Source organism: Misgurnus anguillicaudatus, chromosome 22 (assembly GCF_027580225.2).
Source record: "Misgurnus anguillicaudatus chromosome 22, ASM2758022v2, whole genome shotgun sequence".
Classification (NCBI taxonomy): domain Eukaryota; kingdom Metazoa; phylum Chordata; class Actinopteri; order Cypriniformes; family Cobitidae; genus Misgurnus; species Misgurnus anguillicaudatus.
This window is the reverse complement of record NC_073358.2, coordinates 23,011,316-23,127,500: the sequence shown is the minus strand read 5'-3', so window position 1 is coordinate 23,127,500 and position 116,185 is coordinate 23,011,316. Positions and strand designations below refer to the sequence as shown.

Below are 116,185 nucleotides of genomic sequence, written 5' to 3'. Positions count from 1 at the left end.
CTAAGACCGTTGAGCAACTAGAAGTCTGTATTAGACAAGAATAGGACAACATTCCTATTCCTAAACATTGGTCCTCCTCGAGCTCTTCCTTATATGTACATTTAACTTTTCTGGCCTCTTATTGCTACCTGTCCCAACTTTTTTTGGAATGTGTAGCTCTCATGAAACCCAAAATGAGCCAATATTTGGCATGACATTTAGAAAGTGTATCACTTTCAACATTTGATATGTTATCTACTGTATATTCTACTGTGAATAAAATATAAGTTTATGAGATTTGTAAATTATTCCATTCCTTTTTTACTCACAATTTCTACTGTGTCCCAACTTTTTCTGTTTTGGGGTTGTAGATAGATAGATAGATAGATAGATAGATAGATAGATAGATAGATAGATAGATAGATAGATAGATAGATAGATAGATAGATAGATAGATAGATAGATAGATAGATAGATAGATAGATAGATAGATAGATAGATAGATGGATATAGATAGACAGACAGACAGATATATAGATAGATAGAGAGACGGAGAGACAGATGGATATAGATATACAGAGATAGATAGACAGAAAGACAGACAGACAGATAGATACTGTAGATAGACAGATAGATAGACGGATACAGAAAGACAGACAAATAGACAGACAGACAGACAGACTGATATAAATATACAGATGGATAGATAGACAGATGGATATAGATAGACAGACAGACAGATATATAGATAGATAGAGAGACGGAGAGACAGACAGATAGATAGATAGACAGATAGACAGATATATAGATAGATAGACAGACAGATAGAGGTAGACAGATTGATAGATGGACAGATAGACAGTTGAATATAGATAGATAGCAAGATAGAAAGATAGATAGATAGATAGATAGATAGATAGATAGATAGATAGATAGATAGATAGATAGATAGATAGATAGATAGATAGATAGATAGATAGATAGAGAGACGGAGAGACAGATGGATATAGATATACAGAGATAGATAGACAGAAAGGCAGACAGACAGATAGACAGATATATAGATAGATAGAGAGACGGAGAGACAGACAGATAGATAGATAGACAGATAGACAGATATATAGATAGATAGACAGACAGATATAGGTAGACAGATTGATAGATGGACAGATAGACAGATGGATATAGATAGACAGTTGAATATAGATAGATAGAAAGATAGAAAGATAGAAAGATAGATAGATAGATAGATAGATAGATAGATAGATAGATAGATAGATAGACAGACAGACAGACAGACAGACAGACAGACAGACAGACAGACAGACAGGCAGGCAGACAGACAGATAGACAGATAAATAGATAGATAGACAGACAGATATAGGTAGACAGATTGATAGATGGACAGATAGACAGATGAATATAGATAGACAGTCAGATGGATTTAGACAGACAGATCGATATAGACAGACATATATATAGACAGACAGACAGACAGACAGACAGACAGAGAAATATAGACATAGATGTATAGATATAGACAGACAGACAGACAGACAGACAGAAAGATAGATAGATAGACAGACAGATATATAGATAGATAGATAGATAGATAGACAGACTGACAGACAGACAGACAGACAGATGGATATAGACAGACAGACAGACAGATAGATGGATATAGACAGACAGATGGAAATATAAATACAGACAGACAGACAGAAAGACAGACAGATAGAAAGACAGACAGACAGACAGACAGACAGACAGACAGACAGACAGACAGACAGATAGACAGATAGATAGATAGATAGATAGATAGATAGATAGATAGATAGATAGATAGACAAATATATATATATTAGATAGATAGATAGATAGATAGATAGATAGATAGATAGATAGATAGATAGATAGATAGATAGATAGATAGATAGATAGATAGATAGATAGATAGATAGATAGATAGATAGATAGATAGATAGATAGATAGATAGATAGATAGATAGATAGACATATGGATATAGATAGACAGATGAATAGATAGACAGATGGACAGATGGACATAGAGAGACAGATAGATATAGATTAGACAGACAGATATATATATATAGATGGACAGATAGACAGATGGATAAAGATAGACATATGGATATAGATAGACAGATGAATAGATAGACAGATGGACATAGACAGACAGATAGATATAGATTAGACAGACAGATATATATAGATGGATAGATGGAAAGATGGATAAAGATAGACAGATGGATATAGATAGATAGATAAATAGATAGACAGACAGACAGACAGACAGATCGATATAGACAGACAGACAGACATATAGACAGATGGACAGATAGATAGATAGATAGATAGATAGATAGATAGACAGACAGACAGACAGACAGACAGACAGACAGACAGACAGACAGACAGACAGACAAATAGATAGATAGATAGATAGATATAGATAGATAGATAGACAGACAGACAGACAGACAGACAGACAGACAGACAGACAGACAGACAGACAGACAGACAGACAGACAGACAGACATAGACATAGACATAGACATAGACATAGACAGACAGACATAGACAGACAGACAGACAGACAGAGATAGACAGACAGACATAGACAGACAGACAGACAGACATAGACAGACAGACAGACATAGACAGACAGACAGACATAGACAGACAGACAGACATAGACAGACAGACAGACATAGACAGACAGACAGACATAGACAGACAGACAGACATAGACAGACAGACAGACATAGACAGACAGACAGACATAGACAGACAGACAGACATAGACAGACAGACAGGCATAGACAGACAGACAGACATAGACAGACAGACAGACATAGACAGACAGACAGACATAGACAGACAGACAGACATAGACAGACAGACAGACATAGACAGACAGACAGACAGACAGACAGACAGACAGACAGACATATGGATATAGATAGACAGATGAATAGATGGACAGATGGACAGATGGACAGATGGACAGATGGACAGATAGATAGATAGATAGATAGATAGATAGATAGATAGATAGATAGATAGATAGATAGATAGATAGATAGATAAGTGTGTGTGGTCATGTTTCATGTGTTTGTGGTCGTGTATAGGGTGGATAAAGATATTTTTTATAATGCCAGTATAGACGAGAATCATTTTCATCAAAATGCCTTTTTACAACGCAGATGCTCTAATGTAAACATGGCCTGTATAGCCCTTACTGTGATTTCAAATTTAGCCATCATTCTGTGCCACAGAACACAATTTACCTCTTGTCAATGGACGTTGCAGGCAGAAGTCATGTTAACCAGACATTTGCATTTGTGTTTTTATTTTGTTGAAATAATTTTGGATTTGTGTTTTTTTTGTGCACTTTTCGGCCACAGTAAAAACAAGATAAACAAGTTTTCAATCAGTAGATTATACAATTAGGTGAAACAAGAGATTATAAACAGGGTTGCCAGATCCGCGTAACAAAACCAGCCTATGATGGCCATTCAAAATTAGTCCAAAAGCATCCCAATGACTATTCACACACAATGTATTTTGATGAAAATTACATAAGCAACTGAAAGTGTAGCAAACATCAGATAATTGTACATAATCAACTGCATGATTGTACCAAAGCATTTACAATTTGTCCAAAACAATGAGAATTTGCTTTTATGTTGTGCACAACTGATTTGATGATGTGAAGGTTAAACGAAGTGTTATGAAATATTAATTTCTGATCTGAGAAATGCTCCAAAGAGACTGAGAAAAACTGTGATTCATTTGTACCTACCTTTTATCCCTACTGAATAAACCAGCATGAGCTGGTAGCTGGTTTTAGCTGGTTTAAGGTGGCAGACAGCTGGATTAAGCTGGTCCTCCCAGCCTGGCAAAGCTGGTTGGGTCAGCTGGTCTTCCAGCCGACCAGTTAAGTCCAGCTAGACCAGCTTAAAAAGTGACCAAAACACAGCTAGACCAGCTTGCTATACCAGCAAAACCAGCTAAAAACAAGCTGGGAGACTAGCTGGTACAGTACAAAGTAAACAATAAACCCTAAACATTAGTGTATTTTTCACAAGTGTTTTATTAAAGCTAGCTTCTGAGCTTTTATAAAATGGATGTTGTTTATTTTGCGGTCGTTTAATTGTGTCGGTGCTGCCATCTAGTGACTAACGAAAATTGTTTAACAATGATTTTGCTGAAATTAATTATTATTATAGCGAAAATCGAAAGTTTACATAATACTAATTTTAAATAGAATAATTAAAATAATTTACTATAGTGTTGGTGAAAACGCACGAACTGCAGTTAAAATCACTTAATTCTTATTTTGCTTGAGATACAGCTCAATTAAAAACTCGATTTATATGATTGCTTTGCACTATTTCGTTACTTCTGTAAGCAACAATGCATTTATAACGACTGCTATAAGCAAACACAGCAAATATTTTTTCTGTCATCTAAAGTAGTCTAGCAAAACATCCATTTATTTTTTTTCTTAATATTTTTGTGTTAATTTGATTAAATTACAACATAACGCATGTTCAAACACAGCTGGACACATTGCTGTAATGAGAATTTCAGCAGAAAATGAGATAAAATCTACAATTATAAATTCTTATGTTGAAATCACACATTGTGCAAGGTAGAACACAGTATTGTGTTAATTCTGATGCTTTTTAATGTTACTATATTACACATTTTAAAGCTAAAATCATTAGTGCCGTGGTGTTTCAATGGTTTCGTGAGAATCACCCAACCTGGGACAAAATCAACGGGCAAGTATAGCTTAAATTATGTGCTGTAATTATTCCAAAAAGACTGACATAATATCTGTAAAACATGCAGAGGTGGGTAGAGTACCCAAAATCTGTACTCAAGTAAAAGTACAAGTACTTATACAAAAATGTACTCAAGTAAAAGTAAAAGTATCAATCTAATTATTTACTTGAGTAAGAGTAAAAAAGTATTAGATGAAAAAACTACTCAAGTAGTTAGTTACTCGTTACTTCTGATCTGATAGAGAAGTAGCGCAAAAGCACTGAATTTCAGACTACTTGGAGGGTTTTCACAAATCTCTCCTTAAGAGTCTCATTGTTCTGCTTATATACAAGTAAAGCAGCCTATCTCAGTCCTGCAATGGGTACATTAACATCACATAACGTGTCATTTGAGAAAAAAATCTCAAACACACACACACAGATGTTTTCTGACGGTTAACTCTATATTTAATTTCATGTTCACAACACAAACTTATCAGCATCTGCCTTTAAACATGCAAACAGTAAACAAATAAGAACGTGTGTGTCTGTTTGTTATCATACGGAGCCCGTAAGGGGACACTTTGGTGAATATTTTTAGACCACACTATTGCGTTCCCACGCAATACTTTTGCGTTCCCACGCAATACTTTTGCGTTCCCTCGCAATACTTTTGCGTTCCCTCGCAATACTTTTTGCGTTCCCTCGCAATACTTTTGCGTTCCCTCGCAATACTTTTGCGTTCCCTCGCAATACTTTTTGCGTTCCCTCGCAAAACTTTTGCGTTCCCCCGAGAAACCTTTTGCGTTCGCTCGCAAAAAGAGAATACTGTTTTCGCGAGAAAGCACCGCGCTTCACAGCGTCACATGAGGCAGTTCATTAGGCATTGGCATCATTTATGCCCACTGTTTGAAGATATGATATATAACTACTGTTATTAAAGAATTATACAGTATTTCTTTGTATTTAAGTCCAAGTTCAAATGAACAGTGGCATGTAAGACTAGTCTTGCATATTTAATTCACTATAAAATGGTCTAGTATTGTCACTTAACTTATGCTGCTTGACTTCTCAGCATAAAGATCATTATTAAATTAATATAAAATATTATTTCAAATTTAGTAATAGGCTACCCCATGCCATCTAATAAAGAAGTGGGTACTCCGTGTGTGCCGACGTGTACCCAGCACTACACCATATGGCATCATTGATGTCCGCTGTTAGTAGATATATAACTACTGTTATTAAATAATTATATTGTATTTCTTTGTATTTAAGTCCAAGTTCAAAATAAAACTCTATAAACCTCTCCATTCTGAAATGGTTTATTCATTCATTGCCTCCTCAGATCTGGTTTGTGCATTTTTGTATTCATGGTTAAAATGTTCAACCTTTTGATTTAAATAATAATTTAACCCTATCCCCATATGGGATTTAAAATGTTCAGTGACATTACTGTCAGATTCAAACGTCTTTCGCGCTGAGCCAGACGGACGATATCATATAGCAACACTATGCACTGTTTTCAACCTCATAATGTTTATTTTAGATATCAGACATTTAAATACACATAAGCACTGGTAAAACAATAGCCTACATTTAGTTTGTAAAATACACACTAATGTTTGTGGAAGCAGCAATACAAATCTATTCAAATAAGATAGTAATTTGCAAATAATAAATAAATATTATTTTCAAATAATAATAATTTGCCGACGTATCAGACAAACACAGTGGAAGTATAAAGTTTACTTTATGGTTTTAAAACGGGGATGCGCACCTCCCTTGCGAAAAATAAGTGTGCTTAAATCTGTACTTTTATAAAGTGTACTTTTTACATAAATATAACAAACTTAAATACACTTAAATGTGAATTAAATACAATATTTTCGGCGCACTGAATGCACATTAAATGTAATTAATTTCAAATATATTAAGTTGAAATAAAATGTAATAAGGTACCTATAGGCCCGGCTGCAGGATGAAATGACTGAGGGGGCATTTGAAATTGTTGGGGGCTTAATTTATACCATCAATGAATAATACACATTGAGATCTCGCTTTGGAACGACATATTTTTTATATGAAGCGCTCCATAAAACAGCAAAATTTAAACAGCGTAATAATCCATATTGTAGACGAGAGTATTCACGGCAATGGCAATATCCTCACAACATTATTATTGATCAAAACTTTATTTTGTTTTTATTTATATTTAAAAAAATTCAAAGGAACTGTATTCTTACAGTTATTCAAAGATGCACACATTATTCCGCGATTTGAATAATAGACGAGAGTATTCATATAACGGCAATTACGTCTCATATGGCAATAAATATCTACATATAACTTAACACAACAGCATGATGAAATTAATAAACGGATAAGGAAGCTTGACATGTAAATTGTATTATTATTACCTTAAACACAGCAATATTACTGAAATAAACTCGTAAATGCGCAAAACACGTTAACAAGTCTAAGCAATAAAAGTGGAAAAGACATTATTATCTCTTAAAACTTTATATGACAAAAATTATATTTAAAGGAAATGTATTCTTACAATTATTTAAAGATGCACAAATAATTCCATATATTATTTCCTGTTTAAGAGCACGTTCGTCGGCCTCGCTCTGTTATGTAATAGCTGCTTGACAGCCCTTGTGAAAAATTAGCGTGCTTAAGTGTATTGAAAGCGTACTTTTGTGTGCTTAAAACAATAAGAGTATACTTTTTGAGAAGTGCACTTGCTGATAATATAATATAATTAAAATTAAAGACCACTTAATGTACTTAAATGGAATACACTTTAATGACACTATTTATTAACACACTTAAGTGCACTTTTCTTAAGTTTAACTTAAAGAAAGTACACTATCATGACAATATTTCTAAACACATTTAATAAATGATAATTAGACTGAAGTGACCTACCAAAGGATTTGTTAATTTAAAGTTCATGCAGTTCTTTTTTGTTGTCTGTTAAAATGTTAAAAAATAATAACTTTGAGTTTGTTTGTTTTTTCTAAGGGATGCAATTATTCAATATTGATACTTGTTTGATTCTAATTTTACAATATTAAACTAAGAGTTTTTTTTATTTTTTTTATTTTTTTGTATTTGTTTGGACATATACAACTCATTATTCATTTATTAAATGTACTTTTGCAAAACAAAAAATTCGATTCATAATTATTTGACTACCAAACTGGGCCGGGTTTCCCAAAAGCATCGTAAGGCTAGATCGTAAAAACGATCGTACGAATCATCTTAGAATTACGGGCTGTTTTCCAAAAGCTTCGTAACTTAAGTTGCACTTGAAAATCATCGTAGATCTACGAGTGCTCTGGAGTAATCGTTCATTAATAAGTGCATCGTAAGACAACAGAGTTACAATGTCACCTACAGGACAACCAGCAAATTGCACTCCTGCAATGACGATAATGTAATGTTTTAAATGTTTATTTATTTATTGGGTTCTTCTTTGTTTATTTAATATTAAATATATAATATAATATATTTAAAATTCAAATGAGAAATCAAATTTAAATGACTAAACATAAATTAATAAAGAAGGAAAACGTATTTTGTACAAGTTGGTAAAAGTTTTTTGTATTTTGGTAAAAGTTGGTATACCAAATTGATAAATGGTTCATACCGATTGCTGCTATAATTCATCTAAACATTGTTTTGAAGGGAAATTGCATCTAATTAAAGAAACCAAATAAATATTTACGGTACAATGCAATAATCCATAATAATAAATAAACATAGATAATAAACAGCAAATAATATTAATAATCTAAAACGCAGAAGGCATTTCGCAGTGGGACGAGTCCTAACTAAATACGGAAAAGAATATTTAATAAATTATTAAAACATTTAAAAGTCATTGAACAATAATGAAAATATATTATTAAAAATATTAGTGCACATCGGCTGAAGATCATTAGCCTAAACAAACTTCTGCTACGAATTCGAGTCATTCTATTGGTGACATTTCAGCACTTGACAAATAGATAGCGACTCGTAAGTACCACTTAAAACCTAGCTGCGAGCGATCGTTTTACGTGCATCTTTGGGAAACGCACATAAATGAACAACGAATGTTTGTTAAGTAGCTCGTAGAAAGCGCTCTTAAGTGCTAAGTTCAATCGTTATCGGGAAACCCAGCCCTGTTTTATTGTCAGTGTAAGCATTGTGGTTTTTGTTTGTTTGTAATGCATTAAACTGATATGAATACGTATTTAATTAACTAGATTTGTTTTTCAGTATTTTGAGAAGTACATACAAGTAGTTAAAGTACATACTGTAGAAAGATGCATTGAAATCGCTTTACTGCACTGAAATCACAGTTCAACTGATTTAATTTAATTTTATATTTTTGAATTTATTTGGCAAATTTGTATTTGAAACATTACATTTTATTAATAATTAAATGTACTGTTATATACTTTAACTTATTTTTAATTTCACATTAATTGCTTGACAGCAGATTGAATAGTGCACTTTAACTATATTTTAAAAACACTAGAAGCAATTATGAAAGTAAATATAACGTTGTATTAAAGACCCACATAAGTTGTTGCAAAAAAGCACTCTTAATGGGCAACTTATTGGTTTTATTTTCAACTTAATGTGTGATACATTTGAAATTAATTACACTTAATTTGTATTCATTTCGCTGAAAACATCGGATTTAATCCACACTTAAGTTTATTGTTAACCGACATTAAAGTGTATTTTAAGTCACATTAATTTCATGTCATTATATTGTGTAGTGCACTTTAAGTAGCATATATTGTAAAAACTATAGAAGCAATTATGAAAGTAGATATAAAGTTGTAATAAAGTAACAATTAAGTTAACTCTTAATGGCAACTTATTACAGTTTATTTCAACTTAATATATGATATATTTGAAATTAATTACATTTAATGTGCATTCAGTGCGCCGAAAAGATTGCATTTAATTCACACTTGACTGTATTGGGGTATGTTGTATTTGTGTAATAGGTACACTTTATGGAATTGCATTTGGGCACGCTTGTTTTTCGCAAGGGAGAAGCGCATCCCCGTCCTTTCATTATAGCCTTTATAACAACAAAGTAAACTCTATACTTCCACTGTGTCTGTCCGACACGCCGGCAAACCATTATCACTATTTGAAAACAATATTTATTTATTATTTGCAAATTACTATCTTATTTGAATAGATTTGTATTGCTGCTTCCACAGACATCAGTGTGTATTTTACAAACTAAATGTAGGCTATTGTTTTACCAGTTCTTATGTGTATTTAAATGTCTGAAATCTAAAACAAACACCACGAGCCTGAAAACACCGCATGCTGCCACATGACAGCGCTGAGCCCGTCCGTCCGGCCCAGCGCGAAAGACGTTTGAATCTGACAGTAATGTCACTGAACATTTTAAATCCCATATGGGCATAAGGTTAAATTATTATTTAAATCAAAAGGTTGAACATTTTAACCATGAATACAAAAATGAAACAGAGGGGGTACAAATCAGATCCGAGGGGCAACGCAACGCCGGGCCACACGGCATCATTGATGCACGCCGTCAGATATACAACTTTGCTATCAAACAACTATACTGCATCCCTTGTACCCATGTCCAAGTTCAAAACAAAACTCCACAAACCGCTCCATTGTAAATGTATATAAACCATTTCACAATGGAGAGGCTTATAGAGTTTTATTTTGAACTTGGACTTAAGTACAAAGAAATACAATATAATTATTTAATAACAGTAGTTATATATCTATTAACAGCGGACATCAATGATGCCATATGGTGTAGTGCTGGGTACACGGCACACACGGAGTACCCACTTCTTTATTAGATGGCATGGGGTAGCCTATTTCTAAATTTGAAATATTTAATAATGATCTTTATGCTGAGAAGTCAAGCAGCATAAGTTAAGTGACAATACTAGACCATTTTGGAGTGAACTAAATATGCAAGACTAGTCTTACATGCCACTGTTCATTTGAACTTGGACTTAAATACAAAGAAACACTGCACAATTCTTCAACAACAGCAGTTATATATCATATCTTCAAACAGTGGGCATAAACGATGCCAATGCCCAATGAACTGCCCCACGTGACGCCGCGAAGCGCGGTGCTTTCTCGCGAAAACAGTATTCTCTTTTTGCGAGCGAACGCAAAAGGCCCCCCGGGGGAACGCAAAAGCCCTGCGAGGGAACGCAAAAAGCACTGCGAGGGAACGCAAAAGCACCGCGAGGGAACGCAAAAAGTCCCGCGAGGGAACGCAAAAAGCACTGCGTGGGAACGCAAAAGCACCGCGTGGGAACGCAAAAGCACCGCGTGGGAACGCAATAGTGTGGTCCAAAAACATCCACCAAAGTGACCCCTTACGGGCTCCGTATTATCATCTTTTTATATGATATATAGGTTATTTTCATTGCCATTAAAGTGCAATTACTGAACATAAACAGGAGCTTAATAAAAATGATCATTTTAGATTTTCATATGGAACTTATCTGTTTTTGCAAATCATCTCTACATTTATTATAATATATAATACATGTTTCTTTCAAATCAATCTTTATTCTTTTATTTTTATTCATTCATTCTTTAGGAAGGATTTAAATAAAATACAATCCCGTTTTTATTTGAATGTATTTTATACACATTAGTGAGGTGTCCGGATTTGTGGATAAATGCAGTCATTACATTATGCTGTTAAGTTTGATTAGTTGTGGGGAAATTATATGGAAATATGCAGATGTGAACGTGCTGTTTGTATGGTTTAACTTACATTAGGATTTGTATTGTAATCGCTTGCACAAGAGTGCATATGGCAAAAAAACTCGGACAGTGTGTGAAATGACCATTAATAGTGTTCAAATAGACATACTGTGACACTTACTTCAGGTTGGATCTTGAATTCCTGTACGCTGAGATGTCAGCTCGTTTAGTGAACAAAGCATGCATCACATTATGAAACTATTCTTTTTGACCTCTTGGATTGAAAACATAGACCGAACTTGAAGCCACGCATGATCTGCATCCGATAACTCACACAATGCACACGCGCCCTCATCTGCTTCTCCTGTCATCTACGCCGCGCGGCCGCGCGCGCTAAAAGGGTGACCGCGCGGTCGCGCGCTAAAGGGTGACGCAGCCTGTTTCGCGCAACTTTCGAACACGCCCTATAAACTTTAAAAATATATATATATTCATTAATTATTACCATTTGACAGTAGCGCAGTAACGCCGCCGAATGTAGCGAAGTAAAAGTACAGTTTTTTCACTAGAAATGTACTTGAGTAAGAGTAAAAGTACCCATCCTTAAATTTACTCTAAAAGTACTAGTTACCCGAAAAATGTACTCAAGTAAATGTAACGAAGTAAATGTAATTCGTTACTACCCACCTCTGAAAACATGCTTTGTCAAAAGTACTAAATTATGGAAGTAAGTACTTAACAGAATTTTTTATTGATTAAAAATATGTATGTTAATGTTACTTTTGTGAGGTAATGCCACAAGTGATGTAGTCGAAGTGATACACAAGATAATTCGAGTGGCATTCAAATACACTATGAATATAGGCGACTGTTATATAATAGATAATATAATAATTAGCAATGTAACACATAAATCAAAACACATTTAGATGTATGTGTTTTAAAACTTCACTAAAGAATGCAGGCTTAATGGACAACATAAATGAAACGCAAAGTAACCTTAAAAACAAATAAATTTGTATTTGAATGAAACAAGAACTTGTAACATAAACTGCTGTCAAAAAATATATATATAAACAAGACTGTTTTAATAAGCAATGTTTATCATAAAATAAATAAGTAAGCAACAATGCATTTATAACGACTGCTATAAGCAAACACCATCAAATTTTAATAAAAGACAAATACCTTTTGGAGGAGAAATCCAGCAGCTGTCAAGAGGAGCGAAATTCAAATGCTACGCATGAACGACTCGTGCAGTTCCACACGCGATGACTTGAGAGTGGGCATTATAATGTCACAATATCGAAGCGTCGTGCCAGGGTGACCTTGACAACAGAAATGCCTTCAGAGGTTACAAATATTAACTCTTTCTTTACCCGCCACTCACTAGTTATCTGGTCAATTAGAAGGCATCTTCTCCGAGCCAGTAACATAGATGCAGTAGGTGCCGCTGTTACCCTCCTTATAAAACAGCAAATTAAATAAAGTCACAGGGTCATTACCGGGTGTCTACATTATTTAAAAAAAATCACTAAGGAAAATGTATTTTCTCTTACACTTATATGTAGCTTATGCTACAGAACTAATATGTTGAACTAAAATATAATGAAATTAATTGTAAAAGTTTAATTTGACACTAGATTTAGGGGCGGTTTCCCGGACAGGGATTAGACTAGTCCTAGACTAAAACATTTTTAAGAGCTGTCCAAACTAAAAACAACTTACACTGACATATCTTAAAATACACCGGTGCCCTTTGTTTTGCCTCAAAATGCACACAGGTAATGTTTTAAGTATAAGGCATATTTGTTAAAACTAGTTATATTTCCTTATTAAACTAAGGCCTAGTCCTGGATTAAGATAATCCCTGTCCGGGAAACCGCCTCTATCTGTTTGACTGGTCAGTTAAATGTTTTTAATTTGTTTTACCTACATAAATACAGTCTTTACATTGAAACAAATACTTATTTACTTAATATTTTTGTCTTGTTTTCAGTACAGATTAATTTTCTTGATGAGCAAAATTACCTAATCTAGTTTTAGACAAAAAAACATAAAATTGTGCTTAAAACAAGCTAAAATTGGGTAAAAAAAACATCTTTAACTTTTTTCTTAAATTTTTTGTTGTTGCTTGTTTTAAGCCCAAATTCACTTAAATTTAATAATTTTTGTCTAAAAACTAGACTTATTTTCTTAGTTCATTTTGCTCATCAAGAAAATACATCTTGATTTAAGAATTAGATATTTGTGCTGGAAACAAGACAAAAATCCTAAAGTCATTTTTTATAGAAGTGTGTAGTGTACGGAGGTTTTGTCTCTGTCCAAGTATAATGTATGCAATTTTATAGTGTATTTAAAGTTTTAGTTTAACATCTAACAAGATCGAACAGTTAAACACAATCTTATAATAATTTTTGTAATAAAATAATAATATTTGTTAGAGGTTTCAAGAAGTAATTACATCAATTGCACTGAATTGTATTATGACCAGTGTGTCATGCCTCATGATGATGATGATTATATAATGTTTTTATTTTACGAATAAAGGTAATTTTAAGGCAAGAGGTTTTAACTTAATCTATAAAACATTTTTAAACATTATTATATGTACATTTTTAAGGGACAGAGAGGAAACTACATTTTTGAAGGACTTAAGCTCCTCTCCATCCACAAGGTTTGTTTAATTCTAGGTCACATTCTAATCAGCTAAAATTGTAGGTTTACATATCTACATTTTTAAAAAGCGGTCCAATTATGACACCGATTCGTAGACAGCTATTGCACAATTAAAAACCATTTTATAATAAAGACTCATTTGTCCAAACAGCACTCTGGTAGTAAGATTAATGTGAAACTTTCCAGCTCAAAACCAATCCACCACCCAACTGAGATGTTTGTCAGTATGCAGGGACATGCAACTTATCAGATTCACATGATAATGAATACTACCAACTAGATTTGGATAAATCCTACTCACCTCTGCTTGTGCAGTAATTGTAAAATAGGAAGTTTTTATTTCAGACAATTATCAAAAGCATGAAGAAAACTGATGTTGAGTGGCCCAATAAGAGTGCTGACCTTACCTGAACATCTGCGGAGACCTTGCTGTCCTTTGCTATTTTTAAACTAACCGGGTGATTCTCACGAAAACTTGGTTTTAAAAATGTCAAGCATGAAAATGTAAAAATTGCTTAAATTTACTTTTTTTCCCACCAGACATTGAAAAACAAAGTCTGGAGTAAATGGGAACGTTAATTTAAAAACTTTTACTTATTATTTAACACTTTTTGTAACATAATTTAAAAAATTAGTCCTAAAAAATCTCATTACCGCAACAGTCAGAAAACATCAACACTGACATATTTTCAAAATGACATGACAAACCTGAAAGAACATAATTTGGAGATTCTGCACATGTATTTAAAATCAAAGTATTATGCTTCTATTAATTAAATTAACATTTAATAAGCATCTGTTGCGGTAATGATAATCAAAACGTCGTGTAAGCATTCTGACAAGACAATATTTCAAATTAACTGTAAAAAAATGATCTTATCTGGTAGCCATCTTGAAGTAACTGGTCCATGTGCTTGGTCACTCAAAATCAAACTTTATTAAAATTCTCTATGTGTGCTTAAACTGTTCTCAAAAAGTGTTGCGGAGGATGAGAACATCAGGCATGGACACATCATTTTCCAAATTTTTCTTCATTATTATTATACATGAATATTCAGTAAATATTTTTTCTGTCATCTAAAGTAGTCTAGCAAAACATCCATTTATTTTTTTTCTTAATATTTTTGTGTTCATTTGATTAAATTACAACATAACGCATGTTCAAACACAGCCGGACACATTGCGGTAATGAGAATTTCAGCAGAAAATGAGATAAAGTTTACAATTATAAATTCTTATGTTGAAATCACACATTGTGCAAGGTAGAACACAGTATTGTGTTAATTCTGATGCTTTTTAATGTTACTATATTACACATTTTAAAGCTAAAATCATTAGTGCCGTGGTGTTTCAATGGTTTCGAGAGAATCACCCAACCTGGGACAAAATCAACGGGCAAGTATAGCTTAAATTATGTGCTGTAATTATTCCAAAAAGACTGACATAATATCTGTAAAACATGCTTTGTCAAAAATACTAAATTATGGAAGTAAGTACTTAACAGAATTTTTTATTGATTAAAAATATGTATGTTAATGTTACTTTTGTGAGGTAATGCCACAAGTGATGTAGTCGAAGTGATACACAAGATAATTCGAGTGGCATTAAAAAAAACTATGATTATAGGCGTCTGTTATATAATAGATAATATAATAATTAGCAATGTAACACATGAATCAAAACACATTTAGATGTACGTGTTTTAAAACTTCACTAAAGAATGCAGGCTGAATGGACAACATAAATGAAACACAAAGTAACCTTAAAAACAAATAAATTTGTATTTGAATGAAACAAGAACTTGTAACATAAACTGCTGTCAAAAAAAAAATATATATATATATAAACAAGACAAGTTTTAATAAGCAATGTTTATCATAAAATAAATAGAAATAAATAAGGCAGTCATTGGTAAACCTCAAGAAGAGCTCTGCATTGTCTTATCACATTTATGTGTGATACTTATGCATGGCAAAGGCCCCATAACAGAAATGTATGTTTGTGTTATTAGTCTTTCCCTTTATGAATAAAATTGAACAAACAAACAAAGTATTTAAAATAACAGTTCTTCAAAACACTGGAAAGACTTTAGTGCAGTAAACTTGAATAGCAGCAGTTGGATTTAAACGCACAGGTCAGAAATGGGAATCAATCTTCATCCACAACTTCAGTAAAGATGTCATCGAGGAAGAACTGGGAAACTGAAGCAGGCTCCTCATCACCATCCAAATCAGACTCATGCGGGTTACTGTGAGGTGACTAAAAAACAGAGGATGTCATTAAGAAAAACTCAATTAAATGTGTTAATCACGTCAAGCTTATATTCATTTTGGAAAAGGTATTAATGATAATATACACATTACAATGATTTGATTAAGATCCTAGTATGCACCTGGTAATCATCCAGTGGTCGGTAGGCTGAGGTAGATGCTCTGGCTGGGGATGAGGTAGGCGTGGAGCTATCTGCATCAATAGCCTTTATGTTCATGCGATTAAGGACAACCTTTGGCCAGGCACCTGGCGGCATGGCTGGCTCCTGAGCAGCATGTGACGCAAAGCCAGTCATTCTGCTTTCATAAAAAAATACACAACAGAACTAAATATAGTCATTTCTAAGTTAAAAAAATAAAATAAAAAAGAAGTGTCACTTGAAAAAACATCCTTACGCTTTAGACGGTTTCACATTGACTGGTGTGCTGTGATGCTTTGGTTGCAGGTTACGTTTGCAGATTTCCTCTAAAGATAGCCTTTCAAGCTGGATCCTGCATTCCGGAGGGATTTTCGGGGATTTTGTGGGAGTTTGAACTCTTGACTCTTTATTCTCTTTTGCTCGCTGAGGTGTTTTTGGGACAGCATGAGCTGACTTGAGCACATCGAGTTGATTTTTTGGAGATCTTTCGGGTGATCGTAGCGTCATCTGGAAAGTACCTTTAAGGAAACATCAGAATTACATCAGTGGCACAAAGTATTATGGAGGCCCAAACAATTATGTAAATACTTACTTTGCCTTCCTGGTGATTTTTTTGTTTGTGATGCTGGCGCTTTTTCTTTAAGTTTATCAACTGGTTTTTGTATGTCAGAGATGCTTCCTACTTGATGTTCCTTTGAAACAGACAATTGCATTGTCATCTGAATAATTATTTTACATTTATAAAGGAAATGTGTCATATTATTAATAACAATTATTAATAATTGTAAATAATTTTTATAATATTACACATGTGACTCAGCTAAAGTCATTTTTTGTGATTTACCGTTTTCTCCATTAATTCATCTAATGTAATAGACCATTCTGTGAAAATATAACCTTGATATCTTTAATACTTACCGAGTGAGAAGATTGAAATCAATATGTCCTCGTCTCATAAATATAAAAGTTTAGACCAGTGGCGGCCGGTGACTTCTTTTTTCGATGGCGCTCGATGTGAAGTTTGTCACAACATGTATGTAGCCCATCATGTGTGTGGTTCATAATTTCAAAATATGTGTTTGTCGCGTCGAGTTATCCTATGTGCATCACGTGTTTTGTCAAAATAAGTGCCTGCTGCAGACGCGTCAAAAGGGTTTGTGGTAAAAGAGACGCTTGCGTTGCCAGATACTCACATAATCTCATGTGTAATCAGAGTTTACTATTAAGTGAATGTCTTGCGTGTATTTTGTGAACTTGAGCGTCTCTTTTATCATAAACGGTTTTGACGCGTGTGCAGCAGGCACTTATTTTGACAAAACATGTGATGCACATGGTCACATGACGCAACAAACACATATTTTGAATTTGCGCCCCTCGAAAGAGCAGTCACGAGCCGGCACTGCTTTAGACTCGCATATTATCTACTATTGTCAATTATTATGAATTGGAGTTAATAGTTTAACATACTTTCTTGGCATTGTCAGATGTCCTCCTACATTCTGGTAGACTTACAGCATATTCCCTATCTTTGTGAGCGCCACTTGCACCAAATCCTTTCTGGTCTATGATGTGTTCTTCCTCAGAGACGGGCACAAACGCATCTGACAGCAACATGTGGGAAACTCCTTCACACCAGTTCTCAATTTCATTCGAGTCTACTGGAAGCATATCACTTTTGAGAGACCATTCATCCTCAGCTTGAGTGTCCAGGGACTGAGCTGTTGGTGTAATTGTGCAATCTGTCATTACCAAAAATATATATTTTATTGGTAACACTACAATAAGGTTGTATTTGTTAACAATTAGTTAATGCATTAGCTAACATGAAGTAACAATGAACTTCTACAGCATTTATTAATCTTACACTGCAAAAAATGACTTTCTTAAGGAGCCCCTAAGGGGACATGGTGCAAAAATTAAATAAAGTTTAGTTTTGCAAGCACATGTTAAACTATCGCATGCGCACATGAAAGCGAAAGTTTCACGTGAGCATTCGAAACTAAATTTTTAAAAAATTCTGCACATGAAGGTTTCGCGTGAGCACATGAAAGTTTTACGTGAGCACATGAAACTAAACTTTAGATTTTTTTACTCCAATGTCACCTTAGGGCTTGGTACTTTCCTACTTAGTGTTTTTGTCTTGTTTTCAGTAAAAAAATAACAAAAAATTCTTAAATTAAGATTTAAGAATATTTTTCTTGAATTAAGTGTTTATGAAAAAAAACTTAAGAAACTTTTTCTTATTCTATTGGCAGATTTTTTTCGCTTGTTTTGAGCAATAATTTACTTAAAGTTGATATTTTTTGCCTAAAAACTAGACTTATTTTCCTTGGTCATTTTGCTTATCAAGAAAATACCTCTTAATTTAAGTCTTAATATAAATTTTAATTTAAGATTTTTTAAGAATTTTCAGATATTTTTACTGAAAACAAGACAAAAACACTTAGTAGGAAAGTCACTTTTTGCAGTGTAGTTCACTTTAATTTAAGAATTTACAAATACATTATGAAATCATGCCTTTTTAACATTCGTTAATGCACCATGAACTAACATGAATAAACGTATTGACATTAACTAACATTAACAAGAATTAATACATGTTGAAAAACTATATTGCTCATTGTTTGTTAATGCATTTACTAATGTTTACTAATGCAACCTTATTATAAAGTGTTACCATTTTATTTTATAATATAAGATCAAATTTCTATTCTTTAATAAAAATTCAAACCTCTCCTGCAGGAAGGTATATTCTGCTCCGCAGATCGACTTGCCGTTACAACTTTTCTTTTCGTATCTGGTCTTTCAGTAACCGACTTCACAACCTGTGGCAGTAGATTCTCAATCAGTCTTTAACTAATTCTCAATATTTTTTAAACAACATTAGTAGTGGTCGACCTGTCAAAACTCATGAACAAAGTGCATTTTTCAGATGCGTCTTGAAAACTAACCAACAAGGCCTCTTGGTGAAATTGGCTACTTGCCGTCTCGTGACTCTCGTCGAGTACAGGAACGAATATATCCGAAAGCACCGTGTGAGAAACACCCTCACACGTTTCCCCAGTATCCAATGATTTAGTGTATGACCGATCAGCACTATGATGAAATGACAAAACAGTGTGAAGGTTAAGAGTTCATGTCTTTATCCAAAGATTACGTGATTGAGGAAAAAAGCTCTTACCAGGATAAAGTCTCCTTGACTTCACTTCCACAAGAAGTTGAAATTTTCGTTGAGCTTTCACTTTCTTCCGAATTTGACTGAAGATTATAAACATCTCGTTGTTTCGATGGTGAGGTTGACTCTCCACTTCTCTTTTTGGGAAAAATCATCTTTACCTTTAGTAGGCCTTGAAGCAAATGGGAACAATGAAAATTAACCAGAAAGTCCTATAAAAAGCATCAGATTTTTTCTAATGCAACAATGCAACGTCACCTTTTTTTGTGGCCATTCTCCTTTTAGGTGACACAAATGGTGTCGCATTTTTTAACTCTGACACAGCACAAAATGTGCTGGAGAAGTCTGGATGCTCTTTGACCTGAAGACAAAATGTGCTTTATATATACAGAGACAAAACATTCTGTGTTATGCTTGGTTTACAAATCTGTCACGCCATTCAAAAACCAACCTGGGATCTTTTTGCTTCATGAGAGCTTTCCTCTCTAACAGTCATTATTTCTTGGGTCAAATCATCTTCCACTCCCTCAGAGACAGGGACGAATATATCATCCAACATCATGTGTGAAACAGGCTCATGCTCCTCTGCCTCCTGGTCTTCTTCATTTGTGAGGTTCTGTTGTTTCTCTATAGCGCAGACATTCGGGTCTTCACATGACTGCAGATGGACAGATGGACTTTCACTCTTCATATAAACCTCATCTTTCTTTTCTTCAGTAACCATATTAGGTAACACCTTCCCTGTCGTCTCCTCCACAGGTTGTGTTTCAGCACTGTGAAAATACATTAAGCTATAATTATCATATTATCCTTCCTTACTCTACTGGTTCAAGGAGATTCATTGAGATGACTGTCTTACTATATTGATGTCATTGCATCAGTGAGTCTTGTAAGCTGTTGCTTCGTCTTTATGACTTTGTCAGGTAAGGTCAGCATTGCGCCTGAATCTTCTGATAAATTATCATAGAGATCTTCCTGTTCAGTTCTTTCTTCCACTTTATCAATCTCTTTTTTTATCTGAGGTTGTAAGGTCTGATTAGACTTGATGTCAGGTTGCTTCTGTCTTGAAGATTCCTTTGTAGTCCACGTGCCTTGAGAAAATGTAAAAAAAATGAATAAATCAATCCTCAACACCATTTATTAGTAAATTCATATTAAAAGTAAAATAATACTTTATTTTACAGTCAAGTTTTACATGTACAACTTACTGTGTAACCGAGAACGAGGTAGCAGCCATAACCCGAACTACAATGTAAAAATTCCTTCACTGATATGCTCACACAAAAATCGCTGCAAAAGATGCTTTCCAACAGGTTTTATCAAAGTTTTTGTCCATCTCCATTGACTTGTATTAGATGTGCTGTGAGGTACGGTATTACTCCGCGCCGGGAACGTTGTTTGTATTCTTGCAATTGGCAAAGGCGGATTATCGCCACCAACTGGGCTGGAGTGTCTATTATTCAAGCTCTCAACAGAAGAATGTACGGGTGTGAAGCGTTTGGAAAAATAGGTCCACAAGTTTACAACGAATGCTAAAACACCTTTTGGAAAGCATCTGTTGCAGCGATTTTTGTGTGAGCATACCAGTGAACACCCCTGACCACTCGGTGGGTTTCGCGTTTTTGTAAACGAAAGTTTAATGCATTTTAGGAAGGATTGTTTCAGTGCAACTATAAACCCATTGTAGAGGCGGGAGGTGAAACAAAAATACACCCAAAAATTCTCAGGCCAGCATCAAATGTCCAAATTTCAGTCAAAACCGTTCTATTTCATCATAAACAATCTGAAAACAGGGTTTTAAGTGTAAAATACCAAACTTGTCCTTTAAAAACGTGAATCGGACAATAGGTGCTCTTTAAACTTAAAGCTGCGGTCGGCAAGATATTTTTGATCATATTTACTAAAACCGACACAATGCTCCGATAGAACAACATAAATTAGACTGTTTAAGAAAAAAATCCTCGCTTCTAGCTCCACCTAGAGCCTGTTATTTGGTTTACAAAAATCCACCGCTCCCGTTTCATCTGGTCTAATCAGCGCAGGCCGGTTCATCTGGTCCAATCAGCACAGGGTTGTGTAAAATCTGCCTGTCAATCACAGTTCCTGCACGCACCACAGATCCCTCTCGCACGAGTTACAATATCACATGCATCCGCCTGAAGTTTACAGGTGTGTTGGATTGAACACAGTGTGATGGCGGAGAGAATATTCACTAACAAACTTCCGATTCCTCGGAGCTAGGAAAACAACTAATGAAAAGAAGAAAACAAAGATGCCGACCGTGCCCGCAATAAAACTAGGATCAATATCGGATCATCATTTGAAAGGTGAAGAAATCTACGAGATTTTAAAGGGTACAAGCTGGATGCAGAGCTCACATTTCTTATCGACAGGTAATTGTGCTTTAACCATTGATTGTATTTCTGAGTGTTATGTAAGTAATCTAAGTATGCTTGCTAAGTATACATTCACAAAAAATACTGGTGCACACGCACTGACAAGGATGAGCTTGAAGGGAGGTTGCTCGGTGTGAGTGTGGGAGGGGCATGAAAATTGTAAACATTCGAAATCATCTCAATCTCCCAGAGTTGCCAACGGCAGCTTTAAAAATAAGTTCAATAAGAAATTTTTCACAGTGTATTACCCAAATTACCTTTTTCGCCGCCATTGACGAGTTATATCGTCAATTTAGAGAAACCGCATCCTTTCCAATGACGAGAATTTCCGGCTTTCCGCAATACCGCAACTTTTAAAACCCGGAAGTATCACCCTAGGGCAAGCAGCTGCATGTCCGTGTATGTTTTGAAGATCGCTCTTCATCTGATCTTTATCAAAAGTCTATCACAAAAATGTAATTATCATTGCTTTTTGCTATAAATGTTGTGTTTTTTTTAAACCTACACATATTTTAGAGGTGATAAAAAGAAAACTAATGAAGGTATGATAAAAAAAATGTGTTTGTTTGTTTGAAAGCAAAGGGTTTGTTCTTTGTATGTTTACATATATTGTATGTTTATATATTTAAAGAACATTATTTTCTAGACGGCATTAAACATTTGTGAAAATCATGTTTTTATAAAAAACCCCTGCGTTGAAAGAGTTAATGTGGCTTACTTATTTTATTCTGTATTATTTGGCTATGTACATTGTAAATGGACTACAAGTCGGTGTAGAGTAAAATAAAGTGCAACCGACTTTGCAACTCACGTATCTTACTTATAAAGGGTTCTGTCCCATCTTGAGATGCCGATGTCACATCTGATGCTTCAGGCTCTTTAGAAACATCTGCCGAATTTTCCTTCTGTGAACACCGGTAATACTACACTGTTAAGGTTGTGTGTGGTATGGAAATACATACAGTGCTATTCTGTTTAAACATAATTGAAAATGGCTTACTTGATCATTAACTGTAGAGAGAAGTCTCCTATTCTCAAAAGCCTTCAGAAGTCTGGTGTCATCCATGTCTCCAGAGGCAAGCGCAAAGGCATCAACCAAAACCAAGTGTGAAGAACCTCCACAAGGGTCTTCAACTCCTTCCTTGGACTCCTCAATGTCAGTGTTGTGTAAATCAGGTACATCTGATACATTTTTCACCTGTGAAATAAAACACTTGAATAAGAAAAAACAAAGGTGCACTGTATATAAACATGGTTTGCTTTATCTTAGAACAGACTCTAACTTACTGAAAGATCAAGAGCAGTATCATTGCCCATTAGGATATCAGTATTGAAAATATTTTTCCACTTTATGTGAATATCTTCTTTTATGTCTTCAGAAGCTGGCAGACTGGTAGTCGACAACACACTGCCATGCCCTGGATGCGTTTCTCTCTCACTTTCTTCAAGATCTGAGTGAATGTTGTGAAAGCCAACAGTTTCCTGTGAAGATGTTTTCTGATTGGACTCTATCTCGACTTGTTTTGCTGCAGTATTTGATGTTGGTAAATGAACACTGGCTGTTGATTTCTGCATGAGAGTGCATTTAGATGGGCCAGCTTTTGAGGGCCCAGCCTTCATGCATGGCCTTAGGTTTGGCTTCACCTTTATCCTGCCTTGAGAAAGAAATCAGAAAAAACTTTACTTGCGCTTGCTAGAACACCAGTTTATGTTATTAAAGTTGTAAAGATCAAAAAGTTAAATTTAAAATGGAAAATCTCATACTTCTCCTTTGAGACGAAGCCTTTGTTTCTGTAGATTCTGACGGCTTCTTATCTAACTGCACCACTTCGGTAACATCTGTTGGCTTTAGCCAAAAGTGAAAGGTTTGAATGTGAATGCGGTTACAATACATAAACTACAACAATATGTACATAATACGTACCACAGAAGCGTTACGTGAGAGGATTTCCTGGCTCCCTTGTAGATCCAATGAGGTGTCTACATCAAAGCTGCTTTTCTGCGAGGATATCAATTGTAAACTGGCATCATGCCCTGAATCAGGAATAGACGAATGATCCACCACCTTCTGAGAGACACTGCTAACATGCTTCTCGATCTCTTCTGCTTTCATGTGTAGAAGTGAACTAAAAGCCCATTGGGAAAAAATACTGATTAGTGTTCAATAAAAAAAAAGTTCACGTAAATTTATTCTGTTTATGAAAGTAAGCAAACCTGGAATCGTTTAATGTGGAGGGAATCGACTGTGACTGGTCTGAGGCCAGATGAGGTGTCAAAACTTCTGCTGGGTGCAGGTCATAAGAGGACATGTCCTGGGGCCCAAAGGAAGCTTCATGAAATAGCTGAGAGGTGGGAATCTCATACAGGGTTAAAATAAAAGTGGGCTCCTCCTCTGTCTGGTTATCTATGAAATAAAAGTTTGGCAAGTCTGTAATATTTGTATTTGATTTAATTTTTACTGTAATTTTAGTGTAACTGGTGTTACCTGACTCCATTGAATCCTTTATTTCCAATTCTGCGTCTCCTTTCAAAGGGGCAATCAAATCCTGACAGAAAACATTCGTCAGTTTTAAAGGCTTAATTTTTTATTACTGGACGTAGAACATAAACATTTGATGTTTAAGAGGATTTCTGACCTCAGAAGCTTTTGACAGGTCTTGCCGTACTGAATCTGTGTTTAAAGGTTGCATCTCCCCCACATAGTTCACATCCTTACTATCTTCAGCCGAAAACAGCATCCTAAAGCAGCATTTAAATGAGTTTGAGTCTTTCTGCACATTCTTTTACCACACCCTTACTTTTAACATTATTAAAAATGCATAATAAAACTTGAACGTGTACATACGTGTTCATATCACATGTATTGCTTGAATATGCAGTGGGGTCATCAGAAAAAGATGCACTAAGAACTTCTGGTGAAATCTGACTGTGTGTTTCAGTCGATGCTACTATTGCATCAGTGAAAACCGGGTCTATGAGAAACAGCATGCAAAACAGAATTAAAAGGACAAACTTTTAACACTAAGCAAGGGTTTTGAGTGAGTTTTATGGGGCGGTTTCCCAAACAGGGCTTACCTTAGTCCCAGACTAAAATGCATGTTTGAGCCATCTTAATTTAGAAACAGCTTGTATTGACTTATATCAGTGCCATCAAAATGCACACTAGTATTGTTTTTTGTAAGGTTTGTTTGTAAAAACTCCTTAAATGTCCTAATATACTTAAAGGGACACTCCCCATTGCCCATTTTCCAGCTCCCCTAGAGTTAAACATTTTATTTTTACAGTTTTGGAATCCATTCAGCTGATCTCCGGGTCTGGCAGTACCACTTTTAGCATAGCTTAGCATAATCCATTAAATCTGATTAGATCGTTAGCATCTGGGTCAAAAATGAACAAATAGTTCCGATATTTTTCCTATTTAAAACTTGACTCTTCTGTAGTTAGATTGTGTACGACAGCAAAGTCCTTGATTATTACCCTGGAATGAGAGTATAAGTTCCTAGTCATATCAATGGACTGTGCTGAGCTATGCTAAAAGTGGTACCGCCAGACCCAGAGATCAGCTGAATGGATTCCAAAAAGGTAAAAATCAAATGTTTAACTCTAGAGGAGCTGGAAAATGAGCATATTTTTAAAAAAAAGTGGAGTGTCCCTTTAAGGCCTAGTCCTGGATATATCTGAACCTTGTCTGGGAAACCACCCCTACAGTTTATGGATTCAATGACTTAAAAAGAAAGAAAAATAAATAAGCCCACTTGTTTCTATCTTTCCTGTGGCAGTGTTTTCCAATGAAACTGATGGACCTGAAGTTGGTTTTGTGCCAAGTACATGGACAGGAGTCAGCGGGTCCTTAGCTTCTTCACACTTCTGCAAATTAACCTCACATGACACCAGCTTATCCTCTGTGGAGATGTCCTTCATGCTTAAATCCGGTTCACAATGCATCGCTTTAGCAGGGCTCTGACATCCTGACTCATCGGCAATCTCACTTATAGAATCTAAACAAGGATTAGATCATTAGTAGCAACACTAATCATCTACATAAACATTCTGGATTTTAATCAAATGTCCCACCTTCATGAGGTTCTCTGGTCTGTTGAGAGTTGACCATGATTTGGGATGCCTGTCTCAAGTATGGTATGGGTTTACTCTGCCACTCTGGAATAATGCTTTGTTGAGCAGAAACTACTGAACCCTCAGCAGATTGTCTAAAAAATATGACATCAGAAATCCCAGGCATTACACAACACATTTTTGTCTCTATTATTTTGCTCTTTATACAGTATGTTTAACAGTGCACACCTGGTTGGAGTAGCCCCCTTCAACTCAAGAGGTTCTTCAGTCATTGTTTCTGAATCTGAATCGCAGTCCTCCAGATCAGTTACTTGTTCTGTTTTCTTACAGGTCTGAGCTGGATCAATTTCAAGCTGCCCTTCACTTTCCGGAACATCTGTAAAAAGTGATCGCTTGCTGAAATTAAGTTTAATTAATGCTTTTTTATGTGTAATAAGACAGAGTCTTTTTTCGCACCTTCATCTGATGGTGTGGTGAGGAGATGATCTGGTTTCTCAAGGAAGGACAAAATGTCCTGAACAACTTTGACATTCACCGTTGGAGTTTCTTCTTTAGAGAAGAGTTACAAAATGAAGTGAATTATAGAAGCAAAACACAAATGATACACTAAGGCTATGTTTACACGACAACGACGTAGTGTAAAATGGAAAAAAATTTGTTTGCGTTTATGAAACACTTTCATGTACACATGACAACGCTGTAAAAATGATTTTACCTTGTAAAGAAACACTGCAAGCCTATGCACATTCACACTCTTCTACAAAGCAATAAATACAAACAATCAAGATGTCAAAAGCATTCAGCTCTGTTTAGGTTTATTACTACTACAAGTGGCCCTGGGCTATACCGGTGTTATCACAGATTCACGTGTTTTTATAATTTACATAAAGACGCCAAGGCATCATTATCAAAAATTTGTACTTTGAAACCCATCTTCAAAAATGTGTGTTTTAAAGACCCCAAAGGCTGTCGTCGTGTAAACGAAAAGCCAAACCGCATAAAAACGTTCCCGTTTTATGGTTGAAATCGTTGTCGTGTAAGCGGCCCCTAAAACTAAGAAATTCTTACCATCTGATGTAAAGGAAAGATTGTCATCTGTTATTTGGACATCATCCTGGAACTATGAAAAAGACATTTGCTGAAAGTGAAATACTGTGTTTGCTTGGTTATCCCATCAAACCATCAGATGACTTACACTCACCTTCTCATCCAGAATTTCCTGAGTTTCACTAGATGTGGGTTGTTCCTCCAGACTGTCCAGGCTTTTATTCAAGGCATTCGTTGTTTCTTCTACAGGTAATACAGGTACAGATTAATTCAAGGCAACACGGTTTACCTTAGACTAAACAGTATTTTCCAATAAATTTTTAGCGAAGAATTCCCACATGCACCAAAACTGACATGAATTATTGGGGAGGGGGTCCTAATGGTACTTCATGCATTCTGACTTATTGACACTCTTATTAAAGGTCACGTTCTTCCTAATACCATTTTTTCAACCCTAGTTAGTGTGTAATGTTGCTATAATAGCATAAATAATACCTGTAAAATGATAAAGCTCAAAGTTCACTGCCAGGCGATATATTTTCTTCAATAGAATTCCTCTTTAAAAGCCTACAACGAACGTCCGGTTTGGACTACAGCCCTCTATTTCCTGCTTTAATGACGTCAGTAAAACAGTTTGTTGACTAAACTCCGCCCACAGGAATACGTCAGTCACCAGCTTTGGGTCAAACGGCTCTGCTAAGCTAAGCTGCTATCGAATCACAACACACTAAACAAACTACACAATCAGAACTTGATACGTATTTCTGAAGGAGGGACTTCACATAACAAGGAAGACATCAGCCTGTTTTGAGGACAGTGAAAACAGCGCTATACAGATAAGTAAATTGTCTGAAAAATACCGCTTTTTTACACGTGAAACATGAACACATGTTATATCGCTCACTATAAACACAATCAAAGCTTCAAAATCACAGACAGAACGGGAGCTTTAAGAGATGGTGAGTCCGACCCGAACCAGTGGCATTTTTTTTACCCGACTGGACCTGAATGTAAACGACACCGATTTGTGTGCAATCTGCAGCCCCGCACGCAGCAGTCAGACAGAAAGAAACCCCCGCTGGTCTCGCAACCAATTTGGTAGGGCTGGGCAAAATTTTTTTTTTTTCGATTAATCGTTTTTTTTTTACGTGGTCCATTCAAAATCGATTCTCTCAGCAGAATCGATTTTTTCTTTCATATTTATTTCCGCAAACATTGAACGTAAGACTAACGTTAATCTAATTACTAGTCTTCTTCACTAGATGTCACCCTCTTTTTTGCCTTGCGCATTCATTCATTCAGTGCTTAAAATGCCAGTTTTAGATGCTTTATAAACGTTGATGCCACCTTCACATAAAAAAATCAGAGGTTTGGAAGCATTTTAGATTTCGCAAGCAAGACGACGATGATAGTGTTGCGGCTTTTAATTTCTTTTTATTAATTACCCACTTGTAAACTGCTGTTCACTGTTCTTTTTTAATAATATAGTATTTGTATTAAATCTACTGTATATTCAGTGAGTTGAATAGAGTATAAAAACTGACCCGAGAACCGGAATCGAAAATTGAACCGAGAATCGAAATTGAATTGATAGCTTGTGAATCGAAATGGAATCGATCTGGAACATCTGAATCGATACCCAGCCCTACAATTTGGCGAGCTGCTCCATTTGTTTGAAGACGACACCCAGGTAACCGTTAAAATGTACATTCACCGACATGTCGGTCTCAACGAAAATTAACCTACCGCCAGCCACACAATGTCGCAAGCGCTCTTGGCAAACAGAGGAGAGGTTTGAACAGGACATTGATACACACACGCGAGAGAGTTCAGGTTTTCGGGTCCTTTCGGCATAACACATTCATTTTTAATGACCCGGGTCAGACCTCTGGTTTTCGGATCTAAGTGGACCGGTGAAAACCTCTAAATGGAGCACACACACACAAAAAAAAAAACAAGAACTGACAAAATCAAGATCACTAAATAAGTGTGGTGTTGTATGTAAGGGACATTTAAGCACAGCATTATGGGAACAATGGATATAGAGGCGGAGTTTAACACTGGATTTCGTTGAAGTGGGGCGGTCCCAGTGATAAAACAACAGGGTCATTAGTCGCAGATGGCAAGTGAAACTGCATTAAACGTCTGTGTTATGCATCAAATGCATATGATGTAAACAACACAAACGTCTAGTGAATTGTAAGTTATCCAGAGATAGTGGGATGATGTTTTGTGTGTGTTGCTTGCGCGTCAATCGCTCCGCTAGTGGTACGCCTCCAGGTGCTCGGCTTTTATTCGGAAAGTATCAGTAAAGCTGATCTTTCTTTTATAAATCTGATAAAACTAAAGACTTTCTGAGTTATGAAGGATGCAATACTACTCTATAGGTTCTCAAGATCAACATAAGACAGCAGAAACAGTGTGCATTATGTGACCTTCAAATATATTTAATTAATTAAGTCTCACCTTTACTAGACTCAGTTGTCTGTAAGTTAAGAGGTTTTTGGGTCTGTGAGATCTGTGGTGACCAGCTCAGATTAGATTGGGAGGAACAGGAACCAGATTCCTTCGTCTCTGGATGTAGCATGACCCTCTCTTCTAGAGAAACACCAGACGAGCTCTTCTCCTCAGGACCATCCACATGCTCTTCCACCTGTACATTAAATCAACATTTTTTTCAGTCAGTGGTTGCTCTGTGCTGGACTGTTCCATACTATTAACAGATCATGAGGATCTTTTCTTACATTGACAGTGTTGACTTTGGTGGATACTGCATCTAGCTGATTTTTAGAGGTTGTTGAATTCTCTTCAGTAGTTTTTGTGTTGACCATGAGGTAACTGTTTACTTCTTCATGAGACACCAACTCAACTGGACGGTTCAAGACCGTCTGATCTGAGGTAAAATTCAGGACCATTAATTAATTTTTAACAGCAATAAGCTCTGGTCGCAGTCCAACATCAGTGTTGGAGTTTAGCTAAAAGACTCTTAATAATGCAAACCCATTTGCATTAAAATACCCCTCATTCATCATCGCACTGTTATGCAAAAAGCATAGAAAACACACCAGTCTCTAAAATAAATGATGCGGGTAAATATATGCACACAGATATAAACACAAAAGTTGACCTACCATTTACTTTGGTAAAATGATGCACATTCAAATCCTAAGACAAAGACAGAAAGGTCATTAACAATATCTACAAACAAATATTATCAACATAAAAAGAATTTTCGCTACTTTTGATCGGTTTATGACATTTTCATAACTATGTCTGCGCTATGATGAGTAATGACTGTACAATAATGTCTAATGGGTTCAAATAAAAACACTAGAACACAAAATGCACACAGCAAATTAAAGTTGCATTGTGTAACTTTTAGAAAGACCTCTTGACAACAATGCAATAATATATATGTAACTACAGTATTGTGCTAAAGTCTTATGCTGCGTTTACACCAGCCACGGTAGAGGCGTTAAGCGCGAGGGATTTCAATGTTAAGTCAATGTGAAGACGCGTTGACGCGCGTCTGGAGGTCTCGTGGTGCGAATGAGGCATTTGGCGCGGCGCAGAAGACGTGATTCTGTCTCGTTCGCGTGAATGCCACGAATTGAGTGTCTGGCATGGTACGTGCGAATGGTGCTTTTTGTGCATTTTGCGTTTGACACGAATTTGCGGCTGACGCCCGAGTTAAAAATTTTGAACTTTGCCGGATTTTCGTGCCGCGTTAACCAATCAGGAGCCTGCTTGCTGCTGTGGCGACAGCCCCGCCCCGAGGTCACTCATTCAACATGAAGGAACGGTTGATATTGTCCGTAAACAGTCACCCGGACCTATACGATACAAGTTCTTATCTCTATTGAGACAGGAATAAAAAGGACCTCGCTTGGAAGAGTGTCAGTGAGGAGATTAGGCAACCTGGTAAGTTGTAAATACACATTTCACTTTTGAGTCACGTGACGCGCTATTTTTTCTCCCCTATAGACCAAATACAAACCGGTAACCCTCTCGATAAATGCACAATCAACATTAGCCTTCTTGCAAACAGACAACCGCATAGCACTTGCCCCACCCACAAGAAGTGGATTTTGCCTCTGACTCGCGTCAGACGCGCAAATGCATTCAAACTGTTCAAGCGGCAAACTAGGGGCGGTAGACACAATTTTGACGCCTCAAACGCGGTTGGTGTAAATGCAGCATTAGGCCACCACCACCAGACTTGTTGTTTTAGAAGTTTTAATGTCCATGCATATTTATTTTTCAATCTATTTTATTAAAATACAAACAGAAAATACAGGAAATATGTACAAAAACAAATTAAATTGAGTAATTAAGGGCTCTATCTTACACCCGGCGCAATGCAGCGCAATGCGCAACGCAAGTGTCTTTTGCTAGTTTCCACCCTGCGCAATTATTTTCACGTTTAGCGCCGCATTGTTTAAATAGCAAATGCATTTGCGCCCCCTTTTGCGCCCATGAACGTTCTGGTCTGAAAACGAGGTGTGTTCAGGCGCATTGTTGGCACGTTGCTATTTTGAGGCAACTAAAATAGACTACGCCACTGACCAACAAAAACCTGGTCTAAAGTCAAAATCAATGGCGCAATATGTTTTTTTGTTATTTAAAGAGCGCGTTAGTAATATGCGCCTAAACTGGACGACAACGCGGGTTCATGGTAGATGAATGCGCAGCAGCACAAAAACGCTTTTAAATATGAAAGATTAAAGGATTGAATGTAAAATATTATTATTGAGTCTCTTGGACATAAATGAGGACTAATTATGAGACGTTAGAAGGCACAAAGAGCTGCTTCACCTGTAGCCTGGAAAGTAAATAAATGCTTTGCTTTAAACAAATGCATGTATTTTTAAATGTTTTTAAATGCTACCTCATGGATTTAATATATATGATGACTCTGTACCTGTGGATATGGTGAGATGAGAAACATTTTTCAGTAATGCTTAAAAAACTGACGCTGTCCAAGTGCTGAAACGTGCGGAGAGCTGCGTTTGTAAATTCTTTATCTCCTGTTTGTTACAAATAAAGTATTTTTAGAGTACAAACCTTTTCTTACATACTTGAAAATAATTTTTTGATGATATTGGATAGCCATACATTTAAAGCAATTAAAAGCCTGTTTTTTACTTCCACGACTAAATGAAAACGGGTTTTAAAGGTTTTAATGAAAAAATAACAATTTCAATACAAGTGTAAAACAACACAATTATTTAACATTAATCTTAACTGGGGATATTTTTCCTCCGCTTAGTTTTTCAGTTTACAAAGTCCGTCATCTAAATAGGGATTAGACATAGCGCCAGCGCAACTGGCTTTTAAAGGGGATGAGAGCTGAGACTCCCATTGGTTTATTGCACATTACTCCCAAAATACTCCCATTAATCATTAAAAAATGGGACCAACCCTTTTCGACCATGCGCTCTAGGCGCACAAACCATTTTTCCCGTCGTTAAATTAGCAAAAGTGGATTCGGACACGCCCATTTATACGTTGCGCTGTGCGCTTTAGACAATGCGCTTAGATCGTTAAAATAGGGTCGATGTTTAGTGTGACCTCTCTTGGCACTAAACACATCTTGAGCTTTTGAGCAAAATGAAGTAAAAAGACTAATTTCTTTCAAATTAGAAATTAGGATTTAATTTTATTTAGGTTTAAGAGATCCTACAGTTTCCTGCTATTGCTTAAGTGGAAGAGGAGTTTACCCTAAAAACTTGACACGTCAGTTTACATTTTTATACAGTTTTTAATACTACATACACATTTCCTGTATTTTCTGTATGTATTCTATTAGAGACTGAGAAACAATTATATATGATCACTATAACATTGCTCCTTTAACTGGCATCTTAAGGCCTACATATATCATATGTACAAAATTGTAGTAGAAGAGTCATACATCCATTTTACCTCCTCGTGCTGATATGCCGCTTTAGATTCTTGGATGTCCTCCTTACAGGACAAGGCATCCATTGTCATATCCTCTGCTGATGTATCTGACTCTAAACCAGCCTGATAGTCCTCCATATTTCCTGTCTCTTCCGTCACTCCTTCTAAAGCAGTCAGATTGCGTTTGACCTTTTCTGCTCTCATCTGCCGACCAGGAGAGTCCTGTAGGCTCTGTGAGGTCTGTGGCTGGTCTGGACTTTCAGACCATTCACGTGTCTTTATAAGCCTGCGATTTATATCACACAACAAAATTGAACAAAAGCATTTGATGAGGCAATGAAAGCGATCACTGTAAAGGTAATGTGCTTAAATAATGGGCTATGATTTACCTTGGAGGAGTTCTCTCCAAAACAACAATTGCCTGTTTCTGAAGCTGACTTTCAGCAAGACTGTTGATTCTGAGCTATAAGAATTCAAATTAATAATATTTCAGAATTATCTTTAGTAATTGTGATATCACCAGGTCTGGATAATATAAAATATTTACAAGACAATTGCAATTTATATATATATAGCTCTATTACTCATCAACACTAATAAAATCTCTACACAATATTTCATGTATTATATTGAAATAATAGCTTCATGTTACCTTATAGTATCATACCTCATTCTCAGTTTCTCCGCAGTTCTCATCCTGAGCCTCATCCTCCACTTGTGCCTTTGTCTCGGAGCATTTTTTGCCTTTTCTTTTGGGCAAATTTGGCAGAGGCCTCTTAGACCTTTTTGAAGAGTTTTGTTGAATCTCCTCCTGAGCGGTTGTTTGTGATGTGAGCTCCTCCCTGATACATTACGAGTCAAAAATTTGTAATTAGAAGACTGGGAACTTGACTAATAAAAGGAAATCCTCTCATTTGATCTTGGAAAAAGAAAACATACCCCTGATCCTCTTCAGCATCGGGGGCTGCTGTTGAGACTTCAGCCACAGCATCCAGTTCATTTTCTCCAGCACACTCTGTGGATGAATTTTGCAAAGTTATATTTAAAGAAATATCAAATTTTAGTGTAGTGCATTGATTTTTAGGATTACACAAAAAACCCCAACCTTCCGGAGTCTTTTTGCTCTTTTTAGTTTTCCGTTTTCTTTTCGCAGGCTCCTCTTTACACTTTTTTGAGCGCTTGCATATCTCAGATGGATCAGCAGATTTGTGCTCCGTGCTGGCCAGATCATTTTCTCCATCAATATTAACAGGATCTTCATCCTGTACTGTAAAATTTACAAATAATATTTAATAAATTATCAATAATCATCAACAAATAATATTTTTTCTTTTAAAATTTTAAAGGGCACCACTACATTCAAAATTTTCAGGGAAATCCTAGCTAGTATAAACGTAAAAGAATAGTAAAACAGAAACCTTCAACTAATTCTTTTTTCCTTTTTGTCTTGCGTTTCTCTTCTGGCTCTTCTTCACACTTCTTCTCTTCACTCTTTCCTGAACGTTTGCGTTTCTTTTTCGATACTGTCATCAATGATGGATCTTCATTCTCAGCGTTCACAGACTCATCCTCTACGTGCAAACTCTCACTTTCTTTACCTTCATCTGAGCATATACAAAAAAATGAATGTGCATCTAAACAGGCATTTTACAGTAAAAGACCAACATCCGACTGCAGAAAAAGTTAAATTAGGAGTATTGATGCTCACATATATTAAACTGGTAGTGATAAAAACAAAAAAAAATTCACCTAGTTTTGATTTCTTCTTCTGATTCTTTGATGGCTTGCATGTTTTCTCACATGATGACAGTTTGGGCTCAGTGTTCCTTTTGCGCTTGCACTTCTTGCTGGTACTTGATGTAATATCAGACCCCTTCACGTTACTACTGTCCTCATTCTCCTTTTCTAAATCTCCAGTGTCCAATTCATCATTGGCATTCTTATGCTTTTTGGATCTTTTACCACCTGCTTCACATGAAAAAAAAAACTATTCATTACAACAATTAATGCAAATCTTAAGAATTGAAAATTAAGTTCTCAAACTTTTGGCCCCCCTCCCCAAAAAAATGTATGACATAAAACAATCTCAAACTTAGAATTTAAATTAAACAAAACAAACATTAAAGACACACCATGCAGTTATTTTACCTTAATATAACAGCTTCAAAGTCATTTCGATGGTAAACGACGTCATAGTATGGCGAATCATCCCCCTGTTGAAGCTCGGGAAGGACGCCGCTACCAGAACCAGCAATGCAAGCTTGAGAGAACCGCCCCTGACAAATCTCGCGAGAATCACGACTTGCTTTACGGCAACGACGTCACACACGTTAGGCTTGTTCGACTTTGTGCAGCGCTGCAAGAACCGGCAGTCGGAGGCCGTAAAAGAGCCGCGAGAATGATCCGAGACGGCGCTTTGGCGTCATCCGGCTGTCGGTTCCTGCAGCGCTGCATGAAGTCAAACAGGCCTGTAACAACAACTGCACGCGCGCATTTGAGACGTGATGCTCGATGAGGGAAACAGCTAAGAAAACCCGTTCGGAAGAGAGTAGAAAGCGAAAAAGAGAATCTGACCGAGTTAGGAACCGGACAAGAGTCCCACTCGGTCAGGTTTTTACTCGTTGGCGTGAGCTAATAGACAGCCCTGGATGCAAAAGGGATGCTGATCTGGCGATCTTGTTGATGGACAAGTAAGTAAATCTCTTATTTTTAAATTTGTTTGCGGTCTATGTTGTATGTGGTTGCGCTTGCTTGTAGTGTGTATTTTTTTACTAAGCTGTTCATTCATCCAGTGTTGATAATAACACCAGTAAAATAACTTCAACAAGGGTCTAGCTAGCTTACGATCATAAGAGCATTTAGCAGACCTGCTAAAAAACACTCGTTTCTCTTACATGTTTTTTTTTTGGCCATCTAAACTCAAGTGTTGTGTTGTGATGTGTACGTAGTCATTTGTCTAATTTCGATTTCTTATGGCCTACGAATAACGGCCAATGTTATGAAATAATGCAACGTATACAATTAACTTTGTCAATGCATTTTGTAATGTTTACATTACAATTGAAAAACAAATACAACTATACAGTAGACATAACGTTAGACTATAGACTAGTGCTGCCGCGAATAGTCGACGTAGTCGACGTAATCGACGATGAAAATTTGTCGACGGCATTTTTTTTAGTCGAGGAGTCGCATATTTATTTTTTTCCGTCTCAAACGGCCCACTGTAATTCTGTCTCATGTCTCAAATGGCTCAATGTAATTCACCTCCACACCAGTCCGTGCGCTGTGCGCGCCCTGCTGGTTAATCTGCTACGCTATCATCTTTCTTCCCTCTCCCCCTGCCTTCACTGCTTTAATTTTGAAAAATTGGCGGTGGCAGGTGAGTCTATGGATTTATGAGTCGGAAAGCTTCCGAAGTATGAAAGTATTTTAAGCCAAGTTGTGATAAAAGAGTGGTCTGTTACACCGTGCCAAACGTCGCTGGCTTATCACGGGAGAACAACGACAATGCACGAGCATCTCAAACGAAAACACTCGGGAGTTATTGACGATACACCCACAGAGAATAGGACAACGTAAGTAACTGTTATATGATTATTAATGAAACGGCGTGCTAGTCAGTACTGTTTTATTAACTCTTTTGAGAAGTACAATGACTCTGTCTTTGGATGTTAAAGGCTATCAGTGTTTGCTCGTGATTCCGCCACGTAATCAACACTGGACGCAACAAATAGATTTTTCATGATTCCCATTTACATTTTACTATTTTATTAAACGGCTCAATTCATCGTTGCGAGTGTTCAGCGCGTCTCTCTCTCTCTCTCTCTCTCTCTCTCTCTCTCATGTTGCTTGCAGCGCCTCGACCGCGCGCGCCTCTCTCTTACGTGACAGTGAAAAGGTGGCAGTGTTTTTAATGTACTTTCTTTTTTGCGTAAACGTCAACATTCACAGATGTCTCTGACAAAGACGACTGATCGAGTTAACATGACTTGAAGAAAGATTAGCAGTAGTGTGAGTCTGTGTGCGAGCTTTCTCCCTACCTATGATGCTGTATGCCGTGTTCTGTAGTCTATGTAACAACAACAGTGTATTCTCTTATATTTCTGAATTTGCACCGAATTGTCTGCGCTATATCACTCGCATTTAAAATCAAGAAATGGCTCAAAACACAACAACAATTATGAGAAGAGCAACAGCAGTAAAGCTACAATGTAAATGTATGGTGATTTTTGCATATCTAAATCAGTATTTTAGCAGCAGTTAAAGGAACAGCTGGTTGGATAAAAAACGAGGTGATGGGTTATGTTTAGTCACTATTTTATAGGCTACAACAGAACAGATAATATGTAAAATAGCATTCAGTTGTGTTAAAATGCAATATAAGATCAAAGAGTAGAAGTGAAACATTTCATATTTCTGTTAAGCATCTACTTTGCACTGGAAGTTTTTATTATTATTTATATTGTTTACATTGTAATTTTTTATTTGGTAACATTTAAGTTATTCATATTGTTTATGACACCGGTGGGTTCAAAATAAAATGGACACAATGAAATAACAAACACTTGAGTTTTTTTTAATTAGTCGTTTAGAATAGTCGACTATTCGAAAAATTAGTCGAAAGATTAGTCGTTAGAAAATTAGTCGTTAGTGGCAGCACTACTATAGACTGTTTACTTGTGATTAAGCTGCAATCTTGTAAAAACGTAATAAGCCAGCAAACGCGGTAGGCTACTTTATTATTATATGCCTACTCTACACTTGGCATAAACTTCTTATTATCCTATTACCATCATCTGTAGTTTAGTAGACATGCAGTAGCCTAATATTTGTATGAAATTGTGAAACATTCCCTGGTCATTATCTTCGGAGTCCATCTCACGCCCAACACTATCCTTACAGGTACGTACAGAGTGGGCGTGCGAAATTACGACAGTTGCAAGTTTTCCCCAGTGACTCTAGGGGTCGCTGTTTGACAAAAACGTCAAACTGCATGGAATGCCTTTAAACAAAACATTAAATTATACAATGTATACCTGTTGATTGGTAGCTATATTTTTCTAAAGTTTAATTACACAGAATTTATAATAAATTAATGCCCCCCGGCACCATCTAATGCCCCCCAGTTTGGAAACCACTGAATTAAAGAAAAACTGACAAACCATTAATTTTAAGATAAATAAAATACAGGTGTAAACAGTCTTGATTATTTTTCAAATTTTTAGTTACCACTTACTTTTTATGTAAAATGTTCATGTATAACTACTCTATTAATTAACTGTTTAAGCATCTTTTATAGAACTTAGGCCGTTGCATTACCTTTCCCTTTCTTTGCTTTATTGGCTTTAACAACCAGCTTTATCGATTTGCCTTTATCTTTGTCTTTTTCCAAGATCCTCTTCAGCAGGAAACTGAAAAACTCCTGGTCAAATGGCCGCTTGTTTCCTAAATGAAATTCCACAGCAATGACTTAAAGTAATACGTGGACTTTTTGGGGCTTTAGCTTATTCACCGTATCCCCCAGAGTTAGATAAGTCCATACATACCCTTTTCATCTCCGTGCGTCCTGTAACTCTGTCTGACGCACACACAGCTAGCCTAGCTTAGCACAAAGACTGGAAGTAAATGGCTCCAGCTAGCATACTGCTCCCAATAAGTGACAAAATAAAACCAAAATTTTCCTATTTATATGTTGTGATTTGTATAGTCACAGCATGTACAAATAACAAGGTCATATAAGACACAGCCATCATTTAAAGGGACACTCCACTTTTTTTGTAAATATGCTCATTTGTGCTAAGCTGGCTAGCAGTTGGTGCATCAAACAGAGTTATGGCGCGCACACACACAGATGAAAAAGGTATGTATGGACTTATCTAACTCTGGGGGATACGGTGAATAAACTAAAGTCCCAAAAAGTTGCTGAGTTCATTTAAAGTAGATATTTACCAATAACGTGTCACAGATGCATGTGGCCAGAAGGTACAAATGACTTACTGAATGCTTTATCCACTCGCCATGCATTTGTTCTCTCCTCCTTCTTAAACTTACTCTGCCAAAGGAAAAAAATACATTAAAATATGTATTTTTATTTTAAGTACTTTTAAGCCCTTTTTTATTTTTTATTATGTGATACAATATAATGCAATATTCATAATGTTACATGTAATGTGTAGTACACCTACACCCAGGGTTACAGCAAAAACAAACTCTATTCGCAGAATAAAGAAATAATAGGCTAGTACCTTTATTTCAGCTCTAGTTCGATGAGTTAACAGCTGAGCCATCATGGAGAAGTCTGTTCCAACCATACTGATGGCCAGATAGAACATATCTGTCTCTAAAACACACACACACCTGCTTTAAAGCAACAATTTACCTAAAAATAAATAAAAAGACATTCTGGCCACAATATTAACATTTAATAGTCAGTCTAATAGTTAATCTAATAGTCATACCTCGAACAGACCAGCACTTCACATGGCTATACTTTCTGAAACTCATGTATGTTGTAGTATTGCCCCTCTCAAACATTGGACTTGCATTCTCTACAACTGTATCAGATGTCCTCTGGACACGCACTGTCAAACTGATCACAACACACATTAGTCATTGTCAACAACTATGCATATAAGATTATGAGGTCAAACATGAGACAAATTCATTGTACTACTGTCATGCTAGCAGGCCATGTTTTATGTCATCTTTAGGTTAAATCTGTGTGATAACCATGACATTTGTGTGACTGCAATTATAAGCAACAATTATATGTGAAACAGGAATGATTGATGACAAATTGCTTTAACAAGATAATGCCAAAGGACTAATGCACATTCAGCCAGTTATAATGAGGTTCTTGGTCTCAACCGGGCCTTAATGGGTATATTTTGTTATAATGAATCGCTTCCTAAGCATGATCTTGCAGCTACTTTCCACGCAAATATTTTACTTAAATCAAAATATTGTTTTGAGAAGGATTATTTTATTAGGAAGTTATTACACGAAACATTGAAAACGCACAGGTAAAGTGGAATTGTGGTCCAATATCACCTATTTTTGATAATGCGGTGGTCAGAACTATTTCTTACCAATGGATGGTGCAATTGACCAATCTTATTAGTGTATTCCAGATATAAGAGCCAGGAAATCTCTTAAAGGGACACTCCACTTTTTCTGAAAATATGCGCTAGCACTTTTAGCATAGCTTAGCATAACCCATTGAATCTGATTAGACCATTAGCATCGCACTAAAAAATAACCATGGCTGCAGGCGTAGTGATATTACCACAGACTGTAAAAAAAGATGGACGTAGTGTCCGTGACGTCACCCATTGGTTTCTAAAGATCGTTTTTGGAAGCTTAAAGTAGGCGTTGCCTGCCGTCGCCATCTTGGCCACGCGTCATCGTGCATCACTTGCGGATATCAGAAAATGGGTAAAGAGGTGGGACATGGGTAAAGCTGAGATGTCTGGTTGCTGAAACCACGCCCGCCTAGCCGATTCTAGTGACCGCAGTGGCTGTTCAACCGTCACTTAAGTGGCTATGCCCTTAATTATGCAGAAGTTTAAAGCCTAATATAATTTAAACCGAGGAGTTACAAAAAAATGCACCCCCCTCACAGTTGTCATGAAGGGCAAACTTAGCTATACAGACCAAAAACTATTTTTGTAACAGGCTGTAAACATATTATTTTATACTGTAAAGTTGGCAATTTTTAACATGGGGGTATATGGGAATTGACTCCCTTTTAAGCGGCCAGTCGATTTGCAGCTTAAGTCACTTCCGTATTGGCTTCGTCAGAGAGATCGGAAGGTGGCCCCTCGGATATTACGCACTGCCCGAAAATAGTCCCCTGCTATTGAAAGTAACCAGTGCGTAATATCACTACGCCTGCTGCAGCCATGTTACATCAGCAAAGTCCTTGATTATTACGCCAGTTTGAGAGTAATAGTCCTTTTCATTTTCCGTCAGTCTTAGTACACGATGTAAGTCAGGTACACGAAGAGTCAAGTTTTAAATAGGAAAAATATCGAAACTCTTTGGTTATTTTTAGCGCAATGCTAATGATCTAATCAGATTCAATGGACTGTGCTAAGCTATGCTAAAAGTGGTAGCGCCAGACCCGGAGATCAGCTGAATGGATTCCAAAACGGTAAGAATCAAATGTTTAACTCTAGGGGAGCTGGAAAATGAGCATATTTTAGAAAAAAGTGGAATGTCCCTTTCAAATTTTGACATTTGAAATCACCTAAAAAAAAAAAAACTTACCCCAATAGAATCTGGACCTTCATTTGATAGACCCACCCCACACATACGCAACCAAGGCAACGATGTCGGTTAGTAGACACGCCACTTACTGCTGATTGGCTACAAGTGTTTTGGTACTCGGCCCGACTCCCTTTTCCAAAGTGTTTTTCAAAAGTCATGCACCCCGCCTTTAATGAGATTTGGTCAAGATCTACATCTTAGAATAATGAGTAGAGGACATGAAAGCAAGCAGGACTGAACAGCCAGAATTAAATATCCCCCGTAAAGGTGCAATGTGGGTTTTTTGCGACATCTAGTGGTGAGATTGCAACCAACAGCTCACAGGACAAACATGTCGGTAGGGAAGAAAGCACTCTGTAGAGCAGTTTGTCCGTTTAGGGCTACTGGAGAAACAGTATGTAGATAAAAACAGCTCATTCTATAGGTAATAAAAACAATATAGTTCATTATGTAAGGTCTTTATACACCACTGATAATATAGTTATGTATATTACATTGCATTTCTGTCAAGAGATCCTTTTAAAAGTCCCACATTGCACCTTTAAAATGCTTACAGGTCATGATTAGCTTTGCTGTTTAAGTTTGTTTCTATTATGGACTATAATCTAAAGTTATGGTCACCATCCTATACCTCTCTTCATCTAAAATCAGTGAGCCATCCTCTGCCACCCTGACTTTGGGAACCATCAACTCATCTTCACCATCGTCATCATCATCATCTTCCTCTGCTACTGCCATCTTTGTTGGCAACCTGAGACAACAAAACATCTATAAGACATGCTCAACAAGACAGGAAACATTTTTTGTTTTAGTGTATAATAAATTTCAGGTCTAAACTATTTGGTTTGTTTGAATATTCCTAAAAGCAACTATTACAAATGTTTTGGACCATTTATTGCTGTTTATTAACTTGTCAGTGTTACAGAGCACTCTCTAAAATCAGATATACATGTTTGAATATACCATAAATATAGTAATACAATACTTTACTTATTTTACTTACTTGGGTGAGGGCGGTACAATGGTCTCTGCTGGAGTCTGGTCCGTGGAAAGGGAGGACCTGTTTATTTAGTTGCATTCAATTCATTAAATACACTTCTTTAATATAACGATATTCATAAAATATATTTTAGGTTATTATTATTATAATAATTCATAATGTAGGGTAAATGTTTTTTACTCACCTCATAGGATTTGTTTCTGGTAGATAATAAATATAATCAGCAAGGGTCATTTTGCTACGATCCACTTCTTCGCTATACTCGGATGAATGCCGTCCACTTTTCCTCTTCTTTGGAGTAGGCAAAAACAAGTTTGCATATCATAAGAATTTAATAGTTTGACTTCACCATTAACTTTTTTCTGTCAACATCTTCCTTAAAAGAAAGTCATTTGGGATTGGTACAAGTAAACCGATTTTTAACATTAGCATTTAGTTTATTGTTCAACTGCTTACCGTTCTTTCTTTCCTGGTCTCCAGCTTCCTTAGTTCCTTCAGTTTGAGGGCTCTTAAGACCCGCTGCTTGTCTGACATATCCGAGTTCTTCAGGGGAGAACCTGGTCCATCACAACGTGACAACTTTACATATGGAGAGCAACTTTCCTGGGTCCCAGAATCCTCATTTGGGTTTTTTGGGGGAGTTTGAACCTCTTGTTGAGGTTTTATAGAAGATGGAAATTCTGGTACAGATGTTTTCTTGACATAAGGCTCATGGCAACCAGATGGAAGACATGGGGAAGATGTTGAAGTAGTTTGTTTATTGGTGGAATCTGAGAATGTAGAGTTTTGAGAATCATCTTTGCTGATAGCAGGTGGGGTAGATGTTTCAGGAGAAGACTTGGATGGCACTGATGGAGAAGCAGCAGCTTTGCCAGTGGATGAACGGGGAACAGAATGGATTTTGGGTCTGGTTAGGTTTGGTGTGGCAGAAATCCTATTTCTCCTCTGAGGTGCTGGAGCTGCAGGTGTGCTGGCACTAGATGGCACTCTATCATCCCTGCAAATGATCAAATAAGCCCAACAACTGAATATGAGATGTTTATATCTCATGCTTTCTATAGAGGGTATGCATTGACGTCATTTTTCCACACTGGAGCACGCCCTGTTGAGTGGCAAACGTTCGACAAAACGGCTGGTTTTCATAGCGGCTGCTGCGAAAATGCCAGTAAAATTGACTATTATCAGCTTAAATTAAATTTAGTTGGACTTGATAGCAGAGCTGGACAATACTTAGTTACATTAGTTACATTTTCCAAGCATCTGTGCTTTATTAGGGTGTTTGTCTTGGGAAAGAATTTACTTTACTACATTCTAAAGCATAGAATCATACTGTGTATTCTTTAATATTGCATATTAAAATTTATTTAATACCTAATTACATTAAAATTGCTCATTTCACACTGTACACAAATGCTGCCGCTCTGTCTTTTGCCACTCAGTGGGCGTAACCGCAGTCACTTTCGCCGAAGGTGACGTCACATGCATACCCTCTATAGCTTAGTGTTTTATGAAACTTTAGATATCATCTGGCCAATCTTCTCAACATTATCACAGTTTTAACAGATCTTACTGCTAATTTTCTAGGAACCTGGTATCTATGCAGCCAGGTTATGCACTTTGTAAATTAACTTCTGGCAGTCATTCAATGCACAAAAGCAAAAACAATCCCTTCCTCTCTCATACATTGCACCGTGACACCAACAAACGTTCTGAAGTTTACAAAAATGACCTGAATCTTCCACAGCCCCCTTGTCTCTCAACAAGGCGGCCAGGGTCCATTGGGGGCATCAAAAGATTTGCAAAGGGCCCTTAAGGTTACATAAAATTATTTAAAAGACCAAAAAAAAAAACACTGTACAATGCTAAATAGGGGGTTTATTTAAAACAAAGAAATTATAAGCGATGGATTCGAATATTGTTTTGTACAGTGTGTGGGTGTGTGTGGGTGGGGGGCTGAAGTAAAAAAATGAGATCCAACAACAACAGCAACAACATAAGTAGCCTAAATTAATAAATAATAATAAGCTGCCATATTAACTCAATCCATATAATAAGTCAAGCCAGTGTGCTTACGTGTTAACAGATGTTTTCTCTGAGAGACAGCTGAGAACATTTCCATTTTCTTTAGACACAGCAGGCTCTATCACATCCAGGTGTGACTGTGTAGAGGGTGGTGGTCTGTCTATTTGCTCCCCTTTAATGGTTTGTTGGGTGTTGTCAACAGACTCTTGTGAAGTCTTGTTTTCTGCTGTAGGGCCCACAGCTCGACCCCCTGGCCTGACATTGGGCTTAATACTAATCCTTGATCTGCGCATCCTCCTTTTGAAACTGTGGTAAAATCAAAATACACATAAACTGGAATGAAAGAACGTATGGGTGAAGGTCACGTGACTAAAAGTTGGGCTAGGAATAACTACGACCATTACACCACCTCACAAAATGCAATTTGACAGTTACAGCAGAACAGATCATCTGTGTATTTTAACTTTATAATGTGGTTTTAATATCATCACTTGGGTGTTGGCTGAAGGTGTATAATGTATTTATTAATAAGGACAGTCCTGCCAACATTTTGGTCGTTAAGCTAACTAAAAATCTCATTTTACCATAAACTCGACAGGCGCCTCAAATGCATGCATGCTACTGTCCGGCTGTCTACATTGATTTCCTATTGGCTGCTGTTACAGAAATTCCAAGCGATAAAACGGTAAACACGTAATGACAACAGATAAGTATCTTGTCTTACTTTACTTCCAACGCGTTTGTAACCCTTTCACTGTGATTGGGAAGTTTAAAGTTGTGTTTATGCCTGCCGCATGGTACCACTGCAGTAAGTATACTTCAGACCGGCCGGTGTGTGAACTGCACGCCGCTCTTGAGTCAGCGCTTTAAACGAACGGCATTGTGGGTATTGTAGTTCTACCAGAGCTGCCGTTAGTCACGTCAAACAAGCTAATAAACTTCACTTCCCAGCAACTTCAAAAAGTCAGCTGTGATTGGTAGTAAGCACGTGGAGCAACACGTTAATGTAGACAGCTCAAGCTGATAAATAACAGTTCATAAGAATGACTGTAACACGTTTCTTTGATTAATTTGGTTTAGTGTTTAAATTAATAAAGAGATTTCATAGGTAACATTCATAGTTCTCAGTGACTATATTTGGATTGTATAGGCTACTGCTGCTGTTACTATTTTTGAACACTAGCCAGTGGTTCTCAAACTTTTTGACTGTGTGGCTGTGGCCCCGTATGGTGCATCCATTTGTGCCCCTCCCCCCAAAGAAAATGTAAGACATAACATTCTAAAACTTAAATGAATTAAGTTCTTGAATTAAACAAAACATTAAAGTACACAATGTAGGGATGTTGGTTAGTAGCCTTATTTTTCTGAGGTTTAATTACACAGAATTTATGATAAAGTATATTATAAAATGTCATAAAACTAGGCCCCCGGCACAATTTCGCCCCCCCCCCCTGTTTGAGAACCACTTGGCCTATGCAAATGTTCTGCATGAATGATATTTTTTAATATAGGTATGACTTTACATTAATTACATTCAATGCTGGAAAAATTCCTTATTACTGTTATATTATTTCATTTCATTTCATTATTATAATTAGATTAAGATATCTTTAAACAAAATGGATAAACAACCAGTTTTATTTCTGAGATATTATCTGAATTAACATTTAATAATAGATAGTATGCAGTATATATAGCCTACTTACTGTGCAGTACTGTGCAGGAATAATTCACCCAAAAATGAAAAATTTGTCATTATTTACTCACCTTTGTGTTGTACTAAACCTGTATAAGTTTCTTTATTCTATTAAAGGATTAGTCAATTTTCTAAAAAAAATCCAGATAATTTACTCACCACCATGTCATCCAAAATGTTGATGTCTTTCTTTGTTCAGTCGAGAAGAAATTATGTTTTTTGAGGAAAACATTCCAAGATTTTTCTCATTTTAATGGACTTTAAAGGTGCAGTGTGTACATTTTAGGGGCATCTAGTGGTGAGGTTGCCAATTGCAACCAATTGCTCAGTCCACTGCTCTTCCTTCACTTTTGAAACGCATAGAGAAACTATGGCAGCCACCACCAAAAAAAAGGTCATTGACGGAGGCAACTTAGTAAAAAAAGTTTGTCCGTTAAGGGCTTCTGTAGAAACATGGCGGCACAAAATGGCGACTTCCACGTAAGGGGACCCTGTGTGGATGTAGATAAAAACGTCTCATTCTAAGGTTATAAAAACGTAGCAGTTCATTATGAAAAGGTCTTTATACACCCCTGATAATATAGTTTTGGATATTTTTTGCATTTCTGTCAAGAGATCCTTTTAAAAATTACACACTGCACCTCTAATGGACCCCAACACGTAACAGTTTTAATGCAGTTTAAAATTGCAGTTTCAACAGAGTTTCAAAGAACTGAAAACGATCCCAAACAAGGCATAAGGGTCTTATCTAGCGAAACGATTGTCATTTTTGACAAGAAAAATAAAAAATATGCACTTTTAAACTACAACTTTTCATCAATCTCCGGTCATGTGACGCCCAGCGCGACCACACGTAATACGTCATCACGCCGAAACGGTTACGGATGACGTATGCGAAACTACGCCCCAGTGTTTACAAGTGTGGAGAAAGAGGACCGTTCCGACGTTGTTGTATGTCGAATGATACTAATTAATGTCTTTGTGTCTATTGTTTAAAATGATCCGCAAATGTGCGTTTCATATATGTAACACGTGACCTTTTCACGGCATCATGCAAATAACGTAAGGTCGTGCTGGCGCGTCACAGGACCGGAGATAGACGAGAAGTTGTAGTTTAAAAGTGCATATTTTTTATTTTCTTGTTAAAAATGACAATGGTTTCGCTAGGTAAGACCCTTATGCCTAGTTTGGGATCGTTTAGAGTCCTTTGAAACTTTGTTCAAAAAAACTGTTAAGTGTTGGGGTCCATTAAAATGAGAAAAATCCTGGAATGTTTTCCTCAAAAAACCTAATTTCTTCTCGACTGAACAAAGACATCAACATTTTGGATGACATGGTGGTGAGTAAATTATCTGTTAAGAAAATGGACTAATCCTTTAAACATAAAAGAAGATATTTTAATAAATTAAGTTATGCACACAGTTGATGGTACCCATTGACTTCCATAGTATTTGTTTTTGCCTAATGGGTACCGGCAGCTGTATGGTTACCGTCATTTATCAAAATATCTTCTTTTGTGTTCAACACAATAAAGAAACTCATACCAGTTTAGTAAATTATGCCATTTTTTGTGAACCCTCCCTTTAATATTTCATTACAAAACATATTTAATTGTATTGCTTCAGTTAGGGTACATGGAAACCAAACTTGTGCCCTTGTGTTAGTGTTCAGAATAAAAAGAAATACACGGGACATGTAAGAACCAAATCATTAAACCAGTCATCACTTTATTGTGAAGTAGACCTAACTGGTCTTGAATACAAAGCTTGTAAAAGATAAATAGGACAATTCTGAATCTATTTAACTACAATTCCAGTTTATTGCAGTGACTACAATTTAAACACCTTAACGCAAGGTAGAGATGGCATAGTGCATAACAGAGCAGATAGATATTTATATATGTACACACATATAATTCACAACATCCAGTACAGTACACACATTCAGTGATCTTTCAAGGTTTACACTGTTTAGCCTCACAAAACCATATGTTTGCCTACTATGAAAACAAAAAAATGTCAATGCTCTTGATAGAGACATCGACATTTTATAACAGGTATTACCTGAAAGACTTTTGATGATCATGTATAACATAAAATTACACAGCATCACCTAAACCCCAGGATGTAGCATTTGTGTGTTTAATACAGAAATCATTATACTGTTTTTCATGTGTTTAAAGACGTTTTTATCGTACACACGCACATTGTTGCGGTTGCGCGTCTGAGCGAAACTTAACTTCCGGTGTCTGTTTGTTTAATGCTCTGGCTTATGGCTAAACTAAACTCTGAAACAAATACAACATGTTTTGGTTTCCTAAAGATGAGGGGAGACTTCTTTGCGGAAGTTTACCGGAAGTTACGTTTGTTCCACGAAAGCCGTTTGTTTATGTTGTTACTGCTGAGAACGTCTATAGCTGACAACCACTGACAACATGCCAATGGAGCAACCGAGGATCATTCCTGAAATAAAACGTAAAGACTAAATAAAAGCAGAGAACTTTTAACTTAACAACCTTACATACTGTATAAGTAAATGCTTCAAGTTCACCACCTCACAAATAATGGAATAAAGAGCAAGGAAAAACATCACGGATCATGGAAAATATTAAATACAGGTTGATTGCTGTGTAATTAACCAGGTTCTTTCATAATGAACAGGTCACTTCAGTATGTATCATATATCATTATCAAGCAAATCATTAGCTGTAGATTGCACAGTTATTACATCATAGCATTCCTACACATATTATATACAGTACATTGTCTCTTTGCAGGCCATTAGATCAGCTTGTGTTTGGACTTTGACATAATCTGTGACAAACATTCAACAAAAGCAATATAAAAAAACAAATCTCAATCTGATACAGTTTATACCTCAGTTGTAAGTCATAGAAACGTTTGTGAAAGTTACTTTGTGACCACTCACATCCTAAAGCTTTGATAAATGTAGGAAATTGAGAAGTAAACATTTAAATTCAAACAAAACACTACAATTAAGGCAAAAAAGGTGTTCAAACAAGACATCAATGCATTGTCTGCTTATGCAGAATACATCATACACATAAATGCACATTTCTTTGAGTGCATTTTAGGGAGAGAGAACAAAACTGCTCTCACCCATGCTGTCATTAAAGACATTTTTGTTCTTTTCAGAATGTGCAACTGTTTATGATAAACAGTTTTAACATGAAGCCAGCGCTGAGTGATGGTTTATTTTCAGAGTGTCCATTACACTCCACTACATGAATCCAAGTATATGGCTGATAAAAGGAAAGGGGACCAGACGGATGGATGCGAGTACAGAGCTAAGAGACCTGCTCTTGATCAAGATGCACTTTATTGGGAATGCTACTTTAAAATGAAGTATCCATGAAGCTCCTGTATCCATGCAAAAATAGCTCAACAAAACATAAAGCTGTAAAAAAACATCAGGGATCTTCTTTAAAAAATTTAGTTTGATCCTTACTTGGACCCTATGGGCTTATCAAGGTGGCTATCACGCGAATGGGTTTCCAAACGGAGCTTGGAAAGAGTCTAATCCCACTGCCGTGATGGGAGGAGCACTCTGTAAAGGCCAAAGAACAAAGAAAATCAAAATATAAAAATAATGTTGTATCATGAAATGTTTCATAATGGCTTGTGAGGATGATGGGAACATACTATACGTACAGTGGTGAGTACAGTTGTGCCAAACAGATCTTTTCCAAAGGAACTGTCAAATGGGTTCTGACCTCCTACCTTCAATTGCTCTGTGGGGATAAACAAAATATCAGTTCAAATATTAAAATTGTAAAGTTGCTTATCATAATCAATCAATTTAAAACTTTAATTAAAGTATTGGGAATATGTGACCCTGGACCACAAAACCAGTCGTATGGGTCATTTTTTGAAATTGAGATTTTTACCCCATCCATCCGAAAGCTAAACAAATAAGCTTTCATTTGATGTATGGTTTGTTAAGATAGGACAATATTTAGCTGTGATACGATTTGAAATCTGTAATCTGTGGCTAAAAATTCTAAATATTGAGAAAATCGCATTTAAAGCCTAACCCCTGATTTCCACCAACTGCGGCTGCAGATCGGCTCCGCTGCGTTACGGCTCCGCACTCCGCCAATACCCACCAGTTCCGTATTTGTTGCAGAGCGGCTGCGTGCTGAAGTGACGAGGACCCATGAGGTCTCGCAAATTCATGTGATGATCGCGCGATATCTAGTACTGTCTCCGCTCATTATGATGTTAAATTATGACGTTTTGCTGGACCAGCCCAGATCACAACACGAGATCTCGCGAATTCAGGTATGATTACGCGATATAGTCATGGCTCAGCCCTGCGGAGCTGTTCGGTATCCGTCAAAAATAGAACCTCTGCGTATTTGTTCCGGAGCGCTGCGGATGGCCGGAGCTGTGACGGATTAGGAACGCAGTCAGTGGAAATACACACATTGACTTGAATGGAAACCGATTGACTCCGCCGCCGTTCCGCAGTCGGTGGAAATCCGGGGTAAGACTTTTGCACAGTACTGTACCTGTGCAACATATAACTTGTTTTGTTGTCCAGGGTCACATATATGCTTCATAGATACCTTTCCTGGCTGGCACATTAGGTGGCTTAGCCATCTGGAAATTCTTAAACATGTCCTTGATGTCTCTCTTCTCCTTTTCTCCTAGAGGATCCAGGTCAACAAAAGCATTACTGTCCACCTTTGGAGCTTCTTTGGTGACTACTCCTCGAGGTGGGACTTGTGGAGGGGGACTAGAGCTTTGTTGTCCATCAGGCAATAGACTTCCAGTTGATGTAAGTATGCCAGTCTGGAAGGGGTTCCCCAAGGTTGTATGCTGGGTCCAGGATCCATTTGATCCATTGGTAACTGAGGTGGTATTCCATGATGGAAGCTGCTGGGTAGGGGTGGAGGTTCCAAAAACTCCTGGAGCGGTTCCCCAGGGAGGCGCAGAAGAATTAGAGAAGATTGGTGTTTGTGGAAAAGACTGAGAGACATTGTTTGTGCAGGGAAACATGGAAGTGAGGGGCTGATTCCATGGAGATGCCACAGGATTGGAGAGTGCAGGTTGTAGAGACAACCCTTCTGTAGAAAAGACAAAGTGTTGATAATGTTATATTTAATAATTTCAAACAGTGCACACACATATATTATGCAAAAACAATTATTTTGTATGCGATTAATCGTGATTAATCTTTTGACAGCCCTAATATACACTTACCTAAAGGATTATTAGAACATTATACTAATACTGTGTTTGACGCCCTTTCGCCTTCAGAACTGCCTTAATTCTACGTGGCATTGATTCAACAAGGTGCTGAAAGCATTCTTTAGAAATGTTGGCCCATATTGATAGGATAGCATCTTGCAGTTGATGGAGATCTGTGGGATGCACATCCAGGGCACAAACCCGTTCCACCACATCCCAAAGATGCTTTATTGGGTTAAGATCTGGTGACTGTGGGGGCCATATTAGTACAGTGAACTCATTGTCATGTTCAAGAAACCAATTTGAAATGATTCGAGCTTTGTGACATGGTGCATTATCCTGCTGGAAGTAGCCTTCAGAAGATGGGTACATGGTGGTCATAAAGGGATGGACATGGTCAAAAACAATGCTTAGGTAGGCCGTGGCATTTAAACGATGCCCAATTGTCACTAAGGGTCTAAAGTGTGCCAAGAAAACATCCCCACACCATTACACCACCACCAACAGCCTGCACAGTGGTAACAAGGCATGATGGATCCATGTTCTCATTCTGTTTATGCCAAATTCTGACTCTACAATCTGAATGTCTCAACAGAAATCGAGACTCATCAGACCAGGCAACCTTTTTTTAGTCTTCAACTGTCCAATTTTGGTGAGCTTGTGCAAATTGTAGCCTCTTTGTCCTATTTGTAGTGGAGATGAGTGATACCCAGTGGGGTCTTCTGCTGTTGTAGCCCATCCGCCTCAAGGTTGTGCGTGTTGTGGCTTCACAAATGCTTTGCTGCATACCTCGGTTGTAACGAGTGGTTATTTCAGTCAAAGTTGCTCTTCTTTCAGCTTGAATCAGTCAGCCCATTCTCCTCTGACCTCTAGCATCAACATTTTCGCCCACAGGACTGCCGCATACTGGATGTTTTTCCCTTTTCACACCATTCTTTGTAAACCCTAGAAATGGTTATGCGTGAAAATCCCAGTAACTGACCAGATTGTGAAATACTCAGACCGGCACCAACAATCATGTCACACTCAAAATTGCTTAAATCACCTCTCTTTCCCATTCTGACATTCAGTTTGGGGTTCAGGAGATTGTCTTGACTTGGACCACACCCCCAAATGCATTGAAGCAACTGCCATGTGATTGGTTGATTATATAATTGCATTAATGAGAAATTGAACATGTGTTCCTAATAATCCTTTAGGTGAGTATATGTTATATAATGTTACATATTGGGAAGAAGCACTTAATTAGCATTCCTGTTTGACATTTTATCACCAAAATGCATGAAACATTAAAATGCTTTAGCTCTAAGAATACAAAAATCATTTCTTAAAAAGCATAAAAATATTAATCTCAACCACTTATCAAACAAACCTTAAATGTATGAACATAATGTATTCAAGCTTAACCTCAATTCTAAGCGAAAATATTCGCTTCAAAGAAACGCATTGACATTTTGAAAGGCATTTCAGGGTCCTAGAAACTCACAAATGCCAAATGATTTATTTCCTCTCTCAGCTGTCTTACCAAGAGCTGTGATTGTGTCATTGGAGACGGGGCTCTTGTTGAACAGATTGACAGGGTTGACAAGGCCGTTCTCAGGTTGAGGTGACGGGGATTCTGATTGGTTCCGTGAAGCAAACAGATCTGTCCCAACTTTTTCATTTGAGGGGGACTAGAGAAAATGAAAAAAGCATGATCATTTCTGTAAAATGAAGTATGGCCTTTATCACCACAGAAGTACCTATTTAATATATAAACGTTATGTGACTGGAAAGTCATTAGCAAATCAATCCTTACCTTTTAAGTACAAATCACTGAAGCATTAAAAATTGAGGCAAACATTGTTACAAGATCATGAGGTGGTGTTAGATAAACATGATTCTTATCAGAAAGCTCAAAGCTGAAGTATATAATTTTGCTAAATAATGTTTTCAAACATAGTCTTTTCAGGAAAACAGTTTCTTTCCTTAATGGCAGGGTGCACGATTTTTGAGAAACGCTTTGGAAAAGGAAGTCGGGCTGAGTACCAAAACACACTTGTAGCTAATCAGCAGTAAGGGGCGTGTCTACTAACTGACATTGTTGCCTGGGTTGCGTATGTGTGGGGCGGGTCTATCAAAAGAAGATCCAGATTTTATTGGGGTAGGGGCATGTTTGTTTAAGTTATTTCAAATGTCAACATTGGCTTTTAGAGATCATGCACCCCGCCTTTAACTCACATTACAATTGGGCTGGTCAAAATGCTTGATATATACATTTCTCTATATATTAAGATGGAATTGAATAAAAAATGAAAGAGCTCAGATGCAAAAAACCCTGACAGTGCGTTTGACATGTTTTCTTGTAAATTAGCATTTTTTTTATCAGACTCTTAAAGGACAAGTTCGGCATTTTACACTTAAAGCCCTGTTTTTAGATGTTTATGATAAAATAGAACGGGTTTGACTGAAGTTTGGAAATATGATGCTGGCCCGAGAATTTTTGGGTGTTTGTTGCATCACCTCCCACCTCTACAATGGGTGCACAGGTGCACTGGAACAATCCTTCCCAAAATGCATTAAACTTTTGTTTACAAAGACGTAAAACTCATCGAGTGGTCAGGTGTGTACTGATATGCTCACACAAAAATCGCTTTTTGCTTTCTAACAGGTGTTTTAGCATTTGTTGTAAACTTGTGGATGTATTTTTCCAAACGCCTCACACCAGTACATTCTTCCGTTGAGAGCTTAAATAATAGACACTCCAGCGCAGTTGGTTGCCATAATCCACCTTTGCCAATTGCAAGAATACAAACAACGTTCCTGGCGGCGGAGTAATACCGTACCTCACAGCACATCTAATACAAGTCAATGGAGTTGGACAAAAACTACGATAAAACCTGTTGGAAAGCATCTTTTGCAGCGATTTTTGTGTGAGCATACCAGTGAACACCCCCGACCACTCGGCGAGCCCCACGTCCTTCCAAACGAAAGTTCAATGCATTTCAGGAAGGACTGCTCCAGCGCACCTACACACCCACTGCAGAGATAGGGGGTAACACAACAAACACCCGAAAATTCTCGGGCCAGCATCACATGTCCAAATTTCCGTTAAAACCGTTCTATTTAATCATAAACAATCTGAAAACAGGGCTTTATGTGTAAAATACCGAACTTGTCCTTTAATGGATTCTTCCAACAAACCAGTAATGGCCTGTGCATGGGATTAACAGATTTGAAGTGAAAGTATTTGATGATCGTATAATATGTACCCAGAGCATTTGGTTAATATCATTATCTCATTATTGACGGAGGGGTTGTGTAGCGCCTTTTGCATCTGAGCTCCTCAATTGGTACATGATGTTTACACCCTTCAGCTTTAAAGAAACATGCACAGGGTAAATCATCAAGTAAAATTTTGAATGAAAAAACAGCTTACATGGGTCTGTGGCAAAAATGTTAAAGCGTTACACTTCTAAAGCTAAATTAGAAAGCATGAGGTAATATAATGTTGCTTAACATCACAGGTATGGTTAGTTAGCTCACCTTCACACTCCTTCTTCCCCTCCCAGCTTTCATATTGAGTGGAGGAGGGCTTATAACAACAGAATCCTTGGCTTGTTGGACAGGTGCTTCACCCATGCTTCCATTCTCATGCTTCACCCCATTCGGCGCTGGCAGCATCTTCTCAGAACCTCCCAGAAATGGATTAGGCGTCACCTTACCATTCCCATTCTGCTCATGAACTGGGTTAGTATTGTGCGTCCAGGCAGTCGCATCCACAACTCTGCCATCTAAAGGCCAGTGACCATTACTGAGCGCCTGAATGACTGTCCTGTTGGAGATCTGGTCAAACTGCTGGCCCAAGTAGTCAGAGTCACCATTCTTAGGGCCACCATTGAAAAAGTTATTAGGAGTGTGGTTGGCTATGGCAGGGTCTTCCCTGTTTGATTGATCAGTTGTTTTGGAAAATGGGTCATCGCTGAACGGGTCATGGATAGGGGTGGGGAAGAAGTTGGGTTGAGAGGAAAAGGGGTTCTCAGGCGTGAGGTTGGATTGGGCTCTGGGGACAGAAGAAGCAGTAAAGGGGTTTCCTTTAACACAGTTTTGATTGTTGTCTATCTCAGTGGACAGATCCATCAAGAGGATGTCCTCAGACTCCTGGAAGAACATGTGAGAAAGAGAGAAAGAAAGAGAAAAATAAATTATATGTTGACTGATGATAAAGTCATGTACTATTATGTGTAATGTTGTGTATATGAAGAAATGCCATGCATGATGTAAATTAAACTTCAGAGAGAGTGGCAGTGCAATGCAAACACCATGAATGTTTATGGTTTAATAGTTTACCCGAAATGTTTGTTTGCCATCTTACATTTTTTTACATAGCAAAAAAAAGTTAAAGGGTCATGTATATAAATTCTCCTTGATCGATAGGTAAGCGGTTGTTAGACTATAAAGATGTCCTGTACGTTTCATTCAACACCATTGCTGAGTATTTTCTCCATAAAACAGGAGACAAGTCTTATTCCCGCATTTTCCAACTTCACAAAAATTTAACCAATCATACTGTGACATGTAAAACTGTTATTTTGATGCTCAAAGATGAGTTTTAACTGATAAAATTCCAGGGAGACTTTAAATAATTACAATGTGCAAGTAAAATATGCAACCCTACCGAATAGACCTTTTGCGTGTTTCTAAACAACAGAGATGATGTATTTTGTGGGCGGAGCCAAACTTGTGGCAGAAAGTGACAGCTCCGCAGTAGTGGTGTGAAGTGATTTAGCATTAAACTGTGATGTTTATGGATCTGGTGTTCTGTCAAAGTCTGTTCCCCCTCTTAGCCTTTGGTGTAATGTTTACTATAGCGTTTTCATCATGTTATGGTTATTTTTTAGATAGATTAAAAGTTTAAATGGCTTGGCTACTGAGATGTGTGCATTTATGTAATGTATATTTATTGTTTTTTTATTGGTAAATCAATTATTTTTACAGTATGAATCGCTAAAGTACATACACTCACCTAAAGGATTACTAGGAACACCATACTAATACTGTGTTTGACCCCCTTTCACATTTAGAACTGCCTTAATTCTACGTGGCATTGATTCAACAAGGTGCTGAAAGCATTCTTTAGAAATGTTGGCCTATATTGATAGGATAGCATCTTGCAGTTGATGGAGATTTGTGGGATGCACATCCAGGGCACGAAGCTCCCGTTCCACCACATCCCAAAGATGCTCTATTGGGTTGAGATCTGGTGACTGTGGGGGGCCTTTTAGTACAGTGAACTCATTGTCATGTTCAAGAAACCAATTTGAAATGATTCGAGCTTTGTGACATGGTGCATTATCCTGCTGGAAGTAGCCATCAGAGGATGGGTGCATGGTGGTCATAAAGGGATGGACATGGTCAAAAACAATGCTCAGGTAGGCCATGGCATTTAAACAATGCCCAATTGGCACTAAGGGGCCTAAAGTGTGCTAAGAAAACATCCCCCACACCAATACACCACTACCACCAGCCTGCACAGTAGTAACAAGGCATGATGGATCCATGTTCTCATTCTGTTTACGTCAAATTCTGACTCTACCATCTGAATGTCTCAACAGAAATTGAGACTCATCAGACCAGGCAACATTTTTCCAGCCTTCAAATTGGACAATTTTGCTGAGCTTGTGCAAATTGTAGCCTCTTTTTCCTATTTGTAGTGCAGATGAGTGGTACCCGGTGGGATCTTCTGCTGTTGTAGCCCACCCGCCTCAAGGTTGTGCGTGTTGTGGCTTCACAAATGCTTTGCTGCATACCTCGGTTGTAACGAGTGATTATTTCAGTCAAAGTTGCTCTATCAGCTTGAATCAGTCGGTCCATTTTCCTCTGACCTCTAGCATCAACAAGGCATTTTCGCCCACAGGACTGCCACTTACTGGATGTTTTTTTCCTTTTCACACCATTCTTTGTAAATCCTAGAAATGGTTGTGCATGAAAATCCCAGTAACTGACCAGATTGTGAAATACTCAGACCGGCCCGTCTGGCACCAACAATCATGTCACACTCAAAATTGCTTAAATCACCTTTCTTTCCCATTCTGACATTCAGTTTGGAGTTCAGGAGATTGCCTTGACCAGGAGCACACCCCTAAATGCATTGAAGCAACTGCCATGTGATTGGTTGATTAGATAACTGCATTAATAAGAAATTGAACAGGTGTTCCGAATAATCCTTTAGGTGAGTGTATAAAAGCAATACTCTATTTATTCTATCATTTCTAATTATTTTCTAATCTAATTATTCATATTCTGGCTGATTTCATCACTCCAGCCTGTCCGTTTAAGGGCTTACAACCATAAACACCTATGTTTATCTTCAAATGGTGTCTTCGACGACGCTATTATATAAAAATGAAGGCCATCTTTTTTTAGCATTACTATTCTGACACCCAACAGCACAAAAAGACATGTTCTAGTGGGTTATCTTGCCAGTTTCACTCGTGTTTAATTCATTTCCACTGTTTTTCTGCCACCACATTGTGCGCACGGCTTGCAGTGACGTCTACTCACAAAAGGTCTATAATAGCAGTGGACGGTTACTTTCAAGTCTTATGTGGCACACCCACAAAAACAGGGTGTTTTAAAATAGAAGCTTAAAAATAGGGTAGTCATACTATTTATTACTTTTTTTAGGGGAAAACTTTTCTTATGCTATTACTGGACCACAGAGAACAGCAAAAAAATCATAAAATAAGCCAGTTCATGATCCTTTTAAAATATAATGATTTAAATTGATTGATTGATTACGACTTAACTTTAACAACCAAAATAAAAATTATTTAATCATTCTCTTACCTTCATGTTGTTTCATTTGTGTAATGTTTTACTCAGCATAAGGTACTACTTGCTTTTTTGATATTATATTAGATTTTGGGATCAAATATCACCCCCCCCCCACACACACACACACACTTTCAATGCATGTATAAGAGCTGCTCAGAATATGTTTGTGTTTACAAAAGATATTACCCCAATATGCTTTCAACAACAAAACACTTGCTGAATAATGGATAAATAAAAATGGATGAATAAACTTCACACTTGTGAACAGATATATTATTTACTTGACATTACCTGAAATTGAGCTCTCACAGCCATTGCAGTGTATAGTTAGAAGAACAGAACAAACACTGCATCAACACCATGATTGTATAAACCAAAATATAACACGTTCACATGTAGCCCTATAGACTCAAAAAAAGCCCTAAATAGCAAATCTAGTGGGCCGTTCTTTAGCTTACAATTAAGCCTTGTTGAATTTCTTGTGCTTGTTATTTTGGTTGGCTTGAGCCCAGGCTCTCTGCTCCCCGTGATCGTATTTTCTTCATTTGAGGTCAATCGAGCACATAGTGAGAACACAACTAGAGACTAAACAAGGACTATAGCAGAATATAGAGCGTAAAGTCTCTTTTAAAAGTCACAATAATTTTGCTGTTTTAATAAACAAGTTTAATGTATGAAAGACGTCTTTTTGTGCTTTACACTAAATAACAACATAGTATGTTATAAACTAGAGTGTCACTATAAATACAAATCATTAAAAATCACATCTCTGACTGACAAAAGTGTATGAGTAATATTTAGAGCTGGTTTAACATAAACATGTTGTGTTGACTCAATCTGTCAAAAGGTCTTACCGAAGGAGAGTTCAAATCTGGTGGGGTTGACATGTCTCCAAACAGGTCCAGCTGTTCGACACCCTGTTGCAAAAAGCAAAGCGTGACCAGCCTTTTCCAGCCAAACAGAGTTAGAGTGCCCAAAACATCTAAGAGAAAAGCTATTCATACTGAGCTCCCAAAACTAATGAATGGAAGGAAATGACCAGTGAGGTGAATTAAGTGAATTGTGCTTTTTACGCAGTCTGCGAGTGAAAGGAATGAAGTAAGAATGACCAGAGCTGGTATGTGATGTGTCTCAGTGATTTCCTGTCTGCTAACTTCATTAGCTTTAGCCCCCTGAGGAGAGCGGTACAGTGGACAGACTGTGAACACCACACGAAGAAAACCCAGCAGGGTGCAGGAAACCAGGCCAGAAATACAGAACCCTGAGACTCTCAATTCGGCTGGAATTTGGTTAGTCTGTGCAGGTGCATAGCAACAACATTTTCCCAAAGTATCCCACGTTTACAAATGTTTTTCTCTATTTTAAAGATGCAATCAACAATTATGTTTTAATGTGACCACCCTCCCCTCTTTTCAATTTGTTTCTATGCGCCTGGTAACACATGGACTGCATTTATTGCACTGCATTCTTATGCTGGATTCACACCAAACGCGTTAGAGGCGGCAAAAACGCACTATTAGCACAAAGTTGGAAGCTTGAACATTTTGAGTTTACTCGCTTCATTCGCGTGTGCAAGCCGCGTATGAAATTCTAGTCATTCTAGGCTTCTGCGACTCCCCTCGCTTCCTGGAATCACATCACTACTAGAGCAAGCTCCTGATTGGTTATTTTACGCCATAGTTCAGATTTTTCAATGCTCAATTTGCGTCATTCGCCCGTCAATTCACTCCTCAATTCACATAAACCTCGCGAACTAGACGCACGAATGAGGCAGATTCACGTCTACCGCTGCGCTAAACGCGCCATCCGAGCATAAATTTGCGTCATCCGCGCATCAATTCACGTTATCTGCGCAACAATTCACGTTATCCGCTCGTCAATTCACGTCATCCATGCGTCAATTCACGTCAATTGCGCAAACTAGACGCAGAAATGAGGTGGATTCGCGTATACCGCGCCGTGCTAACCGGCTCATTCGCGCGGCAAGACATCCAGACACGTGTAAACGCGTCTTTACATTGACTTAACATCACTTACGCTTGACGCCTCTACCACGGCTGGTGTGAACGCAGCAATAATGTGGGTTCACACCAGACGCGCTTGAGGCGTCAAATTCGCGTCTAACGCTCGTAGTTGGACGTTTGAACATTTTGAGTGTACTCGCTTCATTCGCGTGTAAAAGGCGGGCGTGAAATTCTAGTCATTGAGATATTCACACGGAAATTTGCATCATGTGATGGACTTCTGCAATGCTTCCTGTAATCACGTCACTACGAGAGCAAGCTCCTGATTGGTTAATGCTTCATGTTTATTCGCCAAAGTTCAGATTTTTCAACTCGCGCATTTCCCACAGCAACGCTCAATTCGCGTCATGGCGGAATGAGGCAGAATCACGTCTGCCACGCTACACGCCTCAATCATGCCGCGAGACCTCCAGACGCGCGTCAACGCATCTTTACATTTACTTAACATTGAAATCACTTGCGCTTGACGCCTCTACCACGGCTGGTGTTAATGCAGCATTAATGTGGGTTCACACCAGACGCGTCTGAGGTGGCAAATTGGCATCTACTGCACGTAGTTTGAACATTTTGAGTGTACTTGCTTCATTCGCGTGTAAAAGGCGGGTGTGAAATTCTAGTCATCGAGTCATTCACACTGAAATTCAGATCATGGGAGGGACTCCTGCGACTCTGCTCGCTTCCTGTAATCACGTCACTACGACAGCAAGCTCCTAATTGGTTAACGCGGCACGTTTTTCCGCCAAAGTTCAGATTTTTTAACTCACGCATTTCCCGCAGCAACTCTCAATTCGCTTCATGGCGGAAAGAGGCGGAATCGTGTTTGCCACGCTACACGCCTCATTCATGCCGCGAGACCTCCACACATGCGTCATCATGTCTTTACATTGACTTAACATTTAAATAACTCATGCTTGTCACCTCTACCGCAGCTGATGTGAACCCAGCATTACTGTGGGTTCACACCAGACGAGTTTGAGGCGTCAAATTCGCATCTACCACTTGTAGTTGGACGTTTGATCATTTTGATTGTACTCGCTTCATTCGCGTGTAAAAGGCGGGCATGAAATTCTAGTCATCGAGACATTCACATGGAAATTCGCGTCATGGGAGGGACTTCTGCGACTTTGCTCGCTTCCTGTAATCACGTCACTATGAGAGCAAGCTCCTGATTGGTTAACGCGGCACGTTTTTTCGCCAAAGTTCAGATTTTTTAACTCACGCATTTCCCGCAGCAACGCTCAATTCACGTCATTGCGGAATGAGGCGGAATCATGTCCGCCGCACTAAATGCCTCATTCGTGCCGCGAGACCTCCAGATGCGCGTCAACGCGTCTTTACATTGACTTAACATTGAAATCACCCATGCTTCATGCTTCTACCACGGCTGGTGTGAACGCAGCATTAGAAGTAAAAATGTGACCCTGCCTGTAAAATCTATTTTTTCGTGATTGTCATTTGTACCTACATAAATGTAAAGAATATTCTGTAAAAAATATAACCTTGATTTTTTTTTACTGAGTAAGGCCAGATTATAAAACTTTGTCCTGGATTTTACAGAAAGGATGACAAATGGTTAAATAACAAATACTTACTTTTCTGTCATTGACACCATTCTGTAAGGGTAAGATTGACAGTAGTTATAATTGTGTTCTGCAAACGCAGTATGTAATGAACATTTATTTGAATATTTTTAAATACCCACCTCCATCAGTTTATTTGATTCATCCTAGAGAGAAACAACATCAGATTAGTACAAAACAAAACTGCAATAAATGTCACACTAGATGACAATGTTTGCAACCTGCTTGCTGCCAAGGAGCTAAAAAGACAATAGGGTTGGACATGCAATAATGTATTATAAAAAAAAAGTAAAGTCAAGGAAATGTAAAGCCGTGTTTTTCTAAAAACTTCATTATTAAATAACTTGTATTAGGCTGTAAAATATTTGGTAATTTGTCATTCACTTATTCATTAATAATTCATTCATTCATTCAAATATTTTTGCAGGAGATCTTTACCTTTTTTGAACCCTCAACTTCTCTTCGCTTCATATTAAAGATTAACTGAAAAAGATCCTTCAGGTCAATAACAAGAGGCTCCGCCTGAGTGAAAACACAAACAGTGTGTTAAACAGCATGTTTCTGAAATGTTTAAGAGTGAATGTTTGCAGTGAAGAATGTGTGTTTGATGTTTGGGAAATGTGAGTTACAGAAAGACAGAGACGGTGGAGAATAGGAATGCGTCTTTGTGTGCCTAAGGCATGAGTTTGTGGAAAAGGAAAGAGCTTTGCTCTATAAAATCTCTGTGGACCTGCTGTGCAGTTTTAATGGCAAAGAACTGGTGCTGGCCCTCCGCACCGCACACATAGCCAAATGCTCTGCTGTCTGTAACATCTCGAGCAATGAAGGAGATCTTATTCACTGCATGCTCCAGTATTGTTGCCTGGAGAAGTCAAAACAGAAGAAACCGTTTCCATTAACAATATATTGTAGAATGTAGTTATTGGTAAGTATATATTGTATACAGTATATACAAGGGATGTAAGGGAAAGTTCACTCTCATGTCATTCTAATCTGCATGTAATGTAGGGTTGCCAACTTTCTCACTCTAAAATACTTGACAAAATGTGGCCTGTCGCAGCAGTGCGGATATGGTTTTGTTTATACAGTGTCAGGGCTCCAGACTAACTTTTTCCTAAGAGCACAGTGGCCCCCAACTGAAAATTTTAGGGGCGCAACCAGAAAATTTAGGGGCACATACTGTAAATCAACATGCTAACCAAATATTCAAATTTCTACTAATTTCCACTGTATTACTAATAAATACTTTAATGATAGATGCAGAAAGTACAATGTGCTGTATTAAATTCAGTGTCACATCACAAAAAAGGTCAAATTTACTGGTCGCACATGTGCGACTGGATATAAAATTCAGTGGCACACTCTCAAATTTAGTGGCAGTCTGGAGCCCTGAGTGTATTTAAGTCATTTTGTCAAAATGATAGCTAATCTCCTAATTAAATATAAATTTATTATTTGACCCTCTTAAACGTATATTGATTGTGCTTAAGGGGCTGTCGGAGATCATTATTAAGTGTCGTGATCAGCACTGCTGCTGTTGCTGCTTGTTGCGCCGCAAGGACTGTGGATGACATCAAAGTACCACGAGAGCATTTCGTATGATTTCTTGAATCCCTCTCACAGGATTTTGATGTTATCTCTCGGTTGTGGCACCACGTGGAGTTGAACAAGCCTGTTGTATTAGTCACTGATTACATCAGCATAGCAGTCAAAAAACAAGATGTGGGGACAAATAAATTTAAAATACGGAACATCCTGGCTAATCCGGGACAGTTGGCAACCCTAGTGTAATAATGACACATGCAAGCAATTAAAGTACTGCAAAAGACAAAGCTGTACAGTATGTGTATCCAAGCTGCAACTCAACTTAAGTATTGAAGATAAAGATCACTTTCAGTTTTTTTTTATTCTGCAATTAATACAGTTTTTTTTTTTGTCTCGTACAGTTTATATTTTGTTCTGTCATTCCATTCAAGCAACAATTTTCTTTCTTCTGCAGACCACAAAAGATGATAAAGGATGTATTTTGCTAATGTTTTTTCTGCACATACCACGAAAGTAAATGGTGACAAAAAAGGTGCAATTTAAAGTCCCATTCGCTAACCAAGCACTTAAAGGGATAGTTCACCTTAAAATGAAAAATCATTTTCTCATCCTCATGTTGTTCTAAACCTGTATGAATTTCTTTTTTCTGATGGACACAAAAGAAGATATTTTTGAGAAATGATAGTAAACACACAGCAGATAGTGACCATTGACTTCCATAGTAGGAAAAACATATTTTGGAAGTATTGTGATAAATGACGAAGAAAATATTTTGATAAATGATGGTAAGCACACAGTTGACGGTACCCATTAAATTCCATCATTTTTTTTAAATTCCTACTATAGAAGTCAATGGACACTATATGCTGTCTGTTTGCCACCATTTCTCAAAATATCTTCTTTTGTGTTCAGCAGAAAAAAGACATTCATACAGGTTCAGAACAACATGAGGATGAGAATTTTCATTTTAAAGCAACACCAAAGAGTTTTTTTTACCTTAAAATAACGTTTCCAAAAAAGTTTCAGTGGTTCATCAACACAAAACAGGGTGAATGGCACTTTCACATTCGCTTTGCAGCCCTCTATCGGCCAAAACCGCACTAAAGAAGTTTCCAACCGTCGGGTAGCGGTCCTGTAGTTCGAGTGAAAACTACAAAAACTTGCTTTACGGCAGACCTACAATCCAATCAGAGCCAGCTATGCTGCAGTATTTACGACAGTGGTAATGAACAATTACGCTTCTAACCTGTAGGGGGAGCAAAGAGCCAGAGATCTTTAGTGTTGCTTTAAGGTGAACTATCCCTTTAAATTTGGCCCTCTATGATACAGTATGTTGAGAGATAAACACATATCAATGACTTTGTTATCATTGATGTGAAACCTTGGAATATATTTGGAATATAGCAAATACACTGGATAACCTACTGTTATGTCATATATGTTGTCATTTTTGGAGCTCAACAGCCTCTGATCACCATTCACTTTCACTGTAAGGAAACAAGCAGCGTAGACATCCTATCTTTTGAGGTCTACAGTAGAAAAAAATCATATGTATTGAGAATAAAAGATGAGATTATGTGAGATTAACACACCCCTGTTTTCTCATCAGTAACAGTGATTCCTGATAGAGAGATGTTCACCCAGACTCTCTGCTTGTGTTTGCCCTGAGAGCGAGCAGCCGCTGCCTTGCTCTGTGATCACAGACAGAACAGAGAAATCATTTCACATTTATAGTACATTTACACAACTGGAAAATGCATTAATCCAACGTTTTTATCTGTAGCACAGCACTATATACTCTACCACAGGGGTCTCAAACTGCCGGCCCATTTGCGGACCACCCTCTCCCTCCGCATCTACTGTCGGCAGAAAGGTTTTTATTTACTTTCTATTTTTATTTGTATTTAGTTTCATATTTGTTTAATAATTGATTTATAATTTTAAGGGATGTATTCAAAAGTGCATTATCTTTGATGTAATATAACAGATATAAAACTAGGAACAAGAAAAAATCATATTTAAAAGATAAAAAACACTGTTAATATTTCTTTTGGTATTATTATTTAAAAAAAAAAAAGAATTTAAAGGTCACATTCTCCCTTATCCCATTTTTCAAACTTTAGTTAGTATGTAATGTTGCTGTTACAGCATAAATAATACCTGCAAAATTATAAAGCACAAAGTTCACTGCCAGGCGATATATTTTCTTTAACAGAATTCCCCTTTCAAAGCCTACAGCGAACGGCCGGTTTGGAATACAGCTCTCTACTTCCCGGTTAAATGACGTGAGAGTTTTTTGACTAAACTCCACCCACAGAAATACGTCAGTCGCCAAGCTAAGCTCACACGGCTCTGCTAAGTTAAGCGGCTGTCCAATAACAACACACTAAACAAGCTACACAATCAGAACTCGTTATGTATTTCTTAAGGAGGGACTTCATAAAACAAGGTAGACATCAGCCCGTTTTTAAGACAATGAAAACAATGTTATAAAGATATATAAAGTAAATTAAAGAGTAACTAAACCCTAATCCAACTTTTTTTAGTTACTGATCTGTAAGAATGTTGGTTTATTAGTGCTGTTCATTGATTTTGGTAAGTTTTTTGACATTTTGATATAAAGTGTTTCAATACTACAATATATGGTGTAAAAACGTCTGAGTGCTGCCCTCTTCAGGTTGAACGATGGCTACTGCAGTTGAATTTTCCTATTGGATGTTGGGTCCAAAAAATGACTCGTGACGTAAGCAGGTTCAAGCTTACCACGCCCTTGTTACGATCTCACCACATACTTGGTACGAGCTTAGTTCGTCCCCTCTATCTCTGTTGGGATCTGCCCACTTTTCTTGCATTTTTCAAATATTGCCAGTGGGTGGAGTCAGGCTCTTACCAGGGGTTTAGTTACGCTTTAAGTGAAAAATACTGTGTTTTTTACATACACAACATGAACACATTTTATATTACGCACTGTAAACACAATTAAAGCTTCAAAAACACAGAAAGAACGGGACCTTTAATAATTGTTTAAAAATTTAAAGAGATGTAATCAAAAGTCCCTTATCTTTGATGTAATGCAACACATATTAAACTATGGACAAGAAGATATAATATTATATATATATATATATATATATATATATATATATATATATATATATATATATATATATATATATATAGTATTATTATTATATTTAAAAAAAAATTGAATTTAAACAGTACATTTGTGGAAATATTGTGCTACTAAATGTTAAAATAAATCTGCGGCCCTCTTACGAAATGTCAATCTCAGAAATGTCTCCACGCCAATTTGAGACCCCTGCTCTACCAGTTTAGTTACAGAATATACAATGTTCAATGCCATTACAATTTTCTGACTAACAAATATATATTTGTTGTGTATTTAAATCAATGTAAAAAAAATAAAAAAGGAACCAAAACCAAATTTTGAACACACTTTATCCAAAGCTTTTATCCACTATATACTCTACTATTTTAGTTACTAAAGACACACAAATCTGACTTAAATCTTTCACTGTCAGGATATAATTTTAAAACCAATAAACAGATTATGTGCCCACCAAACTGTTAATATGTATATGGTTCCTATCATTTTTGGATCATTACTCTTTATTAGTACAAATATAATACTCTATCCTATTATATACCATAGTTTCTAAAATAATACATAGTGTCACTCAACCATATCTTCAGTTTCCTGAAACAGCACTTGTCAGATTTACAAATGTCTAAACATTTATTATATGACCATGGTTGTCTCTTTTTCTGCAAGTATTACTGTATAAGACATTAGTGCTGCTTTCGACATGATAGAACATGACATTGTTTGGACATGCTTAAGAATCGTGTTGACATCTGTCATGTCACTACTACTTTAGTACTTCGGGTGCTTCGACATTAGTATACAGGGCCTTAAATGACCCACAAACATATTCGCTAGTATGCGAACTGACCTTCAGTTTCATCATAGAGTCTTGGCTCATTTTGTCTCCTCTTGCTTCAGGTACATCATCTACACCAATCAGCTTGGCTTTGTATCGGACTCCGTTACCTTTGAATCTGGCTAGAAGGAACTCATCGGTTTTCTCTGGGCTTGATGCTGCTGGGGGATGAGATAAAAATAGACATTAGTCTAAAACAATAATAAAGTCGAACTCAATTGTTTATGCAGACATATTATTAAAGGATTAGTCCATTTTCTTAAAAGAAAAATCCAGATAATTTACTCACCACCATGTCATCCAAAATGTTGATGTCTTTCTTTGTTCAGTCGAGAAAAAATTATGTTTTTTGAGGAAAACATTGCAGGATTTGTTTAATTTTAATGGACTTTAATAGAGCCCAACATTTAATACTTAAATTAACACTTAACATTTTTTTTCAACGGAGTTTCAAAGGACCACAAACAATCCCAAACGAGGCACAAGGGTCCCAACCAGCAAAACGATTGTCATTTCTGACAAGAAAAATAACAAATATACACTTTTAAAGCACAACTTCTCGTCTTGTAGATCCGGTCGTGATGCGCCAGCTGACCAATACGTCATGACATCAAGAGGTCACAGAGGACGAACGCGAAACTCCGCCCCAGTGTTTACAAGTGGTTGAAAGAGAACCGTTCCTACGTTGTTGTATGTCAACTGATACTAATTCATGTCTTTGTGTCAGTTTATTGTTTACAATGGTCCGCAAATGTGCGTTTTATATATGTAACACGTGACCTCCCTATGTCACCACGCATTTACTTTTGGTTGCGCTGGATCGGACCTAGACAAAAAGTTGTGGTTTAAAAGTGTATATTTGTTATTTTTCTTGTCAAAAATGACAATCGTTTTGCTAGATAAGGCCCTTATGCCTCGTTTGGGATTGTTTATAGTCCTTTGAAACTCCGTTGAAAAAAACTGTTAAGTGTTGAGTTAAGTATTAAATGTTGGGCTCTATTAAAGTCCATTCAAATTAAACAAATCCTCCAATGTTTTCCTCAAAAAACATAATTTCTTCTCGAATGAACAAAGAAAGACATCAACATTTTGGATAACATGGTGGTGAGTAAATTATCTGGATTTTTCTTTTAAGAAAATGGACTAATCCTTTATACCACGGGGCTGTTGAATGCTTTATTCTGATTGGTTGAGAAATGTTCCATGGGTGTTGATTATTTTCAATAACCGCACACCTAACCTTTAATATGTCTTAAAAATTGGCATCAGAGCAATATTTTTGGTAACCTTGGTATATGGTCCTTTGAATTATTTGAAAATAATGCACACTCGTAACACATTGTGTTAGTCAATTGTTGATGAGGATCAGATCACCTCTATGGCAAATCACTGTAGAAAGCCAGTTTATTCCAAGGGGTTCACATACTTTTTCTTTGCACATCAAGCATGCCGCTTTTATTACAAACAAAACAAAAAAAGCTTCCTAAAATGGGAATGCAAAGTGCAGTTAAGAATCAATGTGAAATTCTCTAAATTCTTACATTCTCAGTCAAGTGACTCACGTCTTTGGAAATATCTGAGAGTGTCAAGCTGGCTGAGAGGCAATGTGTTATCCTCTGCAGTGTTTCAGCTCTGGAGAGCAAATCTCAGTGTTACTCAATCACTAAAATGTCAGCAAGTCACAAGGATGATTGCTCAACGGTTCAGAAAGACTCAAAGGAAAGTGAACATGCGTCAGAGAGGCACTGATATGCTGATCATAGTGTTTAATCTGTTTGGCCCAATCCATGTTTCAATATATTTGTCTGTCCACGTCTTAGCCTTGGAATTGTGATTTTTGGCTTTGTGCCACATATTTGTTCACAACAAACACATTGTTCTGCTCTCTTGGAAGCAATACGTCTTGAATTATCTTTCTGAACATCACTAACACTCGCCCTTTATTTAATTATATAGAATGCAAAGTGACAGACAATTTCTTTTGTGGCCTTGGTTCCGGTATTTTCTGTGCAAGGAATTAAACCATCTACGTCAGAGATTAATCAAATACTGTGCCTTTATACCACTGTACACACTGTACCAAAACTTTACCTTTTCTGTCACTGGGGTGGTACCCTAAGGTTCCGATTTGTATACTAAACATAATACAATGATTACCTTTGGTGCCTTTTCATTGCATAGTACCCCACGGGTTGGGTCGGGTCAGCTCACTTTTAGGGGCTTTTCCACTGGGTACAGTACGTAGTACCCAATACATTTTTTAGTACCATCTCGTTTGGGGTCCTAATCGAGCTGAGCCTTAAACGTGACGTGAAAACACTGTAGATCACTGATTGGTCTAAGAGAATCGTCACTACCAGCTTCATTGCTAAATGCAATATTAGCTTTACCTTCGTGTTTGCGCTGTCGCAAGCAAACCTGTTATTATCTGTGCTTTGTTGTAAGTTCCCAAACTCCCTTTTAGTGGGGAAAAACATCCACAGGCTGAGAATCAGGAACACCATACTTGTGTTTTCCTTGCAGTTTGTGGTTGCACATCCACTATGCGTACATGTATGCACAACAATTTTGCAACTTTAATGTAGCACATTGACTGATGCCACAAGTGTTATGTGAGACAAAAGTAGGGATAAATGCAATGTGCTTCTATTTGTGGTGGTCAATTTTGATTTTGTGGGGGACTGTCAAATAAATGAATGTATGGGAAACACTGCATTCCAACGATGCTCGCTCCCACTTTTTGTATGATGTCACAGCAGTAGGTAGTGCAAATATAACAACTCATCTATAATCCCTCCCACTCTGAAGCAGTACTTAACTCAATAGAAAAGCTAACCAAGCCAAAGTAAGGTGAGCTGACATGACCTGACCCGTGGGGTACTATGCAATGGAAAAGCGCCATTACTGTACCTTAAGGGTTTTCACAGTTTTTCTTTTACTACCTTTACAGTTCCTAAGTACAGTTACTGTAACTGTTTTGTACCCCAAAAATTTAACTGGTACAAAATTGTTCCTTAGGGTACCCCAAAAGGTACAACATTTCAATGTGTTTATACCAATAAAGGTAGAAAAATTAACCTTTTAGGGTACTACCCCAGTGACAGAAAAGATACAATTTTGTACCTTTTTTTTGACAGTGCAAGTTCAAAATTATAAACTTTGGTTTGAATAATTGGTTTGAATAATTTAAAAGAAAAAATAATTTTACTACTAAAGTGTCTACTAAAAGTCTTTCACAAGGCAATTGACCTTTCGCAAAGATCTGTCCCTTTTGTAACATCCAACATAAGCCAAACCACTCCCACTGCAGTGAAATAATCATTCCTGGAAACAAATTACGTGTTAATTTCAGACAAAGGCTGACAAAAGGTCTGCAATATGCTTTTGAAGTATAAATTCAGGATGTGAAAGTGATGAAGTAAACAAAATAAAGATCATTGCGTCAATAGCCTAGCTCAGAAAACTGAAAGTACCTGATGATCGAGACACAGAAACACGACATTGAGGAGCAACACTGTTTCTTTAAAGTTGGGTGGCTTTTACTCACTATTACCATCATTAAAAGGCAAAATCACGGTGCATTTATAACTTCACATTCAGTATATCATCCTAGCTAGCGTGAGTTGTCTACTGTAACAGTAGCCTATAGTTAGTGTGCTTGCTGTATTGACATAAAATGTCTTTACTGTTGTACAGTGTGACATGGGTTTTAGCTGGGAATCGCGAAGGATAATTTCATTGTGCATATTGTGCAGATGGTTTAATTCTTTTCTGTGATTTGATTGTCGGACAAATGCATAGCGAATAGCAACGGGGCACACAAATTTCTCTTGGCCAGTGGCACTGATGAGATGGCAGAGGCGGAGAAAGAGCGAGTAAGTCAGACGCAGAGAAACAAAAAGAGACTGAGAAAGAACAGCCTGGCGGACACCCAGACCTCATGCCTGCTGTGGCCAAGCTGAGAGACAACATTGACATTCATCTCATGCTGAGATTCTACAGGCCTGAGGTTTCTGCTCTACAACACCCACCCAACATGTACATATAAATACTATAAAATAGCAGTAAAAATAAACAAGATATATAAAGTTTTAGCTGCCGAATACTAAAAAAAGACTAAAGAAAATGGACACGGTAACCAGTGGTGCCTGTCAGTAACTTTAAACAGTAGGGGTGTGTCGATTCTCCAAATCCTCGATTCAGTTACATGTTCGATTCTAAGGTCACGATTCATGCATTTGTCCGAAGTCTAAACATAAACTAAAGTAGTAATCCTTACGTATTTGTTCAGTTTAATGCGTTTCATGTGAGCTGAGGCAAACTATACCTTTTGTTTAAAATATAACCCGCTGCATCTTGGCCCCTCTCTCACTCTCGCGCACGTGCAGAGAGCTGTGCTCTGTCCGAAATCATATCACTAGGTAGTATGATATGCATTTCAAGGAGTTATAGCAATACATCTCTTTTAAAAATATAAATCGCGTTCCGCTGGACCGATGTTTTTAAAGGCACCTCGAGAGTTTTTTTTCCCCCGCTTGGCAAGTTGACCGGACAAGACATGAGGGCGTGGCAGCATCGACGATCCCATTTTTTAATTCGAAGTTCAAGGTCGTGACTTAATTTCAATCGATTTCGATTTAAAATCGAAATCGTGACACCCTTATTAAACAGGGACAATATTTGTCCCCTAAATTAATTGAAATGTTACCTGTTCAAATACTTTTTTGATAATGCAGTACTTTAATCTCATTTTGTCTGTTTTCAGTAAAATCAAAACAATCCTTTTCTTAAAGACTGTAAATACCAACCTGATCTCACAGGAATGGTCCATATTTTACGAGTTGGCCAAATCGTATTAATTTGTAAGAAAACATATGATTATTAAAACAATTATAATGATACTCAACCCTTAGCCCCGCCCCTAAGCCCAACATCACAGACACGAAAGCAAATTGTACAAAAATGTAAGAATTTGGTTGCACCAATTAAATTAAAGGGGCATGGCTTTCCTCCACATGTAAAGACGCGTTTACGCTCGTCTGGAGGTGTCGCGGCGTGAATGAGGCGTTTAGCACGGCAGACGCGAATCTGCCTCATTGCTGCAAATTGAGCACCTGGCCCGATATGTGCGTTACACGTGAATGGTGCTTTTTGTGCATTTGCGCGTTTAACGCAAATTTGCGCCTGACGCCCAAGTTGAAAAATTGGAACTTTGGTTTAACCAATCAGGAGTCGGGATGGAGTGCCTGTAGTTGGTGTCCTGGTGGGTGATCCTCGCTCCAACGCGGGACAACAGGTCATCAAATTGGGCAAGAGACAGGCGGAAGTAACTCTGAAAGAGGATGTCATCCAGGCGCAGCTTCTGCGGCAAATTATGAAACTTGCCAAACTGGGAACGCCTCCGGAAGGTCTTGTGGACACAAGTGCGGCGATTCTGACCCCTATGCTGATGTTCTGCTCTCCAGAGCAAATACAATGCGGTAACCTCGATGAGTGCTCGATCAACATCAGCCATCTTGCAAACAGACAACTGCCTAGCACTTGCCGCTCCCACAAAAAGCAGATTTCGCCTATTTTGCTCTAGATGTGTGAATGCATTCAAAATGTTAAAGCGGCAAACTAGACACGGTAGACGCGAATTTGACGCTCTATTCATGGTTGGAGTGAATTTAGCATAACTGTGCGTTCACACCAGATGCGGGAGAGGCGGCAAGTGCAAGTGATTTACATGTTAAGTCAATGCAAATACGCGAATATGCATCCTGTGGCACGGGAAACGCGCAAGTTGAAAAATCTGAACTTTGACGGATATTCGTGCCGCGTTAACCAATCAGGAGCTTGCTCTAGTAGTAGCGTGATTACAGGAAGCGAGCGGAGTTGCAGAAGCCCCTCCCATGATACGAATTTCCGTGTGAATGTCTCGAATGACTACAATTTCACGCGCGGCTTTCACGTAAATCAGTAAACTCAAAAATGTTCAAGCGTCCAACTACGCGCAAATAGCGCGTTTTTGCCACCTAAACTGCGTTTGGTGTAAACGCACAGTAAGCAATAAGGGGCACAGTGGCACACATGACATTTATAAACTACAGTGTACATTACAGTAGACCTACTTTATGTCTAACTGACTTCTGGTTTAAACAGGATACTGAGAATTTTTTGTCTGACTGGAAGAAAAGCCTTACAGAACTCTTGAGCATGATCTATAATAACAGGTTGACAAGCAACAACACACGAAAAAGGCCTACTGCTTACAAATGTACCAGATGATGTCAATTTAACCCTAAGGGTTGACTCAAAAGCCACAAAATCAAAGATATGATGAAAAACCATACAGTAATTCAATAACGACATGGCTGGAAGTTCAAACGTGATGCTGCAGAAAGATGAATATATTTTTGTTTCTCTGTCCAACATATCTCTGTTCGCTCTTTCTAACCCAGATGCACCTCATCACCCAAATCACTGCTGGCTCCTCAGCTTGATACTGTGGGAACCTTTCTGCTTGTTTTCAAGCCGGTGGAAAAGGCTCGTAAATAGGCTTGTTGGAGAGTGTCTTGCAGTCGCAGCTGGAAGGTCTTGTGGAAACAGAAACAGAACACTAATGGAATCCATCACCGGTGCGTTCTGTCAGTATGAATGAGCTAGGCAAGACAAACAATACCACTGTGCACCAGGTTCCAGCTTAGAAAAATAAATCCAGAGAAATATTGGGTCAAAGAGGCCTCTGGAGTCATGGGTGGAGGATTTTAGTGTTCTGCAGACGGCCGTTTGCCAAACTTTGTGCTGAGCTACATCATGTAGAACTTGATGACCTTAAGTGGTCCTCTTGAGATGATCTACTGTAGCACCTTCTCATATCAGAATGACATGCATTCATCAGCTGTAATCACTGGCCCTCATGCATCGAAATAGAGATTTTTAAAACTTTCATCCAAAGATGAAACTTGAATAATGTAGGCCTACTACTGTGACTGCAAATGGAAAGTTTAAGTGCATTACACAAACAAAGTATTTTCATTTTTTTCCTCTATAGAGGCAAAAAGGGGGGCAGCTGCATTAAGTTGTGTGAGTAATGTTCATATTTGTAAAAGATCAGAAAGAAATACGGTCAAAATATATAAATAAAATGTGAAAAAGGGGCAATGATTTAAAGGGATAGTTATTTTCTCATCCTCATGTTGTTCTAAACCTGTATGAGTTTCTTTATTTAGTTGAACACAATCAAAGATATTTTGATCCAGTGGTGGCTTGTGACTGCTCTTCTGAGGAGGAACTACGGCTCTGTGTAGTAAATGCCTCTCCATCTGAAAACAGCTGATGGCGATTTACTACTAATCAAGGAACCGGCATTACTGAAGAGATGCGTGTGATATCGCATGCGATTTATCGTGCAGCCCTATTTTAAGTGCTATAATTGGGTCCCCAGTGCTTCTATCAACCTAGAAAATATGTAAAAGAACAACCCAATTACTTAGTTTTGGTAAACCATTCTCTGCAAGTAGTGCTGGGCGATAATACAATAACGATCATTTTACCAATAGCCTATAAAATCTCCCGATAGAACGATAACGAAAGTTTGATAAGTGATCGATAATGTTTACGCACTGCGTGTAATGTGCGCAAGCACTTGCGGATGTGGCACATGCTCTTGGTTTACAATCACAGTGTCAGTTAGAGTTGAAGGAGTGGAAGATGAGGCAAGTTATTGATTTATTAGTAGAGCCCTATGATTTTTGCGATGCGGATAACGCGGACGGATTCCAAATGCGCGGAAACATTTTCCTTTTGTGTAATATTGGACACAGGGTTCGTCAAAGCCCGGAACACAGCAGAAAAACTAGGTATAGTATACTGTACTTTCATTCAGCGTCCGCCTACCGCGTGCACATGTCAACACAGCTTTAAAAGTATATTTACAGGACATTCACAAATTCAGGAAACTGAGGGAAAAACAGCAGATCCACCACGGCAGTGAATAAACTGTAAAATAGGATTGTGGCCAAAACTGGTACTGCAGTCACAAAACTTGTGGCTAAAACTGGTACTGCAATCACAAAACTGGTGGCCAATACACAAAATCACAACATAAACATCAGTTGAGGGCTGCAACTCCACTTTTTAAATGACAATATCCTGGCCAGACCACTGTTGTCAGTGATATAAGTATTTGAAATGAAAATTATTTCTTTATGTCTAGTGACATATCAGGGCCATTTTATGATTAATTGATATCAATTTTTACATACTGTTCCTTTAAAGCAGTCTGTCTTGGGTCTTAAAGTGACAGTAGCCTGCTGCGTTCTGTGTCAGAAATGTGTTGATTTCATAACAAATATATTTACATTTAATACAAATGCCTGAATATTAAAACAACATTTTAGTATTTGTCATGTTCTGAATAAAAAGTAGTTTAAAACCATTATTTACTGTCTGGTTTATACAATTTTCATCCAAATTTCATGCCTTTAAATTTGACAGGAATAAAGATTTGTTATTTATCATGATAATTATCGACATCGACTGATATGGAAAACATTTTCTTGATACATTTTTTGTCCATATCGCCCAGCCCTATCTGCAAGCAAAAACTAGCTCATTGAAATTTGTTGTCAAAAGGGGATAAATAATGCTCCTTAATCTGCACTATCCAACATGTTATAAAAAATTATCTGTGGGGTATTTTAAGCTAAAACTTCACATACGTACTCTGGGGACACCAAAGATTTATTTTACATCTTAAAAAAGTGTTGTGAAATGGCCCCTTTAAATGCGATTTTCTCAGTATTCTGGCAAATATTGTCCTATGCTAACACATGTATTATTTATCTAACTTATTATTTATTCAGGTGATGTATAAATTTTAACTTAAAAAGTATTCTTAATCAGCTTTACTTAATGTAAATTCTAAGATCAAATCCCTAAACAGAAGCTGCCTTTTCATGTGGGGAACAATAGCATTGTTTTCAGGCTAAATTTTATGAAGGATCAGAGTTCGCTCACAAAACAGGCTCATTACATGTTTGTTTTGGATCAACTTGGACACCAGTCCTGATAGGGATGTACACATCACTAGTTGTCCACTAATGACATTCTAGTAGACAACAGTGTTTTTTTTTACACAAAGACAAAATTTCAATTCAGCTTTAGTACCTTCTTAAAACAGTACATTACAACCATCTCATAACAGACCTGACAGACAAAACAGATTTAGAAAAATGTAATTGCAACCATGACCGGTGAAGCTGTGCAAGTTGTCTTTTTGTCACATACCCTTTTTCTTTTCTTTTTTAGAAGGGGTCTTGAATGCCTGCTCAACCGGTGGTGTGCTGGTTTCCACTTCCGTAGACATGTTTGGAGTCCAACCTTGTGCAAAACGGGTGTGAAGACAGGATTGGTTGAAGCACTCTTGCTCTCCTCTTGCACCACAGCTTGCCTCAGCAGTGGACTGCGCTCAGCTGTGCCCGCACTGGACAGCGTGGAAGAGAAAGACAAACAGAAAACCGACTTAGTAGAAACTAAGACAGGGAACTACACTAACCTTTTCCACTGGTGGCACTTGCGCTACCAACTTTTTCATTTACTGGCGCAAAATATGATTTGGTCGCACATATTTTTTTCAAGTTATATTAAGGTGCTCTGGATAATAATGAACAATAATGAAACTGTATTGCAAACAGATATGCTTTTTATTTTACTTGCCATCTTTTAAACCACATGCCTTCTTGTTTTCTTAAACGTTGCAGTCGTGTTTGTGAAAAGGGCAATTATTACCCACTGACAAATAATGGTCTACTATACATGTGACGTAGAACTAATAATGTGTGACACAACACAATACTTTGATTTATTGAAAATTAATATTAATTTCACATTATATTTCATTAATCTAACCACCCCAAACTTTTTTTGCCATTAACAAAGCTGGCACTGTTTGTCAAAGCACCACGAAAACACTTACTGTTTTTGCACTGATATATGAAGCAATTAGACCCCTTTTATCAAACTCAATATAATACATTACGATGTATAGTATATTAATAGACAGTGCAGGTCTATAGATTATAAATGTGACTGATGTTATGACTGATGTTATAATGGTAATAATTACTATTAGATAGAGCAGAAGCAGTAAAAGTGCCTATCTTTCTATTTCTCTCTTGCCGATTTAAAAAGCTTAATCCACTCATTTTTTCAGATTTAAAAGTCTACTTGCTGTCCCGGTGACAGATTTTACATTGCTTTGCTCGTTCAGTGCAATTGGCTTGACATTAGCATTGCTCTTTGCTACAATCTCTGTCCAAACTTAATATGGATATGGTTTTAGAAAAGATATGGTTTATTAATAATAAGATTATTAAAAAAATGTGAGAAAGCAAATGCAGCGCGTGGTCGTAACAAGAACCATCGCCATAGAAACCGAAGGCATGCTGAAACTTCAATCGAGCTTTAGCGCGGTAGCGCTCATGGCCGTTTTCCGATCGACTCGGGTTATAAACACAACATTAATCAGACTTGGGACCCAAAGTAATTAAACTAGGACCTAACCGGACCCGACAGACCACTTAAAATATAAACCCGGAACCATACGGGTCCCGCGTCCTCAGTGAAGAAAGACCTCTGCTCAAGTTCAGAAACATGGAAGACACTGCGCTTGCGTCGTGTCGCACCTAATTCATTGAGAAACAGCTGAGCACGCAAACGCACACTGATGGGGAGAGACACGACGTGCTTTCACCCAAAATGAAGCCAACGTGTTGATGGCTCAGAGCACGTTATAAAACGTATTCTTAAAATCCACATTTCTGTTTTAATAAATGCTCATAGTAAATCATAGCATATTGCCTAAAACATTAGGTAGCACATTTGCGACCCATTAAAAATTAGGGTCGCAACGGCAGTTCAAAAGGTCGCATATGCGACCATTTTGGTCGCAGTGTAGCTCCCTGCTAAGAGAAAGCTTAGAAATGTAATGTTTATGCACAGTCCACATTGTCAATTCGTCTATTGTTTTAGGTTACACAATAATCATAATGAATCACACATACACAAAGTGACACATAATAATGATCAAAATTCCAAATATTTACTCCACCTCAGCGTAAAGCAAGCATTGAAATCTGCTGATCAGGACAGAATGGGTGTAGATTTGCTTAAAAAAACTGGTCATACAGTATGACTACACAATTCCTCATTCCATGTAAGATTTTGCCTCACTGAGGCGATGACTGGCTCTATGTAAACATGCACTGACCACTTTTTAACCTTTCCAGTAACATGCTAACCAGCTCTGGTTTAATCCCTGTGGACCTAATAGATCAACAAGCAGTACCAGAAATCAGAGTGTTTGTGCTTACACAGAATCTGAATTACCATCATGCCAACGCTCATGTTTTGAGTTACTACAGATAACTGCTCTCTTCGAGACATATCACAGGTGAAAGGCTACCAACACGATTTTTTTTATTCTAAGATCTGTTCTTGTCAAGGTATCTGCTACAGGTTAACTGAAAGGAGCATAGTCCTGTTACCTATATCTCCCACTGTCTCTGCATTGCAATTATCCCACCCTGCACCCGAAGACAGGAAGTGAGCGCTTTCTTTGCATCTGGGATCTATTTATTCTCCACCTTCCCAAACCGCAAACCAGCTATTTTTGCAGATTTGTTTTCAATCAAAAAACGCGAGGCGCCTCCTACATGAGAATATTTGGGATGCTTTTCTCCTCACCCCACGACCAACTCAAGATGTCTATAAATACATTCCCTGCAACTCTTTTTTCTTGAAATATCCTGCCGGTAAAACAACATTGCAATAATGTTGCGTAATTACGAGAAATGTAGTAACTGCCTGTTCCTATGAAGCATGAATTATCCAGATGGGCAGTATAAATGTCTTGAGTCCAAAAAAAATCTGCTGTCAGTCTTGTTGAGTATCTAAAGTTAGTAGAGCTACAGGAGAAAACTTATTTTGTAGGCATTATAAAATTAAGATGAGTAGGCATTTTTGGTATCCATTCTAGTAACATCATTTCAGTTTGGGGTCAAAACACACAAAACATACAGTAAAAATCATCTAAATAATTTGTACTGTACCATACATCAGTTAGAGAATCTGAGCATGTATAAATACATTTCAAATGAATTTACTTCTTCCTTTAGGGTCTCCAAGAACAAACATAAAGGTCTTCAAGCAATATGACCCCAAATAAACCTTGCACTAGTGTTAAAGAGCATCTATTGTCCGATTCACGTTTTTACATTTCCTATCATGTGTAAGTGTGTAGTAGTGCATGCTAACATATGCAAAAATACAAACCACAAAGTAAACGATGATGCGAGTTATCATCTCCAATGTAAATCTCTTTTCTTGGACTACAACAAACACACGGATTGTAGGCAACAGTTTACTTCCTGGGATTGGTGATGTAGACAAGACCAACATTATCATAATTCCTCCCGCTTTGTCTCACAGCCTGTAAGTTAACTCCTGTTAGCATTGCAAGCGAATCTTTCAAACATGGTAAGGAGCGTTACATTTCCGGCTGACGTCAGAGGTATTCAGGCCAATCGCAACGCAATCAGGGACACTGCACTTTTTAAATCTGTGCGTTTCAGGAAGAGAGTGAAATCTGGAGCTACAAAAATGTACGGTATGTGGAAAATAATGTTTTTTACTTGAAATGTAAATTCTCAGAGAATGCATTTATTACCAATATATTGAATCATCTGTTTATATTTTTATAAACCCCTGATAATTGAGTACAGACATCAGAAAAATATCAGTCTATACTAGGCATGGGCCGGTTACCGGTTTCAAGGTATACCGAGGTTTTAAACAGTCAAGGTTTTAAAACCACTAAAATGATCTGTGATACCGTCTCCAAGGTATGAGCTTGTGTTTATACAAAATTCATTAAATCATTTAGTCATGTAATTTGATGTTTACATTTAATATACATTATGAAAATATTATATATTTTTGAAAGCATATTATAATTTAAAGACTTTATTGTTACCTGGCATTTGAAAATAACACATTTTAGTGTTGCAATGGCAATACCGCAACACTATGAAACAGTTTTTTTTTTTTTTTTGCTAAAGGTTATCATAACGGCTGAATCTTATACCGGCCCATGCCTAGTTTATACTCATGTTTAGTGTTTAAAGGACAAGTTCGGTATTTTACACTTAAAGCCCTGTTTTCAGATTGTTTATGATGAAATAGAACGGTTTTGACTGAAATTTAGACATATGCGGCTGCCCCGAGAATTTTTGGGTGTTTGTGTTTCACCTCCCACCTTTACAATGGGTTTAATGGTGCACTGGAACAATACTTCCTAAAATGCATTAAACTTTCGTTTACAAAGACGTGAAACTCAGCGAGTGGTCAGGGGTGTTCACTGGTATGCTCACACAAAAATCACTGCAAAATACGCATTCCAACAGGTTTTATCGTAGTTTTTGCCAACTCCATTGACATGTATTAGATGTGCTTTGAGGTGCGGTATTACTCCGCGCCGGGAACTTTGTTTCTATTCAACACAGTCTCACACCCATGGCGTCAGTATTTGACGACACTTGACCATGCGTCAATATGTTGACGCGGAGGGTACCCCTTTCGCGTCACTTTTTGACGAACTAGGGACTTCAATACTATTAGGTTCGCGAAATTAAACAGTTGTCACCTGACATTGGGGTTAGGGATAGGTTTGGGTAGGGATGTCATTATGTAAATCTAACCCTAAACTGACGCGAAAATGGTAGAAAATGGTAAGAAAATAGGAAAGAGAATTTCGCGTACCTCATAGTATTGAAGTCCCTAGTTCGTCAAAAAATGACGCGAAAGGGGTACCCTCCGCGTCAACATATTGACGCATGGTCAAGTGTCGTCAAATATTGACGCCATGGGTGTGAGACTGCGTTGTTCTATTCTTGCAATTGGCAAAGGCGGATTAGCGCCACCACCTGGGCTGGAGTGTCTATTATTCAAGCTCTCAACGGAAGAATATACAGGTGTGAGGCGTTTGGAAAAAAAGGTCCACAAGTTTACAACGAATGCTAAAACAGCTGTTGGAAAGCATCTTCTGCAGCGATTTTTGTGTGAGCATATCAGTGAACACCCCTGACCACTCTGTGAGTTTCACGTCTTTGTAAATGAAAGTTTAATGCATTTTAGGAAGGATTGTTCCAGTGCACCATTAAACCCACTGCAGAGGTGTGAGGCGAAACACAAACACCCGAACACCCTCAGGGCAGCCGCACACGTCAAAATCCCAGCCAAAACCGCTCCACCTCACCACAAACAATCCCAAAACAGGGCTCCAAGTGCAAAACACCGAACCTGTCCTTTAAGATGAGAGAAACATACATGCACTATTTTTGTATGCAATTTTTCCCCACTTTTTTGTGACATTTCGCCGTTATGGACGTGGCAATTCTGAAATCTGCACTGACTTAACTACGGAAAACAATTTAAAAATGCTTTAAAAACTTCATAGAGACTGCATGGATACTTAAACCACCAAATATAGACATATGATACTGTATATCAGTATGGTTAAGAACATTAGGTAAAAACTTTAATTCTCATACTAAAGTTAACATTTGCATGGAATTGTCCAAATAACATCTTTGTTTAAAATCGGTTCTCGTGTAATTGTGAAAAGTAATTATTAACCTGACACTTATGTGTTATGTACGTTTTAGACATACAGACACGATTGTCGTAATGAAGTTTCAGTTAAATTGTAATTGTATCATTTCAGCGCAAGAGGCTTCATTCCAATATTTACTGTACTGGAATAAATAAATGAACGCAAATGAATGAGACAATAAACAGCTCTGCATATGAAGAGTTTGGTTCCAAAACGCAATAAATCCATTTTGACAAATTTTGGTAAAAATCGTGTTTTCTATACCAAGAAAGTGACACGAAGTGTTACAAACTTTCACATAACATCTTTAGGTTATAACAACATAAAAAATTCAAATCCATAATTTGATTTTCAACATTTATTATAAAAACGCTGGTTACGAATGTAACCGTGGTTCTATGAATAGTGGAAGACCGCCAGAGGCATAAACAGAGTGGAAATATCATGCGCTCGCGCATTGGTTACGAGAACTTATTGATTGGTTGTCATCCTATGACCTCATGACCCATATAAAAACCTATCACAACGTCATGAACTTTCTCAATGGTCACTCTCGCCAGACCGAGTGACCAAAGACTCTGGCGGTCTTCCACCATTCATAGAACCACGGTTACATTCGTAACCAGCGTTCTATTTCATAGCTCCAGACCGCCAGAGGCATAAACAGAGTGGAAGACTGATACCACCAAGTCACGAGGAATGTAATAAAGACATTAGACAGAATAAACTCAACATCTTTATTAACAAATATACAAACAAAAAATCACATCACACTGAACCAGTCAGTATGGCAGAAGAGACAGGCGGTAGTGAAACCACATTTAGTCTGTAAAACCTTGAAAAAGTGCACGGCGACGACCAAGTTGCCGCGGAACAAATGTCAGCAATAGAAATCCCCTTCAACGCAGCCCAAGAAGTTGCAACACCGCGCGTCGAATGACATCTCACAGAATTTGGAGCAGACCTGCCCATCGCACTGTAAGCACCACTAATGGCCTCTGTGACCCAGTGTGCCAATCTTTGTCTCGACAGGGCCGCCCCCTTCCGACACGCACCAAAACGAACAAACAACTGATCCGTTGTGCGCCACGGAGCGGTCACTTCAACATAGCGCCGCAAAGAACGTACCGGGCATAGCATCCGTCGAGAAGCGTCCGTAGGTTGAAACCCCGACAGAGACAATGGTTGGATGACAGTTTGACGAGCCAACACTTTAGGCAGGAAGACAGGATTAGGCCACAGTGTGACTAGGTTAAAGTCAGGGCCCCATCTCAAACAATGAGCACTCACAGAAAGGGCATGTAGTTCACTGACCCTTTTGCGGAAGTTATGGCCAACAAGAAAGCAGTCTTAACCTAAAGCCACTTAAGCTCGGCATGCTCCAAAGGTTCAAACGGCGGCGAGCATAGGCCATCCAAAACAACGTTGAAGTCCCAAGGGGCAAAGTCTAGCTGTGCACGGGGATGTAGACGCTGTGCGCCTTTGAGAAAAGCCACCATCAAAGCGTGCGCGCCCAAGGAAACACCATCCACTGGAGTCCGATAAGCTGAAAGTGCAGCAACATAAACTCTCAGCGTAGCTGGGGAACGCCCATCGTCTAAGAGCGTTTGTAGGAACTCAAGAATGGCAGAGATAGAACAGCCATAGGGGTCCAGCGCTCTTTCTGTACACCAAGTGACAAACAGCTTCCATCTGTTGTCGTACATCGTCCTAGTGGATAACGCACGAGCATTCAGGACAGTGTGTTTGACCCTGTCTGAACAGGCCAAGACTTCCCGACTCCTCCCAGCGGCCAAACCCAGAGTTTCAGCCTCTCCGGGCAGGGGTGCCACAAGGAGCCCTCCATCTGGGACAGCAAGTCCCTCCTCAGGGGCAGCGGTCTGGTCGGTCCCGTCGTGAGAGCCAGAAGCAGATGAAACCATGGCATGCTCGGCCATTTGGGAGCAATCAGAAGTACCTTGTGTCTTTTCTCCCGGACCCGACTGAGTACCGCCCAGATCAAAGCTGTCGGCGGAAAAGCATACAGCACTGAGTCCGGCCATTCGTGAGCCAGGGCGTCTCTGCCCAGCGATCCGTGCTCCGTCCATTCCGAGAACCACAGAGGGCAGTGAGTCGTGTCTCTGGACACAAACAGATCCACTTTCGCCTTGCCGTATATATGCTAAATCCTCTGCACAATTTCTTTGTGCAGTTGCCAGTCTGTCTGCCTCCGTCCCCCCCGAGACAGCGAATCTGCTGCAATGTTGAGGCGGCCGGGGACGTGCGTCGCCCGCATGGAAAGAAGACGTGGCTCCGCCCAAGTCAGGAGTTTCTGTGTCAGGCGCAGAGAAGGTAGTGATCTCGTGCCGCCCTGGTGATTTATATGGAACACTACGTGTTGTCCGTCCTGACGAGAACGTGTTTTCCCATCAGAGCAGTTTCGAAGTGCTTGAGTGTCAGGAGAACCGCCTGTAGCTCTAGAACATTGATGTGACACCTCAGTAGATGCGGCTCCCACAGGCCGTTCACACCTTGATGTTGCCACACGCCGCCCCAGCCTGAAAGGGAGGGTCCGTCGTGACCACCTCTCTGCGTGACGGGGGTGGACCCATCCGGACACCCGACCGTAGAAAATCGTCCTGCCGCCACCGGGCAAGGGAAAGATGACCGGACCCCGAGATTCGTACAAGGGTTTGACGGTTGCGGACTGCTGATAGGCGGAGAGCGATCAGCCATCGCTGAAAAGGGTGTAGGTGAAGCGGATCACTGTGGATGCTGCAGTGAGCAGACCCGCCAGTCTCAGCAGACGAATGTAAGGTATCCGGTGTCCCAAGCGGACACCCTGTAGGGTGTGGTGTATCACCGACCTCCTGGCATCGGTAAGAGAGGCTCGCATCGTCCGTGAGTCCAGATGCATGCCTAAGAAGTGTACTGACTGTGTAGGAGTGAGGTGGCATTTCTCCCAGTTGACACTGAAGCCCAGTGCTTCGATGTGTCTCAGCAGGCGGTCGGTGTCGGCCACAGCCTGCTCCGGTGTGGCTGCACACAATAGCCAGTCGTCCAAATAGGGAAGTACAAACACACCGTCCTGTTGCAGGGGCTCTAAGGCAATCTGCACACATTTTGTGAAAACACGGGGGGCCAGAGAGAGCCCGAATGGAAGGACCTTGAACTGGTAGGTCTTGTGTAGAAAGCTGAACCTTAGGAACTGTCTGTGCTCCACTGCAATGGGCACATGAAAATAGGCATCTTTCAGGTCCACGGGAACGAACCACACACCTGGAACAACGGCTCGAATTACATCGGCCGTGCGCAACATGCGGAACGGTAGGCGTTTTAAAAACCTGTTTAGGCGCCTTAAATCCAGGATGGGTCTGAACCCTCCATCCTTTTTGGGAACTAGAAAGTAGCGGGAATAGAAACCTCCCGGACACAGCAGAGGGTTTACCTCCTCTATGGCATTCCTCTGCATTAAACTTTGAACCTCCTCGGCATAGGGTTTGAGCGTGCCCCCGCAGTGCTACGGTGTAGCGGAGGGGCAGGGCGATTGTGTCGACCACGGGAGAAACGGTTTGAAGACCCAACAGGTGCGCGTTGCGGAGTGGGGGCCAGACGAGGCGAACGCATTGCCAGTTGCGGATCCTTAAAAGGTGTGCGTCGTTCCACATGATGCGAACGGGACTCCGACACACGCACCCGTCTTTCTAGAGCCTCCTGAGCAGCCGCTCTGAACAGATGACCCGGTGTCAAGGGTAGCTGGCGTAGATTATTACAACAGACCTCTGGCAAGGGAGATTGGGCTAGCCAAATTTGACGTTGCATGTATGCGAGGAGGCCTAGGGCTCTCCCGCAGTCACCGGCTATAGCGCCAAGAGCCTGGAGAGAGGCGTCCACTAAGCTAGCCACTGTGTCATCATGGTTAGCGAAATCCAGGGACGAGTGTAACGCCAAAAGCAAATGCCCCATTGAGTTGCCAATACGCCCCAGTCTGGCCACTGTGTTATACGTCTTGACCAGTACGTCGTCCGTATGTCTGCACTCTTTGTTAGGACAGCGTACATCCTGTCGCAGGGCTTCGTCTGGCGAGACGATGAGAGAAGCCACACAGGGCTCCAAAGACGGCATCGAACCGAGGCCTACTGTGTCAGGTGCGGACATGTCTGCCAGCATGCGGGTAACACGGTCAGGCCGAAACGACAACGCTGATTGAAAAGCAGCTGATACTACCTCCGTAAAATCTTTGCAGTGTGGCAGACGTGCATCCTTTACCCCAGGCACCGAGCGGCACAACATGTTGGTTGGACCTGCAGACGCCGCTGGGACATCCAGCTCCAGTTTCGCCAACGCACTCTTTAAGGTGTCACGTAACGAGAGTGCTGCGGAGGACGCCTCACTTCCAGTCCCCGGTTCGCTGCCACTGGCCGAGGGGAGCAAAGAAGACTGGGCAGGTGGCAACATAGCGTCGGACATAGGCTGACTAAAAGACTCACTGAAGAGCGAATCCGTTGCTGCCACAGATACGGCGTCGCACCCATCAACATCCGTTGAAAGAAAAGGTGAGCGATTAGTAGCGTCGGCTTGAGCGGTACATTCCCTCACCTCCGTGTGGCATTCGTTAACCGCTGAAGCAGCTGATCCGGCCAACAATGATTGTATCTGTTGCACCGTAGCAGTCAGCTCGTCCATGCGTTTCGCCAGCGTAGATGACGACTTTTTTTTAGTTTCGGTTGTCCGCCGCCGTCATCGTGGTGCTTGCGTTTACGTTTACTTTCGCCCGTCAGAGCACACGTGACTCGATTTCCCGATGCAGGGCGAACAAACGTTGAACAGACGTTGTTGGCGCAGCTCGACAGGCATAATACTGCATTCCGGGCAGGGGTTAGACAACGCGTCCTGCAGATGTTCTTTACCCAGGCACGACGGGCAGCGGTCATGTCCGTCCAGCATGTCCATTGTGGTGAGGCACTGCGAGCAAGACGCATGCTCCATGGTAACCGTTCCACGAGCGATCCGCCGACCGCGTGATACAGGCGTCGAGCAAAGCTATCAAGCGGGCGTAGTAACGTCGCACGAGGGAACCCGGGGAAACCGCAGGTACTCGATGCGAGAGGTTAAAAGTTAGGCGAGGGAACCCTGGTAAACCAATAGGTACTCGCCGTCAATGCAGCCGCAAGAAGATCAACACGGTTTACCTGTCCGGTGTCAAATATCCTGTCGTGTGACCCACGCGAGAGAGCCTTGTAAAACCAAGAGGTACTCGCTGGAAGACGCGACTCCGTTAGCGATCCAATAGTAGAGTAATGCAATAATCCAAATCCAAATCCAAACCAATCCAGCTGCTAACAGCTAAGTGGGGAGCGAATCGCCAGCCCAATAAGCTGCACACAGAACGAAGTTCTCACCAAGCGAGAATGACAAAGAGAAAGTTCATGACGCCGTGATAGGCCCCCATTTGTGTCATGAGGTCATAGGATGACAACCAACCAACAAGCCCTCGCAACCAATGCGCGAGCGCATGACACCTCCACTCTGTCCATGCCCCCGGCGGTCTGGAGCTATGAAATAGAACTGATTATTTTTTTCACAAAATGCAATAAATCCATGACAATTTTTTTTTTCAAAATGCTATAAATCTATTGAATCAATGTATAAATGTGCATTCATCTTTACCATTTTATATTCATTTAGTTGACTAGTGGTATACACTGATTAAAAATAAACATTAATGGCATTCATCCAAACACTTAGCCTACTTTGTCATATTAAGAACACTGTCATTGCTGTCATTGTTATACTTGACGTCGTCGCTTAACATTTTTCACAGCGATCAGCTGTAAAATGTTTTGGTCCTGCTTGATTTTTGTTGACTTTGAGTAAAATTATGGAAAGTTTTTCATAAGATCCCCAAAGTGGATGAGGAAAACTAGGATTCCGTGTACTCAACATGCCGCCATTGTTTGTTTACATTGTGTGGAATGGTGCGCTGTAATTTGTGGAGCGGATTTATTGCATTCTGTAGAAAAGGAGGAGTGGCGTTTATCGCGTTTTGTGAAAAAAGGGAGAAAATATGACAGAATAGCATGGCGCCGGCGGATATTGGATTTTGCGTAAAATTATGAATTTACTTTTAAATTCTGACCTGATACAATACTGATTTTGGCAGTAACTCATTTTTTTCAAAAATGGCGTTTATCGCGTTTTGGAACCAAACTCTTCATATATAAACATCCAATATTTTTTTGGAGAACATATGGAGACAAGATTAAAATAACGTATATTAAATTAATAATATATTACTTATCGGTAATCAATCGTTTTTTTTTAAGATTTAAAGGTGCAGTGTGTAATTTTAAGAACGATCTCTTGACAGAAATGCAAAGTAATATACAAAACTATATTATCAGGGGTGTATAAAGACCTTTCATAATGAACCCTTATGTTTTTATTACCTTAGAATGAGACATTTTTATCTACATACCGAGGGTCCCCTTACATGGAAGTCACCATTTTGTGCCGCCATGTTTCTACAGAAGCCCTTAAAGGACAAACTTTTTTTACGAAGTTGTCTCCGAAGATGACATGTTTGTCTGGTGGTGCCTACCGTAGCTTTTCTATGCGTTTTAAAAGTGAGAGGTGAGCAGTTACTGAGCCATTGGCTGCAATTCGCATCCTCACCACTAGATGCCACTAAAATTTACACACTGCACTAAACGTTACTGATAAAGTTAAATAAAAAGGATTAGTAAGTTTCACCTCACACACAGTTTTTGATTGGAATGCCGAAATACATGACTTCTGTTTGGCATATTGCATGCGGTGTAGTCGCACAAGTTCAAATAAATCTGAAAATTACACATCCACAGATGAAGCACCTTATGCAGCCCCTTTGCGATTTTCCATAGGAAATTAATGACTTCCGCTTTATCTGCCATCGTTTGTTGCGTACAGTGGAAAGGCGGCTTTAGACCCCAAACAAAACGTGATGTTAAATTGTCAAATTCAGTTAGACTCAAAACAGATATGCCTTCGTGTGTCATCTCACATAAATAGTTCTTAACCCATAATCAGCTTCAACTCTCCACACCAGCGACCCACATGTGACCCTAAATGTCTGCTGGCCGTCTATAACTGGCAGGGCAGATTCTATTATAAGCGACTGACCTTCCTTGAACAACAGCTGTCTGCAATTCATGGTAGACGGAAAAAACTTGGCACAAAATGTTCAATGCCCTTATCAGACATGTGATTTCCCTTCTCTGAGTCTGAGCTAAGGAAGGCTAAAATAAAAGGAATCAATTTTAACAGAATAGATACTTTAAACAGACATCTATCTAGTTGACATCCTAATCCTATTAAGCTGTAAACAAAAGATAATGGCATATTGGGGGATATTTACTAAAAATAAATTCTCCCCATTGTTACACAGTACATGCACTGTGTGCATTGTTTCAGCACCCAATTTACAAAAGGAAATAAGCTAATCAGATAACAATGCAAGCATGCCCACAAAATCTGTTTGGACAGCATTTGCATTGCACTGTTCTCAATCTTGCAGGCCAGTTTTAAGGGCTCGGCAGTTAAGGATGCAGCAGACTACACAGCAATCTGACATCATTAGCCAAGATTGAACGGCATCGGCCCGTCACTGTTACCCAGATACTTTAGTTAGCTCTAAAAATGCTTGAAGTACCCTTGTATACATTGTGCATATGGATGCCAGGTAGTAGCATTCTTCTTTGTCGTTAAATGGATGCCAACATGATCAATGGAAAACCTACCTAAAAATCTCATTTAAATGAAGTACAACATTAACTTTACCAGGCAAATAGCACAGAGTTATGTGAATTATTATTGACTATAAAGGATTAAAAGATGTTGGCTGTTTTGCTAAATGCTAGTTTGCTAGATAGATCCAACCACCACAGTGGTAACGATGGTGAATTCTCCACAATTATGTAATATAAGTACAAACCTAGCATAAAAATATTATATTGATAGTCTGTTGGTCAAAACAAACAATTCATGCTTTAAAATTTTGTTAAATGTACATTATGTTCTGTCCAACCATATGGTCACTACCCTACTGAAAAATCCAGCTAAACCCAGCATAAGCTGGTTTTAGCTGGTTTAAGGTGGTTTACGCTGGTCCCCCCAGCCTGACAAAGCTGGTCATGCTGGTGGGCCAGCTGGTATTCCAGCCTGACCAGCTAAGTCCAGCTAGACCAGCTTAACATTTGACCAAAACACAGCTAGACCAGCTTGCTACACCAGCAAAACCAGCTTCCTACACCAGCAAAACCAACTAAAACCAAGCTGGAGACCAGCTAAAACCAGCTCACCAGCTTATGCTGGTCTTAGCTGGATTTTTCAGTAGGGTAAGCATACATTTGCTCTTTGGCTCAACGCTAAGGATTTTTTCTTCAGTGGTTTCGATTTTTACTGGCCCTGTCAAAATTAGCACTGGCCCCACAAAAAGCACTAAAATTAAACAGGCCTGATAGTTGTCTTTATTGTTTTTGACTAGGGGTGTAACAATACACCAATGGCATGGTTCGGATCGGTTAACGGTTTTGGAGCCATGCACGGTTCGGACCGATTCGGTTCGGTTTGCTGTGGGGGTAGGGTTCCTGTCATTAAACCATGCAAAAAAGCATTTTGTATGAATCAACATTCGCATACAGAAGATTTAACCATTTAAAGCGAACAGTTTAGCATGTGTGCTTAAAAAGTCTAGAATTTTTATGATATTATCCTACACAGGGAATAATACGGATTTTTTCCAGAAAACTTCTTGCATAAAATAGATTTGAGCACTTTCAATGTATCTATGTATATTTTCAAAAACTTCCCAGCGGCCGTGAATTTTTTCCTCCAGATTCCCAAACGTTCAAGGATTTCAAGGACCCGTGGGAACCCTGATTACTGATTATGTTTACAAGGATAATCATGGCACTTTGAGATCATTTTGTGTAAATATGTCCGCTCAAACTTGAACAAGAAAACTTGAACTTTTTTGGTGGTTTTCCGGACGCACGTTTCAAATCTGCAAACAGACAAAACTTCTCAAACAGATTGTGATTAGCGCATTGACTGTTGACCTGTTTTGCACCTTTTTGATTGAATATTTAAATTGGCAAGGCCTCAAAACACAAGCAAATAATAAACTTTTGTTATTGTGCCGCACTGGCCCGACAGTTCGGTCAACTGGCCCGAGCACTGTTTACGCTGGGCCATTGGGTGGCTTTCCTTATTGTTGAGCCCTGTGTACTTGCTTATACTGGGGTGGGGGTGATTAAGTACAGCTCTCTGAACCTTCCAAAAATAAGCTGATGTTGAAATGTTGATTTAATTTAGTTTATTTCATGATTAACAGTGGACATGCATAAAATAATTCAGTCTTTTCTCTGAACGTCATGAACATTAAAATCACAGTAAATGGAAAATAAAAATAAATCATTTCAGTCCAAACAAACCAAACATAATAATTCATGTTTTGTCGTATTTCCAAAGCTTACGTTTACATTCTGGGCCTGGAACATGAGTAAAACAATAACATTTATACAAATAAAGAAAAGCAGTGGATGAGTAGATTAGAAAATAAACAGAAAATAAATAAATAATATTGAAACGAAGCCCACACATGGTCACATTTGGCTTTAAAACACTTTCCAAGCTTTTATTCAGAAGGCTTAATTTCCTGGCCAAAGGTAAGCACAAGAAAAACATCAATATTTACACTTTGTGGCTGGCCTGTCAAGACATCATAATCTCTATTTTTTACTGTCTTCTCCTGTCTGGCATCTCAGAGGGTCCAAAATACACTCTCAGAAAAAAAGGTACATGAGAAAGTTGTCAAAGGGGCGGTACCTTTTAAAAATGTACACTTTTGTACCTAAAAGGTATACACGCAGGTATATATACCTTAAAGGAACATATCTATACCAAAATGGTACATATTAGGACCTTTTCAAAAGGTACCCAGTACCTAACTTTTGTACCTTTTTTCAGAGAGTGTACTTGGTGCTTTTTTAGGAGAACACATCTACAGAGGAAGACGAATGATATAAACACCATCTTTCCTCTTCCTTGAGTCCCCGGCCCCAACACTGTGACATAAACTATGGAGTATGTGTAAATATGCACAAGTAAGCCAAGACACATCCTTCCCAGATCAGTGCCAGGAATGTCAGACCTCTGAAAGCAAACACACTGGACAGAGAAAATGTCTAGGGTGTGTGTTGTCAGTCGTCAACAGGAAACTAAGGTACGAGGAACAAGGAACTGATTGTACCCATGCACATGCAAGACCAATCAATGTGTTTAATAGCATCGGTACACCTCAAAATACTTCAGTTAATTGCTGAGAAAAATGAAGTGTTTGAGGATAGAGATCAGAGTGGAAACTGGTCACAGAGCAAATTAATATAAACGATGGGCTGATAATTCATCTAACCCTGAATCTAAATTTCAATCAATATCTGTCATGGTTTGTAGATGGTGGTGGCAAACCATGAATACTGTAGTATTACTGCAAAAATACTGAGATTGTGCTATATTAACACTGTGTTCTTGCAAAAATTAGGCCGAGTTAGTGGTAACTGTAACTGTACACTGTAATTAGGATTCTTGTTATTTATAATGATACTAGTTTGTAACATTTTGCAAATCAAATAAAACATTCAACTAGTCAATGATTGCATGACATTCAAGGCTCTAAATCGTAATGGTTGCTATGGCACCGGCTTGCCAGTAAGACAGGTATGGACAACTCTTTTCACAGCGAGGCACTCACAGGCTGGCTTTGCACTGCAAACACACAATCCATCATCCAAGACACATAATCAAACCAAATGAGGGTACGTATACACAGTGTACACAAAGCCTTAGAAGAAATTTTAAACAATTACATGCCACATTCAATGACAGCAATTGATTGTCAGCATGGACCTAATGCAAAAATCCTATAATTTTGGCCTAAAATTGGGGCACATAGAAAATCATCAAATTTCTTATACAACTGTTGAAAGGAAAAAGAAACGATTAGAGCTGTTACAATGATCAAATTATTGTCTCATCCTGATTGTTTGACCTCATCACGAAGATTTCAGATCACCGCAATGATTGCACATCTCTCTAAAAAACACAAGGGGGAGCTGCAGCGCCTGTATAAACGAGACAGTATCAGATTACTTTTAAATATGTGTTATGTGTATTATTATTTACTGCCAGGTAAAGCTTGCAAGAAATTTAATTTAAATAATCACAACAATTTGTGAAAATTATTTCATAAAAAAGTCAAAGCAATAAAACAGGCAAATAATCGTCATAATCGTCAAAGCACTAAAACAGGCAATTAATAGTCATAATCGTCACAATTTATTAGACAATTAACTGTCAGCCAAACTTCATAACGGTGACAGCCCTAGAAACGATTATCAATATATAAAGATGTACTGTCAGACTTTCAAAAAACTTACGCAACTTTTTAAACCCGGAAGTATTGCCCTATGGCAAGCTGCTGCATGTCCGTGTCTATTTTAAAGATCGCTCTGAATGGGATCTCTATGAAAAGTCCGTCACAAAAATTGAATTATCTCAGCTTTTTGCTCAAAATGTGGTGTTTTTGCAGAAACCTACCCATATTCAAAAGCTGATTACAAAAGAACTACTAAAGGTAGGATGAAACGTGTTTTTTTTTGTTTGAAAGCAGAGGGTCTGTTCTTTCATTTGGTATATTGTATGTTTATATATCTGAAGAAGAACATTTTCTGGAAGGCATTAAACTTTGGTGAAAATCATGAAAAACGCTGGCGCTGACTGGCAACTTTTTTTAAAAATGCTGGCGGTGAAAGAGTTAATAGCAATAAAAAGGTTATTAGTCATTAATTGAAATGCCTTATTTTCACAAATGTCACTTTAGCTATTTCATTGGTATTTTACAAATTTGACTGTCTTTTGCTGCAAAACCCTTTAAGTGCATGCAAACATTTTTTGGCAAAAAGATCCACTTCCAAAAAAGTCGGTATCCACTTCAAATTCAGGGTGCAAAGGTTGCTTTTAGGGTTGCACGATAAATCGCATGTGTTTGTCACGCGCATCTCGTCAGTAATGCCGGTTCCTTGATTAATATTAAATCGCCATCAGCTGTTTTCAGATGGAGCAGCTTTAAGCCGTAGTTCACTGACAATCGGGGCAATTTCGCATGAATTATCGCCTGCGATATGTATGCGATATGGCCCAGCTTGTCAGTGAACTACGGCTCTGTGTAGTTAATGTCGCGCCATCTGAAAGCAGCTGATGGTGATTTAATACTGACGTGATGCGCGTGGTATCGCATGCAATTTATTGTGCAGCCCTAGTTGCTTTAGAGTTCAGTTCAATACTACATTTTAAACATTGGACATGTTTTGACTAGGGGTGGGCGATAAACCAGTAGAAATGTGTCAATCGCTAGAGATTTTGGACTATCATCTCTATTAAGGTTACGCACCCACATCACGTTGCTGTGCACGTGGTCACAAAAACGTAACGTTTGTACACATATGTAGCCTCTTATGGAACGGCTGAAATTCCACAAGGGGGCGTATTTGTTCCTCAGACGTTGCACAATAAACGTGACATCCAAATATATTCATTATAAATCGTGAACGAAAAGTGAGATTCGAATGAATCTCCGTTAGTGAACTAATTGTATACACTATTTATATCGTAATTCGGTCAAGATTGTGAGATGAACAAATCGTTTTGGATTAAAAGGCTTGGATATTCCATTTCCTTGGACTTGGGGATTATGAACAATTTGCTTTGGACAATTTCACCGAAGCGGATAAAGGGAAGATTTTGAAGGTAAGTAAATATCCTAAATCGGCGCCGCCCGGTTCAGGTAACTAACAACTAGATTAGTTTTATGACTGCTAAAAATCATATTATGCTTTGTGTGTGCGCTTAATGAAATCCCTAAAGTCTAAGCTTTCCAACGATGTGCCGCATGACCGTATATTTTGAAGATTTAATGCTTCAAAGTTACAATGCAACCCAGCCTCACATGCAAGGGAAGGGGTGTACCGTGTACGGCACAGTGTTCTTTATCAGGTTAAGCACCTCCGTTTTAAAACAAGTGATTCTAAGCCATTGAAACACACAGAACAGTGCTATAGATGGTTTCATTGGATGCACATGTTTTGACGCAGTTACGCATTTGAGCAGAACATAAAGGCACATTTTGGCAATTAAGCTTATTTACAGTATCCCCCAGAGTTAGATAAGTGCATACATACCTTTCTCGTCTCTGTGCGTGTTGTAACTCTGTCTGACGCAGCCCCTGCTAGCTTAGCTTAGCACAAAGACTGGAAGTGAATTGCTCCAGCTAGCAAACTGCTCCCAATAAGTGACAAAATAACGCAAACATTTTCCTATTTATATGTTGTGATTTGTATAGTCACACCGTGTACAAATAACAAGGTCATATGAGACACAGCCATCTTTTAACAGTATACATACTGGGAACTATATTCTCACAAGGCGAAGATCTACTACTGGGCGGAGTGATTTGCTCGCAGCACCCGAGAAGCCCCCTGGTGAGGAGCAGAGAGTTCCGTCAGAGTTGTGGAAATCACTCCGCCCAATCACTCCGGGGATACTGTGAATAAGCAAAATTCCCAAAATGTGGGTGTGTTAACTTCCTTTAACTTCCGGTCTCTTTTTGTTTAATGGTAACAAATGTTTGGGTTTCTTCAAGACGGCGATCATGGATTACCACTATTTAATGGGAGGTTTGCCATGCGATCTAAGATTTCATATATTATATAGTACACATTTTACACAGAAACGTAAGTAACAAAGTGTAGTTTCTGATATGCTTTAGCAATGGTTTGAACTAATGTAATCTACGTGTTGTTTATTTTGCTTGTTATCAAAAATAAACTACTCTTAAAGGACTCTGTTGATATTGATTCTTTGCAGAGTTTATCAGAAGTTACGTTTGTTCCACGAAAGCCATTTGTTTATGTTGTTACTGCTGAAACCGTCTATGCAGCCGATGAGTTACAAGAAAATACAGTTCCTTATAGATCGTGTTATTTATGTTTACTCCTAAAATGCAATATACGAATGTATTTCCATTTATATGCACAAACTAAGTGACTCAATTTAGTCATTCTGATAGTTTACTTTGTGGCATATAGTAAATGATGACATAAAAGTTTAACAAAAAATAATTTTCACTATAAGTATGCGATTAATAACACAAAGGGTGTGTGAATAATCCTTTAAAATTTTCCTCAATTGACAGCCCTACCTAATACATGCCGAGAACAACATTATTACTACCTCCGTTATTTTTGGATGGAGGAGGTGTTTAACAGCTTTTGCATCTTAGCTCTTCATATATTACATATTAAATATATATTATATCCTATTAAAATACTTCAAACAAGCATTTTAATTGGCTACAATTCCTCTTTTAGCAGATACCAATTAAATGAATGTTAAAAATGAGAATAATACAATCAGAAACAATGCAAGTACTGTTATCATCCCAAATCTCTAATATAGAAATAAGGCTTAGTAGCAATTACGACAATCTCACTACTTCACTACTTAAACAGCAGAAGAAATCCATACCCTTTTGTTAAAAATGTTATCCAAAGACAACCACAGAAACGGATATCTAGATGTCTTCAGCGAGACTGGTGCTCTCAAAATCCAACCGTTTCATTAAAGTGGGTTGTGGGAGTTATTTCTGTTGTAATATAATTAAAACAATCACATCTCACACAGTAAATCATTATATAGTTAATCTTCTCAGCATGAGGTCCCGTGATAAGTGGAGGTTTTGCTGAAGTAAAAACATTTCAGAAGTGCAGTACATCGTAATTTTAGCTCCCTGCTTGTGTGGTCGGACAGGTGTTTTAGACCTGCTACAATACAGGTATTAAAACGTCTAGTGCACAACCCACAAAACTTTGTTAAATGCATTGAATATAACAACTGGGACATACTGCAAAGAACACTGAGGAAATAATCCCAAGATTGCTTGGAACCTACTAAATCACCCAAATTTATTCTGTACATGTGCATACATCTGGGACACGATGTGCTTATAGAGTATTAAAGGATGAAGAAGATGACAAGCAAAACAGGGTTTTCAGCACAGGCTAAAGGTTGTTCCAGGTCAGCAAGCAACCCAGTGATTTTTGAATGTTTTGTCCTGAACAAGAATAGATGGCAAGAGTGTCCAGCACCCTGTTAAGGGTCACAACCTCTACTGATAAAGTAAGGGTTGGATACAGTCATTGTGTGCGTTGAGTTGGTTTATTTTGGATCCATGCAGAAATGTGCACTCAAAATTCAATAGTAGAGTGTTATCCTTGCAGATAATGAAGAAAGCAAATGCTTCCACGTCTGGTTTCAAACCACTTTTTCTTTCTTTCCAAGTAAAATCCTTATTTTTGATGGAAAGTGCAGAACAAACAAACACTCAAGCCAAAGGTCACTTACCTCAACATGTGGCTACCACACTGAAATTCAACTCGACACATAAAAGAGCAGCCATGACGTCTCTACTGACCTATATATGTCCACAATGAAATACAATAGCAGTCCCTATTGTCTCATAAAATATCAGAGATAGAAAATTAAATAGTTTGGATTCAAAGGGAATCTGTTATTTGGGATACTTTCTCTTTCTAAAATATGTGTGCCTTTTCATCATGACAACGAAGTAGCTTGTTCGATTTGAAAGCTTTAGAGAGTTTGAATGAAGGACATAAGGGAAACTAAGTTGAGTGCCAACATCTGGTTCCAATAAAACTGCACACATTGTACCAACAAGAGAAAAAGGAATCTGAGTCATACAAGCATCACTTTTTTAAACGGCAATTTACATTTTAAAACGGTTAAACAGTGTTGGCTCCTTGTCCTTGGTAAAGTCATTTGCACATATTTAAGTAGAAACACATTTGAAATCGAATGAGATTGAATGCACATGTCTGATGTTTGTTAGGAACAAAGACATTTTTCTTCAACGCTTCAGATACATTTTTTATTTTGGATGTTTGAAAACTTGAAAGTCGAGTCATATTAAAGGGTTACATGTTTCCTCAACATTGCCAGCTTTGTGAGAGGAACAGGAATGTATTTACTGTGGCATTTCCTCCTCTAACAGTACTTTGGGGGATGGTGTGGAGTAATGGGAAAAGTACGAAAAAGGCCATACAGGAAAAGGGAGAAAATGAAGATCTCAAAGATCAAGTCAGTGAAATTTCTTTCTTCCTTTTCGCTTGTCTTCTAATGCCTATACGATTTCCTATATAGCCTACCTAAAGGCTTTGATACTCCATGCTTTGGAGATCAACCTGGACTTACAAGTAGTACGTTCCCTTGAACTGAGATCATACCTGCAGCCAAAAGTAAACCAAGTCACAGATGCTCTATAAAACAGCACAGATGAAGCCTAATGTGCTCTTTGTCTCACTAATGGGGCTAAAATAGTGAATGTGTGAAAGAAATATCAAAAGATCGGAAAGCAAGCATGATCTATCAAATCTTGTTGAACATCAGATTGTGATGATAAGGAACTCTGGGTGGTCTTGGTCCAAAAATGAGTAAAATCCAATGCTATTGCATGTTTTGGTTCTTGCCTGCATGGATTTAAATAGTAAACATTTTAAATGTGGTCTCAAGTCTTCTGTTTTAGGATGTGGTCATTGGTTATGAATGCAAACGTGTGAATTTACCAAAGAGCAGTTATTTCAATGTGCAGAGAAGCATTACAAATCCTTAGGTTACATTTGTGAGATACATAAACATAAAACTTGAAGATTAGATAAAAGAGGGACATATATATATATATATATATATATATATAGCCTTATTATGGAAGGCCTGGCTGATGAGCGAGACTGTATGGACGATATCGATCAATGCTTCAGGTTAGGGGCTGCTGCTCAGCTTTACTAATGCAACATGTAAAATCTCTCTCTCTATTTCATTTAACATTGCCTGGTGTCTACCCCGCTGTGAGGATGGTTTAGTGTGCGTGTTATGCTTTTGGAAATCTGTAAATAGCCGACACGACACAAGACGACATTGCTATGAAGAGCCAGAATGTCGAGCCAACATAACGGATTTTAGGAAGCAACAGAGCTCCCGGTGCAGTAAATAGAAACAGACAAATGTAACAAAAAATAAAAAACGTACGACTTCGTGTTTCCCTTCCATTGACGCGTTTTGTTGAAATTCATTATGAATCACAAAATCATCCATTTCATAGCGCGGGTTTTCTGACACAGCCTGACATTCGTACTACGTTCATGTATTAGGCTACTTACCTTCATGTAGAGATTGAGCAGAACCTTGCATACTCCTACAGTTGATTCCTAACCGGCAGTGAAGATACGGTTTGAGATGAGTGCGGTATATTCCCGGTCTTTAATCCCTGTGGGTGTGAGATGTTGAACGTTCAGGTCTTATTCCCGGGATGTTGGCAGCTCTGCTGAGGAATGCGCTCTGATGTTACTGCTGCTGCAGCTTCGGTAACTCCCCCTCAAAGTGAAATGTTAACCCTCCGAGGACCAGACTGTATCCTCCTCTGATTTACACATACGTTTCACAATCCCATATCGTCATTTCAGTGAATGTGAATTACATTCACCTCTCAATGGCTAATTCATTTGTCATCGATCATCAAATGTTCCCACTGACTGAACCCATATTTACTGCTTGTCTGTGCAGTTTTTCCTGTAGATGACAGAAAGTCATGTTCCTGTCAAAATATTGTGCAATACTTTACCATCACCAAGATGTTCATTACACAATTTCAGTGACTTTATACCCAAAAATGTTTGTAATTTAATCATGTATGTCATTTTAATTTTTTAAAAATATATTCTTCATATTCGTGGATATGTTCAGATTTTTAAAGGTGCAGTATGTAACTTTTCAAATGATCTCTTGACAGAAATGCAATATAGTATACATAACTATATTATCTGTGGTGTATAAAGACCTTACATAATGAACTAGATTGTTTGTATTACCTTAGAATTAGTAATTATTATCTACGTAAACTGTGGGTCCCCCTACATGGAAGTCGCCATTTGAGCCACCGTGTTTCTACAGTAGCCCTAAATGGACAAACTGCTTTATAGTTTCATCAGTTTTTTAACCTCTGCTTGACTGGCTATTCTTTACTGTCACAGACAACATCTGTGGAGGCAATCGTAGCTTCTCTTTGTGCTTAGAAAGGAAGGGGTAAGCAATTAACTGAGCCGTTGGTTGCAATTCGCACCGTTAGATTTCACTAAAAATTACACACGGCATCTTTAATAACACTCACAGACATGTCCTGTAAAAACTATATTTTAAACCATACATTTCCTTTTTATATCATGCCATAATATATATAATATATATTTATCATGTTTTTTAGGTATATTATAGGTGGGCACACGAAATTATGTACCTATAGGCACGTATGGACCAACGTGAAAATGTCACGTTTCGCCGCGTTTGAACGTGAGCATGTCACGCTTTTCTGTTTGTGTCACTGTCACGTATTGGTTACTCAACTTTTTTGTCCTAATTTCTTACCATTGTCACTTCGGTTTAGGGTTAGATTTACATAAAATGACATCCCTACCTAAACCCAACTCAGGCGACATTTGGTTAAAGTTTAGAAAATATAAAATAATAGGTCTTGTATCTTTTTTTATAAACCAATACTTAAAGTGACAAACTAACGCAAGCACCAAATCTAACCCTAAACCGAAGCGACAATGGTTTGAAAATAGGACAAAAAAGATGAGTAACCAAACGTGACAGACACAAGCAGAAAAGCGTGACATGCTCACGTTCAAACGCGGCGAAACGTGACCTTTTCACGTTGGTCCATACATGCCTATAGGTACATAATTTCATGATATAGGGTTGTATATATATATATATATATATATATATATATATATATATATATATATATATATATATATATATATATATATATATATATATATATATATATATATATATATATATATATATATAAAACATATACATATAAAGAGTTTCATGATAAAGAGTTTTGCTGCAAAACGAGATTTTTTAAAAAATTTTAAGAAATCTTGTTAATATGTTTATCATGTGCTTTAGGTATATTATAGGTGGGCATAGGCCTATATTCAAATATTTTCACAAATTATGTTATGTCACGATATATATTTCAATAAGGAAGTGTTTTATATATATATGTATGTGTGTGAAGAGTTTCGTTGCAAAAGGAGATAACTCCGCTTTTAAATTTTTCAGGAATCTCATTTTTTGGTTGTGCATTCCAATTAATATCAATATAACTGCAGTTGGTTTGTTTTGATTTAAACCTTCATAACTTAAAAAATACAGCTAAGTAGCACCATAAAACAAAATAATAACATGCTAACATAATAATAAACATGTTTTGACAAAAATGTTAAAAACGTTTTGCAACGAAACTCTTCATATATAAATATGAATATATTTTACGAATATATTTATCATGTTTCATAGATACCCTATATATCTGTGGGCATAGGCCTATGTTCAGATATTTTCACAGATATGTTGTGTGAAAACTACTATATTTTTAAACCCATAAATATATATTTTTAAAATATATATGTTTATGTTTTTATATATATTGGTGGTCAATAGTGTCTCATGGAAATGTGATTTAAAAATTCTATATAATACATAAATAATAAAAATGACATAAAAGTGTGAGGGGCGCACACAGTTTACCAACATAATGCTATAGGCTGTTAAATCCACCCCCAAGATTTAGTCATATTGTGGCCTTCCTTCAGTGCACGGGGCTGTGGGATTCATTTTCCCATTTTATAGCCTACAAGATTAAAAAATGTCAGTCTGATCTTTTGAAAAGTAAGAGTGATGTTTGGCTATTGGCTTTGGTAAGTACCCCTACCACATGATGGATTTTCACTGCTATTTAAAGCCTCAAGCAGAGTTACATACACATGGTTGATATGTGAACTGATGTTTATGTGGGGAAAGTATTGTAAACCAGCCATTGCTTTTACAAATTTGATTAGAAGTAAATGAGCCCATGTCATTTATTTTCATTTCGTTTATTGTATACATTTGTACATATTTTTTTTAGCAGATTTTAAGTGCACATTTGGCTTTAGTCAGAAATCTATGATGATTTTTGTGGGGGGTTATGACTTCCTGCAGATAAAACAGAAATTACAATCCTAAACAGGAGGATATGAGACCTCCTATTTATTATGCATTTTATTATACATATTCTATATTTGATAGTTTATCATGTACAATATTTCCCCATTTTTAGTTCATGTTAATGTTTATACTTCCTCTTTAAGGATCTCGAGCCAGGGAACTGCTAGGAACCGGCCCTCGAGAGGGCAGCGCTGCTATTGATGGGAATGTTTTTGTTCCTTGACGTCAGTGTTTAGAATGAACAAGATGTACTACATTGAAAAATGTTTGTCTTTCAGTGTAAATAAGGACAAAAATATTTTGTAACATCTGCTAAATGTTACATAACTACAAATTAAGTAAATATTATATATTTTTTACATCAGCGTGCTAAATACATTTTTGTGTATACCATCCATAAAAATGCATTTTGCACCTATTCACACTACCTGTTTATCCTGTATGCCTATTTTGATGACAGACATAGGATGAACTGTGACACGGGAAAGGAAACATATAGGTGCAAAGGATATGGTTGTCTCAATGCCCTTGAAATGACACAGTTCCCTCTCCTGTTTCTCTCACATCCCTTTTACCTGCTGACTCATCAAACATGTTACAAACAGCCATATTCATATAATCTTTAGACATACAGATTGTGTGTAGAAAAGCAAACATCTATGCTGAATAACAACAATTAACAGGTATCAGTGCTTTGTTGCTATATTCAGGGCTGTTGTTGTGCCATAAATAAATGTAAACTGTCTGTCATGGTGACCAAATCTGCTTAGAGCCATAAAAGGGCAAAGGTCTAGAACAGATAACTGCCTTATCTGAAAGCTTTAGGGGTCCGGGGATCAGGCCATCTCTCCAGCTAAACTAGTCAGATTAGGAGTTGGGAGAGAACATACACGACCTCAGGAGTAAAAGCTTTAGTCCACTGTTATAAATGCACAGTTTTGCCTTTATTACACTTTAAATCATTACAATTTGAGCAATGAATAAACAAACTAAAAAATAAATAAGAAAACAAGACCTTTTTTAATACAAATATTAATTTTTAAAAATGGGAATTACTAATTAAATCAGGGTGTAAAGGAGTCTAAAAATCCAGCACATGAGAGAGAGAGAACATGATACAGAGAGGTAAAAAATGACTAAAACAATGGTCAATCACTTCATATGAAACTGCTTTTTAATGTAGGGGAGAGCGGGGTAAGTTGTCACATGGGTAAGTTGTCACATTTTCTCAAAAATCAAATTGTCACTTTCTGTGACAACTTCTTTTATAGTCAACTTTGTGTTCACTTAGTGCTGGGAAAAGATTAATCGCGATTAATCGCATACATGAAAGTAATTGTTTGCATTATTTATGTGTGTGCTTTCTGTAATTATTATGTAAATATACACACACATTCATGCATGTATTTAAGAAACTTTTACACGTGAATGTATATATTTATATTTTTATATTCTCATTCTCACCCTCAAACAAGGTCAGAGCAAGCGCCCTCTTTTTAAAGTTTCTGCTAATATGACAGCAAAAGAGCGCTCACGCTTCAATATTTGATTGACAAGACAGCTGACTCGGTGGTTGCCTAGCAATATGAAAATCCGCATTGCACTGCTCTTTTTTTAAAAAAAGGCAGTGCGTTGCGCCTTGAGTTTCCAAGCGTTTAAAGCGCGTTTTGTGTGATTAGCCCATTAGAATGTTATGACTCAATGCTTAGCAACAGACAGCCAATCAGAAATTGGGGTTAGGGTTAGGTAAACTCCACAAAAGCAGGGCTAGCAGGGTTTCATAACACTGGGCAGAGCTGGGTAGTAACGAATTACATGTAATCTGGATTACGTAATCAGATTCCTAAAATCAAGTAGGCCTACTTGTAATTAGATTAAACTACATATTAAAATACTCGTTATCAGACTACTGTTACTTTTTTATGGATTACATGATTACATATTATTCACACTATGACAGTATGATGTTCACAATTATTTAAATCTCTTTTTTTACATTTTTCATAATACATTTACCTTCCGCCAACGTTAGACAAGATGCAAAATGGAGCAGCACTCAGCGTTTGATCACTGGATGCAAAGGCGCTGATTTGGGTAGGGACGCTAGGGACATGTCCCTACCAATTTTCAGGGAACACTGAATTGTCCCGCAATAATTTTGACCAAACAATGAATCTATATTTACATATAACCACTGATGTCCGTCTGTTTTTAAGTATTACTTATTTTATTTATTTATTTTAAATAAAGCAGATCTGGAGGAAATATTTTGTTTCAGTTTTTAACTTGCCATACCAGAATTTCTACTGGCATTAAAAAAAGTTTAAATTAACCAAAAATTATTGTATATTTGTTGTTTTTTGGCCTGTAACCTGTAAATAACATTATGATAACAAAAATACTATTTTAACTATTGTTCAAGTAAACAGCGATAAACTTTGTGACAATGCAGCTCTGAAGACAATTTTATTTCCCCACTAATGTCAAAATTAAACTGGATGAATAGACACCATTTCATCCATTTCATTTTTAAAGAAACTCGCGGTTTAAATAAACACTTCAGTTTTATTTGTGATGTGAAATTTTAGACCTAGCAGTGTTGTTGCAGTAAATTTTGTGATTGCATTTTTTGCAATGTAGCTGTTTTTGTTTGTATTTACTTAAAATTAAGTAAATATGTTTTAAATTCATAAAGAGTGATTTTGTTTTATTCAGTGTGTTACTCTCAGTTAACACTAATAGCAAAGTAAAACAATGTTAGTATTGTGAAGTATTAACTGTCCCTACATTGCACTTTAAAATGAGTTTTTAAGGCTCTTGTTGTTGGTGAAATAGAACTGAATATATTTCCCCCCTCTTTATATATTTGAAATCAAATAAGATGTCAAAAGTAATCTAAATGTAATCCAAAAGTAGTCAGATTACGTTACCAATGATGTGTAATCTAGTAAGAGATTATATTACTGACTACAAATTTTGTCATGTGATTCGTAATCAGTAACGGATTACAATTCATAAGTAATCTACCCAGTTCTCACCCTGGGTTAATTTCAGGGATAAGCCTGCTTCCAAATTACAAGTGTGAAACAATCCTTAAAGCAACACTAAAGAGTTTTTTTTTACCTTAATGTTTCTAAAAAAGTTTCAGTCGTTCATCCACTCAAAACAGGGTGAACGGCACTTTCACATTCGCTTTGCAGCCCTCTATCAGCCAAAACGACACTAAAGAAGTTTCCAACCGTCGGGTCGCAGTCCTGTAGTTCGAGTGAAAACTACAAAAACTTGCTTTACGGCAGACCTACAATCCAATCAGCGCCAGCTTTGCTGCAGTAGGCTTAATTGTTTAGTACAGTGGTAATGGACAATTCCGCTTCCAACCTGTAGGGGGAGTAAAGAGCAAAACAATTTAGTGTTGCTTTAACCTACGGGTTAAAAGCAGGGTTAAGAACGAAGATAACCCAGGGTTAAGCCATATAATATTTTCAGTTCTGGTTTGAAAATCAATAATCACAATTAAGTAGTGTTGTTCTTTTTAGATAAGCTAATGTGACAACTTACCCCACTCTCCCCTATGTGATATTTTTGTTTTACATTTTCTAAAAAAAAGAAATATCCAAACCAAGCTTTTGTGAGCAGTGGAAAGCTATGATGACTCACTCGGTTAAAGCGCTATAAAAACCAACAGAAAAAATAAGAAAACAGAAAAAGCTCTTGTAAACAAGACTTGGCAGCAGGTTTGATCGACAACAGACATGCCTTTATACACTAAATCTATCCATCTACTAAAACCCCTGCTTAGTGCAGCCTTTATTTGGACTAATATGAAGCTTAGTTGCCATAGCAATGAGTCCATAACAAAGCTACATGCCTTGAGTTTGATTTACCATAAGTTTTTTTTTAAAACAGCATGAACAGCGACAACTTGACAGACATCTGAGGAAGATTCAGAAGGAAGATTCAGAAAGGAAGTATGTATGACTAAATGAAGAAAGGATGGAAACGTCTATATGCCATAGGAATGTAGAGGGTGTAGGTCTCCCATCATGAAATGTGTCTTGACACTTTGAAGACTATAGCCAGCTATTCATTCGTGGCTCTCTGAGTTCACAGTGCAATTTACGTTACCTCATATTTTACAGGAACCCCTTGAATGGCTTTTGGATTGCTTAATAAAAAGCCACATTCATTGGCAGAGAAGCTGTTGCATTTATTAGAAGAACACAGTCTATGTACTGTACAATGATCCAACACTAGTGTGTCTTTGTGCTGAACAGCTTTATCCAAGTATTAGAAGGGAAAAGAATGAAGCATAATCAAAAACACTTCCTTCATAGATTCCCAGTGCTGCGTGATCACAAAGGATCTATTAATCTGTTATCATATATAGCACAAGTCAACCAATTGTAGCACAGATTTAACAAATCACTGTATATGGAGTATGTGTGTTGAATGACTACATGCTCAGCAAATGAAGATATGCAATACATAAACTGTAAAGCCTATTATACATAAAAGTACATAGTATGAATCATTTCTCAGCGGGTAAACAAGACAGGATACATGTGTAGTTCTTTCACCAAGAAAGGGAAAAGTAAATACATTTTCCACACATCTTATCCATTGAAGAGCCACAACATTCTTCTCACTGAAAGTTTTGCTCATCTCGGAATGCTGATACATACATTCCCGGAGGAAACAGACATGTGCCAAGTTTGCAGAACTCTATTGAAGTGGGAGTGGAAGAGTGGGAGGTCTTCGTGAAAACAACATATAAGGTAAGCTCTTCAATTTGACATCAAAGCAATTCGTAATAAAATCCAAAGATTATCAAGATAGAAATAAACATTTAGCACTGATTTTGTACAAAGCGCTGTGTCTCTGATTGGCCAACTAATCTGTACGTTGTGATTGGCCTGAATACCTCTGACGTCAGCCGGAAATGTGACGCTCCTTACCATGTTTAAAAGATTCACCCACAATGCAATGCTAACAGAAGTTAACTTACAGTCCGAAGTGAGAGGAATTTTGATAATGTCTGTGTTGTCCACATCACCAATCCCAGGAAGTACACTGTTGCCTACAATCCGTGTGTTTGTTGTATTCCAAGAAAAGAGATTTACGTTGGAGATGATAACTCGCGTCATTGTTTACTGTTTTGCATATCGTTAACATGTACTAATACACACTTAGGGTGTTTTCACACCTGCCTCATTTAGTTCGGTTGAATCGTATCACAGTTCGATTGCTCACTTGGTGCGGTTCGTTTGGGCAAGTGAGAATGGAGCAATCGAACTCAGGTGCACACCAAAAGCGGACCAAAAAGCGGACCGAGACCTCCTTGAAGAAGTGGTCTCGGTACGCTTTCAAACGAACTCTAGAACGGTTCGTTTGTAGTGAGAACATGATCAGAGATCGAACCAACCTAACTGCAAAAGTACTGCGCATTTTGGACTAAACCAGCTGCCGTAGTCAGTTGCGCAGTGCATTTTCGGATGAGGAAGTGTTTGTTGACAGTTTCTAGTAGCAATATTAGCACAAAGACAGATCGCGGACATACCTGGAGTTGCAAGGAGGTGCGGGCGGAGCCTTAGAAATTTGGTGTCTTCGCGGTTTATAGTGCATAAAAACGTTGTTTTCAAGCAGCATTCGCGATTAATTTTGGAAATGAACAGTTTGTCTAGAGCGCTGTGTAGAAACTATGTATAACAATCACGGAGACATTATTACAGCATGCAGTCGTATGTCCACGGTGTCTGCTGTATTTTCCTCCTTTTTGTGTACTTCCGAGGTTCCGTTAGAATTTCGCGCACGTTGATTCTGACCAATCGAGAAGCAGTTTAGGAAATATATCCAATGAGTGATGTGGATCTTCTCCCATGACTGAATTTTGGTTCGTTTTAACTGGTGCAGACCAGAGCAATCAGTGTTGTGTGAAAAACTAGCCCAGTCTCCCGAAGATGCGTATAAATAGCACAAAGTGTAAAACTCGTGCAATACATACACCAAATTCCACTTTGACGTGCATATGATACGCCAGTCCTTCCCATTCACTTAAACGGTGCATCTTTTTTTGTCGTTTTATTTATTGGTTTCTCAATTTTTTTGCTATTTTTTACCATTTTCGCTTGGGTTTAGGGTTAGAACAACTTTTTGTTATATAAAAATGACATCCTAACCCAAACACCAACTCTAACCCCAACTCCAAGCGACCATGGCTTAAATATGGACAAAAACATGGAGAAACCTGTATATTAAAGCGTAACTAAACCCCTGGTCAGAGCCTGACTCCACCCACTGGCAATATTTGAAAAATGCAAGAAAAGTGGGCAGATCCCAACGGAGATAGAGGGGACGAACTAAGCTCGTACCAAGCATGTGGTGAGATCGTAACAAGGGCGTGGTGAGCTTGAACCTGCCTACGTCACGAGTTACTTTTTGGACCCAACATCCAATAGGACAATTCAACTGCAGTAGCCACCGTTCAACCTGAAGAGGGCAGCACTCAGACGTTTTTACACCATATATTGTAGTATTGAAACACTTTATATCCAAATGTCAAAAACTCACCAAAATCAATGAACAGCACTAATAAAGCATCATTCTTACAGATCATTAACTAAAAAAAGTTGGTTAAGGGTTTAGTTACTCTTTAAATAACCTCATTAAGCAAGTCTAAAATCTAACCCTAAACCCAAGCGAAAATGGTAAAAAATAGCAAAAAATTGAAAAACCAATAAATAAAACGACAAAAAAAGATGCACCGTTTAAGTGAATGGGAAGGACTGGCGTATCATATGCACGCCGAAGTGGAATTTGGTGTATGTATTGCACGAGTTTTACACTTCGTGCTATTTATACGCATCCTCAGGAGACTGGGTAGCCAAAACTGCTAAAAAGCTACAATGTATCATTTTTTGCTTTTGGTTCGGACCAAATGAACCGAACTACAGATGTGAAAACACCCTTACAAACCAAAGGAAATGTAAAATTGTGAATCGGGCTCTTAAAGATAGGTCAGGACAAGGTGTTTTTAAAATTAAGGCAGCTCAAACATGCATTTTAGTCCTCCCTGTCCAGGAAACCACCCCTTAGGGTTTTATTGGCAGGCATGATGAATAAATATAAATATATAAAATTATAATGTGCCAATTTCGTTTAATTTTCTTCCCATATCTTTTTTTCTTACCGCTTCCTGTCTGAACTTAGCAAGAAAAGAGAAGTCTGACTATTATAAAATGCAAGATATGATATTTCTCCCACAATGCTGATGATGTTTTTTTTTACAATGAATGTTTAGAAAGTGTTAAATGACAGAGGGTTCTCAGAAATGAACATTACGTCCTTTTCCAAAAATTGATCTCAGAGGAGTTGTAACGAATAGCCAGAAATGTTTTTTTTTTTTTTTGGGGGGGGGGGGGGGGGTGCAGAAAACAAGATCATTTCAAGTACGTTCTGTGATGTTTTGTAAAAAGAATGCCGAAATCCTTGTGTTTGTCACTCTAAATTTGTGTTTGTTTGCCACAGTCATTTTCTGAAAAGTCAAAACACAGCTTGTGCCAAACTAGCGAGGAAGGGCTTCACAATTTCCTATTGAAAACACAAGCAAAAGAGTGCTAACAACTCTCTCTCTCTCTCTAGCTCAGTATACAAACTCTTCATCTCTACAAGTGTCTCCGAGCATTCTTCAAGTCACTCGCTGTTTTCATTTTACTGTTAGAGGAGGAAGCCAGTGGTCTTTTCTCCTTTGAAGTGTGAGGCCCGGCGGTCCAAGGACCCCCGATCTTACAAAGGACTTTAAGCATTTATGTGTTTTTGTGGGTGAGAGTGTGTTCAAATCTAGTCACAATGCTGCCCAAACATGAGCAAAGTACCTTTTAACACCAAACAGGCACTGTATTAGCGTATTAGGTAGAGACGTCTGGCTTGCTGCCCAGGGTACAACAGAGGCCGCCTTGTCAAAAGCTGAATAAAGTGTACAGCGTGCAGTGCGTCTCTCCTATAAGTCTAGTAAAACATTTCTGTGCTAGTTGATGAAAAAATCATACAGATCCACATATGGGACTTATTATTAGTGCTAAGAGAACACTCGCCATGCTGAGAGAAATGCTATTGTTGACCAAGGACATCAGTTAATACCTACTGTATAAGAAGAGGTAGTCATCTAGTGTAAACTGTACAGTACATCCACACAGCTGGTAGACGGGCACTTATAAAAGTACTCAACACTAAACAAAGTAAAGTGGCATCATGTTTTGAGAAAATGTAATGGGTTTGCCGCAGTACCATTGAGAAGATCTTGAGTGCTGACATTAATATCTGATTTGGCAAAGAAACTACTGTGGCACCCAGAGACTTGTTGAGATCATCATGAAGTGATTTACCAACTGAGGACATCCACAACAACTGCACCATCATTTAGAGGCTTTATTACTTATAGTTTTGAACAACCTACTCTGTATAATGACCTATACATACAGACTTCCATTGTAAAGAAATAAGAGAAATGTTTTCATATGAATTTAATGGGAGCGATGAAGAACAAACACTGTATTTTACTCCTTAGTGCAAATGCCTTTCTGCCCCGGAGCACTCTTTGGCCAATGAAAGTCTGCCAGAGTTGTTTGTGGGTAGACAAAGTGTGACATTAAACAGCAGCACACTGACAATGCAGTACTGTGACTCTCCTAACACCATAAACACCCTCAGCACATTCAATGCAGGAAACTCCATCAGAACACCCACTTATAGTGTTACTATGCTGTTTTCAGGAGGATTATAGTCAGGTTGGTAAAAACAGCACTAATTGACAGTTTGAAAGGAGATTTTTGGAGAATTTTGCTCTTGGTGGTCAAACTAATTACAGTTTTTAAAACATCCCGGAGTGATTTATGACACTCCCTTTCTCCATTTTAATCTGCTGTTGTGTATGAAAGTGTATGATTTTACAGAGGCAGGCCATAATAAGGGATGAATTGAAATTCTACATTGAATTACATTACATTTTAACATTTTTTTTAACCCTACATGTAAATTGCAGCAAACACTTAACCTATTTTTGTATTTTTAGCATTGTGAGGGACAAGATGAACTTTTAAAAGAGACAATAAAATAGACATCACATGCACAACAGTTCCTGAAAGCTGTCTTGTGAAATGCATTTTCCGAGCAGCTCCATTCCTCCATCTGTCTGAATCCTTTCGAAAATGTAGCATTTTATGGGTGAAGTGACTCAGTGTGCTGAGTCAGGCTGTAAATTATGTTAGATGTTAAGGCAGATGTTGGTAAACGAGAACATGGTATAGCCACGTCTTCAGGATGCACCTGTTACGGTTTCCTGACATAATTTTGGTTGAACTGGCCCTCTGATAAAACCGTAGCCCCCCACTGAACTAACAAGCACGTTAAATATTTTTTTACAGCTTTGCAGGCCTTTATGGCAACAGTCTTGGGTGAACAGTACTACCATCTAGAGGTGATCAATGATCAATGCCAGAAATGCACTATATGCAGAGTCAGTCACGCATGGTTAACCACCCTGTAAGTCCCAAATATAGAAAAAAACTTTGAAAAAAATGTTTCACCTTTTATATGTTGTTGTAGGAGTACTCTAATGCAGAAATAAATGGGTTTTTACATTTGTGACATTTTAGTAAGTTTTTATGGAATTGTTGTAATATTACAACATTGGGCCTATGGGGTAGCACAATTTCAGTGATTTTTACTTACTAGTCTTAACAAATGTTAATAACATCCAGTGTTGGGTGTAACTAGTTACTAAGTAATTAATTACTGTAATTAAATTACTTTTCCTTTGAAAAAGTAAAGTAAGGGATTACTCTTATTTTTCTTGTAATCTAATTACAGTTACTTCTGATGTAACTAAATACTGTGTATGGACTTGGACTCTAAACAATTATATATACTATAATACAATAGTGGATTAAACATGGTTTAAGTTTACAATTCTCACTATTCACTGGTTAATTATTAGCATTAATATTAATGATATGCTGGCTGTTTATTATTACTTAATAGCACATATTTATGCCTGATTCTGCAAAACCTTATTCTACATCCTTAACCCTCCCCATTTCTACCAATACTTAAAATGTATAACTTCTTTAGTATTAGTTGTTGGAGTATATTTAGGCAAAAGTAGTTAATAGTTAGTTAAAAGAGAGAATTGGACCCTAAAGTGGGACCATAATAATTGATGTACTTTTATATATTATTAATTCGAGCCATTTCAAGCCTATCCTTGTATCATGTACTAAATAGGATTTAGAAAGTAATTAGTAATAAGTACTTAAATACTTTTGGTGAGAGTAATTTGTAAAGTAATCTAATTACATGATTGAAGATGTAATTAGTAACTAGTAATTAATTACTTTTTTTGAGTAACTTACCCAACATTGATAACATCTAAGAGGTTTATTTGCAGGGTGTACTGCTTACACTGAAAAAAACAACTTGTAAAATTTACTTTAAAAAATCCTCGTAACAATTTGCACGAACTTTTTTTAAGTAAAATTTACTGCTTTTTTATAAGTAAAACTTACCTACTAAAATCAAATAAAATTTACTTAAAATTGCATGATAAAACATATGTTAAATAATTAATTAAATGGTACTTAATTATTTTATTTAGAAGTTAGATTTATTTTAATCGTTTAGGTAATGTCTATTAGGTTTTTTGAATATTGAAGCATTACTGTCCTAATAATATTAAATAAATCGTATTTTCTGTTTGTTATTTTCTTTAACATATTCCTATGGACTTGGTTATTTTTAGTGTTATAAATGGCATTATAACACAAAATTCATGACTGACAACAAGTCAGTCATTGAATAAACTTGATTCGGAACAGAAAGGCACACAAACTGTGTTTCTGACATGCATTATCAGCACTGTGGAGAGAATTACAATACAATGTTCTGAACAGGGTTCATGTAAAGAAACACTGATCACCTGAACGGTGACTTCACAAAATTATTATTTAAAACAAAACAACATCAATAATATAAGAGCTTAAACCTTTTTGACATTTTGCTAACAAATATTTAAGTAGTTAAAGTTCTTATCAGTTCTTATTCTGTGATAAAGCTTAAAAAATAAAATATATTCAGGCGCAAACATGTGCAAATAAATGTAAGTAAATTTTACTTAAATAATACAAGAAAATATCTAATAAGACTTACTATTCCCACACAGTTCAGTTTTTACATTAATTAATTGTGTATTTATCATCATTTTACCTAGGAAAATCTAGTTCTCAATAAATGTTAATATTATTATGTAGAAATTATGAGAGTTAATCTAATAAATATTACTACACCAAAAAGTTCGTTTTTTCAGTGTATGTAGCCCAATAATAGTATCCTATATATCCATATACATAATCACACAATACATAATAATCAGACAAACCATATTTTTTTGAAAAATCATTTATTATAAAAATATGCTCAGATTGTATTTACAAATCCTGAACGAAAACTGGTATTTATGGTGTTTAGTAGTGTTTACATACATGTTCAATGATAGTAGTTCCATGTTGTTGTTTATGAAAACTCTTTTTTTTGGAAATTCTACTCATTGGTGTTTTCTGTCAGAGCCGTGATCATGTCTTCTGACACAAACTTTTGAAGGTACTTTTGGAGGTAATCCAGTGGTATATGGAAGGAGATGGGATCATTAGTGATGCCAATAACAGAGATATCAGTCTTGAGACTGATAAAAAACAGTAATACCTGTCATGGGGCAATGTCTGTGTTCTTAAATGGCTTGGTTTTGTTGCCGTGATGTCCACATAATCATCACATGGGCAGACATAATTTCATTTCTCTTTTACAGTTCAGAGGCATCGTCACATACCTCCTCATCAGTTATATCAGAGTCCCATCTCAAAGTCACTTTTTCCAAATTTGGATGATATAAATGACATCATACGCATTTAGATAAAACAGTCCTGGCTAGTAGCATTCTGAAATAAAAAACACACTGATTTTTTCCATGCTTATTAATCTTGATGCAAATTAGTTCCAATCTACATTTCAAAGATTTGTTTTTTCCACAGAATTCACACAATATTGTCTTGTGAGCTTATTGTCCTCTATTTATAATGCTTATACACTGTAAAAAAATCCGTAGAAATTACAATGTTATTGCAGCTGGGTTGCCAGTAAATTACCGTAGATTTAAATCTATGTTATTTACTGGCAAGAGTTTGTTCAAAGTTGAATACATTTTAAATATTAAAAAAGTCTTTATCTTTACAGATTAAAACTATACAATAACAGCCTCATGCAAAGCATTCTGGGAACCAGAAATCATCATCAAACTTTTTCTGTTTTTTGCTTCAGATTTTGTTTCCCAGAATGCCCCGCCCGATGCCGCCTTTCCAGTCTCATTCTGTAAAGACAAAGACCTGTAAACGTTCAATGTTCATTGAACCTTGAACAAAATGTTGCCAGTAATAACATAAATTTAAATCTACGGTAAGTTACCAACAACCCAGCTGCAAATTTCTACGGATTTTTTTTATAGTGTAGCACCTGTAACCCACAACCCACATTCCAGAACATTATCACCTGACCCTCATGCAGCAAACTGATATTTTTGCAAACAAAGCCCAGACAATAAAACAGGACCAACTAAGTATATTTTATAAATAATAAGATATAGATAGTTTCAAATATTGCTACATAATGACTTTCAAATTTTCAAATAATTAATTTCCTAAAAACGTATTTAATAATCTTAAAACGTTGATTAAAACTCAAAATAGATATTTAAAATCAATATTATATTTTGTTGCTACCAAAAAAATTATTTATAAAAAGTATATTTTTAAGAGATTAGAAGGACAGTTAATTCATGTAATGTGCAAGGTGCACAGGTACATTTTGGTACCCTTCAGACCCAACGTTGTAAAATTACAACATTGACATAACAAGCTCAAATATAATCAAAACATTAGCTGTATCTTTAGCTGTAGGCATTTTACTTACGTAATTGTAGATTTATTTAGTCCAGTAAAAAAGGTTATGTTCTTCAAGGCAGGTTTGCAAGTTTTGTAAGTTCACAGCCATTTACTAGTGTAAATGTTGTTTTAAAGAGAGAAAAAACATGTACAGGTAAATTTTATGTAAGGAATAATTGACGACGGGCCATTGAATTATACGAAAATAATGCACACCAAGGTGGTAATGCGGCACGACGCGAAGCAGGTGTGCATTATTTTCAAATAATTCAAAGGAACAGAGTCAATTATTCCGCTTATACCACGGTTACCACAAACATTGCTCTGGTGCCTATTTTTAAGACATTTGACAAGTTAGGTGTGCTGTTTACAGGAAAATAATCAACACCCATAGAACATTTCTCAGCCAATCAGAATGCAGCATTCAACAGACCCGTGGTATAATACACCTTAAACTGATGTTGTAATATTTAAACCGAGGGCTTTACAGGGTTAAAGGGATAGTTTACCAAAAAATGAAAAATATCCTATCATTTACGCACTCTCATGTTTTACAAACCTGTGTAAATTTCGTTGTTCTGATGAACACAAAGGAAATTATTTTGAGAAATGTTTATAACCAAACCATTCGTGGACCACGAATGGTTTGGTTACAAACATTTCTCAAAATATTAGCCAAACACAAAGTTAAAAATATGGATGGACATTAAAACTTCTAATCAACAAGTCAACAAGTCTGGTGGTGGTGACTTTTTCACAGTACTGTTTATTGTTTACCCAAACACATAGGACAATATTAGTTATGGAGTAGAAAACAAGAGCACCGTTGATTTCCATAGTAGAAAATATTATGTATGTCAATAGTGCTCAAAAACACGTTTGGTTACAAACATTGCTCAAATCATCTTCATTGGTTTTCAGCAGTGGCGGCTCGTGACTGCTCATCCGAGAGGGCACAAATTCAAAATATGTGTTCGGAGTGTCATGCTCGTGTTTTCAAAATATGTATTTGTT

At 37.8% G+C, this 116,185-nt stretch overlaps 2 protein-coding genes across 10 annotated transcripts; both read right to left on the bottom strand.

The window, feature by feature from the left end:
• Window positions 1-15,222: 15,222 nt before the first annotated feature.
• bdp1 (BDP1 general transcription factor IIIB subunit) lies at window positions 15,223-45,343 on the bottom strand. 8 transcript variants are annotated; one of them, XM_073860467.1, is made up of 46 exons: window positions 45,210-45,343; window positions 44,537-44,791; window positions 42,920-43,460; window positions 42,648-42,754; window positions 42,467-42,523; window positions 42,095-42,214; window positions 39,654-39,784; window positions 39,441-39,535; window positions 39,193-39,247; window positions 38,515-38,640; window positions 34,942-35,160; window positions 34,611-34,796; window positions 34,298-34,459; window positions 34,132-34,207; window positions 33,860-34,034; window positions 33,582-33,655; window positions 33,214-33,478; window positions 30,420-30,453; window positions 30,033-30,181; window positions 29,755-29,941; window positions 27,443-27,531; window positions 27,310-27,361; window positions 26,698-26,787; window positions 26,470-26,617; window positions 26,242-26,375; window positions 25,923-26,165; window positions 25,013-25,139; window positions 24,804-24,906; window positions 24,653-24,713; window positions 24,382-24,571; window positions 24,092-24,293; window positions 23,932-24,013; window positions 23,455-23,822; window positions 23,168-23,365; window positions 22,979-23,072; window positions 20,631-20,862; window positions 20,223-20,544; window positions 20,030-20,132; window positions 19,778-19,943; window positions 19,548-19,692; window positions 19,328-19,421; window positions 18,064-18,314; window positions 17,189-17,288; window positions 16,853-17,114; window positions 16,579-16,756; window positions 15,223-16,445 (listed from the first exon to the last, which is right to left on the bottom strand). In XM_073860467.1, the coding sequence occupies exons 2-46, from the start codon at window positions 44,776-44,778 to the stop codon at window positions 16,335-16,337; spliced, it is 7,146 nt and encodes a 2,381-aa protein (XP_073716568.1). In that variant the 5' UTR covers window positions 44,779-44,791; window positions 45,210-45,343; the 3' UTR covers window positions 15,223-16,334. The 8 variants fall into 8 exon arrangements, with proteins under 8 accessions (XP_073716568.1, XP_073716564.1, XP_073716570.1 ...); XM_073860463.1 differs by having other exon boundaries at window positions 15,224-16,445; window positions 26,698-26,790; XM_073860469.1 differs by having other exon boundaries at window positions 15,224-16,445; window positions 19,581-19,692; window positions 26,698-26,790.
• Window positions 45,344-47,888: 2,545 nt separating this feature from the next.
• LOC129440624 (disabled homolog 2) lies at window positions 47,889-99,647 on the bottom strand. 2 transcript variants are annotated; one of them, XM_055200089.2, is made up of 14 exons: window positions 99,287-99,647; window positions 76,595-76,790; window positions 67,334-67,482; window positions 64,952-65,050; window positions 62,545-62,676; window positions 62,253-62,336; window positions 61,937-61,960; window positions 61,827-61,847; window positions 59,065-59,127; window positions 54,920-55,534; window positions 52,920-53,067; window positions 50,770-51,270; window positions 49,853-49,932; window positions 47,889-49,748 (listed from the first exon to the last, which is right to left on the bottom strand). In XM_055200089.2, the coding sequence occupies exons 2-14, from the start codon at window positions 76,671-76,673 to the stop codon at window positions 49,680-49,682; spliced, it is 2,064 nt and encodes a 687-aa protein (XP_055056064.2). In that variant the 5' UTR covers window positions 76,674-76,790; window positions 99,287-99,647; the 3' UTR covers window positions 47,889-49,679. The 2 variants fall into 2 exon arrangements, with proteins under 2 accessions (XP_055056064.2, XP_073717152.1); XM_073861051.1 differs by having other exon boundaries at window positions 67,334-67,479.
• Window positions 99,648-116,185: the final 16,538 nt, after the last annotated feature.

What these genes read in the sequence shown, in the direction of transcription:
- bdp1 (XM_073860463.1), bottom strand. Translation starts at nt 44,778, where the DNA reads ATGCGCAGATCAAGGATTAGTATTAAGCCCAATGTCAGGCCAGGGGGT. An exon ending in GCGGAGAAACTGAGAATGAG is followed by an intron (nt 33,656 to 33,859) that starts GTATGATACTAT and finishes GAATTCTTATAG; the next exon opens with CTCAGAATCAACAGTCTTGC. An exon ending in AATACATGTGATATGAACAC is followed by an intron (nt 24,907 to 25,012) that starts GTATGTACACGT and finishes ATGCTGCTTTAG; the next exon opens with GATGCTGTTTTCGGCTGAAG.
- LOC129440624 (XM_055200089.2), bottom strand. Translation starts at nt 76,673, where the DNA reads ATGTCTACGGAAGTGGAAACCAGCACACCACCGGTTGAGCAGGCATTC. An exon ending in ACTCTATGATGAAACTGAAG is followed by an intron (nt 65,051 to 67,333) that starts GTCAGTTCGCAT and finishes CTGTGATCACAG; the next exon opens with AGCAAGGCAGCGGCTGCTCG. An exon ending in TGACACAATCACAGCTCTTG is followed by an intron (nt 51,271 to 52,919) that starts GTAAGACAGCTG and finishes TCTTTTCTACAG; the next exon opens with AAGGGTTGTCTCTACAACCT.